Genomic DNA, 144,179 nt, shown 5'->3' with positions numbered 1-144,179 from the left:
TTGTTACAAATGTGGCGTAAAATCTTTGAAATGATCTTATTAAAAAATCTATCCCCAACAAAACACATTATTTTACAAAATAACTTTTCAATATGTGACTACTTTACTCACACCCAAAAAGACTTCTATCCTCAGGGTTTGTGCATCTTCAACAGTCCATTAAGGGAGAGTAGAGGCCCTTTAGGAGAGGTCTTCTTCTCTGCTTCATTGACTGCTACCAAACCAAGCCTCCCTCACAGATGTTTTTGGGTAAACAAAGAGGGTTCCATCAATATCTTTAACTATTCCTGATTATTTAGAGCAACCACAAGCAGCACAAATTGCAGGCCGCGCTCTTGCATACCAGTGGGTGCGGCGTGGGGTGGCCCCTGCTTGGGCGGTACCCAAAGAATCGCCTCTGGTTTGCGCGCGCCGCATGCCGGTGTGGTGGTCTGGCTGGGCCCTTGGGGGTGGATGGGGTGGCGGGGGGACTTTAGCAATAACTGAGGCACATCGCGCTGGTGGTGTCAAAAAAGGGTGACCTGGGGCGCTCTGGGGGGCTGGGTCGGTGCACCTGGGGGCTGGCGGTGCGGCGTGCAGCGTCCCCTCATTATCCAGGGCGGCCGGGGGTGTGGTCGTTGTTCTCGGGCGTGCTGCTCCTCTTCCGGGTCCTTCTGGCCTGGGGTCCGGTCCCTGCTGGCTCTGGGCCCACTGACGGGTGCCCGCCGGCTGCCCGAGGGCTGCCCGTTCGTCGCAGCTCTGGCTGTCTGCTGGGCGTGGGCCTTGGCCCCTCTGCTGTGGTCTCGGGCGGGGGGTTCTCTGGGCCCTCCCCTCGGGGGATTGGGGTGGTGGCGGAGTGCGCCGGCTCCTCGGCTTCTAGGTGCTTTCTCGGGTGTGTATGTGGGGGGCGGAGGCTGCCTCTCGGCTTGGTGTCTTGGGTGCGTCTGGGGGGCTGCTCGGCCGGGGGGGGGTTGCCTGGGCTCCCTGGCCCCTGCTCTTTCTGTGATTCTGGCCGCGTCCTCGAGTCCGGGCAGCTCTTGGGTTTACAGTGGCAGTTTCTTGCACATACGTCGGTCTACGATGCACTAGCTTGCCTTGGACTGTGGGATAAAACTTGTAGTGGGCTAAACTTTAGACACGTTGATCCCAAATACCTGTTTCAGGTTTTACCACTCACTCCTTCCCTCTGCCCACAGCCACCACCATTATAGTTAAGCCTCACATCTACAACTTCACATCTCACTTTACAGTAATCAACTCTTCCCCACCCGTCCATTTCTCTACCTTGAATCGCTCCTCCCTGCTCTCTTCCCCCTCCACCTCCCCCCCCACCCCCTCACCTAGGTGAAACACTGCCCTCTCTTTTTATATTCTCCCTTTAAAAAAGTGTTTCTTACCCTTCCTTAGGGAGGGCTGGAGATGGTCACAATCATGCAATAAAATAATGCAATTTATTTAATTGCAATAACAAAACAAAAAAAAATGCATTGCTATCTAATAAAAGATTGCTCTTCTTGAAGTGTTGACCTTTGACAGCATGTGCAGACAAAAAAAAAAAAAAGGCATAGATCTAATAAGTACATTTCAAAGATTTTAGGCCACATTTGTAAAAACAATGGATGACTTTGATGAGCTGGTCAAATCAAGTTGTTACAGTTGTTACAGTATAAGAACCCTCATGACGTCACTCACCAGGCGGTTTTGTAGAGCATTCTGTGATTGGCTGAATGATTTCTGTAAATCTTGAAGGAGGCTCTCTGATGCTTGCACCTGAGACTGGAGCATAGATACCTGATACGTAGAAACACACAGAGCTGTGCGTCAACATCTTTAAACTCAAACTGGTTCATTTACCATCAGAGATGATGAATCCACCTGTTTGTGTGTGTGGTTGGTCTGTGTGTCCAGCTCTTTCTCCAGATCCTCCTTCTCTGCCTGCACGCGGCTCACTTCTCCCCGCAGCTCCGACAACTGCCAATCACACCACCGACTCATGAAATACACTGACCCTAAAGAACGTGGACTGGAGCACTGAGATATACACCCAAACCTGAGTATTAAGTGCATCCCAGTCACTGTGCGTGACCAGTCGGTGTCCAGCTGGTGGCAGGTAAATGGCTTCAGGCACCAACGTTCCTGTGGAAACCAGGGAGTCCGTGTCTTCCTGTGCGTGAAGTCTTCTGGGCAAAGACGGAGTGTCCAGGGAGAAGGAGGACAAGGATGCTGAGTCGCAGTTACGCAGAGAGAAAAAGCCCTCTGTCAGAAGAGAAGGCCCCTCGCCCTCGGATGCAGCCTCCTGCTCCCCCGGGGGGTTCTGCGTCCTATCCATGGACGCCAAAGCCCCGCCTTCAGTCAGTGTGGCAGTGGGCAATGTTGAGGAGTCATTAGAGGTGACTTCTGCATCCATCCTGCCTTTCTTTCCATTGATCTAAGAGGTGCAGAAAACAATCAGAGAGAATAAAAACACAAGTACACAATAGAGCAGGTCACACGACATTAACCTAAAAATGGAGTGAAAAATGTCACTGGAAACCAGTGGTTCTCAACCTTTTTAGTCCACGACCCCCAAAATAAAGATTTCAGAGACCGAGGACCCCCGCTGTAGCTGAAGGTGGTTGAACACAGACATAAACATTGAAGAACAGTCATGTGGAGACAGGGCCATCTATAAGGGGGGAATAAAGGGGAGAGATGTTTGGGGTCCATCCATAAAGTCAGTAAAATGATGGTCCATTGTTCTATGAATCTGTGATAAACACATTTATTTATTTATCTGAATAATATCCACTGTAATCCAGGAAGTTTATTATTATTTGCACCCTAGTGTATAGTCATCTTAAATCATTGTTTCAATTAGAAATAAAGTTGGTAAAAAGTGACTAAAAATGGTGGAAAAGGTGGTGAAATGGAGTTTTAAAAACCACAGAAAGTGGTAAAAAGATGCATATCAGAGTGGCCAAAATGAACAGTAAAAGTGGGGGGGAAAGCGTTCAAAGACAATACTGGAACAATTAATTTAAACTGGCTAATAATGGGCATGACAAATTGAGAGTGTGAAATATGGTAAAAAGAGGTTAAAAGTGACCAAAATTGGTAAACATCTGCAACATTATTGTAGGAAAAGTGGTGGAAAGGGTTTATAAGTGCCGAAAACATCTTGAAAGTTGAAAAAATGTGCAGAAAAGGCATTGAAATTGGATGGAGAAGTGGCAGGAAGGGGAGTAATGTAGAAAAATGATGAAAATAGGTTAAAATATGGCATGTTTTGTGTAGTTGCAGAAAAGGGTAAAAATAAGCAAAAATGAACTCAAATTGATCAAAAAATAGTCTTAGTTTCTATAAGGCATCTGGCGACCCCAAATACGACCCTGACCCCAAGGTTGAGAACCAATGCTGCAAAGAACTTCAAACTGTGTGAAAGAATCAAGAAAAAATTTTAGACATTGCCACTGCTTTTGAAATGTTATTGATGCTGTAATAGTGATTTCTCCTTGTTTACTCCCCAATGACTTTAGGTTCAATGAGACTTCCCCTAAGCATTTATTATTATTATTATTAATAATAATAATAATAATAATAATAATAATAATAATAATAATAATCAACACTGACCAAGCTGTGACCAGTAGCTCTCCTCCACTCCACAGGTTGAGACTGAAGGATGGATATTCTGGCCTCGTACTGAGCTGCTGTCTCTAAAACCAAAAAAACGCGTAAACATTACAAAAAAACATCCTAATAAATAAAACTCTATTCATCATTAGTGAGAAATATGTTCCAGTCTGTTATGTGCTACTAACATGGGAACATGGATGAAAAAGTGAGTAGTTAATAATAAATAAATGTGAATAAAGAGGCACCGGTGAAGCCAATTATACCACAGTGCTGTAAAATTATGGTAGCAGAAAGAGTGAAAAAACTAAAAAAAAAAAAAAAAAAAAAAAAATTCAACAAATAACAAAAGGTAATGTTTTTATCAAGATGAAATGGAAGAAACACAAGCCAAGATTACCGGTAAAAGGTCCTCGCTGGGTTTAGTTTCTCTTTCTGTCTCAAACACTAAATACACACCACTGTCCAGGTAATAGCTGTTTATTACCAATAACTAATCACTATTAGCCAATAACAATAACTAATCACTATTAGCCAATAACAATAACTAATCACGATACCCAGCTAAACACACACACACACACTCACCTCTGAGAGCCTCCTGGAGCGACTGAATCTCTTGATCACATTGCGTTTGCAGCTCTGCCAGTTCCTCCTGTTTGCTTAGCTCACAGATCGTGGCCACACCCTGCCAGTGTTCAACCTCAGCTCGGCACTCAGCTAGCTGGGCCTGCAGGCTGATCTCTGTCAATGGATCACAGGTATCAGTGTTTCCTCAATGGTGTGGCATTTAAAAGGGCTTTTCCTCAGTAACTTACTGAAACAATAATAATACATTTTAATACATTTATGTATTGAAATGTAATGTAACAGATAATCCAGCGTCTCAAAGTTGACAAACAAACAGAGTTTATAGCTACGTACTAAAGTCTCCAATTTAAAAGACTCCAAGATGTATTGAATTATTTATTTGTTGCTTTCATGAAAATGCAAAATGACAGATTCCTTATGTACATCAAACTATATCACAGTCCAAATTACACATTTTATGATTGGAAAGGAGCAGTAAGAAGAACTAGTTTGCGAAAATGCGTTTCCAGAGCGAAACGCATTTTTGACCTTTGACCCAAAATGGCTGACTTCCTGTTTGATTTTGGGCATCGTCATAATGTAACTTTTTGCTCATCCCATCAATAATAAATGTGGCGAATTTCATATGTATTGGTCAAACCTGTTATTCGTGCGGTTCTATCGCATTTTTTGTGTATATGCCATTGCACGTGCATATTTTTAAAGATTTTTCGTGAGTTTTTTGGCATGTTCAGGGGCTCAAATTTAGGATTTGTCGCGGAAAGGAATAATAATATTAAATAAAAGTCAAAACAATAGGGTCCTTCTGTCCAATTCTGGGGCTTCGGACCCTAATTAAATTCTTATATTTCTGCCCCTTATAACCTCACCAACCTTCCCCCTCCAAACTATTTTTATTTTTCTCTGATAACCCACAAATCTGCAACACATTTACAAATCACCCCACGAGTCAACTTTCTAAAGCTTATTGGCGGATTTTTTAACTTGAATTTGATAACACATGATCATGTGGTCAACACATGCTAATTGCTCATTTCTTGCCACACATAAAGCATGCATATTTAACCTGCACATTGGTGGTTAAATTAATCTGTCCCCACACAATTGAAATCTCTATATTTTTCCAGAATAGTGTTTTTGTTGGTTTAGTTATTTTATTTATTTATTTATTTTTTCTTTATTCAGTTTATTTCCGACATGGTTACATTCACTTTTTTTTTTTTTTTGTACATGCCGAAAAAGGAGACGAGAGAAGCAGTTTGCTTATCTGGGTCCCGTCCCCTGTTTTACCATCGCAAATTTACATGGGTTGACATGTCTCTCTGGTCAAACATTCTTGAGTTGTTCTGAACAGTCCTTTGTTTTTTCAAAACACTTCAAAGTAAAACATACTTAGCTTTGTTCAAAATAAACATGTTTTTAGACACCTTACTTTTTACATATATGATATATGAGCTTTCCATGACAGCTCATCATCCAAAAAACTCCAAGGAATCTAAACGTAGTTACTCTCTCAATCTCAGTACCATCTATAGACAATGATATTGAATTATTTGACATTAAACCTTCAACATTTTGCTGTTACACTCAACCACAAGCCCAACCTGTGTCTGTAAAACAGGTGAGGTGAGGTGAGTGCTTTGTAATGATGATGATTTCTACAGCTCAGTTGGCCAGGATAAATCTAGGTTATTTTATACTTCCATTATTATTATTAAACTTATTTATTATTATCATTGATTGGCAGATATTTATGGGCTATAGATAAATAAGTGTATAAAAGATGCAATATATTCTGCACATTATTATCTTACAATTAGGATGTGAGACGTATTTTATCACTTCAACAACAATCATCATATTCAGTGTATGAACCACAGCAACGTCATGTGTATTGTATTAAACGGCGGCAACTTTACTGTTCATTTGTGCGCATTCATTTGTATTTTAAAATACAACTCAGTATTACTTACTTACATACAAGTACATTTATTTGAGTATTCTCTGGAATTTAATGGGCTCCAAAGAGTCCCATTATTACACTAATGTTTGCAGAAGCAGTCTAAATGCAAACAGACTTGGCTTTATACACTTATAGCTATAAAACAAATATGTTTTTATTTCAATATGTTAACTAAAAATATATTTTAAAAAATTAAAAAATAAGGACTTTTTTTTTTTTTTTAACCAAATGTAATCTGACCAAACCAGAATCCTGACCAGAAATGCAATCCTGTAATGAAAGCTTAAAATTATGCGTGTTATCACATGTAAGAATAATATCAAATAACTTCTCCAGTTAACGGTAACTGGTGTAATAGGTAGATTGGTTTCACTGCTGTTTACTGTTAACATCCGGGTACGATAGGTGCTGCTCGTGTTTACAGTGTAGATTTAATAAACAACGGATACGTGGAGAATCATCAGTTAGCGAGGTAACGACTTTATCCAATCACCCAAGTCATGTCGCGTCTTCAGCAACAGGTTCCATTAAAGGAAAAATCAAATCAAGTAAGCCTTACGACAACATTGTGTCATTGAAGCAGACTTTATGGCTTCACGGAAGTCACTAAAAAGTGATGCAAATAAAGTTTTAATAAGCCCACCTTTATCCTCACTGCAGGAGTCCGTCTTCTCCCCTGACAGCTCCATTTAGACCTCCGACGCTGCGACAAGCACAGCTAATAAATATACGTGAACCCTATTCCAGTCATATTTAGTATATATGTATATATTAATATAAGCATATGGTGCAGATCTGCTCCAGTGTCCACTTCAGGATTCAGGATCAGGAAACAACTTTCCCCGGTGAGAGCGAGCCAACAGGAAACACGTCAGTCTGCTTCCTGTCCACAGAAGCCTGCGCACACAGAGGCCAGTCCACGCGCTTTGAGGTTATTGTCCAGGAAAATGCTGAAGTTTTTCAGGGCGGATGTATACACACACCCACATCCTGCAGAAGGATCCTCGTCATGCGTAATGCATTAGAGCCCTCTGGAGGCTACACAGGGACTACTTTCTGACTAGCAAACAATACAGTTATTATACCTGGTGAGTCGACCCCACATGGGGCCATAACCCTAAGGTTGGAAAACACTGCCTTGATGCAAGTTTTTTCAACTAACACCTGAAATGTCTAGTAATTGGTATATTATATATATATATATATATATATATATATATTTTTTTTTTTTAATTCAACTTAACACACCACACACAATTATCAAATAACTGTCTTCTATACAAACTTTTTCAAACATAAATTTAGTTCAAATAAAACAGGCAGTGGCTATCCGTACGGTTGCCGTATCAATATACCAACATTCTATTTGGCCAGTTTAGGTCACGTGATAGGTCAGTCATTGGCCAGTTTAGGTCACGTGATAGGTCAGTCATTGGCCAGTTTAGGTCACGTGACTAAGACTAAACCTAACCCTGACCCTAAAAATGTTGCAATAGAGGGTTATAACCTAACCCTAACACGCTACGTACATGTACTTCGGTAACTGTACCAATAGCACAGGGGGTTGTCAGTACGGCAACCGTACAAATAGACACTTTCAATAAAATGCAGTATAAAAATAGGCTGTGGCTATCCGTACAGTTGCCGTGTCAATATACCAACATTCCACCATCAGCACCCCTTATTGGCCAGTTTAGGTCACATGACTAAGACTCAACCTAAAAATTGTTGAGATATAGGGATTTAACCTAACCCTAAGACGCTACATACGTGTACTTCGGTAACTTTTGCCTTATGTGTATGTTAAGTGGAGTTATAAACTGAACTGAAAAGTGAATGTGTTGGAATTTCTTCCCTCCGAGTGTCTCCACTAACACTTTCACTCTGCCTGAGGGGAGATGGAATCCAAACGACAGTAATCCACAACAACTTGAGCAGATAGAAAGTTGAAGTAGGAGCAGGGATCTTTTTTTTTCCCCTCTGTAGTGACACATCTGATATTCACTGTCCTTACATCAAACTGGCACAGCAAGGGATAAAATAATTTTAAAAGAAAATAAAAATATCAGCACTCAAGGAAAATTACCAATTTATTCTGAATTTATTCATGTCTCTCTGAGGGCATCTGATGGCTCTTAGGTGATACATAACAGGTCTTTCGAAATACTTTTTCTCTGAATTACTGCAGATATTAGTAATTTTGTAAACTGCATTTGTTAAATTTTTTTTTGTCATTTTTAGTTTTATTTTATTTTTTTTAAAGGTGCTTTTATTCTGAAGGGTGCGACAAAGACAAGGCCATTTCAAAGAAGGTACATGCATGTTTGTGAGAAATCAGATTTTACGCCTCAATTTATCACAGACATTTTCTTTGAAGGCTTTTTCTTTATTTTTTGGGGTACCTAAAACCAAGCTTCACCGATGGCATTACAATCATCCAATTTACACTAAATTTGGTTTGTGAAAATCCTAAAAGAAATAGCGCTTTGACTCCTTTGCATTGCAGTATAAGAACACTGATGACATTTGATATCTAACCAGAATGATTTTTATTTACTCTACTCATGTTTAAAATGCAGTCCCAGTGTAGAAAAGAAATACAAAAAGTTTGAGGTTATCATCAACCGTGCAGATATAAATAATACCACTGTATCCCAATAGTACCAGGCTGTTAAAAACTTACTGTATGAAAATTGTAGACAAAGAGAAATTAACCAAACCTGTATTCTTTGCTGTCAAATCAGAAAACAAGTCCTTGTATTGGTAATAAAGTCAATAATATGGTAGTGGTTTAGGTCTAAACAGAGAGGACACAAAGATCACTAACTAAAGCTCATTATATCTGCAGGTAGCGTTTGTAAAGTGTAAACAGGTTTCTAAGAATTACACACAATAAACTCTCAGAATTCAATCTGTTCAAGTCGTGCGTGTTCAAAAACTATAAAAAAATACAAAGTGGAGAGTTCAGAGAGCAGCAGCTGAAACCAGGACTGTATCTGTCACGGTAACCATAGCAACGTGGTGCTACGTGGTGCTTCCTCCATCACAGGTCCATGTCGTGGTCGCTGACGCTTTGACGTAAATAGTCTTCATACAGCTTTTTCTGAGAGGAAAACACGCGCGTGATCAGAACATTTGCTACAAACTGATCCACAGAGAAAGCGGTCACGCTACCTTTTTGGTCTTGACTACTTCCTGGACGTACTCGAGCTTCTCCTGGAGTTGCCTTTTTTGTTTTCCTGACAGTGTTTGTTTGGTTCTGTGGAGAAGAAATAGGATGCATTGGAGAATTTGGCGACACATTGCACAGTTTGTGTGCTGCAGTTTTATTCTGTCGACATTTGATTCTTTATCATTCAATAAAAGGCAGGGTTTTAAACTGTCACTGTGAATGTACATATATACTATTTAATTTAAATGTTCACCTGCACTATTATCCTATTATTATCTTGTTATATTATCCTATTTAGTTTTGCACTTTAACTACTGTTTATATTTTCTAACTGATTATTATTTCATCTTTGCATTGTTAGAGAGAGCACAGTTCACCAAGTCAAATTCCTCGTGTGTATAACATACATGGCCATTAAAGTTGATTCTGATTACAGTTTTCAATTACAATTATGTCTTCAATTGTCTACGTTCAATTACAACTTAATTTTTATTACGGTGGCTGACATTTTTGCCAATTACATCTAAAATCACAATATATTTTTTATCCGCTGAAAGTAAATTACAATGACGTTCTCAATTACTAAAGTCAAATTACAATTAATCACAAATACTGAGCCTAACATAAATAAGCCCATGAACGTTAACCTTCCTCTTCACTTCTGACCCACGTCTTCAATCAGCTGTAAAATACACTAAAAAAATAATATCCATCATACAATTTGTGTCTCATCTCTTGGGTACCTTCAAGGCTTCCTTATCCAAGAAAATATTGGCATTAATAATTCAGTTTTCCTGTCAGTATATACCCAAGATTTCAACTTTATTTATTTTTTCATGGTAAAACTATCCTCCAAAGAACTAACAGGTAAAGTTAATATTAAACACATTCTAATAATTATGAACTACGTATGTGTTAGACACAACTGTTACATGGTTCCCCAGGTTTGCCTTTAATTCAATTGTAAATTTTATATCATTTCCAGGTCAATTACAATTACAAAGTAAATTATCTGAACTCAATTACAATTCAAATACTATTACAACGGCAACAGAATTTAAAAAATTACAAAAACAATTAGAATTAGATCATAATTGGTAATTAACTACAATTATTACATAATTAAAATCATAATCAGAAAAGCATGTTGCTGTTGTAATAGTAATTGAATTGTAATTCCATTCATCCATCCATCCATTTTCTGACCCGCTTGTTCCTGGTTTTCAGGGTCGCGGGGTGAATTGGAATTGGGTTCAGATAACATGTGAAACAATGTTACAGTTGTGTCTTACACGTATGTAGTTAAAAATTATTAAAATATGTTTCAAATCACATTTAACTTCTTTTTTTTTTTTTTTAAATCAAGGGGTATAGTGACACATAAGAGGCTCAGACGCCCACCACAACATTATTAATGCCAAGGTCACTAAGAGATGAGACACAAATTAGGTGATGGATAATATTTTTTAGTGTATTTTACAGTTGATTTAAGACATGGCTTAGAGATGCTAACAGAAAGTTAACACAAGAGGAAGGTTACGTTTCATAGCTTTATTCATTAAAGGCTCAGTAATTGTGATTCAGTGTAATTGAAGTTTATCAACTGTAATGCAATTGACCTTCAGGGGGTACATAATTGTCATTTTAAATGGAATTGAAAAAAATGCTGGTCATCTTAATCGTAATTGAGCTGTAATTGAACATGGATAATTGAAAAACGCAATTGACCCCAACCCTGAAAGGCACATAGCACTAATAGAATCCAAAGACCTAATGGCCTTAGGAGGAAATGAAAGCAATGCTACAGTTAACAACGACAACAGTGGTTTAAAATGTAACATGTGTTTGAGTTGCACTAGGAACTGAAACCGACTGTGCATCCTTTAGCTGAATGTGTTGAAATGGAAGGAAGACGGACCTCATTCAGAATAAAGGGAAGTGAAGTTTGGATGACACCCACCTGAAGGAGAAGCGTGCGATGAGGAGCATGAGGAAAGAAAAAAGAATGAGTCCTCCACAGCTGTACAGCTGCTGCTCCACAGACAGCGAGTCAAATACCTTCACTATGGGCGTCTGTGGAGGATGAAGAGCAGCCATGATGAGCCGTGCACACTGAAACTAATAAAAAAAAGACAGAAAAAGAAAACGAGGTGGCTCACCAGGTAGAGGGACAGGGTCTCTTTGCCCTGTTTGCCTAAAGCCACCTCCAGCAGCTCCTTGGACAGGGCGCCCAGCACCAGTAAGGCCATCAAGGCCATTGGGATGCTGAAACCCAGCAGAGTCAGGAAGCAGCTCTTACAACGCGCTCGCCGGTTCTGAGAAGTCATCTGCCTGGAAAAGCAAAGCACCTGGGTCAGTATTTCACTGATATCACGACTCTTTATTTACCTACGCAGGGCCCTAGAGTTTCAACGTTAACAGAATTGTGAACGTAATCAACCAAAGAAAAGGGAATCCACTGTTTGACATAATGTGAATGAAACGGCGTCATCGTGAGGCAAAGGACTTTTTTTTTTTTTTTTTTTTAATGGGGAAATGTTTCCAGGGACCGCCCATTTAGTGCATTTTGCTGTTGATTTGTATGTTTTGGGAGTTATTTTGTGTATTATGTTAGGCTTTATATTCCTTGTTCCAACTTCTTGAAATACACATTTTGGGGATTTGTATTTGTGTTTTTCGGGGACGCACAAATGACGGTAGTCCGAGGGCCACGGCCACCAGTTGTCTATGTCTGCTCTACAATATTCTGGCCACTAGTGGTGAAATAACTGATACATCCTTGTGTCCATTTATTTGTGTCTAATCATTATGGTCTGGAATGATGTCATCAGGATCATTTATATTAGGTTAATTAAAATTAAGTTAATCAAAATTTAATTAATAAACCTGCTCAGATTCAGTAAACCATTGATCCCTGAGGGGATGCAGCTCTGAGGGATTACATATGATTATTAATCATTAAAAAGGAGCAGTCAGAATAATCAGTCAGTTCAACTTATATCTACCTTATATCTAAAAAAGTACTTTTTTTTTTTTTTTTTTTTTTTACACACATTTAATTTATAATTTCTTTTTTAATGTATAATTATTTTGTTTTCTCACAGGAGTTAAAAACTAACACTTTCTGAAAAAATTGATTCATATTTTTTTCTTAAATTTTTTTTAAAATGTTTATGTGGAAAACACGGAACTTTTGAAAAAATAAAATGGATTTAATAGGGCCCCTTCCTATGCAGTGTGACAGTTTGTCTAAATAAATACCGGTCACTGCTTAAGGTTTCTGTGATGGCTTCACTGATGACCTCACAGTCCTTCTCCAGAGCATTCAGTGTGTTTTGGACCGTCTGGTTGATGGTTTTCTCAATGGTGCGACAAACCTCCTCAATCTGGTTGACACAGCGACTGGGCTGTACAAAGAAACACCCATCAGTGAGGGAGGGAGGGGTCAGACAAAAGGATTTACTGAGGTGCTTTGCAACCAATTTGAATTCAGCGAGAAAAAAAACAGGTTCTACCTTGTTGGGATTGGGAATGTAGATGGTGGGCATGTCAAAACCACATTTATTGAGTCCTGGTCGCTTGCAGAGCTCCTGGACAATCTGCATCATGACTCTCTGAGATGAGACAACCAATCACACGCCAGTAGTTAGACTTAGAGGATGGAAGTGTGTGGTTTGAAAATAGATAATAAAGGATTGTCGCTTCTGGTAAACTTAAAGAAAACCAAGACTAAACATCAAGTGTCTGAGACTAAAAAGAAATACCATAATTTCTAAACAAAGTGCTGTGTGTAAACACAAATGTCTGTAAAAAGCAGAAGGAGCTGTTTTACAGCAAAAGGTAATTACTTAACACAGTAATTAAAATCTTAATGAAGGCCTTGGTCTTTGTGAGTGGAGTTGCCATGTTCTCTCTGAGTGATTAGTCAAGTGTTTCTCAGCTCCTCCACATTTTAAAGTCTTGTTTAGAATGAGCTGAGCCAAATATTGACTGTGAGAATGAGGGAGTGTTTGGTTGTGTTCAAAATGTCACCCTCCGTACTATACACTACAAACCCAATGAGTATATACTGTCTACTATACACTACAAGTATGATTAGGATGATGACCAATGGTGACCGTTCCCACTGAAGTATACTTCCAAGTTTCCAAAGAAGCATTTAAAACCTACAAAGAGAAAACCCTGAAGTACACTGAGCCTAAAAATATCTGTTGATTCTCCACCTTTGAAAGTTCAGAAAACATTTTAAGTAAAAAAGTGACCAAGTAGAATATCAGCATGTGGTCATTTGATCCATAAAACTCACGGAAACACATTTCATGCTGATATTTTGGAAACCCTCCATTGTGCTACGGCCAAAACTTCCAGTTAACTTCAAAGCAAGAGTTCTATTTACAAATCCGTTGAAAAACTAAAGGAGGACAAGAAGAGATGCTTTTGTTTTGAAAAGGGGATGTTTGACTTTTAGCTTGAAGCCGGTCCCAGGACAATTTTACATTCCACTCGCAATGCATCATGGGGCGGTTGAGTATGACAAGAGTGCCAACTTAGGAAATTTCCCGATATTGTATAAATCCAGGTATTTCTCACCTACTCAATTTTTTCATACTACCTAATGTGAACGCACTACTTACTAATTATGACGTAAGACATAGTATGAGTAGTACGTTAGCATGACATTTCAAACACAGCCCCGTGTGTGCGTGTGACTAACCTGTCTGTCTGACTCTCCCCCAGCCTCGTCCGCCTTGCTCAGGTAAAAATGCAACCGATCCCCGTGTGCTTCATTCAGGCTCTCCACAATGTTGAGGGTGCGCTTGCACAGAGCCTGACCCATTGGATCAAAGAAGACCAGGATCAGGTCACAGAGTTCACCTTAGAGAGTGGGCAGAGATATGTTCATCGGCCCAGGAAATCACTCTGGACTCAGTCTCAATGTCACCTTATCTTGTATATCCAATTCCTGGTTTCCACACACACACACACAATAACAGCCACTCTTCAAATGTTACCATGGTTGCCTACCTAGCCAAAGAATCACTTGGTCCACATCAAAGGGATACTTCATGTCCCCATCCACAAGGCCGGGGGAATCCACAAACGTCACCAGGCTGAAGCGCTTCTGTCGTGACGTACAGATTTCTGTGCTCAAGTACTCAGAAACACCTGAGGAGGGAGTTTGAGAGGAGACGTGTTTATCATACCTGTTTATTTAGTAGGAGGCTCACTGTTAACGTGTTACCAAAGGCAGTGGCTGAGTACAAACGACATTAGTTTGCCTCATTGTCGATCAAATCAAATACAACGAGGAGCTGCCACATGGATCTGTTCCGTTTTATTTCCTTACATGGGATCCTTCACTGATTTTACAAATGTGGCCAAAAAAATTTTAACTATCATGATTAGAGTGTGCAGTAAATCATGGACTGTTGAAGACGTACAAATCCTGAGGATAGAAGATCTGTTGGGTGGGAGGCCTTCAACAGTCCATGATTTACTCGCCAACTTTAGCCAGCAGAGCATCAAATGCGCATTGTTTTAAAGGAGAGTAAAGGTCACTTAGGAGAGCTCTTCTTCTCTGCTTCATTGTCTACTACAAAACCGCAGAGTTGAAACTGTCGGCCCCTGCGGTCACAACACTTTTTAATCCTTTTTCAGTGAACCTAAGAGGGTTACATCGACATATTTAACTGTTCATAATTATTTAGAGCAACTGAAAGCAGCACAAGACTGAATGCTTCACTCCAATAGAAAACAATGGGATGTTAACAGGCAAATGGGGCAGTGTGACATCATCAATCACATGATTTCAAGATGGCGGAAGACAGGCTCCAAAACTGTAAAGTTGTCTCATTTTTAAAAGTTAATAAAACGAATATGATGCAAAATAATGTGTTTTGTTAGGCATAGATCTAATGACATTGCAACGGTTTTTGGCCACATTTGTAGAAAAAGGAGGACGAGATGAGATATGATGAGATGAGATATCCTTTATCCCTTCCACAAAGGGGAAATTGTCCAAGAAACATGAAAAGACAATCTGACAAAAGACAGCATAAAAACAAGCACATATAACATGCGAGGACACCTTTAATACTGATGTTAAACCATAAAAAACGAAAAGGTTTAAGTCATTGACAGCCAATGAAATTAGGACTCACCTTTAAACTCTTGCAGCGGTTTGAAATGAGGATATAAATGAAGGGTGGCGTTGCCCTACAAAGAAAACAGAACGTGTTCAGATGTTTTTAAAGAATCTCACAGATTCATCACTGAAGAAAAATAAAGGGATTTATCAATATTATGACGTGAATGAAGCTTATCTATCTACATTAGCTGCTTTACTTACTGTGAGAGACTCTCTCTTTCGTCCACTTGTAACGAAGCTGAAGCCTTGAGTCTCTATAGCTACACCAGTGCGCTGTATGTGCTCCTCCACATACCTGTGAAAAAAAACAAAAAACAACAACAAGGCTTCAAGAAGAGCTCTACAGAAGAGGATTAGGGCCAACTTTGATGGAGAATTTAACTTTGGGCAAATGAAGAATAAAGTCAAAATGAGATACAAGTTGAAATATAATGTCAAGATTAAAGTCAAAATTTCAAAAATGAACTCAAAATTACAACGTCTTAATAAAAGTTTAAGGTTTGCTAATGAAGTCAAATCTACCGAAGCTGATGAGGGCCAATTCACCATGACAACAAAAAGCAGAACGTGGCAGTGTAAAAATTGTTGTATATCGATGAATGCGTTAAACTATACTTCAAAGCTGAGTTCAATAACAAAGAGATTTTTTCTCTTTTAGCTCATAAACACAGCATTGTAATGTCTTTAAGGACTTAGAAGTCTGTCCTTTTGGCTCCGGTATCAACAGCTTCTACTAGTGTCAGTCCGTCTGTAGCTATTGTGGAGCTACGGAAACACATTAGGGCCAGTTTTAATGGAGACTGTCATCGTATATGGTGAATTGGCATGCGTCAGCTTCCATAGATTTGACTTTATTGATTCTATTGATGCTATTGAGTTGATTTTCGACTTTAATCTCGACATTTTTTTATCTATTCTTGATTTGCCCAAATGTATTTTCTCCATGAAAATTGGCCCTAATCCTCTGCCGTAGAGCTGCTTGTCTCCAGGTAAAAACCCAGGACAAGTGTGTTGGGTTAGTAATTACCAGTTGATGAATGAGCTTTTCCCAGCAGAGTGGTTTCCCATCAGCATCACTGTGATTTTCTTCCTGGGGGGCAACAACTTAACACCAACTGATTCAGCCACTGTGATCAAACCTGCACAAAAAGGCATTTGGCAGCGATCACTTATAGAGGTCGACCGATACATTGAAACACTTTATTAAAGGGAGGATATAAAACGAGAGGGTAGTGTTACACCTACGTGAGGGGGAAGGGAACAGGGAGGAGAGACTCAAGGTAGGAAATGGAAATGGTGGGGAAGAGTTTATTGTTTTAAAGTGAGATGTGCTGTTGTAGTTGTTTATATGGTGACAAGTGTGAAGCTTAGGTGTAATGGTGGTGGGTGTGAACAGAGGGAAAGAGTGAGTGGTTATACATAAAACAGGTATTTAGTTTAAATCGACTATTTGCACATTGTATATTGTTACTGCTCCTTACCCGTCCTGTACTTTTTGTTTTACTTGTTTGTGTATGGCTATATTTAAAATTCAATAAATGTTAAGAGTTCTATTGGTGTATTTAATTTCTAATATATACATTCATATCCTGTGAGTGTTTCAATTGTCTTTCATAATCAATATGCTTTAAAAAAAAAAACTATCTGCATCAGCTTTTTAAAATCCCATATCGGTTGACCTCTAATCACTTACAAAGATCCATACGTGGTTAATTATATGTAATATTTTAGTCTTTAAAGTAGAGGTGTAAGAAAAAATTGATTTGGCAATATTTCACCATGTGATTATCGTATCGACCCAAAAAAATTTTAATATCATTTTTTTTTACAAAAAACTATTTAATTACGCTAACATATGCATAGCACGTAAACACCGGTCACTAAGTGTCAGTGAATCACATCAGACCTTGTTAAACTACCTTAATACTCAGTGCATTTTAGCTTGGAAGTTGATTGCACTTTATTTCCATGAAACATACTGTGCATTTTTATAGATGTATGTTGTTACTTTTTTTTATTTTTTTTATTTTTAAAGAATTTAAGAACTTAATAGAATCATAATCTGTTGTAGAAGCAAAACTTAAACTATTTTGTTTTTGATATTTATACTTGAATTATAGTTAGTTACCATCTACTTGTTCTAGCTAGTTTTAAAAATAAAATGAATTGTGTTTCACACCAATTTGTAGTTATTGATATCACAATGTATATTGTATTGTGACATGCAAATCGTGAATCGTATCGTCAGATTCATGGCAATTCACATCCCTATCCTACGTAGTTTATTATATATAATATTTTAGTTTTTAAAGCAGAGTTGTAAAGTGTATTAGTGATGTTTAGCAGAGCTAGAAAACAAAGGGATGTTGGAGGTAGATTTCATTGATCATCTGTCACTAATAACAACACTGAAAGAAAAGGTTTGGGTAAAGTTGTTTAGCATTAAAGCTAACTCCCAGGTTAGCAACACCGTTTTCTGCAAACAGTTCACAGCCCAGCCTTATCGGTAAACGGGTATATGTTAAAGGTTAATAGTGAGGGTGTATGGGTGATAAGGATCGGTTCATACCGCTGCTGGGATCCGCGTACAGCTGATGACAATCCCGGAGGATCCGCTCATCGCTGGAAGCTCCACCAGATAACGCTTCAGCGTTAGCAGCACTTCTGCTCTTGATTTTCCCCGACATAATAGTGTTTTTCACAGGTGGGACTAACGGTTCACAAAGACCAGTTCCCGGAGAGTCCAGAACTTCGCTGCTGGAGAAAGAAAGAGCCGGTCTGCTGGATTTGAATCACCCACGGGCTGCGACGTGATTTGGCCACGTCTTCAGTTTGGGCGGCTTTTGTAGCAGGGGCTTCTGGGTAGTGTAGTTTTTCCCCAATAACTTGTCCAACACACGTCAACGATGCACTGTTAGCATTAAATAGCTTTAAAAATAGAAGGAATAATCCTCTGATACTTACAGAAGCGTAGAGCTGCCACAGAGACAAAATGTATTTTTGATCACTATATTGTACAAACAGTATAATTATATTGTACAACAATATTGTTGTACAATATAATTATACTGTTTGTACAATTATAATAATATGTTTGACCAATTTTGTTGTTTGTACAATGTATGTATATATATATCAGTCTCCAAGTATAGCTAAATATATGAAGTCTAAAACAGTGCCATGTGGGTAGCAACATAGGTAGAAACATATGGATTATGAAACGGAAATAAAAAGATAATCACATGAAATAATAATTTACTCAGTAACGGTTGGGTGTAGAAATTTAACAATTTACTTGTGCAAGTGCAAGTAGCCATAAAAGCAACTCAATTACAGTAACTTGAGTACTTGTAATCCATTACTTTCACCTCTGGTAACTCGGGCTGCACAATTAATCAAATTTTAATCATGATCGTGATCTTCGGCAATATTTACATTTAAAATAAGAACATTGCTCTCTGTAAAAATGTATTTATTTTGTTAGCCTTTGGAATCGTGAATATAATATTCATCAAAATAATCTGGATTATCATTCTGGCCACAATCATGCAGCCCTAACCTGAACCCAAGAAAGTGGCTGAGAGATGATCAGAAATTAAATGATTAAGAACATATTTGTTTATGAAACAAAAAATAATAATTTACTCAGTAACTGTTGGGTGTAGAAATTTAACGAATGACTTTACTTCTTTTAAAACGTACTTAAGTACAAGTAAAATGACTGACTTAGAAATATACCACAAAAAGTACAAGTTCTAATAAAAGCAAGTCAATTACAGTAACGTGAGTACTTGTAATCCATCACTTTCACCTGTGGGAACGCATTTATTGATTTTCTGCCAAATTATTCTAAATGAGTGAATTTAACTTGCTCAGAGTATGAGACATCGTACATGGTTGAAAAGCCATCAGTTAATCACATCACCAGATGGAAACTAGGGCTGGGCAAAAAATCGATTTAATGGATTTATCGAATTTGTAGATAAAAAACGATTTTTATTGTGCAAATTCCCAGTTTAAAAAAAAAATTATATATATATATATATATATATATATATATTTTTATAAATGTTTTTTTTTTCTCACCACAGTTTTTTCTGACTTTTGGGCGTTCCGTTTTTGTGTGTTACCATTGCACGATGTGAGCCAGCCTCCTCTTTATTTACATGTGTTTACCCTTACACACACACACATTTCTCATCTCTTGGTTACCTTGTTTGGCTTCCTTATCATGAAGATATTGGTATTAATATTTTTGGTGTAGGCATGTGAGACTTTTTTCTGTCAAAAATGCTAAAATGATCCTGAGTAGAACTGACTTGTAGTCGTAAAACTTGATCTGAAACATATTTTATTAATTAAATGTTAACTACACGTGTGTAAGCCATAGAACTGTAACATAGTTCCCAAGTTTTAATTATACTGAATAAATATATAAACGCATCATTTTTGTTTTTGTTCCCATTTTTCATGAGCTGAACTCAAAGATCTAAAACATTTTCTATAAACACAAAATATCTATTTCTCTCAAATATTGTTCACAAATGTGTCTAAATCTGTGTTAGTCAGCACTTCTCCTTTGCAGAGATAATCCATCCCACCTCACCGGTGTGGCATATCAAGATGCTGATTAGACAGCATGATTATTGCACAGGTGTGTTTCAGGGTGGCCACAGTAAAAGGCCACTCTAAAAATGTTCAGTTTAATCACACAACACAATGCCACAGATGTCACAAGTTCTGAGGGAGCGTGTAATTGTCATGCTGACTGAGGAATGTCCACCAGAGCTGTTGTCCATGAATTGAATGTTCATTTTTCTACCATAAAATGTCTCCAAAGGCGTTTCAGATAATTTGACAGTACATCCAACCGGCCTCACAACCGCAGACCATGTGTAACCACACCAGCCCAGGACCTCCACATCCAGCAAGTTCACCTCCATGATCATCTGAGACCAGCCACCTGGACAGCTGCTGCAACAAACGGTTTGCATTCCCAAAGAATTTCTGCACAAACGTCCTCATCGAGGTCTCGACCTGACTGCAGTTTGTCGTCGTAACCGTATTAAGTGGGCAAATGCTCACATTCGATGGCGTCTGGCACGTTGGAGAGATGTTCTCTTCACGGATTTTGGTTTTCACTGTTCAGGGCAGATAGCAGACAGTGTGTGTGCCGTAGTGTGGTTGAGCAGTTTGCTGATGTCAACGTTGTGGATGGAGTGGTCCATGGTGGCGGTGGGGTTATGGTATGGGCAGATGTATGTTATGGACAACAAACACAGGTGCATTTTATTGATGGCATTTTGAACGCACAGAGATACCGTGATGAGATCCTGAGGCCCATTGTTGTGCCATTCATCCACGACCATCACCTCATGTTGCAGCATGATAATGCACAGCCCCATGTTGCAATCATTTGTACACAATTCCTGGAAGCTGAAAACATCCCAGTTCGGGAATGGTCAGCATACTCATCGGACATGTCACCCATTGAGCATGTGTGGGATGTTCTGGATCGGCGTATACGACGGTGTGTTCCAGTTCCTGTCAGTAACACAGCCATTGAAGAGGAGTGGACCAACATTCCACAATCAACAACCTGATCAACTCTATGCCAAGGAGATGTGAGTAGTGGTGCAACGGATCATCAATGATCTGTGATCCACACCGATCTCTCTCCGCTTCATAATGATTAACACACCAACACAACATGATGCTAATAGCTAATGGATTTTGTTGCTGAAGTTTTCCATTAGTGCTTAACTCTGCCTTCCCATTACAGCAAATGCACTTAGGACTGTACACACACTGGGAATGTTTTGCTGCTGTTTGATATTGTGATGCCTGCAATGATGAAAGCTTTTGGATACAGTGTATTCATTTCAGATTTTGAAATAAATTCAAGTGTTGGATACATCAATTGACGAAAAGAATATAACTTTATACAGTAGTTTGAATTTAAAATCCTAGCTTTGGCTATTTTATTTCATGAAAACAATCGACACAATACGATAATGAATGAATCATACATTTAAACTAATAATACATCAAATGTTATTGAAAAAGGATTTTTTAAAAAAACTAAAAAGATTAATTATATAATGATCGGGAAAAACATAATTAATAATTCACTGTGTATGACATTTAGATTTTCAATGGATTTTAAAGAAAACTGTGATTTTCATCAAATTTTCAAAGGTTTCATTGGGTTGGAGATGTTTACAAGCATCAGCATTGATGAGTAAGATGAAGTAGGTGATTAACGTGTTATTTAATCTATCCATTACCTCAATATATACAAAAATGTTGTGAATTTCCGTTTCGTTTAACTTCACACAAACAAAATAATGAGTTTGAAGCAGGAGCAGCATTGATTAATACTTTTCTAGAGTAATACTTTCTGATTTTCCCGTCTGCTGATCATTGACATCTTCAACTTTTAAACCAATCTTTTTACTGCCATAAAATCAGCTTAAAGATGAACATGTTGTATATGTAGACACAAACACTGATGACTAAATAATTATTGTTTAAGAACACATTTGTCTTGTAGTGTTCAGAGCACATCTTCACTATATTGTCCTTGTTCCATCTTTACAACCTTTTCTCAGATAAAGATCAAAGTCAGGCTTCACGGTTTTTTTTTTAATCTGATTTCTCCATTTACTGCACTTATATTAATATAGCATGTGTGCAGCTGAGCAGCTCATTGTTGTTGCTATGCACAATCACAACAACTCATTGGTCTCCTTGAATACATTAGCATACATGCTAGTAGAGATACTGTGATTAGCCTCGTCCGTTCTGGCTTTTGCGCAGCTCCTTGTAAGCAGTGAGTAAATATCTTTTCAAGTGTGTATTTCTTAAATCAGACACTGCAAGACTGCTGGAGTACAAACTGTGCTATGTTAGTCTGAATCTGCCGTGCTTTTCATTGCATGCATATAAATTAGTAGCGATAATTAGGATGTGTTGGGAGGAGAAGGAGGGAAAACACAGAATTTTTCCTTCATTGTTGTATATAGTAGCAGTCTTTGTCTGGCTACCAGTGGGCTTTCCTTTCTTTGGCAACAAGCTCCAGAAAGTGGGAGTGGCTCGCATAGAGAGCAACAGACGAGTCAACGTCAACCCATTTGACTTGTCCAGCATCGTCACCAGCTTGCAAAGGCAGCTCACTCACACTGTTTCCTGCAACAGATAAACAGAGATGAAAGAAGAAAAAGAAAAAAACATTAAACATCAAGTTTTGAACACAAATGCAGATTATTTGTGATCATTGATACCTGAATCATCATGAAAGTTAACAGCAACTGTCTCCATCCAGGCGTTGTCGGTGTTTCTAGGATCGTCAACGTAACCTTTATAGATCTGAGAGAGAGAACTATCATGAGCACAAATAAAAGCTACACTTTAATGATGACAACCAGATTTTAATAACAAGAAGACATAGTCATCAACATCCCCCGCCAGATTGGTTGTCATTATAACTCACAACCTTTTCCTAAATGTCCTAAATCTAAGAATTTAGATGTATACATAAGAAAATATTATCACATCAGAATATAAAATTACTAACTATCTTAAATGGTTTCTTAGAAAAGCTGTACTTTTTGAAGATACCTTGAACAGAGTAAAAAAAAATGGCACAAGAACAATAACTTCGTAAAAAATATTTGCGCACTTCTCATTTTCGAACTCCATCACGATTTTGATACCCTGAAGCCACACATTGAATTTGGTTATCGTGTCTTAAACGGTTTCATAGAAAGGCTGTCCCCTTTGAAGATACCTTGAACAGAGTAAAAAAAAAACGGAACAAGGGCAATAACTCTGGGAAAATAATTGTGCGCTTCTAATTTTCGAACTCCATCAAGGTATTGATACCCTGAAGCCACACACCAAATTTGGTTATCGTATCTTAAATGGTTTCTGAGAAAAGCTGTCCCCTTTAACTCGGATGGACGGACGCACGGAGCTCAAACCTATATCCCCCTTCCACTTTATGGCGGTGATAATTAACATGCAGCAGAAAAGCCAGCTCAGATGTACCGTAGTTTGTTTTTTTAACTAGTTATTTTCTTTTTATTATTTTATTAATTTGTGAATGTACACTTTTTCCTCCTCTTTCTATTTATTTTTAATATTTTTTGACTGTTATTTAATTCCTCTCCTTTTCCTTTCTATTAACAGCAAACTACTACAATTGTTACTTATTTTTCTCTTCCTGTATCCTATTGTTTTTCAACCTTGGGGCAGGGACCCCATATGGAGTCTGAAATGTATAGAATTAAAAATTACTGATTGAAAATGTATTTTTTAACTTTATAAATTATTGTTCTTTTACAAATTATAACACACAAACAACTGTTTTCTATACTTTTGTCAAATATAAATGTAGTCAATAATGATAATAAAATGCAGTATAAAAATAACTGAGCTGGCACAACTGTTGTAATAAAGTATAGCTAACTTGATCAAAAACTAATTTAAAAAAAAAAAAATCTGTTACTATAATAATTATTTTGTCAAAATGTAGTCACGATCCAAAACATTTTGGGAACAACTGTTCAATACCTTCCCTCCTACCACACACACAAAAACAAGCATACTGTGTATTGTAAATGTGTAGATGTTGTCTCAACCAACCTATCGGTGTATTGTACTGTTATTGTCTCTCTACGTAATGCATGTTACAAAAGAAATTCTATACATTAAAAAAAAATTAAAATCTGACTTGAAATCCTGATGATTTGAAGAGTTTGTTGATACGCTCCTGGATTTTTCCCCTCTCTGCCGGCGGCACACACAGCGAGTTCAGCGCTTCTTCTGAGAATTCTCGCTGCAGAGTGAGAGAGACGAGCTCCCCGGGATCAACCATGCCCTGAAAAACAGGCCAGGGAACATGTTTTTTCAGCATAAGCTTTAGAACAAATATTTTTATTCAAAGAAACATGAATTCATCTTGCATGTCTGAAAAGCTGAGGTTGCTTTAAGAGCATTAAGTCTTTTTGCTCAGTGAGGTTTTTCAGGTTTTCCAACAGTTGTGTCTGTTCCCAGTCTAACCAGTGCATCGTGAATTTGTCTAAATTCATGATTATCTTCCATGATGATTGCCTTGCTGCTTTGAATCGGTGAGATATGTGTGTTGGGATGCTAATAAGCCTCGGATTAGCTTGATGCCACAAATGGTCTGTGTTGTAAATGTCATACTAATGTACTACTCATACTAAGTCTGACGTCAAAATTAGTATGTAGTGAGTTGATATTAGATAATATGAAAAGATTGAGTACGCAAAAAATACCCAGATTTACATTATATTATATTGGGACATTTTGGAAGTATGCAGGGTGGGCACACTAGTCATACTCAACCGTCCCATGATGCATTGCAAGCAGAACGTAAAATCGTCCTGGGACAGCTTCAAGCTAAAAGTCAAACATCCCCTTTTCAAAACAAAAGCATCTTTTCATGTCTTCCATTAGTTTTGTTAAGGCATTTGTAAATAGGGCTCTTGTTTTGAAGTTAACTGGAAGATTTTTTTCCATAGCACAATGGAGGGTCTCCGAAAATCTTTGAAATATCAGCATGAAACGTGTTTCCGTGAGTTTTATGAGTCAAATGACCACATGTTGGTCACTTTCTCACTTAAAATGTTTTCAGAACTTTCAAACGTCGAGAATCAACAGAGATATTTAGCCTCAGTGTATATAGTAGACAGTATTTACTCGTTGAGTTTGTAGTGTATAGTATGGAGTTTGACATTTCCAACACAGCCCAAGTCTGACATTCCACAGGTGGGGTCAAATACTTTAGTGTGTTCTAAGTCCTCTAAGCTGCACCCACATGTGCACAGACCCATTTGTGCAACCATATCCTGTGGAGGCACAAAATGGCTTTCGTCTGTAGAACTGTCACTGACATCTTACACTGGGTAACAATAGACTCCATTTTACTGTTTGGGATCAGTATTTGGTTTGAAAACTTGACTTTTAACTCAGGAATAAATTCATGTCACCACTGAAAGGAATACCCTGCCCCCCACTCTCATCTCAAGAAACATTTTAACTGTTCATCTTTATGCACAAAAACAATGTATATTAGTTATAATGTACTTTTACTGCTAAAATAATACAGCACATAAAAAAGAACAACAGATCACACTGAAATGGAAAAGAACTTAACCCCAGGAATGGCCCACTCTCCACAGTCTTTCCTCTTTATGGACACAAACTGCAGAATGGGGCGTTTGGACACAGAGTGAAGTATCTTTGCTCCTTTGGCATCCACTTTCCACCTGCCAGATAAAAATCATTACAAAGCTTCAATTTCAAAGCACGGCCATCTTCTAAACATAGCTGAGAAACAAACTTGAGCTTTTATTGTAACCCCAGAACACTATCGGCAGGTGATTTTCACCTGAGCAAATATATTTACATTATTTTCATGGAGTTGTGTTTATAAGTGTGTGGAGTTCTGAAGCTACCTCAGAACTTCTCTGAGGTTTTATAAAGTGTGGAAGGATGTTCCACTACTGCAAAGCCCACTTTTTCCTACAGTCACAGTGATAGTCACCCTGCAATAGTGGCAGTGACCCATTATTACTACCCTGTATGTACTGACTGCATCTAAGGAATACAAAAAGTAAAAGTGGTCCTGAAATGTCCATGTTACAGTGTCTTTATTTAGTCCAGAATTTGTAAATAAATATCACAAAGTGGTGATTTCCAGGGAAATTCATACGGTGATAAAAATATTTTAGTCAGGTGATCATTTTTACCCAATCGAAAAATGCCATTTTTTGTTCCATTCTCCTGTAGCTGTTTTTTATTTTTGTTTTTATTCCTAATTTTTCAGCAATCTTGGTTAATAATTTTGGAGTATTTGTTTCACTTTGTTTTGTCGTTGCATAGTTGAAAATAAAAGAACACATTGATGATAATGACCTTCTATTGGAGTAAAAACAAAAACACCCAGAGATAGTGATGGTGTTACTATTTTTAGCCATTGTATTCTATTGTTAAAATAACTTTAAAACAAACCTGGTGACTATGGGGTCTGCAGCATGATTGGGCCCCCATCGCCCGAGTAAACCTCTGCCCATCACTCCTGTCCGTCCACGAGGATTTCTGAGAAGGAAACGATACTGATTAAAACAGTTGTGTTTTCAACATTGTATTTAATGCTCAAGAAAAACATGCAAACTCTGCACAGGGAAACAGTAGTATTGGTTGTTTTAAAGTAATGAGCACACAAAACCCTACTCAGCCCAATGTAAATGTATTCTACCAGATCCTATTTATCCAAAGTTTGCAACATTATGTTATGTTCTGTTGGGTGTTTTGTTATTCTGTGTCTTTGTTTATTCTGAGTCTTGTCGGTGTTTCAGGGATTCCTGTTTGTGGCTCCACCCCTCAGTGATGTCTGTGTGCTTGGTTGGTGATTGATTAGCTCCCTCGTGTTTTCACCCAGGTGTGGCCCATTCCCAATCAGGCCTCCTCCACTATTTAGCTGAGTGTTTGGACACAGTATGACTGTGGGATCATTGTATGTTGTCTCTCCTCCTCGTGTCCTGCTGCGTTTTGTTCCCTGTACCTCCTGCCTCGTTGGATTTAAGTTACTTTTGTTTGGTAAATAAACATGGACTTGTTCCAAGAACGCTATTCCTGCATCCTGCCTCCATCTTTCCCTGCATTTGGGTCCATACCCACAACTAACCGTGACAGAATGATCCCACCACAAGTGGACCCAGCGGAGATAGATTTGGCTGAGATGGACATGGCAGAAAGGACTGCCTACTGGCAGAGCTACCTGCTGGAGGCCAGGGAGGCGCTGTTGTATGAATGGGAGGACGAGCCTGCTAGGGATCCCTACTTGGGAACTCGACTGGCTTTTGGAGGACCCCGGAGCCTAAAACAAGGTAGAGGTCGGTTGAAAAGGAAGGGTCAGCCCCGCCAGTCTCCAAGCTCCCAGGTTAGCGTCCCTGTTTGTCCTAGCTCCCAGGCTAGCGTCCCTGTTTGTCCTAGCTCCCAGGCTAGCGTCCCTGTTTGTCCTAGCTCCCAGGCTAGCGTCCCTGTTTGTCCTCGCTCCCAGGCTAGCGTCCCTGTTTGTCCTCGCTCCCAGGCTAGCGTCCCTGTTTGTCCTCGCTCCCAGGCTAGCGTCCCTGTTTGTCCTCGCTCCCAGGCTAGCGTCCCTGTTTGTCCTCGCTCCCAGGCTAGCGTCCCTGTTTGTCCTCGCTCCCAGGCTAGCGTCCCTGTTTGTCCTCGCTCCCAGGCTAGCGTCCCTGTTTGTCCTCGCTCCCAGGCTAGCGTCCCTGTTTGTCCTCGCTCCCAGGCTAGCGTCCCTGTTTGTCCTCGCTCCCAGGCTAGCGTCCCTGTTTGTCCTCGCTCCCAGGCTAGCGTCCCTGTTTGTCCTCGCTCCCAGGCTAGCGTCCCTGTTTGTCCTCGCTCCCAGGCTAGCGTCCCTGTTTGTCCTCGCTCCCAGGCTAGCGTCCCTGTTTGTCCTCGCTCCCAGGCTAGCGTCCCTGTTTGTCCTCGCTCCCAGGCTAGCGTCCCTGTTTGTCCTCGCTCCCAGGCTAGCGTCCCTGTTTGTCCTCGCTCCCAGGCTAGCGTCCCTGTTTGTCCTCGCTCCCAGGCTAGCGTCCCTGTGTCCCCTCGCTCCCAGGCTAGCGTCCCTGTGTCCCCTCGCTCCCAGGCTAGCGTCCCTGTGTCCCCTCGCTCCCAGGCTAGCGTCCCTGTGTCCCCTAGCTCCCAGGCTAGCGTCCCTGTGTCCCCTAGCTCCCAGGCTAGCGTCCCTGTGTCCCCTAGCTCCCAGGCTAGCGTCCCTGTGTCCCCTAGCTCCCAGGCTAGCGTCCCTGTGTCCCCTAGCTCCCAGGCTAGCGTCCCTGTGTCCCCTAGCTCCCAGGCTAGCGTCCCTGTGTCCCCTAGCTCCCAGGCTAGCGTCCCTGTGTCCCCTAGCTCCCAGGCTAGCGTTCCAGTCCCGGCTCCACGCACCCGGCCGCCGCCTGCCCTGCCGCCAGTCCCTCTTCGCCGGAGGTCTTCCCGCCTGCCTCGTCTGAGCCCTCTTTGCCGGAGGTCTTCCCGCCTGCCTCGTCTGAGCCCTCTTTGCCGGAGGTCTTCCCGCCTGCTTCGCCGGCTCCGCCTCATGGGAGGCCGCCGGCTCCGCCTCATGGGAGGCCGCCGGACTCCTGGTCCCCTGCTTCGCCGGCTCCGCCCCATGGGAGGCCGCCGGACTCCTGGTCCCCTGCTTCGCCGGCTCCGCCCCATGGGAGGCCGCCGGACTCCTGGTCCCCTGCTTCGCCGGCTCCGCCCCATGGGAGGCCGCCGGACTCCTGGTCCCCTGCTTCGCCGGCTCCGCCCCATGGGAGGCCGCCGGACTCCTGGTCCCCTGCTTCGCCGGCTCCGCCCCATGGGAGGCCGCCGGACTCCTGGTCCCCTGCTTCGCCGGCTCCGCCCCATGGGAGGCCGCCGGACTCCTGGTCCCCTGCTTCGCCGGCGCCGCCCCATGGGAGGCCGCCGGACTCCTGGTCCCCTGCCTCGCCGGCTCCGCCTCATGAGAGGCCGCCGGACTCCTGGTCCAGTTTCGCTTGCCCGGCCTCATGGGAGGCTGCCTTTCCCTGCATTTGGGTCCATACCCACAACTAACCATGACACATTATGCACTTTGAATTCTATCTAACCTGACTTATATTTGTTGAGGGCAGGGGGAATCAAAATCTCCAAATGTATCACTTATTAGTTTGAGACACAGGTACAAGTTCAGGCCTTTTTAGCTGAGTTTGCATGTTCTCCCCTGAGCATATGTGAGTTTCTTTATGGCAGTATCTTAAACAATCAGATATATTAAGGCAAGCTTTGCTTTCAATCAATAAAAATGCTTAAGAAATATAAAATAGTCAAATGAGTTCCCTTGGTATTAATTATCTTACAATGGCTTTCCAGATTCCACTTTGTATTTGCCCTCAAAGCTTGTCCGGTCAACACCGCTGTCAACAGTGTTGAACGCAGGAGAAAAAGAGCTGAAAAACAAAAAAGGAGAGGTCAGAAAACCAGTCAGTATTTGGTGTGATCACCATTTGGCTCACACAGTGCCTCACATCTAGTGGTGCCGGATCTAAAAACTCTGATTGTATCATGGTTTTGAGTCACGGATCGGATCATTTTTCGGATCAGCAGAAAAAAAAAAGAAAAAGACCAAACAAATAACTTTGCTCTCCATTTACTCTGTAGAACAAGTGCAACATTTTTCCGCTCATTAAATACAAACATTTAACTTGGTGTCAATCTAATGCTTAAATTAAATTTTGAATCACATGAAAACTAATTAAAGTGCACCTTCATACTTTAAACAGGTAAGTGTATGGAAAAAAAAAAATTAAGGCATGACACCTTCTTTTTTTTTTTAAACATGGACAGTGAATTAAAAACTAGCATATGCCCACATCATCAAAAAAGAAGGAAAAAAGGAAAAGAAAGCAGATCTGAGTTTACAATTTCAAATTCTTACAATAGTCAAGGATGGCCATCCAGACTAGAGATGATATTTATTTAATAAGAGCCTTAAAAGACATGAATGGACGGAGGCATAAACACGACATTCACATGGACTTATTACGCACACGCGCACGTACAGAGAGCTGTTCCTTTCTCTCTCTCCCTCCGTGTGTGTGTCTCTCTTCAACTCTCACGCAATCACACAGATACACGATCAGGAGCGCAAACCACGCTATCGTGGGTATGCTTGCTCTCAGTCACACACACACATCACAAATAGAAAAGGCTTCATCGAGGCATTACAAATGATGCGTGAATCAATATAAAAAGTTTTTGGTTTTTTTTCGTGTACCAATCCGCGGACCACGTGCGTGCCGAACCGTGGAGAGAGATCCGTGCGGATCACAGATCATTGATGATCCGTTGCACCACTACTCACATCTCCTTGGCATAGAGTTGATCAGGTTGTTGATTGTGGAATGTTGGTCCACTCCTCTTCAATGGCTGTGTTACTGACAGGAACTGGAACACACCGTCGTATACGCCGATCCAGAACATCCCACACATGCTCAGTGGGTGACATGTCCGGTGAGTATGCTGGTCATTCCAGAACTGGGATGTTTTCAGCTTCCAGGAATTGTGTACAGATGATTGCAACATGGGGCTGTGCATTATCATGCTGCAACATGAGGTGATGGTCGTGGATGAATGGCACAACAATGGGCCTCAGGATCTCATCACGGTATCTCTGTGCGTTCAAAATGCCATCAATAAAATGCACCTGTGTTTGTTGTCCATAACATACATCTGCCCATACCATAACCCCACCGCCACCATGGACCACTCCATCCACAACGATGACATCAGCGAACTGCTCAACCACACTACGCCACACACGCTGTCTGCTATCTGCCCTGAACAGTGAAAACCAAACTCCGAGAAGAGAAAATCTCTCCAACGTGACAGACGCCATCGAATGTGAGCATTTGCCCACTCAATACGGTTACGATGACAAACTGCAGTCAGGTCGAGACCCCGATGAGGACGTTTGTGCAGAAATTCTTTGGGAATGCAAACCGTTTGTTGCAGCAGCTGTCCAGGTGGCTGGTCTCAGATGATCATGGAGGTGAACGTGCTGGATGTGGAGGTCCTGGGCTGGTGTGGTTACACATGGTCTGCGGTTGTGAGGCCGGTTGGATGTACTGTCAAATTATCTGAAACGCCTTTGGAGACATTTTATGGTAGAAAAATGAACATTCAGTTCATGGACAACAGCTCTGGTGGACATTCCTGCAGTCAGCATGACAATTACACGCTCCCTCAGAACTTGTGACATCTGTGGCATTGTGTTGTGTGATTAAACTGAACATTTTTAGAGTGGCCTTTTATTGTGGCCACCCTGAAACACACCTGTGCAATAATCATGCTGTCTAATCAGCATCTTGATATGCTACACTGGTGAGGTGGGATGGATTATCTCTGCAAAGTGCTGACTAACACAGATTTAGACACATTTGTGAACAATATTTGAGAGAAATAGATATTTTGTGTTTATAGAAAATGTTTTAGATCTTTGAGTTCAGCTCATGAAAAATGGGAGCAAAAACAAAAATGATGCGTTTATATATTTATTCAGTATAATTAAAACTTGGGAACTATGTTACAGTTCTATGGCTTACACACGTGTAGTTAACATTTAATTAATAAAATATGTTTCAGATCAAGTTTTCCGACTACAAGTCAGTTTTACTCAGGATCATTTTAGCATTTTTGAAAGAAAAAAGTCTCAGACGCCTACACCAAAAATATTAATACCAATATCTTCATGATAAGGAAGCCAAACAAGGTAACCAAGAGATGAGAAATGTATGTGTGTGTGTGTGTGTGTGTGTGTGTGTGTGTGTGTGTGTGTGTGTGTGTGTGTGTGTGTGTGTGTGTGTGTGTGTGTGTGTGTGTGTGTGTGTGTGTGTGTGTGTGCGCGTGCGCGTGTGTTTTACAGCTGATTTAAGACATGGGTGAAAATGTACCCATTATCATAAGAGATGCTAACAGAACGCTAACACAAGAGGAAGCTCATGTTTTATGGCTTTGGTAATTGTGAGTAATTGATTTTGAACTTTAGTAATTGAGAACGTAAATGTAAATGACTTTCAGTGGAAAAATAATAATTGTAATTGTAAAACATGCCAAGCACCGTAATCATAATTGAGTTGTAATTGAACATGGCTAACTAAAGACGCAATTGTAATTGCAAAATGTAATTGACCCCAACCCTGAAATGAAAACTCTGAACACATGAGCGTAAGGCAATATGAAGTGTTTCTTACCCAATATCAGGATCTGCCCATACTGGCTTCTTTAGAACTGAAGGGTCGGTGTAGTTGACTGGATTGTACTGGGGCCAGCTCTTATTCCAGTCCACTTTATCATCAGGCACAGGCAGACGCTGGGTTTTGGACCCTGGATACAGTGGACACCTGGCCTTTACGTGAGGAAGAGCCACTGATGGCATGGTGTTGACACTAGCTGTGTGAAAGCTACACCAACTGGAACCAATAGGAGACGTAGTGGTTTTTATGAAGGGTGCAGATGAGCAGGAGAGAGCAGGTCTACAATAGGAACACACAGAGAATGTGAAAAATTCATTATCACAGTGTTTCCATTAGGGCTTAGCCATTTTGCCAGAAAAAATCTCCAATTTTTAAAAGACAAATTTGTTTTTCGATTCCATTTTTTTTTTTTCCAATGCACTTAAAAATGACTGTAGACATCAGATATATTGTCAAAAGTGCAACTTTATTGCTGTGATTATCCTCAAGAGTTAAAATGCATAAAACATTCCCAAAAATAAAAAGTAAATGAGGCTCTGTCATTCAACAATTTCAAGCTTCAACCCAGGTTTAAGCAAAAGTGCAACAGCGCCTTCACAGTAGCTTAAATTTTCTGATTAAGATATCAGATAAATACATATTTTACATCATATAAAATTACAATAAAAATAATAATAAACTCTTCCCATAGCATCTCAGCATAGGGTGAATGAAACATTAAACATGTCTGTGGCACACATATAACCTACTCAAAGGGTAAACACATGTAAACAAAGAGGAGGCTGGCTCACATCGTGCAATGGTAACACACAAAAATGGAACGCGAAAAAGTCAGAAAAAACTGTGGTGAGGAAAAAAAACATTTAAAAGAAAAAAATAATAATAATATATTTTTTTTTTTGCAAAATGAAAATCATTTTCATCTACAAATTCGATAAATCGATTTAACCGATTTTTTGCCCCGCCCTAGTTTCCATCTGGTGATGTGATTAACGGATGACTTTTCAACCATGTACGATGTCTCATACTCTGAGCAAGTTCAATTCACTCATTTAGAATAATTTGGCAGAAAATCAATAAATGAAAATGAGCTTTTATTAGAACTTGTACTTTTTGGGGTATATTTCTAAATCAGTCATTTTACTTGTACTTAGGTACGTTTTAAAAGAAGTGAAGTATTTCGTTAAATTTCTACACCCAACAGTTACTGAGTAAATTATTATTTTTTGTTTTATAAACAATATGTTCTCTTGTTCAGGTTAGGGCTGCACGATTGTGGCCAGAATAATAATCAAGATTATTTTGATGAATATTATATTCACGATACCAAAGGCTAACAAAATAAATACATTTTTACAGAGAGTAAAGTTCATATTTTAAATGTAAATATTGCCGAAGATCACGATCAAAATTTGATTAATTGTGCAGCCCTAGTTACGAGAGGTGAACGTAATGGATTACAAGCACTCAAATTACTGTAATTGAGTTGCTTTTATGGGTACTTGCACTTGCACAAGTAAACTGTTAAATTTCTACACCCAACCGTTACTGAGTAAAATATTATTTTATGTGATTATTTTTTTTATTTCCGTTTCATAATCCATATGTTTCTACCTATTATGTTGCTACCCACATGGCACTGATTTAGACTTCATATATTTAGCTATACTTGGAGACTTTTTTTATTTAATTCATTAGTGTTATTTTATTTAAAAAAGAATTGCACATTTTGACAAACCTTTTATTTTATACAGATGCCTTTGTAGGAAAATTAATTATGTTCCAATTGTGCAAAATGTCATCTCTTCCTTTTTAAGTTTATACATGAGATGTTTACTGTATCTAAGGGAACCGTGGCAAGATTTATTACCAAAAATAAACGTGGGGGGTGAAAGTAACTAGTATTTTTACTTTGAGTACTATTTAATTCAGCTACTTTTTACTTGTACTCGAGTACAACTTCATTCAAGTACTTCTACCTGAGTACTAGGGTATATCAGTACTCTATACACATCTGTGTGCTCCCTCCAAGCAGCAGAACTATTGATCTCATGCATACAGTATATTTATAGCAAAATGAAAATAATCCCAGAGAACAATTGATAAGCGATACCTATTGATTAAAATCAAGCTGTGTGTTCTTTTTCAAACTACATATTTTCAGTGTCAATCCTTATTCATCTAAGCATCTGTGATTGAAGTCTTTTTTTTGTTTTTGGTAAATTTCATTGAACATTTGTAAAAATACAAACTCTCGATGAAGATAATGAACTCAACTTCCAACGTTTTCAAAAGCAATTACAAGAAACCAACAAAAGGGGTGCATTTAGGCCGGCTGCCCATTCAGCGCGGCTCTGGCCGTCTGCTGGGCGGGGGCCTTGGCTCCTCTGCTGGGGTCTCGGGCGGGGGGGCTCTCTGGGCCCTCCCCTCGGGGGGTTGGGGCCTTGTTGTTGGGGGTTGGGGTCGGTGGCGTGATGCGCTGGGTGCTCGACTGCTTGGGGCTTCCTCGGATGTGTGTGTGGGGGGCGGTGGGTGCCTCTCGGCCTGGGTTCTTGGGGGCGTCTGGGGGGCTGCTCGGCCATGGGGGGGTGGCCTGGGGCTCCCCGGCCCCCGCTCTATCTGCTGGCCTGGCTACATCTGTGGGCCCGGGGCAGTTCCTGAGTTTGCGGTCGCGGTTTTTGCACATATACTGGTCTACGATGCACTGGCACGCCTTGGGATGTGGGATACAACTCATACTGGGCTTAACTTTAGACACGTTAATCCCAAATACCTGCTTTAGGTACTACCACTCACTCATATCCCCTGTCCACAGCCACCAACTTTATAGCTAAGCTTCACACTTGTCACTATACTGGCTTGATTACACAACATAATAAGCACAATATGTTCTACAACTTCACATCTCACTCTCACTGTAAAACAATCTATTCTCCCCACCCTTTCTATCTCATACCTTGAGTCTCTCCTCCCTGCTCCCCTCCCTCCACCTAGGTGTAACACTGCTCTCCCTTTTTATATCCTCCATATAATAAAAGATTTCTTACCCTTCCTTAGGGAGGGCTGGTGATGGTCACAATTAAGCAATAAAATAAATCAATGTATTTTAATGCAATAACAAAAGATGCATTGCTGTCTCATAATGATTGCACTTCTTGTAGTATTGACCTTTGACACCATGTGCAGACAAGAAAAAAAATAAAATAAAAAATTAAGTGTCTTTGTGAGTTATGGCCAAGAAAACGATAACATATATATGCACATAAACATATCTACATACAAATATATACATAGAAGATATTTTTACAACAGCATTCTGCTAAATTATATTTTACTTATTTAATTTGCGGTTGGTTTTATCTGTTGAATTTTTTCTGCACCTGTTTCTGTTATTATTGTTATTATATACACAGATGAACATATACAAGGCGAGGGCCGTTTATCGCTTGCGGCTACATTTTCAGTGTCATTCCTTATCAATCTAAGCATCTGTTATTGAAGTCTTTTTTGTTTTTGTGCTAACTTTCATTGAACATTTGCAAAAAATACAAACTCTCGATGAAGATAATGAACTCAACTTCCAACTTTTTCAAAAGCAAATAACTAAAAACCAACCAAAAAGGTGCATTTAGGAAAGAATTATATATATATATATATATATATATATATAAAAACTCTTCCTCACCCTCCGCGTCTCTTTTTTCCTCCAAGCTAGGGTCCTCTACCAGAGGCCTGGGAGCTTGAGGGTTCTGCGCAGTATCTTTGCTGTTCCTAGAACTGCACTTTTCTGGACCGAGATGTCTGATGTATTTCCTGGGATCTGCTGGAGCCACTCCTCCAGTTAGGGGGTCACTGCCCCGAGTATATATATATATATATATATATATATATCAAATCAACATATAACATGCTCCCATATGAATATAAAAACATAAATCGGAGCAGAGGCACACCAGGAAGATATCAGGGTGAACATGGTGACAAAAGGTCAATTTGTAAACAATAAACAATGAATATGGGGTGATGGGGCATTTCAGTTTTAATTAAATGTTTTTGTGAGTTTTGGCAAAGGAAAAGATAATATATATATGCACATAAACATAGCTACATACAAATATATACGTAAAAGTGTTTTTTCAACAGCATTCTGCTAAATTATGTTTTATTTACTTAATTCGCTGTTGGTTTTATCTGTTGATTTTTTTCTGCCTTTGTTTCTGTAAAACTTTAAGATTGCTAAATGTAGAGTGCTTTTCAAATTCAAGTTTTTATTACTAATAATAATAATAATAATACACAAATGAACAGATAGACACATTTCAAAATAAAACATGTGTAATACAAGTCGTGGCACTGCATTGGAATTATATCATCTTTGTTACTCAAATTACTGCAATGTCAACTTGCAATAATACAGTTGCTAAGTGGTTTTGCAGAACAAAATGTTCCTGATATCGATCATCGTTACTTTATAACCGAAACAACAGCACTGTAATGTAAAGCTAATGATGTAAAGCCAGACACTCATAATTGTTCCATACCTGCTGACAGCCGCGGTACAGACGTACGGAAGTCCGAGGAAAGTGAGAGTGAGACGTAGAGAGCCAGTCCAGTTCCTCCGCCGCACTAAAGCGACCATTACTTGAGAACCAAACCACGCCAGTCCAAGCAACACCAACCAACAACAGCACGCACTCGTAACCAGGAAGTACACGCCTTATCATGGTGACGTAGGCACACGAGGTGTGGTGCCGCAGTCGCATTTGTTTCCATGGAGATTGGCATTTTGTCGCACCAAAAACGTGTATATATATATATATATACTTACATTTAGATCTATTGTAGTGCAATGTTACGAAGTGAAATAATAGGAATAAGAAATAAAAAAGCAGCTCTTTCTGTTCTGCCCGAAGCTTTTAGCTTTTTTTTCCTTCTTCCAACATTTACATCATTACAGGGAAGTAAAAACATCCCCAGAACAATAGTCTCTGAACATGTCACAATGTGTTAACAGACAATACTACATTCGCTACTACCATATGTGTTCATTTTTTATGTATACATCCTTCCTATTTATTATTATTATTATTGTTATTATTGTTATTATTATTATTATTATTATTATTATTAGTAGTAGTAGTAGTAGTAGTAGTAGTAGTAGTATACTGTTTCTGGCTTGTTTTTGTTTTGTTGCACCATCCACCAAGTAAAATTCCTTGTATTGCTTAAAAATTCTACCTGGCAATAAAACTCATTCTATCTGATTTTATCCACTATTTCTGTCAAAACCATGTAAACCTGTACTAGCTGCAAACTCTGATGTACTCGTCTCTGGTCCTGTTTATCCTTTTCACTTCCAAAGAAAACCAAGCATGTCTATTTCTATCTCTGTTCTATCTCTTTTACTAACTATTTAGGAGTGCTGACAACAAGGCAAATAAGGAGCAGTAGGTTGAACCTGGCATGCAATAAAACAAAATAAAACAAGAGCAAGAGCCTATATAAGGACTCATATTTGATATTTCATTGTATATTTTGTGCCATCTTTTCCCACTGTGATATTGCAAACACAATGTACAAACCTGTCTGTCAAATATTACATAGCAATGTTTAGCATGAACAGACTCCTTCAGGCTACTTTGTTTAATGTTTATTCTTTTCATTCGTAATATTTCACAAGTACTTTCCCCCAGGGATAAATAAAGTATAATAATAATAATAATAATAATAATAATAATAATAATAATAATAATAATAATAATAATAATAATAATAAATAAATAAATAAATAAATAAATAAATGTAGGCGGTGATTAGGATTTAAGGTGCAGTTTTACGACATGACTCCGCCCAAATGAGCCGTCCTTTGTCAACATATCTAACGCCCCATCACTACCGCGGTTTGGCAGGCGCGTTCACGCTCTGAGCAGATCCGCGCTCCCGCTTCAAATCCATTTACTCTTTCTAGTCTTTACACTGAGTCTCCGTCCACCGCAACCCGTCAACACGACCATCCGCTCGGTTTGACGCTCGGACGGCCCTGGCTGAGCGCTGAGAGCGGCGGTTCTTCGCAGAGACGCTGGTTAAAGAAGGAGAGGAAGAATGGCGGAGCATAGCTGCGCCGCAGCGGCCGGAGGCAGCAGCGCTGCTGCGCCTATGGCGGCGGGGACTGCTGCGCAGGATGCAGCGGCCGACGAGGCTCCTGGAGGACCGCCGGGAAGAGCCGGACCCAAGACCCCGTCCGAGTCGGTGAAGGGCCAGGTTTTCGACGTGGGTCCGCGCTACACGAACCTGTCGTACATCGGGGAGGGGGCGTACGGAATGGTGTGGTGAGTACCGTAGTGTGTTGTTAGCACCATAAGCTGCTTGTTAGCACTCAGCCAGGGCTAGAATATTACCAACAACCTGAGCAGTAAAGCTCTAGTCCACTCACTTAAAGGGGCTTCTATTCAGGGGCTGAGCTCTGGTTCTCAGTCCGCAGCTACAGGCGTGGCTTCCACATTTACAGGAAACCACTGCAAACACGCAACTTTCAACCAGCCGCTGATCTCTACTGCTCAAGCTGCAGCGGATGATCTTTAGTGGGATTTGTGATCTGAAGTGAGGCCTCTCCCCCTCCTGTGAGTGTCCCTACGCACGCCTGCTGCTCCTGCTATCAGTGCACAAGCACAGGGTCAAGTGTGATCAGCATCAGATGGGCCCTCAGTGTTAAAAAACATGGTGAGATGATGATGATGATGATAGCAGCCTGGCCACGCACCCTTTAAAAGTGCTTCAAACAGGAGTAGAGAACAAGGTGGCCCCACACTGTTTGTAAACAGTGTCACCACCCACTGGTTGGTAAAGATAGGTATAGTGTATTATGTAACCACAAAGCTCCTCAGAACACTGCTGTCAAACATAAGGGCTGTGGGTGAAATCCGGGCCTGCAGGGGGGTTGAGTTCAGCCTCACAATGGTAGAAATATTCAAGATAATAAAGATTTGTCTTTGTTTTTCAGTCGTTTAAATCAGTGGTTCTCAAACTTTTCAGCCCGCGACCCCCAAAATAAAGGTTCCAGAGACCGGGGACCATGTGGAGACAGGGCCATCTATAAGGGGGAATAAAGGGGAGAGTTTTTTGGGGTCCATCCATAAAGTCAGCAAAATGATGGTCCATTGTTCTATGAATCTGTGATAACCACATTTATTTATTAATCTGAATAATATTCACTGTTATTATTTGCACCATAGTATATAGTCATCTTATAAATGTCAATCATTGTTTTAATCAGAAATAAAATGGGTTAAAAGTGACGAAGAATGTTGAAAATTTGGATTTTATAAACCACACAAATTGGTTAAAAGTTACAAATCAGTGGCCAAAAATGGTAAAAAGGGTTCAAAGTGTCAATATTGGAACAATTAGTTTAAACCGGCAAATAATGGGCATGGCAAATTGTGAATATGGTTATTTTGCGAAAAACAATGTGCATGAAATATGGTGAAAATAGGTTAAAAGTGACAATAATGGGTCAACACATGCGACATTAGGTGGAAAAGTTGTGGAAAGGGTTTATAAGTGCTGAAAATATCTCGAAAGTGGAAAAAATATGCAAAAAAGGCATTGACATTTGATGGAGATGGGGCAGAAATTAGAGTGAAGTAGCAAAAATGCATTTAAAGGAGCAAAAATATGACAAAGTGATTCAAAAAAATTAAAAATGTGGCAAGTTTGGTGTAGTTGCAGAAGAACTTTAAAAATAAGCAAAAATGGGGTCAAATTGTAAATAAAAAATGTTCCTAGTTTCATGAAGGCATCTGATGACCCCCTCCCAGTGTATCGTGGCCCCAAATGGGGTCCAAACCCCAAGGTTGAGAACGAATGCTTTGTTGCATGTAGACTGTCAACATTATAATGCAATTTCTGTTGACTTGCTGTAGTGACATTTAAACATAGTGACTAAATAGTGGTGTTGAACATCAGCTTACTTCTAGAATTCCTGTTAAAAGCATCTAAAGCCTCTGAGATACAAGTGTAATATAAAAATAAAATGTTTGCTTCTTTGTTTTCTCTTCTTTTCTCAGTAAATAACACAATTTAATACAGCTGGTTTGTTGGTTTTATTCATTATTCATACATGTAGCTTTTAAAGAAGTTGTTAACTGATAGTTTGTGCATTATTTGTTGCTCATTATATAAAAACAATAGAATTTCATGTACCTTTTAAAGTAAATTTAGCAAGCGATAGACATAATGAAATTGATATAGTGAAAAAGCAAAAAAAAAAAAAATAAAGCAGGGGAAAATGACTAAACTATACAAAATCAACCCAGCATTCATGTTAGCATTCATGGCTATAAAGTCGATGAGTGTGTGATTGTCAATAATTTAAATGTTAAACAGAAATCATCAAGCCTGGATCCATAATTCTCACAGAAAAAAAAGCTTTGCTTAGGAGTTATCCATCTATATTTTAAAAATATTTTAATATTCACCAGTTTTGTACTTGATTTGAAATTGACTGACAAACATAAATCAGTTTAAAAGTCTGTCCAAAACTAAACTGTCTCTACTGAAGTTACAGAACTTTCAACATTTACAACTTTCAGACCCACATTTGGAAGTGTGGATCTGTCTGCATTGGAAAGTGACCAAAACAAACACATTTTTCTTTGGATGAATGATCCTGTGAACAAACTAAATGTTAAACTGAAGCACAATGAACAGGCGGGATCAGGTTGCGTCTTTACAAAACAAAATCCTTGACCTTTCAAGCATAGAGTCCCAACAACAGCTTTAATAAACCTACCATATAATACTTTGTGGAAAAACATACCATGACATGTTTATACGTGCACTGTGGATTTATTAAGGCAAACAAATGTTTTAAAGCTCCTTAAGTCCCATAGACGCAAACGTGTCTTATAACATCAATGCATTAGAGGAATGTTTGAGTTCATGATTTTAAAGGAGGCTTAAACAAACAACTGGTAATGCAGAGTATTGGAAAAAACAAGACTAAAAATGTCTTGAATTTAATATGTTGAAAAGTTTTTCTTTAACATGCTGTTACATGAAAACGCCTCTTTGGGTGTTTTGAATAAGTCGATACAAACTAGAGACGTCCCAATACAACTTTTCACTTCTGATACGATGGCGATATTACAGCCTTGTGAATCGGCTGATATCAATCCGATACAATATCCGCTAGGGCTGAACAATTTTGGAAAATAATCTAATTACGATTTATTTATTTTTTCCTCAATATTGCGATTGCGGTTTAATATGCTACTATTTTTTCAAGGGCTTTTTGTCATGTATTTTTCAATGAACACAAGCAATCAATCAATCTGTTTTATAATAAACCGTTTTAGATATATTTAAACTTTAAATTAATATAAAATATACATTTTAAAGCACAGATTACAACAATGAAGCAAACAAATCTGTGGCTTTACCTCTTCAACATATCTAACTAACTTCACGTTTCATGAAACATGTAAACATGTGGACTGCACTTCTTAAACACTATCTGAACTTAACAGGACAGTACAAGACAGGACAAGAAATAAAAAAAGAAAAATTCCAGCCTTTGCGATTAGAAAATCGTGTTTTATGATATTGCGGTAATATAGCAAATGCAATTAATCGTTCAGCCCTAATATCCACCCAAATCAAACATACTTTTATGACTTATTTTGTTGTGTGGAGTGTTAGAAAAGGTCTAATCAAGGGATAATACTCAGAGAACAATCGTAGGTATGGAAAAAATCAGACCAGGGACCCCCCCCCCTCCACTGTACCTGAAGGTGGTTGAACACAGACATGAACATTGAAGAACAGTCATGTGGAGACAGGACCATCTATAAGGTGGAATAAAAGGGAGAGATTTTTTGGGCCCATCCATAAAGTCAGCAAAAATGATGGTCCATTGTTCTATGAATCTGTGATAAGCACATTTATTTATCTGAATAATATCACTTGTTATCCAGAAACAGTTTGTTATTATGTGCACCATCATAGTATATTCCGGTAGTCATCTTAAGTTACATTTTTGTGCTAAAAGTTTCATAGTGATTGACTCAGTTCATTCGATTTAGTTGATCTTCAGACAAGAAGATTTTGGTCTTATTTTGGTGACAAGTTATTTTTTGACTCTGTCATGTTGGTGTTAAAATCATCACTTTTATCGATAATTTATTTTGTACAACAGACACCATTTTGTTTTCATTTGAATTGTATTTGTTTAATTTCAGATACATTTTGAACATACATGAATATATCTGCTAATTATAGCCATATCATACCACCATTAAAAGAGTTTAACACTACAATTTAAGAAATAAAAAATATAAGAAATAGAAAGACATTTTTTTTTATTGGGGACTCATTGAATTTCCCAGAGACCCACTCAAATCACCACCTGTGGGTCCCGGGGACTCACTACATTGAAAACCTATCAACATCACTGTGTATATATATAAATATATATATATATATATGTATATATATACTTTACTGCATTAATTGACAAACAAAATCACATTTTCACAGACAACTGTCATCAAAAGTATACTGCATTTTTGTTTGTTTTTTATAAAACAGACCAGAACAAAGAAAACAATGAAGAACATTATAATAAATAAATAAAAGGATCTACATAAATGGAAATTGTGGATTAATGTGCTTATTTTTGCTACTACTTTAAAAAAATATTTCACTACAATGAGGAGAGCTGTATAGTACAGGTTGGGCTGCATTGAGTAAAAACTACTTAAAACTACTTTCAGTGTTGCTAGTTAGAAACGGAAATAATTGTGTGGTTTGCTGCACACAGGCTCTCACTGCGTTTTCCATGAGTTGCCCTTTACACTGTTCTCCCACATATTCACATATTAGTACTAGGGCTGAACATATTACGATTCAAGATATTTCGAGTTTTCTATTTTGGCGATATAGAATTTCAATATCGCCTATATGGATATATATCTTTAAAAAGAACACAATCACACAGTACAAATCACACCATAAAAGTATTTAATATTATTCATAGAGTACAGTACAATGTTGTCCTCCTTTGCAATGTTTTCATATTTCTAAGATATATATTTTATAGCTTATTTTGTATTAAAATACTTGTTTTAGGAGTCGCTGCTTTTCTCAGAACAGCATGAAAAAGCTCAGTTAGATGATTAGTGAGTGCATCTTAACCCAGACCTTCATCTAAACAAGCCACACTACAGAACTCACTCACACATGCTGTCCCTTAGAGGAGAAAAAGCCTAAAGTAGCTTATATTGATCAGCTGTTTGCTAAAAAATGTGCCAGTGTGGCATTTTACATCAGTAAATTGAACCCAGAATTGTCTTTCTGGTAAGACTATATTCAGCTAAAAAAAATATCGAGCTCGATATCATATATCGCCATTTTGAGAAAAAATATAGAAATTTGACTTTTGTTCCATATAGACACTAGTTCCTCACATGGCAGCTCTGTAGATGTAAATGTAAAAATAACAAACACAATATGAGATCTTGTCATTTTCCATTTTGAGGTCACACACTTGCAGCCTTGTAACCAATGCACCAATTAGCATAGGTGCTACTGCGGTGCATACTTTAGGCAAGTGTTTCTTGCTTGAGAGGAGGTGTGTGAACTTGCCCTTTCATACAACATGTTGCACAATAGCAGAACTCTGCTGTATCAGTAGGAAATATGTGATGCAATCGTTGCCTCTGTGAGGGCATGTGTGGGTTTAGCTCGCTGGATTTCCTTATTTACACAGCAATATGTCAACTTTTAACGTTTTGGGGCTCGCATTATAACTCAAGGCTCCTAACAATGCACACCCCACCCCATGTACGACCAAAACTCATATCTCGATATTTTTTCCGCAAATGGCAAAACAATATAAATCTCGATAATTTTAATTAAAATAAAGTCTGACCTGAAAGACAATTCAGGGTAAAATTTACTGATGTAAAATGCCGCACAGGTGCATGTATTGACAGCACGTGTGAGTGAGTTCTGTAGTGAGGCTTGTTTAGGGGAAGGTCTGGGTTAAGACACACTCAGAAATGTATCTTAACTGTGCTTTTCATGCTGTTCTGAGAAGTAGCAAAAGCAGCGACTCCTAAAACAAGTATTTTAATACAAAATAAGCTATAAAATAAAAAAATATATTGTTACAGTAGGACTGCACAATTATTTCAAATTTTAATCATGATCACGATTTTGGTCGCCACAATTAGATTATCCTGATCGTCGGCAATATTTACATTTATGATGTGTGCTCTGCTGCATATCACATCAGGCACTTTCTCAACCATTAGTCTGCTGCGATTTTTTTATTTGAAGCCTCATTTTGCGCAGTTCATATATTGAGATTAGCCACTGATGCTACCATTAGCCAAGGAGGAAGAAGCAGGAATGAGTGAGATTATGGCGCTATGAAGGGATACAAAGTACAGTAAGCAAAACACTCAACTGTGAGCCAGATAGAAAAATAATATAAATTTTGCCTTGTCTTGTTTAAGTGTTGTTGTTTTGTTTTTTTTTTAGAAGGAAACCAATGTTCAGATGTTAGTTTTCAATAAAGCAAAAAATTGCTTCAAAGTCACTGACAGAAAAGCCTTTTTTCTCTGCTTTTTGCTCTGAAACTGGCGATTTGTTTAAAACTTTATATGAAATATCTAATATGAAAAATTTCAATATCGCCAATATTAATGTATATACTTTTTACAGCCTATTTTATATTAAAATACTGGAGGAGAAGTGGCAGAAATGGGAATAATGTAGCAATAATATATTAAAAGGAGCAAAAATATGGCAAGAAAAACTAATAAAATAGGTTAAAATATGGCAAGTTTGATGTAGTTGCAGAAAAACGGTAAAAATAATCAAAAATGGGCTCAAATTGTAAAAAAAAAGTCTTAGTTTCTTGAAGGCATCTGGCGACCCCCTCCCAGTGTCAGGTGACCACAAATACGGTCCTGACCCCAAGGTTGAGAATCCCTGCTCTACAGCATACACTTTTCTATTTCACAATTTTCTGTTTATTAAACTTCTCAAAATCATCCCAAACATGCTTAATATGATTCAGTTAATTATTGTTATTGTTATTGCATATTACTCCGCTAGCCCTGAGCAATATATCAACATTTCTATTTTGCCGCTCTAGAAAATGACATTTTCGCCTATAACAAATATTTTATTTAATTTTTCATCTTTTTTTTGTTTTAAAATACTTGTTTTAGGAGTTGTTTCATTCACTACATCTACAGAACTCACTCGCACGTGCTGTCCATTACAGGAGAAAAAGCCAAAAGTGGCACAAATTGCGTTTATTAAGAAATGAGCCTGTGTGGCATTTTGCATTAGCAAATTTAACCCTGAATTGTTTTTTTTTTTGGTCAGACTTTATTGAGTTAAAAATATGGAGATTTAAATTGTATATTGCCATTTTGAGAAAAAAATATTGATATGAGTATCGCCCAGCCCTACTACTACTACTCGCATCCAAGAACCAACCTTACCCAACTATTGTGATATTGTCTGCGATGCAGTGTGTAACATGATGCCTTCTCTCTGCTCTGCTCTGCTCGCTGCAGCTCTGCTATGGACAACGTGACAAGACAGCGCGTTGCTATCAAGAAAATTAGCCCGTTCGAGCACCAGACGTACTGTCAGCGCACTCTGAGGGAGATTAAAATCCTGCTGCGTTTCCACCATGAGAACATCATCGGCATCAACGACATCCTCAGGGCACGGCACATCGACAACATGAGGGATGTGTATCCTTTTACGCTTACTGACTGTTAAACACTATCATGAATGCACTTTTTTTTATATTTACACAACATTTAGAAGTTTTTTTTTTTTCTGTTAGTGGATCTACTGCCAGGGTTGGGGTCAATTATAATTGTAATTGTAATTAATTAATTACAGTTATCGAGTAATTATAATTGTAATTTCTAAGAACCACTCGTAATTGAGTTCAGAGATTTTTTTATTTATTTATTTGACAGTGTCGATGCAATTCAACATAGATACAAAATAAGTTTGCAGCTGATGTGATGCGCATAGTGTGTAGCTAATGCTAATTTACAACTCCTGTCCCTGTTACAGTGAAATACAGTCAAAACAATAAAATGTACCCCCCCACAATACAAAGATTCACATACACACACACAGATATTTACAAACGTGAACAATTTAGATTTTATTTCAGCCAAGACTTAAGCCTACAGGTGAGCGTTTTAAAATCTGATATGGTTTTGAGTTCTGTTGATAGTATATTGACATTGTAATTGTCATGAAAATTCTATAAAAATAGTCAATTATAATTTAACGCAAAATTGGGGAACCATGTGATGTAGTTAACAATTAATACAATATGTTTCATATCAAGCTTTCCCACTTTTTGCCATTTTAAAAAACTATTAAACTTATATTTTTCATTGATTAGGAAGCCTAACAAGGTAACCAATAGATAGGAAAGAAATTAGATGAATATTTGTTTTTAGTGTATTTTACAGCTGATTTAGGACCCGTTATCATAAGAGATGCTAACACAAGAGGAAGTTAACTTTTATTATGTTATATATTTCAGGCTCAGTAATTGTGATTAATTACTGATAATTGAGAACGTAATTTACTTTCTTAGGATAAAAAAAATGATTGTAATTGTGAAAAAAGCTGGTAACTGTAATCATAATTGAATTGTAATTGAACATGGGTAATTGAAAGTGTCATTGTAACTGAAAAATGTAATTGACCCTCACCCTGACCACAGCTAATCAATCAACTTTATTTGTCCCCAATAGGGGCGATTCAGAGTATAAAGATATGGGGAGCATAAAAAACATACAAGCCACAATAAAAACATATAACATTAAAGCATGTAGCAGTACAATTTCAGCCATTAACCCTTGTGCACTGCTTTAAATTTGCATACACTTATACACCTTGTGTACACAAATGGTCTGTCTCATAAAAGTGAAATAAGACTACTCTGATTTATTTATTTTTTCCCACCAAATCAGATTTTTTTTTAACTACTTTAACTACGACCTATCCATATAGATATAAAATATATTACACATTTCAAACCCTTTTTATGTTCAATTGACTTTTTATTATGAGAATCTCTAATTTTTCAGCAGGAAAAACACTAAATATGCGGTATTTCCAAAAATGAGGACCAAAGTCAAATATTTGTGATGAAAATATAACAGCTTTGACCATGTCAATAATTGATGGCAGAATGTAATTTAATGCATTATTATTTTTGGCACAAGGACAGTTTTAAAGAAGAAAAAAAATGTGCTTGTACACCTTGTATATTTTGCAAGATAAGAAATCCCAGCCTTCACTGAAATTTCCCTAAAATGTACGCGGTTGTTAGGGGGTCACATAAAACATATTTTCCTTTTATTTTGAAGGTAGAGGCTTAGATCTATTAGGTGTTATTGGAAATAGCATTATGATATGTCATGTTTACAGTATATGAAAAATACGTTGTTACAATGGTAGTCAATGGGGCAAATTTGGTCACAAGGTTACTAATGGCGTGTTTCCACTGGCGGTATCGGCTCTACTCGGCTTGGCTCTAATCTTTTTGGTAAAATGGTAAATGGACTTGATTTATATAGCGCTTTATAACCACACTGAAGCAGTCTCAAAGCGCTTTACTTATCAGCTCATTCACCCAATCACTCTCACATTCACACACCAGTGGGACAGGACTGCCATGCAAGGCGCTAGTCGACCACTGGGAACAACTTAGGGTTCAGTGTCTTGCCCAAGGACACTTCGACACATAGTCAGGTACTGGGATCGAACCCCCAACCTCTCGATCAGAAGACGACCCTCTACCACCTGAGCCACGGTCGCCCTTTTTGTGCGTTTCCACTGGGAAAAAGTACCTTCTGCAGCTTTTTTTTTTAGTACCTCCTTCTTTGTGGTTTCAAATAAAGCAGCCCGGGTCTGAAAATGTGACGTAGGCTCAAAGCAGACACTGATTGGTTCAGAGAATCATCACGGCGTAGAGTCATCAACTCACGCACAGAGAGGAAGCATTTGATCACCATTGATTTTTGTTGGCGATCTTCTGAGGATGGCAGCAAAAAAGTGCAATCCATGGAGTCTGCCAGTTTTGCTCAATGGAAACGTTCCGGAAAAACAGTATCGGGTCCTGAAAGCGAGGATTGCAGAGCCGTGTAAAGCCGATATGGAAATGGAAACGCGCCATAAGTGTCAGTATGATGGATATCTCCTTTTCTATACACTTCCAATACACAGGACTTTAGAATCAAGCAAATACAAATGTAAAAACAATAGTGGCAAAATTTCATACAGCTAGACCGGAATATTGAGAGCCAAACAATTAAAAACACCCTAAATGTCACTTTTGGTCACAAAGATGCTCTGAGGGTTAAAAACACAAGGTAACGTAAAATCAATGAGACAAATATAAATCTAAATCCAGCGAGGATCTATTAACTCATCACACTCGTGGAGTTAATAGATGTGTGATGACTATCTTTTTTTACAGGAGTGAAGAAGGGAGATGGCATCAGGGATAAAGTAGTATGTATGTGATGGTTTTGATAGCTACCTGTAGACTGTTGAGTAATCTGAGTTTGTTCGTGCCAAAGGTTGTGCTCTGCGAAGGATTTTAACTGAGCTTTAAATGCACTAACCATTTAGATTTTGGACTGAATATTGTGCAATGTTTGCTGGCCCAGACAACAATGATATTATAATAGGTGCTATATGTGTATGTCTTTAAAAAGCTGAAATGAAAAGCGTGATGTAATGACTGGGTTGAACGTCTCCATGATCAAGTCCAGGCATGAAAAATTTGAGTAAGCTGCTTTCTTTGTTGTAGTTTAAAGCTTCTTGCTTTACCTACGCCTCAAGAAGAAAGAAATTAGTTGGTTACTAGTGATATTTGAGCCCACGTAGTAGAGCTGGGTTTTCTATTTTAACGTTATATATATACTTTTTGTTTTTCTTATCTTATTTTGTATTAAAATACTGCTGTCACATTCTGTCCTTTACAAGACAAAAATCTAAAAGTACCACATGTGCAGCTGTTTATTAATGAATGTCCCAATCTCGTTGTGTATTTTTTTTACTCTTTTTGTGTATTTTTTTGTCTGTATTTTTGTTCTTTTGTGTATTTTTTTTGGTAATTTTGGGTGTTTTTTTTGAGTCGTTTTGTGTGTTTTTTGGTATGTACCGATACGTTCTTGGATTTTTGTGTATTTTTCTCCTTTTATGTTTGTTTTTGTTCTTTTGTCTATTTGTTGTCCCATTGTGCATTTTTTTCATCTTTTTTTGTTCTTTTGTGTATTTCTCCATTTGTTTGTATTTTTTCTCTTATGTATTTTGTTGTCCTATTAAGTATTTGTGTTGTTCTTTTGTGTATTTCTCTGTTAATTAGCTGCCACGCACAAATTATTTGTTTTTTTTTTTTACCAATTTTAAAGCACTTTGATGTTATTTTAGCATTGGGGCATTTTGCATCAGCAAATAAAACCCAGAATTGTCTGGCTTTTGAAATGAAGTATTGAGATTTATATTGTATATTGCCATTTTGAGAAAAGATATTAAGATATGAATTTTATCACCCAGCCCTACTACCTAGTGATTTTCTTGCTGTTCACTGTGAAGTTGTGTGAGCAGGTCCATAAGTTGAAATGTGGAAGCAGCATTTAAATCAGATTATTGTATCTTCAAACTCTGATAATCTGAGAATTTCCTTGTTGTTTTTATCTGCTGAATCATTGGAACCATCGCTGTCGTCGTGGTTCTGCCACATTAGAAGCAGTAGTGAGTGTGTGCAGAGCAGCTATGTGTAGGCGCAGTCCGTCACTAAGCTTCTGTGACTGTTCAGCTTGTCTGTGAATAGCTGCATTGTTCTCTGAACCACCGACAAGAAAAAAAAACATGTGTCCTTGTGTTATTTTTGTGTCCGTGCTTTTTTTTTTTTATTGATCTGCTGAAATCTTTGTAGCACAAGCTACAGAAATGGCTTTCTTTTACTACCTATTTATTCTAATAACTGCAGCGTACTGTTGATCTGTTGCGCTCCTTGACCCGTGCATCCTCCAGCTACATCGTGCAGACCCTGATGGAGACCGACCTGTACAAGCTGCTGAAGAGCCAGAGGCTAAGCAACGACCACGTCTGCTACTTCCTCTACCAGATCCTGAGAGGCCTCAAGTACATTCACTCTGCCAACGTGTTGCATCGCGACCTCAAGCCCTCCAACCTGCTCATCAACACCACCTGTGACCTCAAGGTCAGCTCGCATCCCATTGATTGGATGATAACAGTAACATGGTTACAGTATGGGGTCAACTTTAAAGTACATGTAGTGGAAATGTAAATTAAAAAAAATGTATTTATTGTATTACTAATATACAAAATGTGCACCTTTAAATATATATATATATATTTATAAAAAGGGGCATAAACTAAAGGGAGTCGCCATTTTTATCAGGATATGATGCACGTTCATGGATTCATGTTGGCTGTTGCTAGTAGGCCCGGCCAATATGTCAAGATATATCGAGTTTTGTAATTTGAAGATATAGAACATTAAAACAAACATTATTGCTTATTTTTTTTATTAAAATGCTGCTTTTGCTTTTTCTCAGAAAAGCATAGTTGGATAGATTTTTAAACCAAGTGCATTTCTTTCAGTTAAAAAAAGGTTTAAATGTATGAAAAGATAGATATATGTCCTATATATGCTCTCACTTTGAATTTGAAAAAGAAAAGGAAGAACACATCTGCAATTCTGTTATTTAAAACGGTGATTCCCAACCTTTTTTCATCGCATGTTTCCCTCATCTGTTCAGCATTAAAGCGAGTACGAGAGCAGGGCAATACATCACGATTCAAGAGAGATCAATATTCCAATATTGCCTATGTTAGTATATATATTTTATAGCTTATTTCTTATTGAAATACAGCAAGAGAAGCACAGTTAGATGATCACTGAGTGCGTCTTAACCCAGATCTTCCCCTAAACAAGCCACACTACAGAACTCACTCACACGTGCTGTCCTTAGAGGAGAAAAAGCCAAAAGTGGCACATATATGTGCAGCTGTTTGTTAATAAATATGTGTGTGTGGGGCATTTTGCACCAGCAAATTTAACCCAGAATTGTCTTTCTGGTAAGACTTTAAAAGTATTGAGATTCATGTCGTGTTTTGCCATTTTGAGAAAAAATATTGAAATCCGAATTTTGATCTATAATAATAATGGCTTGGATTTGTATAGTTCTTTTTTTCGAGGCGACTCAAAGTGCGTTACAGAAACTATTATTCATTCACACCAGTCACTCGCACAGTCAAACCGGTGGTGGTAAGCTACAATGTAGCCACAGCTGCCCTGGGGCAGACTGACAGAAGCATGGCTGCCATTTTGCGCCTCTGACCATCACCAACGTTCATGTACAATTCATACCCATTCATACAAAGCAATGTGAGTAAAATGTTTTGCCCAAGGACACAATGACAGGGACAATGGACGACCCACTCTACCACTGATGGTCGCCCTATATCGCCCACCCCTAGTTGCTAGGCAACAGTGTTCTGTTGATCTACAGTTTCTGACCAATAACGGAGTGTAAAGCCAATGGTTGCTTTAACAGCCCGGCGTTGGCTTCATAATATAGGTACAGTAGACACACTTTAAACATTTCCATTTCGACGAAATTCGGTGATGTGCGAGGACGGCTTTAAGCAGAGCTGCTCTGAGAGAGATCTGTGGGCTAAGCTAATGGGCTAAGCTCATGTGCACCAAACCAAAGTTGAGTCTGAAATCAGATGTAGTCCCGACAGAATTCCAGAAAGTCTCAATGCAACTTGTAAACGTACAAGTTGCATTGAGCACTACTATGTTTCTGCTTACACAGTATACTATGGGAGGCTGTCATGGCACTAACTGCACCCCCACCCTACCTGTTGGTTAGGGTGCCGTCAGGTGCTGATCCTCAGAGATAGTGGAGCATCATCCTGTCAATGAACAGATATTCTTTCACACAGCTTTCATCACAGTTGCTAGCCATATTTTTGCACTTCCAACACCTGGCTACTCAGCCATGGCTCGTTAACAGGCGCATGCTGAGTGGGTGCAGGAACTCATACAATAAGCAGGTAGTTGATGAGAGAGGTGATTTTTAATCCTCTTGCAACATACAAGCTGGATGCTGCACTATTATCACTGAAGGAGAGGTTTAAAACTACACTTCCCACAATGTAAACAGACCTGTTTCACCTCTACCTCCCACAATGCAGCATTTCTTTAAAGCAATAGGTTATGCTGATCAACAAACATGCGTGATATCCTGACCAAAATGGCGGCTCTCCATAGTTTATGCCCTAAGGTATAAAATTGTTCTAAAAAGTCCTTTTAATTTACAAAAAGGTGCACATAGTGTGTTTATTGGTAATACATTAATAAAATGTTTTTGTTATTTACATTTCCACTACAGGTACCCTTTAAAATGCTATATGGGACATTGTCAGGCTTTCTGTATTGGTAAAATTGGAAAAGTGAGATTGAGTGGGAGTCACGATTGCTACGAGTTTATTCAGTTATATGTTCCTTAATTAAACCTAGCCCATTTGGTCTTTTCTTTCTTTCTTTTTTAAACACGTTTCATTATTTGCTACATTTGGTCCGCCCTTGAACTCTGGTTAAGACTTGTGGAGAGGGGTGTGTCAGCTCAAAGGTACGGCTCGATTACAGTGTGGATTCAAACTGAACCAGAGAAACCTGGTCTTTAGTGTCTCCCTCTGCCCTGTGTTTCTCATTCATTGAGCAACTTAGCACAGTATTTATTGTGACATCTGCTGATAAAAAGGAACTACTGGACAACATATTATCCTCACCCTACAAAGCGTTATGGTCAGTAAAGTCAGTCTGTAAACAGTGTGTATGCATATGTTGGTAGGAATCCAGAAGCTAAAGTGAAAAGGCCACACATTTGGGAAAACTAGTCCTTGTATTAGAAACATCAACATTTACTGGTTTTAAACAGTGATTTCAAAGAAGAAGACAAATGAACTCTTTTCAAACTAACTTATTTCTGAGTTTCCCCCATGATGTTTTCCCATGCATGCTTATTTTCTCTGCCTTGGCTGGAATGAGACTCTAGGATCTGTGTTGTTTAGCCTCCTTTGAACTTCCCGCAGTCAGTCATCAATCCCGGATTACCTGATCATGTGAGTGCAGCAAAGAACAAAAGCATTGGGGCCCTTGAAAGCATTTGGGAAATGGGTGAAAGAGCTGAACAAATGCTACTTTGGCTTTTCATACGTGACTGTGTACTCGTAATGTCAAGCCAAACTCTAGTTTACTAGAGCTAGGTCAACTACATTAATTTTTGTGGTAAACGGTTAAAAAAACAAATAGAAAATGTTTAAACAGATTTGGGAAAATCTGAGGCTGTGTTATAATGACAAACGAAGGTCTGTCCATTTTCCTTCCATCACATGAACGAGTATTTAATCATCATAATCTGAGAAAAATACATCCAAATTACAGAAAAAAACAACAGACAAAATGACCATTAAAAAGACAAATTCACTCAAAACACATCCAAGATGACAACATATATACGAAAAAATGACAGGATAGATTGAAAAATACACAAAAGAACAGCAAAATATGCAAAAGCACAACAAAAACACTAAAGGACCATTAAAATGACAAATTCACCTAAAAAACACACAAGATGACAACATAAAGTAATTCACATCTCCTTTGAAATTGCGCATTGAATGTATATCCTCGAGGAGGAAGGAAAAGATCCAACCTCTGTACTACAATCCACAGCGAGATATTGATCCTGATCTCGGCGTGTCACTGTCCGCTATCCAGTGCAAAGACAAACTCCTGCTCGCAAATCACGCAGCAAATCTCAATCTGCATTGCAGTCTTTTGGTGAAAACTCCACATCAAGTTTGTACCTCTGGTTTGTGGGTTGACCTGATGTTCTTGTTAACATCTGGAACTTGGTCTTGTCATCAGATCTGTGACTTTGGCCTGGCACGGATAGCCGACCCCGAGCACGACCACACAGGGTTCCTGACCGAGTACGTGGCCACACGCTGGTACAGGGCTCCTGAAATCATGCTCAACTCAAAGGTAAGAGCACGACCAGCCAACATCAACACTGATTAGTGCTGACCAATGATATGGACTGCATGTTGTTGTGTCTCAGGGCTACTCTAAGTCCATTGACATCTGGTCAGTGGGCTGCATCCTGGCTGAGATGTTGTCCAACAAACCACTTTTCCCTGGGAAACACTACTTGGACCAGCTGAACCACATACTGGGTACGAGGGGCACTTTTTTGGTTCCTGTCAATTCAAACTGGAATTTGGGGAAGTTGGTCATTGTTCAGAGGTAGTCTCTTACTGTCGATGTGTGCAGGTGTTCTTGGCTCTCCATGTCCTGAGGATCTAAACTGCATCATTAACATGAAGGCGAGGAACTACCTGCAGTCTTTGCCACACAAACCCACTATTCCTTGGGAGAAGATCTACAGCAAGGCTGACTCCAAAGGTACAGAGATTTTTTTTTTATTCTTATTTTTAAATAATATGCTAAGAAACGGGAGATCTCATGAGTTTAATTATCAAAGCCATTGTTTTTTTTTAATTATTATGTTTTTAATAGTGAAATGAGAGCTCAGCAAAAGCCACCATCAATATTGAGAGCACTGCCTTTCCTTGCCCTGTATGTAAAAGGTGGTCTTCACGTTCCTAATCCTGAAATGACTATAACAGATGTGAACATTAGGGATGTAGCAATATCTAAATCTCACGGTTCGGTATAATCACGGTACGATGATTATTGCAATGTTGTGGGAAAGCTCACGGTTTTACAGGAAGGCACACAGTTAGCAGCAATGCTAACAACAAGAAGAAAGATGACCAATGAGAAATTGTCTGTTCACTATTTTGACAGTATTTATTGTCATACTTTTAGATTCATGACATTATAAACTGAATACTGCCTACTAACAGATACAGATTATTTTGCTAAAGTGCAATATTTCTAGTCCAGTCAGGAACACAAGTATAGGAACAGTCTAGTAACAATAAATTAAATGATTAAAAAAAAAAACTTCCAAAGAAATCAAAGTAGTGAAAAGCGCTTTATTCTGTGTTCAGATTAATTTTCGTTTTTTCTAGAGAAAGATGAACAAGTCAACATTTAAGGTTAAACCCAGGTAAAGTAACGACTAACTTTTTAAAGCCCTCGTTGTCAACAACAGAAAACTGCTGTAACTGTGTGACGTCTCTTGTTATTTCTTGAGCGTTTGAGCTGTTCTGAGGGACCATGGTTGTTAATGCTTCCTTTAGAGTTTTTTTGACCAGACTGGATTGTTTGTTTGACACAATGCTTGAACTTTTCTGGATGCGGTGAAACCAAAATGTTTCGCCACCTGACTTGTAGCCGCTGTGTCATGCACAAGTTCTACTAACTCCTTCGTTTCTACCTCGCTCTGCTGGCTCCACCATCCGCAAAGTTTCCTTTCCCCTCTGACTGCCTGTAACCTATGACGCCCCAAAGCATTATGGTACTACGTCTGACGTGACACTGCTTTTTTTTTTTACTCGGTTTTGAGTGAGGCTGCTGCTGCTGCTCACCGGTAAAGTTTTAAAGTTATTTTACATTTTAGTTATTGGTAGACTCATACTTTTTCCCGTAAATGTCTATCCTCGTTTTGAATTGTTCTGATCCATTTTGTGTGAGGACTGTGATGCTCTCCTGCTTACCTGGTGACTTTTCCTGTTGTCTGGCTCAATCTCCATCTGGTTGACTCTCATCTGGTATTTCCTGAAGCTTTACTATCAACCTGGGGCTGGAATCATCCAGCTTCTTCGATTTCGCTTTTGCCTGTCTGAGTCTGCGTGGATGGGACACCTCCACCTGGGCCGCTCTGCCAGAGAAGCATCCATTATGGACCTCGCCGGTTCTTCCACTCGGCCAGCACGAAACAAATAAAAAGCTTCAAGTCGACATCTCGTCGCCCTCCACGCTCTGCTCCCCGCGCTGCCGACCACAGTGTGTTAGCCTGCCTGCCTCGTTGATTCAGCACTCAGGTCCAACCTGACAACATCTGCGTCAACTTCGGCTTATTGAACACTCGATCACTCACAAGCAAGGGTCACCTCATCCAGGATCTACTTGTGGATCGTAAATTTGACCTTCTCTGTCTCACTGAGACTTGGCAGCAGCCAAACGACGTTGTTCCACTGAATACTCCTCCGGGGTTGGTTTACACGCGCGAACCACGTGACTCTGTCCGAGGAGATGGTCTCGTGATATTTTACCTCGAGAAATGGAAAATTTTGCCTGCGTCAACCCCTGCGTTCACTTCATTTGAGGTAACTGTCTCACAACTCAGCGGACCTACACCATCAGTTGTTGCTATGGATTTCAACCATATATCGCACTACAAGGACTGTATCCAGCAGGCTAAATCCACCCACTACTCCAGTTTAATTCATTCCCATACAGGCAATTCAAAAGCCCTGATACTCTTCCCTTGCACATGTACTCCACCACGTTCTGCAACACCATCATATATTTTTTTTACCACTATCCATCAACAGCTCCTTCCAAATCCAGCTCACGAAACCTTGTCCTTAGTTCTCTTTTTCCCCTCCTCTCAGCCACTCTCTGTTTTCACTTTACACTCTGTCTGTGACATAGCTGACCTCATTGCTAAATCAAAAAATCTCAACCTGCCAGTTAGACCCCCTTCCAACTATTCTCGTTAAAGCCTCTGTGTCCACTCTGGCTCCCCTCATTGCATGCATTATGCATTCCTCTCATCACTGGAACAGTCCCCTCCTCACTAAAAACAGGTGCTGTCACACCGATATTCAAAAAACCCGGTTCATATCGCAACAATCTCAATAACCTGCATCCTATATCCAACCTGCCATTCCTCTGTAAATTACTTGAAAAAAACGTTGCCTCACAGTTTCATACCCACCTCTTCTGCAATAATCTTTATGAACAGTTCCAATCCGGTTTCCGTCCACTCCATCCTCATCCTGCTTGATCTGTGTGGGGTTTTTGATACCATTTCACACACCATCCTCCTCAACAGACTTCTCTCTATTGGTATCACACACACCGCCCTCAACTGGTTTAAATCTTACCTTTCAGCCCACACTCAGTACATTCAACAAAAATCATTTACATCCAACCCACTTCCAGTTTCAACAGGTGTTCCCCGGGGCTCTGTCCTGGGGTCCCTGCTTTTTATCATCTACTTACTCCCTCTCGGCCATATTTTTCATCAGCACCACATCAGTTTCCATTGCTATGCGGATCACACCCAGCTCTCCATCTCCACCAAGCCTAACTCCTCCCTTCCTCCCTCCTCCCTCACTCACTGCCTCACTGAAATAAAATTATGGTTCACATCCAACTTCCTGAAATTAAATAGTGATAAAACGATACAAAATCCAGTTCAACCAAAGCTGACAGTTTGTGTATAACCATTTACAACTCCTCCATCTCTCAACTGGTTGAGTCTCGTTGTCATCCTCGACAGTACTCTCTCATTCACTTCTCGTATCAATAACATCACACGGTCTGCATAATTTCACCTCCGCAATATAAACCGCCTCTGCTCATCTCACACCTCACACTACTGCCGTACTCGTTCACACTCTCGTCACTTCCCGTCTGGATTATTGTAATTCCCTCCTCTTCGGTCTCCCCAACAAAACCTTTCATAACTTCAACTCATCCAGAACTCAGCAGCCAGGATCATCACCAGGACCCCCGTTACTCACTATATTACACCTATCCTCCAGCAGCTCCACTGGTTACCCACAACACATCGCATATATTACAAAATACTACTACTCACTTTTTAGGCCATCTGCAATCTGGCTCCCCCATACCTCTCCAACCTCATCTACATTGGCACACCCGTCGCTCTGCTCCCCAGCTCTGGAACTCCCTTCTTCCTGACCTCCGAAATGCAGATTCACTCACCACTTTCAAATCCCAACTCATAACATTTGTTTAAACTTGCCTTCTCGTTCTGATCGACATTATTCCACTGAACTTCCATTATTGTCCACCTTATTTTGTCTTTGTATTTTTTGTTCTTTATTGATTTTTAACCTCTTTTTCTGTATGGTGACCTTGGGTACCTTGAAAGGTGCCTTTAAATAAAATGTATTATATATTACTTGAAACGGTCGTCAACAGTCAACCCAAGACTTGTTTTTTTTAGCTCAAGTTTTTATACTGTGACATAATGACGATGACATCCAGGCACTTTTAATACCGCAGTATCGTGACATGGTCAATACCATGATATTCCTAGTTAGATGACAAAATTATATTGAGATTGTTGCACATCTTGTGGACTGACTTTGTCAACCCTCTTTGTTCCAATGCAGCGCTGCATCTGCTGGACCGCATGCTGACCTTTAACCCCAGCAAGCGCATCAGCGTTGAGGAGGCTCTGGCTCATCCGTACCTGGAGCAGTATTACGACCCCACGGATGAGGTAAGATGTGACCGAGGTTTCAATCAAACTGCTCATATATGACAGCAAAATGAGTCCACTGAGAATTTGAATTTCACTGATGTCAGCACAAAGGACTTTGTATTTCAAACATCCCATAATGGTCATCATCATTGGTTTCCACTCTGATATGAGCTTTAATGGGGAGCTTTTCTGCTCTGCCGGGAAGCCTCTTAGCCAGGTTTGGAATGCAATTAGTGTTTCGATTGCTCCGTGGTGCAGCTGGAGAAAGGTCAAAGAATGAGATGAGATTATTAATCACATCTCAATTTATGTAACCAGAGGTAGAATCAGAGTCCATGCTTCAGAAACCAGTGGGTTTCCTCACTGGTGTCCACAGATGTAATTATATGATGAAAATTAAGAGGCTTGAGTGTGACCCTTTGGTACAGAGAGGTACCTAACACTGTTTTTTTTTTTTTAATATGCTTTGTACCTTGCACTGTGCTGTTCAGTGATCCAACATGTATTCATTGCTGTGGCTCAAAAGATGTGACGTTTTTTCTAATCCAAATGACAGACTTGAAGGAACAAATGTAGGATCTTGGAATTATTGCATTGAAACATTGATTTTATCAGTTTTTGTTCGTTGCAATCTTTTAATAAGTCTCCAAAATGAATCCATGAGAGGTGTTTGTCGTGAGGTGACAGATTTTTTCAAATGGCTCAAAATGAATTGAATAAACTTAAAAACTGGTTTGACAGAAACAAATTATCTCTGAATGTAAGTAAAAAAAAAAAACTTATTTGGAAATAAAAAGTGTGTCGGGAAGGTAGAGCTAACAATCGGGTAACTATTAAAAGGGTTCATGAAAACCAGTTTTGAGGTATTTTGATTGACGACAAGCTTTGCTGGAAACCATACATAAGATAATTGTGTTCATAGGAATAGAATATCAAAGAGTATAGGAATATGAATAAAACAAAGTATTTATTACCGAAAAAAGCTTTACATACACTTTTATGCTCAACAATCCTGCCATACCTATCTTATTGCGTTGAAGTCTGGGGTAATGCATATATATCAAATCTACAAAAGATCCACTCTATACAAAAAAATGATAAGGATCATTAACCACACTATTCTCTTGTTTTTAAAATCATAACTTCAAAGTTTTTGATTTAGTTTCTTTTAAAACGCTGTTTGTAGTTTGTAAAGCTGCCCTCTACGGATTATCAAATAATCTATAAAAACAGTTGAAAATAAGAGACAATGATTACAATTTAAGGGGAGAACTTCATTTTATTCATTCAAAAGAATCCACACAACTTCAAAAACCTTGTGTACTTCGGTTAGTGGTTTAAAATGATTTAAGTCTTGTAAAAACTCAGTGATATTTAAAAAATACAAATACTTTCTTTATCCCAGGGGGAAATAACTTGTCACAGAGGCTCAAGAAATATTACAAATAAAAAGGATGAAGAAAGAAAGAAAAACGTACATAATTTAATAAGGATTAAATACAGGTGCACACATTACAGTAGAAAAATAAGATATGATAATAATACAAATATACAAAATGTACAAATATAATACAGATATATACAAGAATCAAAGCAGTCAGGTTAGAGTGATGAATTGTACAGTTTGATCGCCACAGGCAATAAAGATCTCCTTGATTATTACATGCATACCAAGTAAAGAGGTGACTATCCTATAATTCTGTCTAAAAAATATGTACAATTTGTGTTAAATCTATTTCTTGTTTGTTTTTTGCTATAGAGTGATGAGAACATATGTGTTCTGTGTTTTGTTTTTATTGTTTTGATGTTGATGCCGCTCACTGTTGAAACGTGTGCGTCTGCAGCCTGTTGCCGAGGAGCCCTTCACGTTCTCCATGGAACTGGACGACCTCCCCAAGGAGAGGCTGAAGGAGCTGATCTTTGAGGAAACCGCTCGTTTCCAGGAAACCTACCAGGGCTCCTGAGGCACAGGTAGACATCAAGCACAAATACCACAGGGTAACACCTCTCTTCCAACACGCAGCACTTTGTAAACATTCCCCATGTTGAACCTTCAGAAGCAGGAGAACAAGCTCAGCCTGTTTAAGATTAAAATAGTTTATTCTGGTGATTAGAAGTTGCTGATAATGGCTTAGCCTATTTTTACATCAGTCATGACTACAATACATTTTCTGATGCAATGGTAGGGTAGTTCCCTAACTAAGTTCAGTGTGACAGTATCATAAGGCATTAAATCAGCTGCATGAGCTAAAGGAGATTATTGCAGAGCAAGAACAACGAATAAGTGCCAAAGTTCACCATGAATGCAACGTGTGACTTCAGACCACTAGGTGTCAGTGTAGCACAAATTTGCTCATTCATTCCTTTGAAACACATCTTTGTGTGAATAGCAGAGGTGTATAAAGTACCTGGGAAAAAAATAACCAAGGAAAAGTACAAATACAGTAACTCAAAATGACTTTGGTAAAAGTGAAAGTCCCCCATTAGAAAATCACACGAGTAAAAGTCTTAAAACGGCTCACATTACATGTACTCTAAAGAATCTTGTGAAAAACAATACTTGAGTATCAAAAGTAAAGTATTTTAAAAGTATGCATAAAAAGAATCAAAACAACCATAAATCTTCTCCCATTCTTCTCTTTCTTTCACTGTTGGGTGAATAAAAAAGGCGTGTTATGATTAAACAAACAAAATAAACACCTGAGCAAACATGAACAGTTAGTGTGTTTGACAGATTTATTGATTAATATTAGTGTTACGAGCAACTACTCAGCTTTCAGAAACTGGAGGGATTTCTGAGATAGAGAAACTATTAGCGAAGTTACCGTCTTTTAAATTCACGTGTTTCCGAGATGTGTTCGGGGCAGGGGTGAAAGAGTACATATCGCGATACCGGATCCATACCTCTACAACCGATAATCTAGGTATTTATGGCTATTTCCTATGGATTGAGGAGGCTGCTACCGATGCAGCCGTATCTCTCACTTGTTGAACTTGTTTATTGTTTACAACCATAAGCTCAAATATGATCAAAAACGAATTCTGGGGGGGAAAAAATGGGTCTCCAGAAATACTTGATGTCAAAATGGGGTCACGGTCCAAAAAAGGTTGGGAACCACTGCACTATATAGTAGGGATGAGCGATATTGACAAAAAAAAAAAAATAAATTAGCCCGATAATTTCTGGTATTTATCACGATAACGATAAATAAAAACTATGAATATAAAATAAAAATAAAAAAAATCACAACTTGGTGTAAGCAGGTTCCTTACAAACACAAATAAATGTGACTACATCAACACTAGACACATTTAAAAAGGCTACAATAACTCAGAGCTGACTCAGAGTTCATGAGCTGATATTTTATGGAATATATTAGTGCATGTGGGTCACTCTATTATTGTTATTGTATGTAATTAAATTATTTTCTAAAAAAAAAGCACATGAAAAGCACAAATAACTCCATTAGTGTATTTACTGCTGATGAATCTTGTTTAATTTATCTGATAATGAGATACATAAAGTTATGGTGAATAAATAACTCTCTGATTTCCTATAATTAAACCAGATCAAGCTGGTGATTTAATCATTCAGTATATTTAGGTGGAATAATTTCAATAGTTACATTAGTCTAATGGGACCAGCTTTGTCTGTGAACACGTGAAATATAATAAAAAAAATATTGCGTTTCAGAAATTGGGACGGATTAATAGTAACATTATTATTTATGCTAACATTTATTTCACACAACGTGTGACATGTTAGTTTTTATCCTTCAATAGTAAAGTGTTAAATCTGACCATAAACAAATCGATGGCTCTCTGTGGTTTTATGACAGTAAGACGTGTTCTTTTTACTTGGTCCGTTCCTTAAATGGAGTGGTTAGCGTTAGCTCTGTGTGTCGGTGTGTTAGCTTAGCATAGTTAGCTTTAGTGGAGTTTCCAGTTCATAATCGTTGCTACAGGTTCATCTCTGTCCCCGTGTTTGTGGAACTTTGGGTTGATCTGACGCAGGAACTTGAATCGGTTCCCTTTGTTGGATGTTTGTCTGGTTTTAACCAAGTAGTGGTCCATGATGTATCGCAGCACAGCAGCTTCAGGCAGCTGAGACGAGCACCTCACACACACACAGACGGCGGTGTGTGAAGGGGGGCGGTGGCGGTGCACGTCAGAGTTTTCGTAAACAACGTTCCGTTCCAGAGAATAATAAGTTGATAACAAACGGGCAGTTTTGGCCCATGGAACACGTTTTTTTGGGGCCATTCTTAGTGGCCCTCGCTATTTTTCCGACATGGGAATTTATCGTTTATATCGTGGGATGACAAATTCTTACCGGTGAGAATGTTTTTGACGATAAATCATAAATGATAAAATATTGCACATTGCTAATAATAGTGTTTATTTTCACTTATTTACAAAATGAGGTTTTTAAAAATTTGTTATCACTCTTTCATTCCATCATTACAGTCATTTTTAAATAGTTTTCTAAGCAAAATATTATAGTCGGACAAAGAGGGTACCCACTCGGTGGTGCTTGAGCCAAAGAAGTTTGAGGACCACTTGTTTATATAAGATAAACCTTATATTTCTGAATGTGACAGAGTCAAATTGTGATTTTATCTGTAACTTTATTCTGAATTGGTTTTTTTTACCACGTTTTCTTTTTCTTTTATTATAGTCCCAAAAAAAAGCCTGGCAGAGGCCCAGGAACAGACGACCTCACCCTGAACCCACACGCTAGATCACAAGAAAACTGCATCAACTGCAAGAAACCAACAAAAATGAAAAAAAAAAAAACCCAACAAAAAAAACATGAGCGATTGAACGTTTGTCTGCTTATCTTTCCATTCTGACTACAAGAGAGAGCTGAGTTTGAACCTGTGCTGGGTGCTTGGGTGGGGGTGCGAGGGTCTGACGTACACTTTCACTTTCTTCAGCTTTTTCACTCGTCCCTCCTCGTCTCACCGTTCTTTAGTTTTCTTCTGTTCCATCTTCTTTGTTCCTCCTCTTCATCTTCATCACAAACCCTTTTCCTCGTGTTGCAGGTCTACCCAAACGCTTCCTCTGTCTGCACCCCCCCCCCATGTAAACAGCTGTATTAACCAACTCCATAACGCTCTAGTGTTGATCCATGTAAATTGCACCTTGGGAAATCGAGGGCTTAAAGAAGGGTGACGCTGTTGCAGTGCTGTGTGCGCGCGTGTGTGTGTGAACATACGAAAGAGAAAACGCTTTATTTTCCTCATCCTTATCACAGCTTTAGTTTGTACACCTTTGTTTGAGTCAGTACAAATGTGCATTTGTATGTTTTGGGGGAATTATTTTGGGGTTATTTTTAATTTTAGTTCTAGTTTTCACCTTACAAATGAAACATAAACGCGGTTTAAATGAACGCATTCATTCCTGAAATGCAGCTCAAGAGCAACAAAAGGAAATCTGACCTCTAACACTAAGAGCATAAAGAACTAAACGCTCGCTTCAAAGTTGTTGTTTTGCTCACTTATGATTAAAGTTTAGTGTTAAGGAGCTCAACACTGAGACCCACTTCTGAAAAATCTACGCTACGCATCAGGGTTAGCGTTACCTGGGTAATGTAAACTTCTTGGCATCCACCTGTGTGTCTATTAAGCTTCTAGTTTATTTTTCAGTTTATTGACTCCATTTTTAATCTTAATGCCACCCTAGCAAAGCAGACACAACATAATTATAAAAACAAGTAGAGTGCTAGTTTCTATTTGTAGAGCATTTGTGCAACAAATCCACTAATACATCAAAATATCAGCAGAGCGTCAAACGAAAAAGCATCTCGAAAGAAGTCGCCGCTCTTGAAATAAATGTAAAAGCTGAACAAATTATTCCCGGGAAGTGTCTGAAAGTGGAATGTCGGACGCCTGCATGGTTGTTGTGAGGTTCTGCAGTGCTTATTTCTACTCCATCAAACCGTTATTAACGTTTGGCTTCTTGTTTCTGCGTTGAGGCCTGTAGGTGATGCTATTGCTAAGTTGTGCGTTCCTCAGAGGTGGACTACTCATGCATGGTGTGTTGATATAAAAGTCCTGTGTGTGGTGGAGCTCCACTTGGTCCTGTTCATTCTGCATCTTTATTTAACTTGTCGTACTGGGACCAGTAGGGACATTTGAGCCGAGAGCACTGCCTGCATGATGGGAACAGACTCACATCTTTGATTGATGATTGGTTTTGTCATATTCAGGGGGTCAAACTATGGCTCTATTGGAAGCCATCGGTGTGAAGCTTGTGTAGTGCATGTGGTGGTGTTACATCCTTCTGTTAAATCTCACAACCTCTCGCCACGCTTTACTAAAAGGGCTGCCCTCCTCCTCCTCCTCCTCTTCTTCTTCTGTTTTAAGGCCTTTTTGCCTCCCTCTCTCATTGCTTTGGTTTCGTAGGAATGGGACGCCGCTCCTCCTGGTCCCACGGCTCAATCAGCACGCTGCACTTTGTCTTTAGCCACGCCTCCTCCAGCCCCCCACCTCTTTCAGACTGTTACTGTACTCCGTTTTTTTCCTCCTCCTCCCTCCTCCTATGTATCCTAAATCTTGCTTTTGAGCTTTAAGTTTTTTTTTTTCATGCTGAGTGTTAAGCCTGCTATTAAAAGTCTTTGCTCATCATCAGTATCATGAAGCCAAAACTGTAACGTTCAGTTTTTCCTGCTGCATCTTTTTTTTTTCCTTTATGGATCACTGCAAACCAGCCCAACGCATTATCTGCTTTATTTCCTGTGTAAAGCCAATCGAGGGTTAACCAGCCCCTGCTAGCCCACCCCTTACTCATCCAAACATCTTCCTTTGTAACCATGGAAACAAACCAAGAACACCACATTCTGCAATTCCTCCCAACACACTTGCACACTTCCTCTCTCACTTTTCCTGAGGGGGGTGTGTGTGTGTGCGTGTGTGTGTTTGTGTGTGTTGGTGCGTGTGTGAAAAGTTGCACTTGAACACACCATCTGCATTCATTCAGTACCGACAAGTCTCAAAGGCCTCCGTCACGAGGCCTGTTTTCAGATATTGTTGTTTTTAAATGGCTGTTCTTATTATTGCTATTGTTATTGGTGAGATGTATTTCCTTTTTTTTCTACATAAAAGGGAGTTAATGTTGTCTTTTTTTATTATTAGTATGATTTTATTTGTATCTTTATTTCTCTTATTGGTGTGATTACTATTGGCAGTGTTTTCAATTTTCTGATATAATTTTCAATTATTTTGCCGCAAAGATCTTATGAGGATTTATTTTAAAGATATCAGTAGATTGTCAGAGATATGAGTTATTGAGGGTTATAGTATGTATATTCTATGGGTATTATGAATTAAACTATTAACAAACAGAATTATATACATATGATTAAATAAAAAATTCCTGATACTGTTCAAGTTGTGTTCTGACTTTTTTTTTCAACCTACACCAGTTTCTCGATTTAATAACTTTTTAAAATATTATTCTTTTTCTAATTAAAACAGAACACGCAATTGTAAACAACTGTATTCTATACTTTGACTTTCTCAAATATAAATCTTATAAAGAAGAAAAAATAAAATAAATGTATAAATAATATACAGTATGAAAATATCAGAGCTGGCACATCTGGTCACTTTGGCTACTATGTATTTGTAATGCAGTATAACAAACATGATTGAAAACTAATTCTAGAAGAAGAAAAAAAAAGTCTATGGGGTCAAATTTGTGATATAAAAATATGGTCACGATCCAAAAAAGGTTGGGAACCAAACCTTACACAATGTATAACTCATGCAGGGTTATCTATTGCTGCAACACATCTACTCGTGCACTGCATGTTTGGTTATTGAGAGTTTTAAAATTAACTGAGTAAATACAAATTGGTGGTTGTCTCCTTGTGTCCAATCAAGTGAAATATGCTGGAATGAAATAATAGCAGTAATAATATAACAGTAAACTGCACATGAACATCATTTAAAGTGCAAAGTTGCTCTTTGGTGCCGCTCTTTGTCTGCAGTCATACTTAATATACTAAGTTACTACATATTTGGTATATTTTTATGAATTTAAACCTTTTTTAACCCAAAGAAATGCAGTTGGACAGAATATTTAGATGTGAAGTCATTGACCCGGGTACATGAGACTAAAAAAAAACCTTATGCCAAACAACTGAAGTGCACTTATTTACAAATGTCTGGTAATTTACTGTTCTGGAAAGGAAAATGGAACAGTTTTTGATTAAAAATTTGAAAGTCACAGTAAATCTGACTGCAGAAGATATGCTTTTGTTATTTGAAAAAAAAAAACTACAACAAACAAATCTGATGATTTTACTTTGGTAAAATCAACATCCATCAGTCTAAATTCAAGAAAACTAACCCACACTTTATAGCATTCAGCATTGTGTGTAAATTCTACATATAATCCATCAATTTAATAAGAAATCTATCCACACATTCAATTTGATAAATGAGTTATTTAAAGATTAGAATTCTGACTGCTTTGTTATGGAGGTAGATTTGTGTCTTTGTTATTCAATAATAAAAAATAAAGAAAAACATTCAATCAAATAAAGTATTCAAATGCAAATATTTGGGTCTCAAATATTATTATTATTTTGCATTTGAACTCTTTTTTTGATTAAAGCAAACTTTTTTCATTGATTTTTTTTTTTTTTTTTGTAGTTGAAGTGATTCATTTTATTTATTTGATTGAATAATAGACAAATTTACCTCCATACCTTGTAACCTCTTTAATTTAGACTGATCTACTTTATTTTTATTTCCGTTTATTTCTTTCTATATTGTTGTTTGTGATGTCATGTTCTATGCACTTATTTTTCAGTGAGAAGCATGAATGTACTGTGCAGAACCTTACATTTTAATACATAAAACCCCGTTGTGAACTGCTGAATTAGAGCAGTAGAAGAAGAACGAAAGAAGCGGGAAAACAAATTTTCTCCGTGAGTCTCAAAGTGAATGTTGTTGTTATAATATTCAGCGTACATACGGAGTCAGGCCACACTTTAATACCGCCTTAAAGCTCCAGTGGAAGGTGACAGAGCACAACGCGGTGTCAGAAGACGGAGGTGCAGAGATACGGAGAGGCTGGAGCAGAATGCTAACCGAGCTAGCATAGGAGCTAGCGCCGCTGAGAAACTACTGGAAAGAAAAGTAGGAAATGGAGCCGTTTAAAGCACCGTCACCACTGTCTCTCACCGGTAACCCTGCTGACAACTGGCACAGATGGGAACAAAGCTTTCGGCGGTTTATAGCGGCCTCGGGGGAGAAAGATGAAAAAGTAAAGGTTGACATTTTACTCCACACCATCGGCGACGATGCACTGGAAGTGTTCAACACACTGACGGTTAGAGGTGATGGAGATGAACTGACTATGGAGGATGTTCTTCAAGCCTTTAAATACTACTGCAGTCCACAGAGAAATGTTGTCTTTGACCGATATCAATATTGGTCCCATCAGAGAACAGCAGGAACATCAGTGAACAGGTTCATAACAGAGCTGCGGCTGAAAAGCAAAAACTGTGAGTTTGGAAGAAGTGAGAATGACATGCTGAGAGATAAGCTTGTGTTAAGCATTCCAGACTGTCACCTAAAAAAGAGACTGTTACAGGAAAGAGATCTAACGTTACACAGAGCAATAGAAATATGCAGAGCAACAGAGCAAGAAAAGAGTCCTTTACAAGAGGTTCCAGTGGATGGTGAACTGAGAATGATCCTTCCTGACAAGAGTCTCCACCATAACACCAGTAGAACACAATTATGTTCCCAATCTGTTCCAAATACAGATCAAACAGAAAAACTTGTGCTGGCTGCCTTTATGCCCAAAGTTCAGGTGCACAGATTACAGCTGCTCCCAGAGCGTCTCCACATTAAGGAGGAACCAGAGATGCTCAGTGAAGGTCAGGAGGAAAAGCAGCTTTGTGTGCAGCAGGAGACAAACAGTGCTGCTTGTCCTGTTAAACGTGAAGATGAAGAGGAGAAGCCTCAGGCCTCCCAGCTACACTGGAGACAACAAACAGAAATCATCATGAAGGAGGAACCTTCAACCTGCAGTTTAAATGAATTAATGACAAGACAAAGTGTGGGAATTAACAGCAAAGGACCAGAAGCAGCCCAGAACCCTGATCCAAGCAGTTTAGTTCTACGAGGTCCTGATGGAACGGAAACAGACTCGTATAAAACTGAAGATAGTAGTGAGGAGGAAGATGATGAAGACAGTTGGCAGAAACCTCTGTCAGAGTCTGAAATTGAAACTGATGCTGAAGCTGACTTTGACTCCACCAGGAAAAAGAGAAAGATGTCTGACTCAAGTACAAATGCTGAAATGGGACGTAAAGTTTCCAAAACACAGATTAGTTCATTTCAACAGATTAGTTCAAAGAAAAAAGTTCAGGTAAAAATGACATCTGAATGTGTGGGTGGTGAGAAAGCATCACTCAGTGCAGCTTCAAAACTGAGAATCCACACAGAAGATAAATCATTCAAATGTGATGTTTGTGGAAAATGTTTTAATCAGAAGTCTGTCCTTCAGAGACATGTGAGAATCCACTCAGGAGAGAAACCATTCAAATGTGATGTTTGTGGAAAATGTTTTAATCAGAAGTCTATCCTTCAGAGACATGTGAGAATCCACTCAGGAGAGAAACCATTCAAATGTGATGTTTGTAGGAAATGTTATAATCTAAAGTTTAACCTTCAAAGACATGTGAGAATCCACTCAGGAGAGAAACCATTCAAATGTGATGTTTGTAGGAAATGTTTTAATCAAAATTCTCACCTTCAGCTACACATGAGAATCCACTCAGGAGATAAACCATTCAAATGTGATGTTTGTAGGAAATGTTTTAATCAAAATTCTCACCTTCAGCTACACATGAGAATCCACTCAGGAGATAAACCATTCAAATGTGATGTTTGTAGGAAATGTTTTAATCTGAAGTCTGTCCTTCAGAGACATGTGAGAATCCACTCAGGAGAGAAACCATTCAAATGTGATGTTTGTAGGAAATGTTTTAATCAAAATTCTCACCTTCAGCTACACATGAGAATCCACTCAGGAGATAAACCATTCAAATGTGATGTTTGTGGAAAATGTTTTAATCAGAAGTCTGTCCTTCAGAGACATGTGAGAATCCACTCAGGAGAGAAACCATTCAAATGTGATGTTTGTAGGAAATGTTTTAATCAAAAGTCTCACCTTCAGCTACACATGAGAATCCACTCAGGAGATAAACCATTCAAATGTGATGTTTGTAGGAAATGTTTTAATCAACATTCTCACCTTCAGCTACACATGAGAATCCACTCAGGAGATAAACCATTCAAATGTGATGTTTGTGGAAAATGTTATAATCTGAAGTCTGTCCTTCAGAGACATGTGAGAATCCACTCAGGAGAGAAACCATTCAAATGTGATGTTTGTAGGAAATGTTTTAATCAAAATTCTCACCTTCAGCTACACATGAGAATCCACTCAAGAGAGAAACCATTCTAATGTGATGTTTGTAACAAATGTTTTACCAGTAAGGCATCCCTGCTGTTACATGTGATAAACCACAGAGGGGAAAAACTTTCAAATGTTTTATTTGACAAAGGACATGTTTTAAACAATAGTCTGAACTGAAGGTCCACACATGACAAATACTTTGTGGTTAATATTTTCTTGATATTTGTTCATTGTTTTTTTAGCTACATAGGTTTAGGTATAGTTCACATTTAAAGTGTAGTTAGAGTTTTGTAAGTTAGTATTTTCAGTATGTTAACAAATTTAAAGTTAGAGTTTTATAAGTTAAAATTTTTCCTAAATTAACATAACAGTGTTTGACAGAAGTTTTCGAGTTGGACAGTTTGTATTTACAGTTGATTTTTTTTTGTTTGTTTTTTCTGTAAGCATAACTAAACTTTTTCTGTAAATAGTTTTACTTTTGAAAATTAAAGCCTCATCTGTGTTATATGAAGAGTTTGCTTTTTATTATTAATAATAATCATTTACACTTCTGAAGATATTTTTTTCTGTAATCTGCCTTTAATTTTTCACAGTAAAAATGAGTGAACTATTCATTAACAAGTAAAGATCTTAGGATCCAATTAAAAGTAGAGAGCAAACTCAACATGGGTCCAGTGGTCTACGTGGGTACTAAGGATGTCCTGATCGGAAATCGAGCCTGATCACGTGGTTTCAGACTGATCGGAATCTTCCGATCAGGACTCGGATATTTATTATCATTATGGGGCGGGTGGTTTAATAATAATGCATCAATTTTATATAGCACTTTATTATAGACACTCAAAGTTGCTTTACAGAATTAAGACATTCTTTCAATCCACACTTAATGGTGGTAAACTACTATTATAGCCACAGCTGCCCTGGGGCAGACTGACAGCATCGAGGCTGCCACAACCGACCAACACTCACACACTACATTCATACGAGGCAATGTGAGTGAAGTGCCTTGCCCAAGGACACAATAACAGATACCACTGCTGTGACTGTCCCCCACTGTGGCACCTGGAATTCTCAGTGGTCTCCATCCAACTACTAACCAGGCCCAGACCTGCTGAGCTTCTGAGATCTAACAGGATCGGGCAATGACAGGCTGGTATGGTTGGTTTGTGTGTGAGAATAGAATCTACTGCAGTAGTTCCTATATCAAGTGTCTACAACAGGACGTGCAGGTGTGTGTCAAATCAGTTATTCTCAACTGGTGGGTCGCAGCAGACAGCTGGTCAAAAATAAATAAATACTTAATGACTCATGTTGTACTTGTCTTTTATTTTGAAAGAAACTTTTTTTTTTTTGACGGGCACGCTGTGAAATGCATGTTGCACAGGAAAATGTATAGATTTATGTTTTAAAAAAATATTATGTGTGTTTTCAACAGCTCTTTTTGAAAAACTAAATTTGGTTGGTTGAATTCTAAAAAAAAAAAAAAAAGTGGGACCCAATGACAAAATGTGGGTCCTAGGATGAGACCAGTTGAGAACCCCTGTTCTAAATCAACCTCTATCAGCAGACCTCACCTCACACACTTTATTTAGTAAGCAGCAAACACTTTACATGCTCTGCACCTGCGATGCTAACAAAATGAAGTTGTCATACTTTTCATCAAGAAAAACATACATTTTAATCTGTGAAACTAAATGAGGACAGTAAACATTAAGAGTACAATTCCTAAAAGCACATTACTGGCTTTACTTTACAGCACTGTGGCACTTTTATTTTCTTATTGGTTAACATGCCTGTTGGGTATTTTAAGATGAGGCACTATTCATTTTTACATTAGACTTTTTTATTTAATATTTAATCTTGTACTAAAGTCTAATATGAATTTTCTTTTAATTTATTGCTTGATTGATCAAGCTACGTCACAGAAGTATTCTGTTTAGGGTTGAATGTTAAAATAAGGTGAATAAAATAAATAAGGGACATCCTGGATCTGTTTTTTTTTTTTTTTTGCTCTGCTTTATCATTTTAATGTATTAAACAAGTATCGAATCGGGACTCGGTTTCGGGCCAATTCTCAAAATCTAAGGATTCGGACTCAAACTCTGGAGCAAAAATAACCTGATCGGGACATCGCTAGTGGGTACCCAGGTACATTAGTTTAAAATATCTTATTTCCTCCACAATGATGAAAATAAAGTTACACCTCCTGATTATTAGTCATTTATTTTGCATCCTCACCTCACAGCAACAAGTAAACTCAGCCTGGGTGGCCTGAGATACTTAACAATACCTTATATTTTTATGATATTGTATGAATGAGTCCTCTATAAAAAACAAGACTATAATTGTCTAGACAATATGTTATTGTGGAATATACTGTATCACACCAGTAGCATTATATTCCACAAAACTAGTTGATAAAACTTTATGTTTTATAACATAAAAATGTAAATGTCTTAATCTTTTATGAAGAAAAAACCCAGGTGGTGAAAAAGTACACAAATTGACTTCAAAATACCCCCAAAATATACAGAATGAAAGAAAAACATACAAAACAACAGAAGATTCCAAAAGCACATGAAACAACAACAAAAAATGCATACAATTACGTAAAACACACACGCACACAAAATTGCATATTAATATGTGCAATTACTTCAAAAATATACAAAACAACAAAAACACACAATAGACTTCCAAAACACATAAAATGACAGCAAAAACAATTACATCAAAATATACAAAATGAATCCAAAAATACAGGAAACCTTCATTCTGTCCTGTATTAACTGATTGGTCATTATTCTAAACGCAGACCTGAATGTTCATAATGTGGCCCTTGGATCACATTATCACATTTCTGTGTTACTACTACCACCAAGTGGTTAGTTTTTACCATTGCAATGGTCTAAATCAGAGACCATGAGTTTCTTAGGCCTGCATCAGGTGGTCTTGTGTCTAGAAGAGTCCAGCTGCAGACCTCCATCATCAGAAGGATGTGACGTCAGGATAATAAAGTAACAAACAAAACAGAAGAAAAAAAAAGTTTCCGTTTTTCTGAATTGATGAGATAAAAAATAAGTAAATAAACCAAAAATTGCCCTGTTTTTCTATTTATTTATAACTGTATTCTATACTTTGACTTTCTCAAATATAAATCTTATAAAGAAGAAAAAATAAAATAAATGTATAAATAATATACAGTATGAAAATATCAGAGCTGGCACATCTGGTCACTTTGGCTACTATGTATTTGTAATGCAGTATAACAAACATGATTGAAAACTAATTCTAGAAGAAGAAAAAAAAAGTCTATGGGGTCAAATTTGTGATATAAAAATATGGTCACGATCCAAAAAAGGTTGGGAACCAAACCTTACACAATGTATAACTCATGCAGGGTTATCTATTGCTGCAACACATCTACTCGTGCACTGCATGTTTGGTTATTGAGAGTTTTAAAATTAACTGAGTAAATACAAATTGGTGGTTGTCTCCTTGTGTCCAATCAAGTGAAATATGCTGGAATGAAATAATAGCAGTAATAATATAACAGTAAACTGCACATGAACATCATTTAAAGTGCAAAGTTGCTCTTTGGTGCCGCTCTTTGTCTGCAGTCATACTTAATATACTAAGTTACTACATATTTGGTATATTTTTATGAATTTAAACCTTTTTTAACCCAAAGAAATGCAGTTGGACAGAATATTTAGATGTGAAGTCATTGACCCGGGTACATGAGACTAAAAAAAAACCTTATGCCAAACAACTGAAGTGCACTTATTTTACAAATGTCTGGTAATTTACTGTTCTGGAAAGGAAATGGAACAGTTTTTGATTAAAAATTTGAAAGTCACAGTAAATCTGACTGCAGAAGATATGCTTTTGTTATTTGAAAACAAAAAACTACAACAAACAATAAATCTGATGATTTTACTTGGTAAAATCAACATCCATCAGTCTAAATTCAAGAAAACTAACCCACACTTTACAGCATTCAGCATTGTGTGTAAATACTACATATAATCCATCAATTTAATAAGAAATCTATCCACACATTCAATTTGATAAATGAGTTATTTAAAGATTAGAATTCTGACTGCTTTGTTATGGAGGTAGATTTGTGTCTTTGTTATTCAATAATAAAAAATAAAAAAAAACATTCAATGAAATAAAGTATTCAAATGCAAATATTTGGGTCTCAAATATTATTATTATTTTGCATTTGAACTCTTTTTGATTAAAGCAAACTTTTTTCATTGATTTTTTTTTTTTTTTTGTAGTTGAAGTGATTCATTTTATTTATTTGATTGAATAATAGACAAATTTACCTCCATACCTTGTAACCTCTTTAATTTAGACTGATCTACTTTATTTTTATTTCCGTTTATTTCTTTCTATATTGTTGTTTATGATGTCATGTTCTATGCACTTATTTTTCAGTGAGAAGCATGAATGTACTGTGCAGAACCTTACATTTTAATACATAAAACCCCCGTTGTGAACTGCTGAATTAGAGCAGTAGAAGAAGAAGGAAAGAAGCGGGAAAACAAATTTTCTCCGTGAGTCTCAAAGTGAATGTTGTTATTATAATATTCAGCGTACATACGGAGTCAGGCCACACTTTAATACCGCCTTAAAGCTCCAGTGGAAGGTGACAGAGCACAACGCGGTGTCAGAAGACGGAGGTGCAGAGATACGGAGAGGCTGGAGCAGAATGCTAACGGAGCTAGCATAGGAGCTAGCGCCGCTGAGAAACTACTGGAAAGAAAAGTAGGAAATGGAGCCGTTTAAAGCACCGTCACCACTGTCTCTCACCGGTAACCCTGCTGACAACTGGCACAGATGGGAACAAAGCTTTCGGCGGTTTATAGCGGCCTCGGGGGAGAAAGATGAAAAAGTAAAGGTTGACATTTTACTCCACACCATCGGCGACGATGCACTGGAAGTGTTCAACACACTGACGGTTAGAGGTGATGGAGATGAACTGACTATGGAGGATGTTCTTCAAGCCTTTAAATACTACTGCAGTCCACAGAGAAATGTTGTCTTTGACCGATATCAATATTGGTCCCATCAGAGAACAGCAGGAACATCAGTGAACAGGTTCATAACAGAGCTGCGGCTGAAAAGCAAAAACTGTGAGTTTGGAATAAGTGAGAATGACATGCTCAGAGATAAGCTTGTGTTAAGCATTCCAGACTGTCACCTAAAAAAGAGACTGTTACAGGAAAGAGATCTAACGTTACACAGAGCAATAGAAATATGGAGAGCAACAGAGCAAGAAAAGAGTCCTTTACAAGAGGTTCCAGTGGATGGTGAACTGAGAATGATCCTTCCTGACATGAGTCTCCACCATAACACCAGTAGAACACAATTATGTTCCCAATCTGTTCCAAATACAGATCAAACAGAAAAACTTGTGCTGGCTGCCTTTATGCCCAAAGTTCAGCTGCACAGATTACAGCTGCTCCCAGAGCATCTCCACATTAAGGAGGAACCAGAGATGCTCAGTGAAGGTCAGGAGGAAAAGCAGCTTTGTGTGCAGCAGGAGACAAACAGTGCTGCTTGTCCTGTTAAACGTGAAGATGAAGAGGAGAAGCCTCAGGCCTCCCAGCTACACTGGAGACAACAAACAGAAATCATCATGAAGGAGGAACCTTCAACCTGCAGTTTAAATGAATTAATGACAAGACAAAGTGTGGGAATTAACAGCAAAGGACCAGAAGCAGCCCAGAACCCTGATCCAAGCAGTTTAGTTCTACAAGGTCCTGATGGAACGGAAACAGACTCGTATAAAACTAAAGATAGTAGTGAGGAGGAAGATGATGAAGACAGTTGGCAGAAACCTCTGTCAGAGTCTGAAATTGAAACTGATGCTGAAGCTGACTTTGACTCCACCAGGAAAAAGAGAAAGATGTCTGACTCAAGTACAAATGTTGAAATGGGACGTGAAGTTTCCAAAACACAGATTAGTTCATTTCAACAGATTAGTTCAAAGAAAAAAGTTCAGGTAAAAATGACATCTGAATGTGTGGGTGGTGAGAAAGCATCACTCAGTGCAGCTTCAAAACTGAGAATCCACACAGAAGATAAATCATTCAAATGTGATGTTTGTGGAAAATGTTTTAATCAGAAGTCTGTCCTTCAGAGACATGTGAGAATCCACTCAGGAGAGAAACCATTCAAATGTGATGTTTGTGGAAAATGTTTTAATCAGAAGTCTATCCTTCAGAGACATGTGAGAATCCACTCAGGAGAGAAACCATTCAAATGTGATGTTTGTAGGAAATGTTATAATCTAAAGTTTAACCTTCAAAGACATGTGAGAATCCACTCAGGAGAGAAACCATTCAAATGTGATGTTTGTAGGAAATGTTTTAATCAAAATTCTCACCTTCAGCTACACATGAGAATCCACTCAGGAGATAAACCATTCAAATGTGATGTTTGTAGGAAATGTTTTAATCAAAATTCTCACCTTCAGCTACACATGAGAATCCACTCTGGAGATAAACCATTCAAATGTGATGTTTGTAGGAAATGTTTTAATCTGAAGTCTGTCCTTCAGAGACATGTGAGAATCCACTCAGGAGAGAAACCATTCAAATGTGATGTTTGTAGGAAATGTTTTAATCAAAATTCTCACCTTCAGCTACACATGAGAATCCACTCAGGAGATAAACCATTCAAATGTGATGTTTGTGGAAAATGTTTTAATCAGAAGTCTGTCCTTCAGAGACATGTGAGAATCCACTCAGGAGAGAAACCATTCAAATGTGATGTTTGTAGGAAATGTTTTAATCAAAAGTCTCACCTTCAGCTACACATGAGAATCCACTCAGGAGATAAACCATTCAAATGTGATGTTTGTAGGAAATGTTTTAATCAACATTCTCACCTTCAGCTACACATGAGAATCCACTCAGGAGATAAACCATTCAAATGTGATGTTTGTGGAAAATGTTATAATCTGAAGTCTGTCCTTCAGAGACATGTGAGAATCCACTCAGGAGAGAAACCATTCAAATGTGATGTTTGTAGGAAATGTTTTAATCAAAATTCTCACCTTCAGCTACACATGAGAATCCACTCAAGAGAGAAACCATTCTAATGTGATGTTTGTAACAAATGTTTTACCAGTAAGGCATTCCTGCTGTTACATGTGATAAACCACAGAGGGGGAAAAACTTTCAAATGTTTTATTTGACAAAGGACATGTTTTAAACAATAGTCTGAACTGAAGGTCCACACATGACAAAATACTTTGTGGTTAATATTTTCTTGATATTTGTTCATTGTTTTTTTTAGCTACATAGGTTTAGGTATAGTTCACATTTAAAGTGTAGTTAGAGTTTTGTAAGTTAGTATTTTCAGTATGTTAACAAATTTAAAGTTAGAGTTTATAAGTTAGTATTTTTCCTAAATTAACATAACAGTGTTTGACAGAAGTTTTCGAGTTGGACAGTTTGTATTTACAGTTGATTTTTTTTGTTTGTTTTTTCTGTAAGCATAACTAAACTTTTTCTGTAAATAGTTTTACTTTTGAAAATTAAAGCCTCATCTGTGTTATATTAAGAGTTTGCTTTTTATTATTATTAATAATAATCATTTACACTTCTGAAGATATTTTTTTCTGTAATCTGCCTTTAATTTTTCACAGTAAAAATGAGTGAACTATTCATTAACAAGTAAAGATCTTACGATCCAATTAAAAGTAGAGAGCAAACTCAACATGGGTCCAGTGGTCTACGTGGGTACTAAGGATGTCCTGATCGGAAATCGAGCCTGATCACGTGGTTTCAGACTGATCGGAATCTTCCGATCAGGACTCGGATATTTATTATCATTATGGGGCGGGTGGTTTAATAATAATGCATCAATTTTATATAGCACTTTATTATAGACACTCAAAGTTGCTTTACAGAATTAAGACATTATTCTTTCAATCCACACTTAGTGGTGGTAAACTACTATTACAGCCACAGCTGCCCTGGGGCAGACTGACAGCATCGAGGCTGCCACAACCGACCAACACTCACACACTACATTCATACGAGGCAATGTGAGTGAAGTGCCTTGCCCAAGGACACAATAACAGATACCACTGCTGTGACTGTCCCCCACTGTGGCATCTGGAATTCTCAGTGGTCTCCATCCAACTACTAACCAGGCCCAGACCTGCTGAGCTTCTGAGATCTAACAGGATCGGGCAATGACAGGCTGGTATGGTTGGTTTGTGTGTGAGAATAGAATCTACTGCAGTAGTTCCTATATCAAGTGTCTACAACAGGACGTGCAGGTGTGTGCTAAATCAGTTATTCTCAACTGGTGGGTCGCAGCAGACAGCTGGTCAAAAATAAATAAATACTTAATGACTCATGTTGTACTTGTCTTTTATTTTGAAAGAAACTTTTTTTTTTTTGACGGGCACGCTGTGAAATGCATGTTGCACAAGAAAATATATAGATTTATGTTTTAAAAAAATATTATATGTGTGTTTTCAACAGCTCTTTTTGTAAAACTAAATTTGGTTGGTTGAATTCTAAAAAAAAAAAAAAAAAGTGGGACCCAATGACAAAATGTGGGTCCTAGGATGAGACCAGTTGAGAACCCCTGTTCTAAATCAACCTCTATCAGCAGACCTCACCTCACACACTTTATTTAGTAAGCAGCAAACACTTTACATGCTCTGCACCTGCAATGCTAACAAAATGAAGTTGTCATACTTTTCATCAAGAAAAACATACATTTTAATCTGTGAAACTAAATGAGGACAGTAAACATTAAGAGTACAGTTCCTAAAAGCACATTACTGGCTTTACTTTACAGCACTGTGGCACTTTTATTTTCTTATTGGTTAACATGCCTGTGGGGTATTTTAAGATGAGGCACTATTCATTTTTACATTAGACTTTTTTATTTAATATTCAATCTTGTACTAAAGTCTAATATGAATTTTCTTTTAATTTATTTCTTGATTGATCAAGCTACGTCACAGAAGTATTCTGTTTAGGGTTGAATGTTAAAATAAATAAGGGACATCCTGGATTTTTTTTTTGCTCTGCTTTATCTTTTTAATGTATTAAACAAGTATCGAATCGGGACTCGGTTTCGGGCCAATTCTCAAAATCTAAGGATTCGGACTCGAACTCTGGAGCAAAAATAACCTGATCGGGACATCGCTAGTGGGTACCCAGGTACATTAGTTTAAAATATCTTATTTCCTCCACAATAATGAAAATAAAGTTACACCTCCTGATTATTAGTCATTTATTTTGCATCCTAACCTCACAGCAACAAGTAAACTCAGCCTGGGTGGCCTGAGATACTTAACAATACCTTATATTTTTATGATATTGTATGAATGAGTCCTCTATAAAAAACAAGACTATAATTCTCTAGACAACATGTTATTGTGGAATATACTGTATCACACCAGTAGCATTATAATCCACAAAACTAGTTGATAAAACTATATGTGCAATATTGTTTTACAACATAAAAATTTAAATGTCTTAATCTTTTATGAAGAAAAAACCCAGGTGGTGAAAAAGTACACAAATTGACTTCAAAATACCCCCAAAATATACAGAATGAAAGAAAAACATACAAAACAACAGAAGATTCCAAAAGCACATGAAACAACAACAAAAAATGCATACAATTACGTAAAACACACACGCACACAAAATTGCATATTAATATGTACAATTACTTCAAAAATATACAAAACAACAAAAACACACAATAGACTTCCAAAACACATTAAATGACAACAAAAACAATTACATCAAAATATACAAAATGACTCCAAAAATACAGGAAACCTTCATTCTGTCCTGTATTAACTGATTGGTCATTATTCTAAATGCAGACCTGAATGTTCATAATGTGGCCCTTGGATCACATTATCACATTTCTGTGTTACTACTACCACCAAGTGGTTAGTTTTTACCATTGCAATGGTCTAAATCAGAGACCATGAGTTTCTTAGGCCTGCATCAGGTGGTCTTGTGTCTAGAAGGGTCCAGCTGCAGACCTCCACCATCAGAAGGATGTGACGTCAGGATAATAAAGTAACAAACAAAACAGAAGAAAAAAAAAGTTTCTGTTTTTCTGAATTGATGAGATAAAAAATAAGTAAATAAACCAAAAATTGCCCTGTTTTTCTATTTATTTATAACTGTATTCTATACTTTGACTTTCTCAAATATAAATCTTATAAAGAAGATAAAATAAAATAAATGTATAAATAATATACAGTATGAAAATATCAGAGCTGGCACATCTGGTCACTTTGGCTACTATGTATTTGTAATGCAGTATAACAAACATGATTGAAAACTAATTCTAGAAGAAGAAAAAAAAGTCTATGGGGTCAAATTTGTGATATAAAAATATGGTCACGATCCAAAAAAGGTTGGGAACCACTGCCTTACACAATGTATAACTCATGCAGGGTTATCTATTGCTGCAACACATCTACTCGTGCACTGCATGTTTGGTTATTGAGAGTTTTAAAATTAACTGAGTAAATACAAATTGGTGGTTGTCTCCTTGTGTCCAATCAAGTGAAATATGCTGGAATGAAATAATAGCAGTAATAATATAACAGTAAACTGCACATGAACATCATTTAAAGTGCAAAGTTGCTCTTTGGTGCCGCTCTTTGTCTGCAGTCATACTTAATATACTAAGTTACTACATATTTGGTATATTTTTATGAATTTAAACCTTTTTTAACCCAAAGAAATGCAGTTGGACAGAATATTTAGATGTGAAGTCATTGACCCGGGTACATGAGACTAAAAAAAAACCTTATGCCAAACAACTGAAGTGCACTTATTTTACAAATGTCTGGTAATTTACTGTTCTGGAAAGGAAATGGAACAGTTTTTGATTAAAAATTTGAAAGTCACAGTAAATCTGACTGCAGAAGATATGCTTTTGTTATTTGAAAACAAAAAACTACAACAAACAATAAATCTGATGATTTTACTTGGTAATATCAACATCCATCAGTCTAAATTCAAGAAAACTAACCCACACTTTACAGCATTCAGCATTGTGTGTAAATACTACATATAATCCATCAATTTAATAAGAAATCTATCCACACATTCAATTTGATAAATTAGTTATTTATTCAGTTCATTTCCGACATGGTTGCAATCACAGAAATTCATTTTGACATTCAGAGCAAAATCACATCATTGTTTTTTTTTTTTTTTTTTTTTGTCCTTTTGCATGCCGGAAAGGGCGAAGGAAAAAAGCATTATGCTTATCCAGATCCGTCCCCTGATTTAAACACAGATAATTTTACATCAAACCTCGTTTCTTCCCTAGTCAAACATTCTCATCTTCTTCATAATTTCATCTTTTCATTAACGTTTTTTTTTTTTTAAAGATTAGAATTCTGACTGCTTTGTTATGGAGGTAGATTTGTGTCTTTGTTATTCAATAATAAAAAAAAACATTCAATCAAATAAAGTATTCAAATGCAAATATTTGGGTCTCAAATATTATTATTATTTTGCATTTGAACTCTTTTTTTGATTAAAGCAAACTTTTTTCATTGATTTTTTTTTTTTTTTTTTTTTTTTGTAGTTGAAGTGATTCATTTTATTTATTTGATTGAATAATAGACAAATTTACCTCCATACCTTGTAACCTCTTTAATTTAGACTGATCTACTTTATTTTTATTTCCGTTTATTTATTTCTATATTGTTGTTTATGATGTCATGTTCTATGCACTTATTTTTCAGTGAGAAGCATGAATGTACTGTGCAGAACCTTACATTTTAATACATAAAACCCCGTTGTGAACTGCTGAATTAGAGCAGTAGAAGAAGAAGGAAAGAAGCGGGAAAACAAATTTTCTCCGTGAGTCTCAAAGTGAATGTTGTTGTTATAATATTCAGCGCACATACGGAGTCAGGCCACACTTTAATACCGCTTTAAAGCTCCAGTGGAAGGTGACAGAGCACAACGCGGTGTCAGAAGACGGAGGTGCAGAGATACGGAGAGGCTGGAGCAGAATGCTAACCGAGCTAGCATAGGAGCTAGCGCCGCTGAGAAACTACTGGAAAGAAAAGTAGGAAATGGAGCCGTTTAAAGCACCGTCACCACTGTCTCTCACCGGTAACCCTGCTGACAACTGGCACAGATGGGAACAAAGCTTTCGGCGGTTTATAGCGGCCTCGGGGGAGAAAGATGAAAAAGTAAAGGTTGACATTTTACTCCACACCATCGGCGACGATGCACTGGAAGTGTTCAACACACTGACGGTTAGAGGTGATGGAGATGAACTGACTATGGAGGATGTTCTTCAAGCCTTTAAATACTACTGCAGTCCACAGAGAAATGTTGTCTTTGACCGATATCAATATTGGTCCCATCAGAGAACAGCAGGAACATCAGTGAACAGGTTCATAACAGAGCTGCGGCTGAAAAGCAAAAACTGTGAGTTTGGAATAAGTGAGAATGACATGCTGAGAGATAAGCTTGTGTTAAGCATTCCAGACTGTCACCTAAAAAAGACACTGTTACAGGAAAGAGATCTAACGTTACACAGAGCAATAGAAATATGCAGAGCAACAGAGCAAGAAAAGAGTCCTTTACAAGAGGTTCCAGTGGATGGTGAACTGAGAATGATCCTTCCTGACAAGAGTCTCCACCATAACACCAGTAGAACACAATTATGTTCCCAATCTGTTCCAAATACAGATCAAACAGAAAAACTTGTGCTGGCTGCCTTTATGCCCAAAGTTCAGCTGCACAGATTACAGCTGCTCCCAGAGCGTCTCCACATTAAGGAGGAACCAGAGATGCTCAGTGAAGGTCAGGAGGAAAAGCAGCTTTGTGTGCAGCAGGAGACAAACAGTGCTGCTTGTCCTGTTAAACGTGAAGATGAAGAGGAGAAGCCTCAGGCCTCCCAGCTACACTGGAGACAACAAACAGAAATCATCATGAAGGAGGAACCTTCAACCTGCAGTTTAAATGAATTAATGACAAGACAAAGTGTGGGAATTAACAGCAAAGGACCAGAAGCAGCCCAGAACCCTGATCCAAGCAGTTTAGTTCTACGAGGTCCCGATGGAACGGAAACAGACTCGTATAAAACTGAAGATAGTAGTGAGGAGGAAGATGATGAAGACAGTTGGCAGAAACCTCTGTCAGAGTCTGAAATTGAAACTGATGCTGAAGCTGACTTTGACTCCACCAGGAAAAAGAGAAAGATGTCTGACTCAAGTACAAATGCTGAAATGGGACGTAAAGTTTCCAAAACACAGATTAGTTCATTTCAACAGATTAGTTCAAAGAAAAAAGTTCAGATTAAAATGACATCTGAATGTGTGGGTGGTGAGAAAGCATCACTCAGTGCAGCTTCAAAACTGAGAATCCACACAGAAGATAAATCATTCAAATGTGATGTTTGTGGAAAATGTTTTAATCAGAAGTCTAACCTTCAGAGACATGTGAGAATCCACTCAGGAGAGAAACCATTCAAATGTGATGTTTGTAGGAAATGTTATAATCTAAAGTTTAACCTTCAAAGACATGTGAGAATCCACTCAGGAGAGAAACCATTCAAATGTGATGTTTGTGGAAAATGTTTTAATCAGAAGTCTGTCCTTCAGAGACATGTGAGAATCCACTCAGGAGAGAAACCATTCAAATGTGATGTTTGTAGGAAATGTTATAATCTGAAGTCTGTCCTTCAGAGACATGTGAGAATCCACTCAGGAGAGAAACCATTCAAATGTGATGTTTGTGGAAAATGATTTAATCAGAAGTCTGTCCTTCAGAGACATGTGAGAATCCACTCAGGAGAGAAACCATTCAAATGTGATGTTTGTAGGAAATGTTATAATCTGAAGTCTGTCCTTCAGAGACATGTGAGAATCCACTCAGGAGATAAACCATTCAAATGTGATGTTTGTAGGAAATGTTTTAATCAAAATTCTCACCTTCAGCTACACATGAGAATCCACTCAGGAGATAAACCATTCAAATGTGATGTTTGTAGGAAATGTTTTAATCAAAATTCTCACCTTCAGCTACACATGAGAATCCACTCAGGAGAGAAACCATTCAAATGTGATGTTTGTAGGAAATGTTATAATCTGAAGTCTGTCCTTCAGAGACATGTGAGAATCCACTCAGGAGAGAAACCATTCAAATGTGATGTTTGTAGGAAATGTTTTAATCACAATTCTCACCTTCAGCTACACATGAGAATCCACTCAGGAGATAAAGCATTCAAATGTGATGTTTGTGGAAAATGTTTTAATCAGAAGTCTGTCCTTCAGAGACATGTGAGAATCCACTCAAGAGAGAAACCATTCTAATGTGATGTTTGTAACAAATGTTTTACCAGTAAGGCATTCCTGCTGTTACATGTGATAAACCACAGAGGTGGAAAAACTTTCAAATGTTTTATTTGACAAAGGACATGTTTTAAACAATAGTCTGAACTGAAGGTCCACACATGACAAAATACTTTGTGGTTAATATTTTCTTGATATTTGTTCATTGTTTTTTTAGCTACATAGGTTTAGGTATAGTTCACATTTAAAGTGTAGTTAGAGTTTTGTAAGTTAGTATTTTCAGTATGTTAACAAATTTAAAGTTAGAGTTTATAAGTTAGTATTTTTCCTAAATTAACATAACAGTGTTTGACAGAAGTTTTCGAGTTGGACAGTTTGTATTTACAGTTGATTTTTTTTTGTGTTTGTTTTTTCTGTAAGCATAACTAAACTTTTTCTGTAAATAGTTTTACTTTTGAAAATTAAAGCCTCATCTGTGTTATATTAAGAGTTTGCTTTTTATTATTAATAATAATCATTTACACTTCTGAAGATATTTTTTTCTGTAATCTGCCTTTAATTTTTCATAGTAAAAATGAGTGAACTATTCATTAACAAGTAAAGATCTTAGGATCCAATTAAAAGTAGAGAGCAAACTCAACATGGGTCCAGTGGTCTACGTGGGTACTAAGGATGTCCTGATCGGAAATCGAGCCTGATCACGTGGTTTCAGACTGATCGGAATCTTCCGATCAGGACTCGGATATTTATTATCATTATGGGGCGGGTGGTTTAATAATAATGCATCAATTTTATATAGCACTTTATTATAGACACTCAAAGTTGCTTTACAGAATTAAGACATTATTCTTTCAATCCACACTTAGTGGTGGTAAACTACTATTATAGCCACAGCTGCCCTGGGGCAGACTGACAGAATCGAGGCTGCCACAACCGACCAACACTCACACACTACATTCATACGAGGCAATGTGAGTGAAGTGCCTTGCCCAAGGACACAATAACAGATACCACTGCTGTGACTGTCCCCCCACTGTGGCATCTGGAATTCTCAGTGGTCTCCATCCAACTACTAACCAGGCCCAGACCTGCTGAGCTTCTGAGATCTAACAGGATCGGGCAATGACAGGCTGGTATGGTTGGTTTGTGTGTGAGAATAGAATCTACTGCAGTAGTTCCTATATCAAGTGTCGACAACAGGACGTGCAGGTGTGTGCCAAATCAGTTATTCTCAACTGGTGGGTCGCAGCAGACAGCTGGTCAAAAATAAATAAATACTTAATGACTCATGTTGTACTTGGCTTTTATTTAGAAAGAAACTTTTTTTTTTTTTTGACGGGCACGCTGTGAAATGCATGTTGCACAGGAAAATATATAGATTTATGTTTTCAAAAAATATTATATGTGTGTTTTCAACAGCTCTTTCTGTAAAACTAAATTTGGTTGGTTGAATTCTAAAAAAAAAAAAAAATGGGACCCAATGACAAAATGTGGGTCCTAGGATGAGACCAGTTGAGAACCCCTGTTCTAAATCAACCTCTATCAGCAGACCTCACCTCACACACTTTATTTAGTAAGCAGCAAACACTTTACATGCTCTGCACCTGCGATGCTAACAAAATGAAGTTGTCATACTTTTCATCAAGAAAAACATACATTTTAATCTGTGAAACTAAATGAGGACAGTAAACATTAAGAGTACAGTTCCTAAAAGTACATTACTGGCTTTACTTTACAGCACTGTGGCACTTTTATTTTCTTATTGGTTAACATGCCTGTTGGGTATTTTAAGATGAGGCACTATTCATTTTTACATTAGACTTTTTTATTTAATATTTAATCTTGTACTAAAGTCTAATGTGAATTTTCTTTTAATTTATTGCTTGATTGATCAAGCTACGTCACAGAAGTATTCTGTTTAGGGTTGAATGTTAAAATAAGGTGAATAAAATAAATAAGGGACATCCTGGATCTGTTTTTTTTTTTTTTTTTTTTTTTTTTTTTTTTGCTCTGCTTTATCTTTTTAATGTATTAAACAAGTATCGAATCGGGACTCGGTTTCGGCCAATTCTCAAAATCTAAGGATTCGGACTCGAACTCTGGAGCAAAAATAACCTGATCGAGACATCGCTAGTGGGTACCCAGGTACATTAGTTTAAAATATCTTATTTCCTCCACAATAATGAAAATAAAGTTACACCTCCTGATTATTAGTCATTTTGCATCCTAACCTCACAGCAGCAAGTAAACTCAGCCTGGGTGGCCTGAGATACTTAACAATACCTTATATTTTTATGATATTGTATGAATGAGTCCTCTATAAAAAACAAGACTATAATTGTCTAGACAATATGTTATTGTGGAATATATTGTATCACACCAGTACCATTATATTCCACAAAACTAGTTGATAAAACTATATGTGCAATATTGTTTTATAACATAAAAATGTAAATGTCTTAATCTTTTATGAAGAAAAAACCCAGGTGGTGAAAAAGTACACAAATTGACTTCAAAATACCCCCAAAATATACAGAATGAAAGAAAAATATACAAAACAACAGAAGATTCCAAAAGCACATGAAACGACAACAAAAAATACATAAAATTACGTAAAACACACACGCACACAAAATTGCATATTAATATGTGCAATTACTTCAAAAATATACAAAACAACAAAAACACACAATAGACTTCCAAAACACATAAAATGACAACAAAAACAATTACATCAAAATATACAAAATGACTCCAAAAATACAGGAAACCTTCATTCTGTCCTGTATTAACTGATTGGTCATTATTCTAAACGCAGACCTGAATGTTCATAATGTGGCCCATGGATCACATTATCACATTTCTGTGTTACTACTACCACCAAGTGGTTAGTTTTTACCATTGCAATGGTCTAAATCAGAGACCATGAGTTTCTTAGGCCTGCATCAGGTGGTCTTGTGTCTAGAAGAGTCCAGCTGCAGACCTCCACCATCAGAAGGATGTGACGTCAGGATAATAAAGTAACAAACAAAACAGAAGAAAAAAAAAGTTTCCGTTTTTCTGAATTGATGAGATAAAAAATAAGTAAATAAACCAAAAATTGCCCTGTTTTTCTATTTATAGGAAATGTCTTTTGGTTTTTCTGAGTTGATGAGATTAAAAAAAGAGTAAATTAAAAAAAATTGCCCTATTTACCTGTTTTTATCGCAAATTTTTCGGTTTTTCTGAAATGATGAGATTATTTTTTATAGCAAATATTTTTTGATTTTTCTGAAATGATGAGATAAGTTTACAACATAGACTGTAAACAAGGGGAAAAGCGACACCACTTCCTAACTGCACGTGTCCGGACTGAGAATCTGTCATGTTCGTTGTCTGCGGCCTTCCGTTGCACACGTCTGCACTGAGGAATGAATTAGAGTGACAGTAGTACACAGGTAAGTTGTTTGTTTAATTTGTTAAGTTTAATCTCTGCTTTACTGCACGCACCAATGAAAGCAGGCTGGATGTTGAGCTGCAACGAGCCGTAGGGACGTCAGCTAAGCTAACTGTTAGCCTATAACCACTTAGGTCATGTGAGCAAACTGATCTTATTGTACAGCGGTCACACCTGTCAGATACTGTTATTAAACATTTGCACTGAACTGTGGCCATATTTAGTCGGCAGGGTTCCACTATTGAGCTGTGTGCAGTTATGGTGTAGTATACGTTGAACATGATGCCAATGATTCAATTTTAATAATAGCATATTGAGAGTGAGGAGTCACGTGGTGAGTTGGGTTGTTTTGGGGGGTCTGAGCCCATCAGCCATGATGGTGGTAGACGCCCCCAGAATTTCACGCATTCACCAGAGCTTTACTTTTTGCGCATTTACGTAGAGGAATCCGACAAGGAAAAAGAAGAAAAGCAATGCAAAAAGAGAAGGCGAAAGAAAAGGGACCTTACAGGGACAAACTGATACCAAACGCAAAAAAGAGGTATTTGGAGAAGCTAGTGGACATTCGCAACATCGACCCGTACGAGCTATCTGCAGCGGAATGGCACAGAGACCTGGACTTTTTACCTCCGTGCACATACATGGACATCGTAAATTACCTAATTTTTGGTGTAAGTTACTACACAATGCAGGAGTTCAAAAGCCACAAGTCTCTGGAAAGTTACGAGACTTTCTGCTGCGGCTGGGTCCAGGACTTGGTCATCTACAAGCCTCCAGCTGGTGAAAACGGCGTTGTACTGGCAGAAGTAAGTTTCTTCACACATGTGTTTTAGTGTGTCAGAGACAAAGGCACTACAACGTCCACAATCACATAAGGTAACCTACACTTCCTAGCTTTAAGAGACAACTACATAAAGACATTTTAAGAGAACGTTCCAGAGTGAAAATGCAGAGAACACGCTCTCATCCACGGGGGTGTGCGATCGAAAGGAAGGTCCTTTCTTCTAATTGCAGCCAACCAAGCAATCCGACGTCTCCTCGTCAGGTCAGACACTTGCTCTCCTTGATGCTGTGTCCATTTCGGTAACCTAAAAAACTGTATCCCGTTGTTCCTCCGTCTTCCATGGCTATCGTGGGAGGTATTGGAGCAGTTCTTAACGCAGCAGTGACTTCCAGGCATGGTCAAACAGTGCGGAATAGCAAGTACCTCCACTACTACCGTGTTAAAAACACATGTAAACAATCTGTTTTGCTGCGGGACTTATGCCAACATGGCGGTGGAGAGGATCGGGGGGAGGGGCTGCTGGTCGTGACGACAACTCCTCATTCTCAATAGAGCTACATTACACTAATTTATTCCCACACCATTCAGCTCCAGTGCAAATGTTTTGTGATCACATCTGAGCAACACCCACTTTAAGAGGTAATGTTAACCAGCTCAGTTTTATTTTGATATGTAAAAGTGCTTTAGCTAAATGCAAAGTGTATATCTTTAGATGACTTGATTAAAATACCTGTCACAGGTAGGCTCTTTATGAGCTGTATATATATATATTTTTATTTTTTTTTTACCTTATTCTGTGTTATTTAATGCTGAAGTGGGGTCAAATTATTGTATTCATTTTTCCTTTCTGATAGAACAACATCCCAGATTTAAAATGGTAACCTATGGGTGCCTGGCTTAAAATGTATTAAAAGTTATACATTTGCGGATCCTAAACAAGATTATTGCCAAAAATGACAATGTATAGATGGCAATGTAGACGTTTCTTCACAGACCAATTTGTTCATTCATTTTATTTTATTTTATTCTCCTTTGTGGCAGTTTTAAGAGACTACAGACTTTGCTATGGCTGTATCTTCAGTGCCCTTTCCTTAACACAAATCAAAAAGATGAGCAGATAAAGTTTACTGAATAATATTGAATTGGTGTATTTTAGACCTGCAAACTAATGTATTGTTTAGCTTTGTCTTTTTTCTATATTGACAGCTCAATAATCAGCAAACTAGATGATGAGCCAATGGCCTCTTATATTCCTGCATACGGTGGTAGAGTTGCCGTAAGACTGCAAAGGCAGGGGGAACACAAGATCCCAAAAGACGGTCGCTACTTGAAAAACATAAAAAGAAAGATGAGAACAGCAAGCGGCAAAGGTAATAATTCAGAGGAAAATCCTACCAGCAGGGATCAAAAAATGCATTTAAAATATAACACAAGAGCACTAAAGACAACAAGGAAAATTGAAATAGCCTGGATACACGACAAAAGCACTCGAGTACTAAACATTTCAAAAACTGCCACTAAAACAGAGATCATGTCTCATGCAAAGAAGCTCTTTTTTCCTAATGAGAGTTCCAGAAAAAGGGAAGTGGGAAGAATTCTCTGATGAAATTGTTGACTTTCAGGAGGCATACTTTGAGGAATGCTGTACCATAGGACAACTGTACCAGATATATAAATTGGGTGTGTTAAGGTTTTACTTGATGACAGAGAGCTTAAATAGTAAAGATGACACATTGAATGAGGTGGTTGAGATAACTGATCAACAGAAAGACACAGAATGGTCAGATAAGCTTCCTGGAGTCATGGCTGAGGATGATGGTCAGTTGGCACAATCCAATGAAAAGCAGGTATCTACACCTGAAAATGAAGATCCAAGTACTGCTACAGTGGTTAGTTTTGTTTCTGTCACAGGTGAAGTTGTTGACCTTACATTGTTGTCGGACACATCAGAGGTCATTTCCGGTCCTCTGCAAGGTGGTCCATTCTTAGACAATCTTGATGACACAATCGCACACAATCTTTTCAGTTCAAAATGCTGACACAAGATCTGATTATTACACCTCAACTCCAGTCCGTACTGGGATCGATGCTACTGCTACCCATTGTTCATCCAATGAACTTTTGCATCTTACTGTAAAACTTCACAGAGTAAATTTGTTGGATGAGCTGACGACCCAGTTTAAGGACGATGCAATGATGGGATACTCTGTAAAATACAGTTTTATTGATGAAAAAGGAGCAGATGCTGATGGTGTGTCTAGAGATGTATGCGCTGGCTTTTGGACGGATTTTTTAGACTGTGCTGAGGTGAGGGTGCCATCACTGTCTCCAAGATGGCAAGAGGAAGAATGGAAATCTGTTGGCAGGATTTTAGTGAAGGGTTTAAGTGATCATGGATATTTTCCCTTTCGTCTGGCTCAAGCCTTTATGGCAGCAGTCACATTTGGGGAGCAACCAATACAGCCCGCAAGAAAGAAGAAAATAAAAACAACAGGAAAAAAAAAGAATCATTGTGTCAATGAAACTCAATAGCTTTCCCGGTGCTTTTATTGTATGATTTCAGTCATTATTAATGTTAAACTGTTGAAAAAACTCCAAATTCTGACAAAATACTTCAAATTTTTCTCAAATTATAACATAATTCAAATATAAATTGGTCAGAAAATCAAGAAAATGTAAAGTGAAGATCCTGTTGGGACTGATATCTGTCCCTTATTGCTTGGAAATTGTCGGGGTTTTATTTATTTTTTATTTTTTTAACATATTTTGTATTTTATGTATACGTTCAAGTGCAAAGTAGGACAAAATAACTGCAAGCTCATTACTTACAGACTTTAAAGCAAATCTCAGATATTTCTTTTTCACTTGAGTGTATGAAATTCTGAGCACAGTCTAAAACATGTGTCAAACTCATGGCCCGGGAGCCAAATTCGGCCCTTTGAATCCTCAAATTCGGCCCACAGGAGTAAATAAAAATGACAGAGAAAACAAGAATCATTGTGTAAATGAAACTCAACAATATTTGCAATCATTTTTAATGTTGAACAGTTGAATTTTGCTCACATTTTCGAAGAATATTTCTCCAAATCAAATAGAAATTGGTCACAAATCTAAAGATTTTAAATTGAAGATCCTGTTGTGATTGATATCTGTCACCTATTGCTTGGATATGGTCGGTTTCTTACACACTTTATAATTTATGTACATGTAGAAGTGTAAACTATGGCACAATAATGTTGAAATTACTTGTCCAACTGCTCCGTATTTGGCCCCTGAACTAAAATGAGTTTGACACCGCTGAAATAAGGAAAGCACTTTTATTTTGCTTTTATCAACTTTTACTAGTAAAATATCATGTTTTGGAGCCTGTTTGGCTTAAGGCTGGATGTCTGTCACTAAGTTGCCGTTCCTGCCGCACAAGCTATCCATTTTCCTTCCCAACAAGTCTCAGCAAAGCCGTCGTTCGCCCTCCTGACATTTGCTCTTCTTCCCATACGTCTAAAAAAAAGAAAGCTGAAAACAAGCAACAACAGAATGGATTTAGACACACAAAAAGACATACCTGATGGGTCTTTGACTGAGGTGTTCAAAAGTAATAGTACTTCAGTAGTCAAGTAAAAGTATTGAATAAAAAAGACTTTGGTGAAAGTATTGAAGTTGGTCCCTTACTTGAGTAAAAGTAAAAAAGTACATGCTACTGAATGTACTCGAGAAAAAATGTAATAAAGTTAAACAAATGTCCCTTCAATAATAAGAAAGAGTTTATGAACCAGCATTTTTTTTTTTAAAGAACTGCCAGTCTTCGTCAGAAGAAGTTTCACACAGAAGTCAAGTGGAACTTCAAAGGAACTTCAAAGGAACCATCAAATGCAATCAGCAGAACTCCTCTGAGGAAAACTGGTGGTTGACAATCAAAAACAGGAGATAAAAGTTTCCTGTGAATAAACGAAAACTCAACTTAACATACTGTTCAAAAAAAAAAAAAACTAAGTGAATGTCGCTGAAACCTGCAAATGTCAGAAACTGCTGGACGATCTAAAAGGCCCTGCAGTGAAAAGGACTTTGTTCTGGTAAAAACAACGTCCGTTGTAACATTTCCAGGGCGTTCATTGTTTTTCACATTCCAGCTCTGCTATTGAAGCCAAACAATACTGCGCTCTCTGATGGCTGTGTGTGTGCGTGTGTGTGTGTGCGTGTGTGTGTTTGCTTGAGGACATGCTTGTTTTTATATTCCCTACATTATGTGTCAAAGTCAACTTTACTTTTACAGTATCTCCATAATGTGCCACTGCCCCTTTGACAAACACGGGATACGAAAGTGTCTGCATTCCCTCTGACAAACAGAATAACTAGAACTGAAAGAGCTCATTTAAAGTTTGAGACGTGTCATTTTTTGAGACTGTCTCTTTTCTCAACATCGACTGCATACCTGCCAAAAAATTATTGTTTAACTTTAAACACAAAAGTTCATTCACTCCAGCTGAACAAAAGTGAAATAACAATGCCATTGGCAGGGGAGAGGCCAAAGATCACACTTTTACACACACACACACACACTTTTACACACACACACACACACACACACACACACACACACAGAGGTGAGGGCCCATACCTGCTGGTGTTTCATTAACTGGTTTTAACAGCACTCTCCGCTCAGGTTGAGTGATTTAGACCTGAGGAAAGGTAGGACACAGTTCTTCTGTCTTACCTGTCTGTCTAGTTTTTTTCTAAAGTTGCAGAAACAGAAAGCAGAGCAACTTCTCACAGCTTTTTTTTTCCCAGCTCTGGTCAGCACAGAGGGGTCTGTGGGGCTTTATTTTCAGTCTTTCTTTGATCTGACTCTCCTTGTTTGGAGAACTCACTGCAGCAGAGAACGAGCTGGAGCTCTGCACCGAGGCAGGATGAGCAGCTTTCTCTATTTCATCCTCCCAGCGTTGGGCGGATACACCCTAACCTCCATCTACCTGCTGAAGAATCCACACATTCTCCACAGGAGGAAACGAACGGCTTTCTACAGCACACGGATCTCACACAGAGGAGGTAGGAAGAAGGCGTGGGCCACAGGTTTGTCCACAGGTGACAAGCTGCAGTTCTTCAATCGTCAGAATGACCTTAAAACAGTTGGTTTGCATTGGTTGTTGTTTTCATTTTCTAACACATTTATAAGCTAGTTTATTTTCTCAGATATTCATACAGATAGAGTTACAGAGAGCAGGAGACACTGGTTTGCTTTGGGCGAGAGGCGGGGCTCTCCAAGTATAAAATACACACACACACACACACACACACTAAGATTTACATCTAGAGCCTGGTTCCCAAAGTGGGGTACGGGTACCCCCAGGGGCCCTTTAAACCAGTAGTTCTCAAACTTTTTTGGCTCAAGTACCCCCTTATGTCCGACTAGTACATTTTGCTCAGAATACTATAAATAAAACAATTATAGAACATAATAATGGAATGAATCAGTGATAACACGCATTTTTAAAGGGATCCTCCACTGTTTTTACAATTGTGGTCTAAAACCATTGAAATGTCCTTATTAGATCTATGACGCATTACTTTGCACCATAGTCAATTTTTTTAACTTTTAAAACTGAGACTACTTTAGCCCGTGCGCCACCATGTTGATATGACGTCATTGGTGACATGATTAGCCGCTTTTAGTCCATTGAGTTCTAAAGGACAGTGGTTCTCAACCGGTGGGTCGGGACCCAAAAGTGGGTCGTAGACCTGTATTAGGTGGGTCGAGGACAGCTGGTCAAAAATAAACCAATAGCTAACTTAATGTCTCTCATGTTGGACTTGACTTTTTTTTTGAAAGAATCTTTCTTTTGACAGGAAAATACATAGATTTAAGTTTTATAAAAGATTATGTGTGTGTGTTTTCAACAGCTATTTTTGAAAAACTAAATTTGGTTAGTTGAATTCTCCAAAAAAAAAAAAAAGTGGGTCGCAATTTATTGACCGTGGCAAAATGTAGGTCCCTAGGGAGACCAGTTGAGAACTCCTGCTATAGGAGGTGAAGCATTCAGGATTATTTAGCAGCTTTTTCAGTCAAAATGACAACGTCTTTTGTTTACTGAGAGGCGTTAAATTAAAACATGGCCAGAAAAAATGTGTGGCCACAGGGGGCGACAGTTCCCACTCTGCTGTTTCGTAGACGCCATTCAAGAGAAAAGAAGAGCTCCGTCACCAATGACGTCATTTCAACATGGCGGCGCACTGGGTAAAGTAGTCCCAGTTTTAAAAGTTAAAGGAGACATATCATGGTTTTAAATCCTTCCTTTTTACATATAAATCATACAGTTGTGGTCTATATAAAGCAGAACTGCAATGCTTGGGTCTGAATTCCTCATTATTATAGCTCCACAGACCCCTTTTCTACCCCTTTTCTGATGTGCTTCTGAGAGCAACTCGTTTTGGTGCTGTCTCTTTAAATGCAAATGAGACACTTCATACCCCGCCCCCTCTTCAGGTGACACTCGGTTCAACTCCACCCTGCTCGGCAATTTTTGTAGTTTGATAGAAGAGATATGGCTATGTAGCAGCGCAGAAAATGTTTATTCACACGTTATTTACAAAATGTCAACAACAGAAGACTTGTCCATCCAGCCTTACATGTTTGAGCCAGAGTCTGACCCGGCGGAGCGAGATGAAAATGAAGATGATGAACCTGCAGAACCCTAACAAACTAGCGCCAAGCTAACGTCACGAAATGCATTTTAATACAGTCTTTTCGGAGACAAAAACGTCAAAATGAAATGACTAATGAAAACTTTAGACTTAAATTAAATCACGTAGGCCATATCATCAAGGATCTAAAACGAGCACACAGCGCTAACATATGAAGACGGTGCAACTGCTAATGCTAACAAAACAATGACAGGGACGTCTTATCATCACACTTTTTAGCGTTATTTACAGCTTACCGAAGGGCTCTGTTCATCGTCTCCAAAGATAGAATCAGACAAAGTCTTTCTGTAAATCCTTCTTTATACTGGCGGAGGTTGCAGAAGCAGTCATCCTTGAAGTGCTGCGCGCACACAAAAATGACCGTACCCACAGATGTGGGTACATTTTCGTGAAAAATAAAACTCAACCAGACACTTTGAAAAGGTTCTGATGCTGGGAGACGGTGTAATGAAGCGTGTGGGTTACTACATCCAACAACCAAGCATTCTGACTTATCCTCTCGTCACTTCGGCATCTTGAGCTTGGACTACAAAATAAAAGCGAGAAATAAAAATGGCCGATTGCTCGAAGTGTTGGACCTGGAGTTGATGTACTAATTTGGCAGTTCCGCTGCAAATACTGTGATGTAATAGTTCAAAAAACCTAATAGAGAATAGAAAAATCGAAACAGATTGAAAAATATGACCAAAACAGAATATAAAGATATCTACGGAGCACCTGAAGAGACTAATTTGATTTTTTCTGTACTTCTAAACTTCTAAATATACAACAAAATGCATTTAAGGGCTAAAAAAGTGGATTTAGCATGATATGTCTCCTTTAATAAAACGAGGATGATGCAAAATAGTGCGTTTTGTTAGGCATAGATCTTCTAATAAGGACATTTCAAAGGTTTTAGGCCACATTTGTGAAAGCAGTGTAGGATTCCTTTAAGAATCTATTTTTGTAAATAAGAGGAATGAAACAGTATTTAGTGTTTCCTAAATAGATTTTTTTTTTTTAATAGATTTTATTATTTCTGGTCATCTCCGCCCTGATGTGGGACCAAGACTGACCTTTGTATTTTCACTTCATGTTCTAATCAAGGACATTTCTGTTGTCATTTTGTGTGTTTTTGCCATTGGTGTGTTAACTTGTTGTTGTTTGTCTATTCTTTTCATTTTCAGTATCTCTTTCTGTTGTTTTGTGTGTCTTCGTTGTCGTTTTTGTGTGTTTGGTGTCGTTTGGTTGTTTCTTATGATGTTTTGTGTCTTTCTTTGTTTTTTTTTTGTAGTGATCTTGTGTATTTTTCTGTCATTTAGTTTGTCTTTGTTGTTGCTGGTAATAGTAAATACTTGGTGTGTGTGTTTTTGGTGTCATTTTGTTGTTGTTTTTTTTTTTTTTTGTTGCTTATTTTGTGTGTTTTGTCATTGTTTTGTGAGTTGCTGGTAATATTTAATATGATTATCATTTTGAACTTAAAATAAACATTATCTAACCCCATAATTTTATTGCTTCAATTGGTTTATTTTCTTCTCTCTCTCTCTTTCTCTAAGTAACAATGATGAGAAAACATGAATTATTGTGTAAATTATTAACTAATTCTGTTGTAGATATCTCTGCCCTTCCAAACACAGGGATTCAAGCAAACTTCACAACATTCTCTGTCTCGTGTCTTTGTCTCCAGGATGTGGGGAGAGGATAGAAAGCACGATGGAGGCATTTACAAAGTGAGTACCCAAATGATGAGCAGCTTATATTGCAGATGCAAAGACTATTCAGAGGGTTTTGGTAAAATAAAACACAAATGAGTGAATCCACAACTCGATCTAGTTCTGGAGGGTCGTTGTCCTACTCTTTTATGATGTCTCCCTCCTGCCAAAAAGCTCCTGATCCGGCTTATTAACATCATGTGTGTTGAAAGACATGCAGGACTGAGGCCCTTCAGGACCAGAGCTGCTCACTTCGGAGCGACTGAAATTGTCTTTCTTATTTTTTGTCCACGTTCTTTTTTACACTTTGATCCAATTCTTGTCCTTTCTTTAATGTTTTGGGCCACTTTTCATCCCAATGATCACTTTGCACTTTCCTTGCCATGTTTTTGCCACTTTTGGACCATTTTTGGCCACCTGTTACCATGGCTGCCTCCACTTGCTTGTAAAAAGATAAAATAAAATGTAGCGGACCGGCCCACTTCGTGTCAACAACCCACCAGTACAATACCTAATATACCAGATGGCCAGTCCACCCCTGTCCTAACCCTACCTAGCCCCTACTAGATCCCTCCACCTAACCCAAGAAATGCCAACATAACTCCAAAAAGGTGTCATAAGTTAGCAAATGACACTCAATGACAGCCTTCATGACACCTTATTCATATTAATGACAGATAATGACAGCGTAATGTCAGCCTTATGTATAAAACATCAAGTAAATTGTTACTAAAGTTATTCATGGTTTAAATGTTCTAATTGATTTCATACTGTACTTTGTTATATCTCTCTTTGCTCATGTTGTGCTGCCAGTGCTGTTGAGCAAGGCACACAGATGCTGGAGTTCGACTGTCATTTAACCCGCGACGGACACGTGGTGATATCACACGATGAGAATCTGCTGAGGCAGACCGGACATGACGTCAACATCTCTTCACTCAATCTGCAGGTAGGAGCTCAGGTCCTGCAGGGCTGCGTTAAGATCATCAAGGTACTATAGGTCAGTGTGTTTTGGTTTAGGACAGAGCTTTTCAACCTTGGGGTCGTGACCCCATGTAGGGTAGCCTGAAATTTAAATGTGGTCGCCTGGAATGTGGAATACTAACTAAAAATACATTTTCAGTTAAAATATACAGATTCTTTCCAAAAAATTAGAATATCATGGAAAAGTTGTTTAATTTCCATAATTTCATTCAAAAAGTTCAACTTTCATAGATAATAGAAAAGAACATTGCACCCCAAATCATGACTGACTGTGGATATTTCACACTGAACCTCAAGCAGCTTGGGTTCTGTTCCTCACCCGTCTTCCTCCAAACCCTTGGACATTGATTCCTGAATGAAAGACACTTTACTTTCATTAGAAAAGAGGACCTTGGACAACTGGCCAACCGTCCAGTCCTTCTTCTCCTCTTTTTTTCTGCAAAACTGAAAAGTAAATGGTGATTTCTTCACAGCTGGAAGCCCAAATTATGTAAAAATAAACAAAAAAATACTTGAAATCATTTAAATTGTCAGCCCTGAATCTATAATCTATGAAAGTTTAACTTTTTGAATGCAGTTATGGAAATTAAACAACTTTTCCATGATATTCAAATATTTTGGAAAGGGTCTGTGTGTGTGTATATATATATATATACATATATATATTAATCCTTTTCAAATTAAAACACAACACACAATCTTAAACAACTATATTTTATACTTTCACTTCCTCAAATATAAATCTAATAAAACTCGTAAATAAGAAAAAGAAAACGAAAGAAAAAAAATGCATGAAAATATCTGACCTGGCACATCTTATAATCCTGACATACAGTATCTGTTACACAGTATAACAAACATGATCAAAAACTAAATCTTGAAAAAATTCATTCGAATCACCAAATTTTATTTTCCACAAAGGCATCTGTATAAAATAAAAGGTTTGTCAAAATGTACATGTTTTGTTAAAAATAACAATAAAAACTATTATAAGGCTCTAAGTGTAACTACATTCATGAACTCTAAAACTGAGGAAATAACCAGCATTCAATGCTGCTTTGACGCTGCGCATTACGTTTAATCGGATTGGTCGGCTATGATGTGATGCATTTGATTGTTGTCTGGTCATTTCATTTTTTGTAGTTTCACAATGTCCGTTTATCATTTGAAAACCAAAAATTATAATTTACTCAGTAATGGTTGGGTGTTGAAATGTAACTAATTGCTTTACTTCTTTTAATTTGTACTAAATTAGTGATCTAGAAATATACTTTAAAAAGTATAAGCATCCATAAAAGCATCTCAATTACAGTATTACGAGTACTAGTAATCGGGTACTTTCACCTCTGAAGTTAAGCAACCAGAAGTCTTTTACATACATTATCAAACACATGTCTAAGGTGTGCGTTCACAATAATAACTTATCCTAGCATCAAATTAATTCACTGGCTGGACAAAAATATGTCTATAAACCTTGTAAACCTTTTATTTTCCCTCAGGATTTGCCATTGTACAAGCAGAGACTGGAGGTGACATTTTGTGCAGGTAAGTTTTTAACATATGCTATAATTTTCAAACACAAACACATAATAATTTTTTTTTTTGAAGAAGAAGAAGAAGTCTTTATACATTAGGCTGACATTACACTATTATTATCTGTCATTAGCATGAATAAGGTGTCAGGAAGGCTATCTCATTTGCAAAATGATGACACATTTCACTAAATTACGACACCTTTGGAGCTATGTTGGCATTTTTTGGGTTAGTTGGACGGATCTAGTGGGGTTAGGGTAACAAACAATACCTAATGACAGTCTTCATAACACCTTATTCATGCTAATGACAGATAAGGACAGCTTAATCTCAGCCTCATGTATAAAACTTCAAATAAAGTGTTACCTTGCACTGTATAAGGTTGTTTGTGCATGTCTGTGTGCAAAGTCATGTTCTTCTCCACGCTCTCGTCCCGCAGGATGCTATAGCAGTGGAGCAGACAGGAAATTTGCTCTGCTGGAGGATGTGTTCAGAAAGTTTCCTGAGATGCCCGTCAGCATTGAGGTCAAAGAGAACAACCTCCAGCTGATAGAAAAGGTGCAAGATCAACACAGCAAGAATCCAAAACAAATGAAAAACATCAAAAATATGTGGGATAACGTCTTCTATAACAATGATCAAATCCCTTCCCTGATCTATCCACCTTGTCCTGGTGGGGCGACTGTAGATATAATAATAACAAACACATTCTGTGGGTGAAAAGAGGTTGAAGTAAGCAAGTGGCGACTTTAAACACTCGTAATTGTATGATGTAGTTCTTATGTAAGCTGTTTCAGGAAGGTAAACTGCAGGATTTCAAGCTATCTGTTAAAGGAGACATATCATGCATTTAAATCCTTTCTTTTTTACGTATAAATCATACAGTTGTGGTTTATATAAAGCGGAACTGCACTGCTTGGGTCTGAATTCCTCATTATTATAGCTCCACAGGCCCCTTTTCTACCCCTTTTCTGATGTGCTTCTGAGAGCAACTCGTTTGCGGCCTCTTTAAATGCAAATGAGACCCTTCATACCCCGCCCCCTCTCCAGGTTGCAGAGGTGACACTCGGTTCAACTCCACCCTGTTCGGCCATTTTTGTAGTTTGATAGAAGAGATACGGTTATGTAGCGGCGCAGAAAATGTTTATTCACACGTTATTTACAAAATGTCAACAACAGAAGACTTGTCCATCCAGCCTTACATGTTCGAGCCAGAGTCTGACCTGGCGGAGCAAGATGAAAATGATGAAGAACCTGCAGAACCCTAACAAGTGAGCTAACACAAGCACCGAGGTAACGCTAGCGCCAAGCTAACGTCACAAAATGCATTTTAATACAGTCTTTTCAAAGACAAAAACGGCAAAATGAAATGACTAATGAAAACTTTAGACTTAAATTAAATCACGTAGGCCATATCATCAAGGATCTAAAACGAGCACACAGCGCTAATATATGAAGTCTGAAGACAGTACAACCGCTAATGCTAACAAAACAATGACAGGGACGTCTTATCATCACACTTTTTAGCGTTATTTACAGCTTACCGAAGTGCTCCGTTCGTCGTCTCCAAAGATAGAAGGAATTGAACCCTCAATCAGACAAAGTCTTTCGGCAAATCCTTCTTTATACTGGCGGAGGTTGCTGAAGCAGTCATCATTGAAGTGCTTCGCGCACACAAAAATGACCTTACCCACAGTTGTGGGTACATTTCCATAAAAAATAAAACTCAACCAGGCACTTTGAAAAGGTTCTGATGCTGGGAGACGGTGTAATGAAGCGTGTGGGTTACTACATCCAACAACCAAACATTTTGACTTAACCACTCATAACTTCGGCATCCTTGAGCTTGGACTACAAAATAAAAGCAAGAAATAAAAATGGCGGATTGCTCGAAGTGTTGGGCCTGGAGTCGATGTCCTAATTTGGCAGTTCCGCTGCAAATACTGTGATGTAATAGTTCAAAAAACGTAATAGAGAATAGAAAAATCGAAACAGATTGAAAAATATGAGCAAAACAGAATATAAAGATATCAACGGAGCACCTGAATAGATTAATTTGAACTCTTCTGTACTTCTAAACACTCTAAATATACAACGAAATGCATTTAAGGGCTAAAAAAGTGGATTTAGCATGATATGTCCCCTTTAAATAAAAGTGCTGCCCAATTACTGATTTATTTGTGGCCCCAAAGTAAATGCAGAAATACACAAAATTACTTTATTAGAACATACAAAATTACAGAAAATAAACAGAATGACAACAAAAATACACAGGGCAACTAAAATGATCCAAACTACTCCAAAAACACACAAGATGAAAACAAAAATACACTAAAATAACCAAAAAATCTACAAGACAACATCTAAAATGCACAAAATAAGAACAAAAATATACTAAAACGAAATAAAATAATAAAAGTTACTACAAAAATACACACAAATTAAAGAAAACTCTACAGAACAACATCCAAAATACATGAAATGAAAGCAAAATATACTAAAGACAACTAAAGTAGTAAAAAAATATACTCCAAAAACATACAATACACAAAAAGAACAGAAAATTTTTTCAAAACAATATAAAAAATGTACAAAATGAGAACAGAAATACACAAAATAACAATAAGTTGTGCAAAACAGTAACAAACATACACAAAATGTCTCCAAAAACAAACACTTAAAATGAGAAATAATACACAAAACAATAACAAAAATACACACAATGTCTCCAAAAACACACAAAACCCTTTGTTCTTTCCTGTATTAATGCTTAGATTTATGGTCATTTTGATGATGTGGGCCTCAGATCAGACAATCATATTTTTGTGGTATTCGCTGTGATAAAAGTTGTCATCCCTAGTGATATATATATCCTCTTATTGTGAAAGGGTACAGTTATATGCAAATGTTTTGGTGCATGGCACTTGAGAGTCAACTGAGTTAAGCTCCTATTTGTGTTTTATCTATTTGCCACAACACAGGAATTTGAACCCATAGTCCGGAAGTAGCAATCCCAGGAATAAGATTGAGAGGATCTCTACCTGCCTGATGCATTTTTAGTTTTTAGACATTTCATGTGTTTTTAAATTTATTTTTTCTATTTTCTTGTCAGTATGGTACATTTTTGTTGGTTTTTTGTGTGTTTTTCAAGTCAACATGAGTGTTTTTGTTATAGTCATTTGTGTTGTTGTCATGTTGTGTATTTCTCTGTCATTTTGTGCAAATTAATTGACATTTTGTGTGTCTTTGAAGTCCTAGTGTATGTTGTTGCTTTTGTAGTCATTCTGGGGGTATGTAACAAAGTGAGATTACCTCTTATCATGCTAACTTCCAGGATTTAATCAGTGTGTGCGGGACTACAAAGCTCGCTAACGTCTTACGGAGCTAAAGCACCATGGTATCTTATGCTGAACGGCTAGCCTGGTCGGGAGCAGGTTTTGCTCTGGCTGGGACAGGGGTCTGCAACCTTTACTCTCAATGGAGCCGCTTTGCCTGAATTAAAGTCCTTCCGGAGCCAAAAAAATAAAAAACCTTCTCAATGAAGACAATACAGTGCATAAAATTCTACACAGTTAAGATAATGGGAATAATTTACAAGTTAATGGTTTTGAAGGGCTACAAATAAATTACTTGAATTTGATAACACATGATCATGTTGGTTCACACATGCTAATTGCTAATTTCTTGCAACATATCAAGCATGCATGGTGAGGCGACATGTTGGCAATTAAATATATCTTTCCCCACACAAATACAATCTCTATTTTCTTCCAAAATAATCTTTTGATAGTTTAGTTGTTTTACAAGGGATTTAAAACTTAAGGTTAGCCACAAGTGCAGGAAAGTTGATGGTCTGCAGGAGGTGTAGTAGAAAGGTGGCTGAGTTATTGCACAATATGATTTATTTTTAGGTTAACAAATTGTTTATCATAATTTTATTTGACATTAATGTAATTAATCATCAACACCCTCTGTAAGAAATAACAATTAATTAATCTTCACTTGTCCGCGCATACGGATGAAGACACAGGCTTCATCAGCTGACTCTGAATGCGTAAAAATGTCACATTATTTATGATATGAATCCATTGAATGGGATATCTCATCCGATGGATTCATATCATAAATAATATCACGCTTTTATGCATTAACAGTGTCAGCAGCTTCCTGTCTTTGTGTTAAGGTTGTTGTTTAGTGTGTCTTTGTTATCATTTTGTGTACTATTGTTGACATTTTGCACATTTTGCTGTCATTTTTCTGGAGTTTCGTGGGTTATGTTGGGCTTCGTATGACTTCCAACCTCATGAATTACAACTTTGTTTTGGGGGCAGCACAAAATTAGACCGAGGGCCACCAGTTGCCTGTCTGATGTAGGAGAGACCACATGACCAAGCATGCGATCTCTGTGATATCAATAATGCTTGACCTGAACATTCAGCCTTTATTTCCCACCCTGTCACCGCTGTGTAATGGTAATTGTGTGATTTCCTGTGTGTTTGTAGATCTCTGAATTAGTTCAACAGTTCAACAGAGAGGAGATCACTGTGTGGGCCTCTGTCAACTCCACCATCATGGACACATGCCGCAGAACGGTACAGGAGCCAGCAGGAGGAAACAGAGATTCCCTTAGTCATCCTTTCACGGGTCTGATCATAGGAGTCTGATTCCCATCAACGTGTGCGCGTAGACGACGTCACTTCCTTCACTCGCAATCTTTACGACAGAACTCCTGGGACGTGATATTTGAATGTAAACCAACCATACAACGTGTACTTTAACAGTACACATGTAAATATGTGATTGTTCTGTTTTTGTGGTGTTTTTAATTGTTAATTACAAAAAAAAAAGACAAAAATGAAAAACCGCCGCAAGATGGTACATAGAAAAACATATAAAAACACAACATCGACAATCAAAAACCACAGAAAATAAAATAAAAACCAAAATAAAATCGGAATTCACTCAAAACATAAAATGATAATTATTTTTTAAATAGTACACAAACTACTGTAAAATAGGCTGACGGGATGTAGACACGTTTCGCGCATGCGTTGAAAGGATCAGGCCCGTGAAAGGATTGGGTAGTGACACTGTCTGCAGAATGTGTCAAATCTAAAGGCACTGCACTTGTTGCACATGTACGGAAGCACATTGGGGCCAATTTTGGTGGAGAAAAAAACATTTTTGGCAAACCGAGAATAAAGTTGAAAATGTCGAGATTGAAGTCGAAAAACGAGATTAAAGTTGAAATTTCTAAAATGAGCTCAAAATACAATATCAATATATAAAAGTCGAAGGTCTGCTGATGAAGTGCAATCTATGGAAGCTGACCAGGGTCAATTCATCATATGACAACAAACAACAGAATTGACTTGAGTCACCACTGATTTCAGATTTTTAAAGCCTTTCTTATAAAGACAGAACTTATTTATCTACTATATTGTATTTTGCCGTTACAAGATAAATTCAACAAAACGTTGTGTACTTTTTGAGAACGCCGAGGTCAGCCCAAGTGTTCTCTTTTTTTGGAAATCAAAATAAGGTCACCCTAAACAACATACCATATTGTAAAAGATAAATGAAAGATGAAAAACACTCACTTGTCTCAAATGTATGCATTTTACTCTGAAATAACTTGAATGGAATTTTAGATGTCAGTAAAGCATTCAGGTAGTTATTTAAAGCTATATTAAACTTAATATTTTGTTTATTTAGGTAAATCACTATTAAAAAAAAAATGTTAATGCACAATAAATCATATAAAAAAATTTTTCCTCTGGGCTAAGCCCCGAATCACTCCTGAGTGACGCCACTGACAGCAAACAGCAGATCGTGGCCGTCTACAAAACGCAGTGTATCGATGGATTTGCTAAACAATAGTTCAAAGTTGGATTTAATAACAAAGAGATTCTTTCTTTTTTAGCTCATAAACATGGCGTTGTAATCTCTTTAAGGACTTTGAAGAGATATTGCCCAAAAAAACGGAGTCTGTTCAGAAGGAAAAACCAGTCAAGTTTAGAAAAAGTGATGCATTCAGTCCGTCTGCGGCTATTGAGAAGCTACGGAAACATATTAGGGACAGTTTTAATGCAGACTGTTGTTGTATTTCACACGAGTCAAACTCTAATTCAGGTGTAAATATCTCAGCCCTTCAAAATACACTAATTCAATAAAACTCTACAATATTTGGAGGATCACAATTTTCCCATGCTTTTATCGCATGACTGCAGTCATTTTCAATCTCAAATTGTTCAAAGTACTCATCCATCCATCCATCCATCCATCCATCCATCCATTCATTATCTGACCCGCTTTGTCCTATTTCAGGGTTGCGGGGGTCTGCTGGTGCCTATCTCCGGCTCACAATGGGCGTTAGGCGGGGGGTACACCCTGGACAGGGTGCCAACACACAGACAAACAACCAATAACTCTCACATTCACTCCTACAGGCAATTTAGAGACTCCAATCAACCTAACAGTCATGTTTTTGGATTGTGGGAAGAAGTCAGTCAAAGTACTCAATTTTCCTAAAATAATTTCTCATAATTCCCTAAAATTAAATCACAATTTGTCACCAAATTAATTGAATTTAAAAGACAACTGTCACTTATTGCTTGGACATTGTCTGCGTCTTACATAGTTTATGTATCATTTATACGTCGAAGTGCAAACTTGGGGAAATTATTGTTGAAATTGCTTGTTTTCCCTCCTAAAAGCAGACCCCCCACTTGAGATCCAACTACTTTATATTTGGCCCCTGAACTAAAATGAGTTTGACACCCCTATGATGGCCCTTGTCAGCTTCCATAGATTTCACTTTATTAGCAAACCTTTGACTTTCAACTCGATATTTGTATTTTGAGTTCATTTTAAAAATTTTGACTTTAATCCCGTCTTTTCAACTTTAACTCAACATTATATTTCAACTTTATTATTGGAATTTCAACTTTTAATCTGAACATTTCATCTTTATTCTTAATTTGCCCAATTATCAAAATTGGCCCTAATCAGCTTCTGTACACACGTGTCCCATAATGAGCTTTTTGTCCTCTCAGAATGGCTCCATGCCTTACAGCTTCACTATGAACCGAGGCCTGATGCTTCTGCTGCTCTTCTACACTGGTCTTCTGCCCTTTGTGCCACTGGGAGAGAGTTTACTGCAGTTTTACCTGCTGCACATCTTCAACAGGTGGGACTGCTGCAGTGTGACCCACTTTCTTTTCCATGATTAAAAAGATTCTAACCTTTTAGTGAGCGAGAATCCGTGCCTAGAATCAGATATATGTTGTGTTTCTGTGCAGGGAGCATTATTCATCTCCTCTACTCTTGTGTTGTTCAGTGTGAGATAAGTTTGTTGCTGTTTCTCTGTCTTTATCTCTGTGTGCTAAAGGACGTTCATTCCTGAACAACGCATCTTGAGAAACAGGCTGGTCGTGTTTCTGTTAAGGAAGTAAGTGAACACAAGAGATTTCTGACAGCTCACTGGTGCAATCTGAGTAAAAATAGTAGGAAGGTTTCCCAAAAACTGGACAAAAATCCAGTGGGAGTTTTCTTCATACACATTTTAAATTAAAACCAAAGTGTGAAAAATGACACAGTTCATTTGCAGACAAACATTTAAAAAGGCACCGAAACATTCTATTCAGTATAATTTATACATTTTTTGAACATTACGAAGCCTTTCTTTCAATCATTAACTTTATGTTGACAGTATTGACAGATATTAACTTTATATTGTGTCACTTTACTTTCAATGTCATTTTTTTAATTATTATTTATTTACAAATTCAAAATAAAGAAGTTGTATTTTTGTTATTTTTGCAGAGTGATGTTGAGGAAAAGTCTCTTTGAGCACCTTGCAGCTCGTGGGATTCAGGTATGAAATTGTAACTGCACGTTATTATGGCATTAATTAATTTTGATTTAATTTATTTTTGTTATGTTTCTGTTTAGAAAGGAAAAAAGTTTCATATATAAGTTTTGTTTTACTTTGTGTGCATATGCTGTCGAAGGTCAACACTATACTGTATATGTAGTGCAATCTTTTTGCAACAGCAATGCATGTTTTATTATTGCAATTAAATACATGAATTTATTTTTATTGCATAATTGTGACCATCACCAGCCCTCCCTTTGGAAGGAAAAGAAACACTTTATTAAAAGGAGAATATTGAAAGAGAGGGACGTGTTACACCCAGGTGGGGGGGAGGAAACAGGGAAGAGGGAGTCAGGGTGGGACGATGGAAGGGGTGTGGAGGAGTCGACTATTTTAAGGTGGGAGTGCAGTGTGATGTTATATTAAAAAAGAAAAAAAAAACATAAAAACAGTACGAAACATTGTTGAATTATTTTAATTATTTTAGATTTGTGGATAATAATAATAAACTACTAAATAACTATTAAACCTCCTGAGATTGTCTGTCTAACAGTAGTCAGTCAGTTTTTTGTTGCTTCTACTTTTACCAGTTATATCTATAACACAAGTAACACTAAACATCTCAACCTAATCACATGCTGCATCAACAACTCTTAGAAAGTATTCAAATACGTTAATGTAACACAGGAAACACTACAGTGTGATGACATCACCACCCTGCCGTTGCCATTGTTACACCACAGCTTGTTTTGTAAAAAGGAAGAAAAAAAAACCCAGCCTGACATGACACAGTTGAAGCTGTATCAGCTGCTGACCTCCTCAGTGCACTGCATTTCAATACTTATAAATAACTCTGAGGTGGAGCCCCATAATAACGCCAGAGGCTGCAAGAAAAACAGGCAGGTGTCACATTTTCATATTGGGAACGGCCTGAGAACGTAGACATATCAGTGTTGAATCAACAACATGTCACGTATGAAGAGAAATGTGTCTGCTGTGCAATAAAGTCAAAGGCTGAGTGGACAATAAACAGCTGAAATATATATATATATATAAAACTGGACTCCTGTCAGGCTGTACACCAGTGTTTTTCAACCTTGGGGTCGTGACCCCATGTGGGGTCACCTGGAATTTAAATGGGGTCGCCTGAAATGTCTATTAATTGATTTTTTTAGGTAGCTAAAAATGAATATGAGCTAATATAAAACTGACGGAACTTTAAGTCACGTGGTGCACCTATCACGTCACCTAAACTGGCCAATGAGGGGCGCTGTGTATGAATAAACTGGTAGTCTATTGATACGTTTCCGTATCAATAGCCACGGCCTAAAAGTTAACCTTCCTCTTGTGTTAGCTTTCTGTTAACATATCTTATGAACGTGTCCTAAATCACCAGTAAAATACACTAAAAACAAATATCTATCATCTAATTTATTTCCTAACTATTGGTTACATTGTTAAGTTTCCTAATCAGTGAAAAAATAGATTTTAATATTTTTGGTGCGGGGGCGTCTGAGCCTTTTTTTGTGTCAGTATACTCTCAACTTCAGTTTTTTTTAAATGGTAAAATGTGGGAAAGCTTGATCTGAAACATATTTTAATAATTGTTAACTAAATATGTCTAAAACTGTAACAAGGTTCCCCAGTTTTGCGTTCAAAGTAGAATTTTCAAAGCAATTGCAATTACAAAGTCAATAATCTAAACTCAATTACAATTTAATTATGATTACAACAGCAACAGAATTTAAAAATTACAATTACAATTGTAATTAGCTATCAATTACGCAATTACAATTATAATTGACCCCAACCCCTTTCTCTCTGTTTGGTAATGCAGGTACATTTGTTTGTGTGCAATAAAGAGGACGACATAAAAGCAGCTTTAGACCTCGGAGCGACGGGCGTGATGAGCGACTATCCATCACTTCTCTTCAACTACTTCTACAGACATGACGACTGAAGCCCACACAGCAGCAGCAGCAGCAGCAGCTACGCTAACACACAAATAATGACTGAGGGTTGTTTTAAAGGCAAAACCACATTTGGAAAGTCCTGTGCTTACAAAAAGGCGAGGGATTGATCCAGGAGTATCTGGTGTGCAGTATTGGAAGCAGCGCGTCGCTCGCTATCAATTTTTAACTAGTTGTTTGTGATAATGGGATGAAGTTGGATTGTTTCTTTGGCCTCAACCCAAAATCCTCTTATAGTGAATAATTAACCAGCCGGACTGCGTCACCTGATGACCCATTACCCATGATGACAACAGAGGAATCGTGACACGTTCATCATGGAGAGTCAGTCTACCACAATTGATTCTTTGAAAATAAAAAAAAGTCTTTGAAAAAGAGAACTTTGATCATATTTGTTATTCTCTAACAATAAGAAATGAGAAGAATCAAGGAGAAATAATAAATGAAAAAAGAGTAAGGTGCACAGCAGAACTGGTTGCATTCACAATAGCTTGAGGACAGGGGTGGACTCGCCATCTGGCATATACTGGACATCACCCCGGTGGGCCATCAACTCAAAATGGGCCGATTGACAAGCAAATGGAAACAGATATGATAACAGGTGGCTAGACATGGTTTAAAAGTGGCAAGAAAAGAGTAAAAAGTGACTACAATGGGTCAAAAGCAGTAAAGAGTGGCCAGAAAATGGGCAAATAAAGAGGAACCAGGTAATTTTTAATGGAAAAGGGTAGCTTTAATGGGAAAAATGTGGCAAACAATATTGTAAAAGGGCAAAAATGTGAAACAAATACAGGCTAAATGTAGGGTAAAAAGGAAACAAGTGGTTATTGGGCAAAAGCTTATTTGGATGAAAAGTGGCCAAAAGATTTAGGAAAGGACAAAAATTTGATAAAACTGATATTGTAGTGGATGGTCTGGACACAAAATGCCAGGGCTGAATTTTTGTTGTTTATGAGCCACAATGTCTGAGGTCTAACATGTGCGGCGAAGCTCACCTGCGCCCTCATTATTTCAAGCAGTTACGCTCAAAGTTCAGCCTCACCACTGTGATAATAACCCACTGGTCTGTGGGTGAAACAAAGGCTGTATTTTTCTAGTCCAGTTGGCCATGCCTTGCAGTGTGACTGAAGTGAGTTAATGGGATATAAGAAAACTGTGCAAATTAAGGTCCTGAACTCACTCAGTGCATATGTTTGAATCAAGGACACAAAGGGAGATATTAGATATTAGTCTGCCAAGAATCCTGTCATCAGAGGTGTAAAGAATACTGATATACGTATCTTACTCAAGTAGAAGTACTGTTACTTGATTGAATGTACTCAAGTGCAAGTAAAATGTCGCTCAATTAAATAGTAATCAAAGTAAAAGTTGTTTTTGGTAATACGTGTTGCTATGGTTCCCTTGCATACAGTAAACATCTCATATATAAACTTAAAAAGGAAGAGACCAAATCTTGCACAACTGGAACTTAATTTATTAAGCATCTGTTTAAAATAAAACATTTGTCAAAATTAATAAATAAAAAAACACTAATTAATTCAATGTAAAAAAAATTTTAAAAATTCTCAAGCTGAAATAACCAGCATTCAATGCTGTTTTGATGTGGTGCATTACATTTAATCTGATTAATCGGCTATGATGTGATGCATTTGATTGTTGTCAGGTCATTTAATTTTTTTCGATTTCACAAAGTCCGTTGATCATTTTACAGCAAAAAAAAAAAAAGAATTTACTCAGTAACGCCTGGGTGTAGAAATGTAACAAATGACTTTACTTTTTTAAAAACGTACTTAACTAGGCTATAAGTAAAATGACTGATTTATAAATATACATAATATATTATATATAATTCATATTCATCTTATTATATTGTATTGCATATTGTAATCCAAAGTGTTCTGAGTGCACAGTGAATCTCTGCTCCTTCCCCTGGCTCTGTAAATGAGCTTTGAATACAGGAGCGTGACCTGGATTCAGCCAATCAGAGATCTTTCTACCAACAAGGCAATCCCATGAGCTGTTTTAAGCAATACTGTTGGCTGCTCGAGCTGCTCGTCAAAAGTTGATATGCGTTCTTGATCTGAGAATAGGGACAGTCCCATGGCTTTATATTCCAGCAGCGGCTTTTGACACAGTGGTTACACGGCAAAGCACGACGAAAAAGAAAGACCGAGGTAGAGAAGCAACAGAATAAAGGCACAAACGTGTTCAGGAGTAACGCTGTCCACAGAGTCGGTGTGTGCAGTGAACTGCGAGCAATCAGCTTTCAGTCAGCGCAGTCTGCCCCGAGTCAGAGAGTTAGAACGGACCAAATAAATAGCTTATTAAAAATCATCTAAAGTGGAAAGAACAAACCCAATTCGTCTGCAGTGTGAATGGAGTGTGTCTGCTCGGATCAGCTGAGATCGGCTGTTTGTGTTTGAGGAGCAGCTGTGGACTCTGAGCCTCTTAAGTTGCTTTTACACCGAACGCGACTGAAGTGACTGAAGCAACTCGATTACATTAAAATCAATGTAAAAGACGCGACCTCAAGTTATCTCCCCTAAAGCGACGTGGCGTGTAATTTGGGCAACGAGGTCACGCTCGACTTCGTCGCTCAAAGTTGAAAAATCTGAACTTTTTAAGCGATAAAGCACCACTATGTGCAAACAACATATCAGGGGCGATGGAAGCTACCGCAGCGTTGGCGTGGCGTTTGGTGTGAACGCACCTTTACCCCTAATTTCCACCGGATACGTCTACGCTGCGTTACGGCTCCAATCCGTTTTTTCTTTGCTGCTCGCTGTCCGGCAATCCCCGCCGCCACGGCGCAGTCTGGTCGGACGAGTGACGTCACGAGATCGAGGAGTTCTCGCAATATTTACTGTACATAATCGTGCTAGAACGCAGTTAAAGGTATGTGTTGTAAACGCAACAACAAACAAATAAACAAGTCAGTGTTCCTGAGTACAAGAAGGTTGGACTGACTGGATTTGTCTCTTCACAATGGGTAAATACAGTTGGCTGTTTATAGCCAAATGATCTTAATTAATTTATTGTTCCTGTTAGATTTTCTATCTGTTCTAGCTGTGACTCTTAGAGACTCTTTTGTTGTTGTCCTAGCCACATTTTTTGACGTTTTGGTGATGTAGGTACTTGAAATATGATCTGAAGTGTTTTATTTTGAAAAGTAACCTGATGTTTTAATGTTGAGTATGTGCTTAACTTCCTGTTTTGCTATATTTGCTCTGTGCTGGGTTGATGCGTCGTGCTACGGCAGAAATAGAAGTCATGCGTATCTTTGCCGGAGGGCTCCGGACTGTCTGAGCTGGGAAGGAGCAGATACACAGCGCATCGGACCCGGTGGAAATGAACACATAGACTAAAGTGAAACCTATCAGCTCCGCTGGCGTGGCGGAGACGTAACGCAGCGGACCCGTGTCCAGTGGAAATTAGGGGTTACTGTCCTCACAGCAGTGATAAAGCAGAGATAAAGTTCCTACATTTGTTACTAGTCTCTATGGAGAAAACAGTTACAAAGAGTTCCACAGTGTGCTCGTGCACACAAGAGTTTTGTTTAGAAAAGGAGGGGGAGCGTGGAGCGCCTCCCCCTCCTTACATACTGCAGCTTTAAATCTCTTCTATACAATTAGCTGAACTGGGATCTCTGTTGAGAAACCGTGTATCTGTGCTATCACTACCATGAATCACACAGGACACAAACCAAAGATCAGCCAGTACCAGCATCCCATGCAAACTAATCAAGAACCCACAACAAGACAGACATGTCCAAATGACAATGATAATTTCGTTTCATCACAGCAGCTTGGTTTTCACGTTCTCCTCGTGTCGCTTTGTGTTCCCCAAAGGCAGGAAAAGATAACACAAGAGCATGGATGGGGGCGGGACCTGCGCTGATAGCCATACAAGGCCCACACTAGCTCTCCTCTCATTGGTTGACCCACATTCCCATCGCTACTCGGAGGCTGTGATTGGCTGAAGATGGTTTGTTTTGCACTTCCTCCTCTGCGTGTTTTTCATAAACAAACCGCATTTTTCTCCGCAACATCAACAAGTCTGCGTGGGACTGCTGCTCGTTTTAATGTGCTTAGTGGAGAATTATTATTATTAATCAATCTATCACATTTGATTAAGACAGAAGAGAGCAAATAGCATCGTCACGACTCGTTTTTCTTTTCTTCCGAGTCGACAACGTGTGGGTCGGCTGGTGTCGTTTCAATCCGCTCAAACTGCGTGATTTCCGGCTATCAGTCGCTGTAGTCCCGCTGTGTGGGCTGTGGAGAGCTCTTGTGTCTGCAGGTGAGTAAAAACAGCCGTTTGCTACAGCTAAAGCTAACTGGTAATGTGTGTGCTATGCTAGACTCATATTGTCAGGCTTTGTGGGGACCTCTAAGGACCAGCACCACATACGTCTCCCAGTCCTGAAACTGGGTTTACTGGGTGTACTGTGTCTGGTGTGTGAGCCATTAAGAAGCACAGGACCAGCCTGGTTAAACGGGGTTAGACCTGTTTGCCAGCTTTGGTTCCTGCTAGTAATACGTGCCATGACAAACATTTATTTGGCCTTCAGTTTGTGCACAGCTACAAAAAGCAAGAGGCAAACTAAACAACCTGCTGGACTTTGATCAGTCATTTTTTATTAAGATTATAATTTTAACACAACTTCTGCATCGCTGTATATCCATGCTTTCGGAATTATGTTCCTGGTAGGTCATTCCATGTCATTTCAATAAATACCCCCCCCCCCCCCCAATAAAAAAAAACAAACTAGTAAAATAATAATAATAATAATAATTAAAAAAAAAAAAAAAACTTGTCATAATTATTAGATAATAAGTCATCTCACAATTATGGCTTAGGTGTGCACGCTCACTTACACAAGCTGTTTTTGAAACACTGACTCACTGGAAACGTGTAGTTTTGTTTTTGTTATTTTTATTTATTTTTTAACAGGGACAGTGTACATTAATATCCATATATAAAATATGCCACAATTAACCAGAATGCCATTGTTCATCTGTAGTCCCTAGACAGAATATTCAAATGTCACCCTTAAAAGAATACAAATTACAGGAAATATACAATAATATTTACAGTCAAAAATGAAACTACATAATAACATACCACACTTCCATTTATATATTAGAGGGAAAAAAGTATTCGATAAGAGACAATCATCAGATATTAAAACATTAAAAAGTCACCAAGAGGCACACGGCATGACTGATTTGAGGCCCCATCCACTCCACACGGAGATGGGTTGTAGTTTAAACCAGGGATTCTCAACTGGTGGGTCGGGACCCAAAAGTGGGTCGCAGACCTGTACTGGGTGGGTCGCGAACAGCTGGTGAAAAATAAACAAATACTTAATGTCTCTCATGATGGACTTGTCTTTTATTTTGAAAAAACCTTTTCTTTTGACAAGCATGCTGTAAGATGCAGGAAAAATATAGAGATTTATATTTTAAATGTATAATATGTATGTGTATGTTTTCAACAGATATTTTTGAAAAACTACCGGTAAATTTAGTTGGTTGAATTCTAAAAAAAAAAAAAAAAAAAAATGGGTTGTGATTTAAAGACCGTGGAAAAATGTGGGTCCTAGGGTGAGAACAGTTGAGGTCAAGTTTTTTTTATAGTTTATGCCTTGCGTCCATACGGCAAAGAGGATTTGGAAGCTGAATACGATAACTTCTGAAAACGGGTCCCAGAGTGGGAAAGTCTGAGAACGCCACTCACTGGGGTAACAACAACAATGACAATAATAACAAATAGGGATGTAAAGATGAATCGTAAGGCAGTTATTAATCGATACTCTGAAAATTGAATCGCAGTACTGTTTTTAAACAGCAGAGGCAGAGCATATATTTATCCTTCTCTTGTTTGAACTACGTCACTCACACGTGACGTGAACATCGGCACCAGCCTATATGCAGACTTAGCAGCTGCTTAGGGCCCCCAACCTGGCAACCCCACTCGCATGTTGCTGGTACTGTTGTGCATTGTGCACATCAAAACTGCAGGGTGCATTTCCAGTAATCTATCCAGCCATGCATTTGTTTGTAATTACAAACTGGCATCCTAGAGAGTGACGTTGGACCTGACCTTGCCACGATTGGTCAGATCATTGTAAGCAAGTAGCGTGGAAGAAAATGCCTGATACAAACAACATGTCGGAGATAATTTATTCGTCCAGAAGTGTAGGCGGCGGGCGGAATTGCCTTCTACTCTTAAACATGTTCATAAATGATTCCTTACCCCTTTAGCACCGAAAGAATATCTGTAATATTACTTGAATATTTATAAAAGTCATGTTTTTCTATTAGCTCTGTCTGATAGAGTAGCATCTCTTCTTCACTGCTAGAATAGCTACATGCCAACCGACCACTGGGTTACCAGCGCCCTCTGCTGGTCCAAACAAATATCTGATGTAAATACAGTACGACTGTTTTTTTTTTTTTTTTAAAGTCCAATTGTTAAGACACAAAATACATTTTCAGTTGCACTTTTAAAAAGAAAAATAACTATTATTCAGTTTTGCATTGTTTACCGTCCACCCAGAATTTAAATTAATAGGCTTCTTCTTCAGTTGTATTATTTTTTTATTTATTTCATTCAGGATTTATTTTTAGTTAAATTGCATTGTTTTGCATAGTTTATCAAGGGATTCTTTTGACAATAAAAGATAATGGAAAATAGTACAGTATTTTATAGTTTTTTTCCGATTAAAATTAAAGGAATATTTTTCAGTCATCATTTGTTTACAGTCTCATTTTGTAAAATAAATCGTGAGAGAAATGTATCGTGAACCCAGTATCGTGAATCGTATCGGGAGTTGAGTGAATCGTTACATCCCTAGCAACAAAGCAGAAGCTCTACCTTGTCACCGGTCCACAAGCAAATCTCCTGTCATGTCCCTGTCTCCATCGCTTTCCTCTTTTTTTCGTATGTCCAGTTTTTTCGTAACACAAGTTTTATGAGCATCCTTCAGGAATTGCAGCACAGCCCTAAACATCATCTGGTGGTTCTCTTCATGACCAAATAAAGAAAAACAATTAAAAACCTGCACTCCTAATCCAGACATGCGTGCAAATAGATGCTGCCTTTCTTTCTGTCTTCTTCCCTGTTTCAATGTATTTTAGTTTAGTCTCCCGTGTAGATGGGGCCTGAGATGAGCCAGTGTTTGAGGTGTGATTTAAACACACCTTCCCCACGAGAATCTAAAAGTGAGCTTTATGAGGGTGATGTGTACTTGTGCATGACAATGCAGTGAAAAAATGTAAATTGTGTTTGTATACATGCTATAGTCAGTTGGGATGTCCCGATACAACTTTTTCACTTCCGGTATGATACCGATATTGCAGCCTTGCGTATCGGTCGATACCGATATTGAGCCGATACGATATCATCACAAATCATTAGGGATGTAACGATTAATCATAAGGCAGTTAAAAATCGATTCATAGGTATCACGGTTGATATCGATTTTCTGAAAATTGGATCGCAGTACTTTTTTTAACCAGCAGAGGGCGCTATCCACAATTGTAGGCGGCGGGTGGAGTCTGCTAATACTTTCTTTCTGGCTGCCTTCTACTCTTAAATATGTTAATAAATGATTCATTGCCCCTTTAACACCGAAAGAATATCTGTAATATTACTTGAATATCTGTAAAAGTCACGTTTTTTTATTAGCTCTGTCTGCTAGCATAGCTTCTCTTCTTCACTGCAAGATATCTGCATGCCAACCGACCACTGGGTTACCAGCGCCCTCTGCTGGTCCAAACAAATATGACGTAAATCGGGTTTTTTTTTTTTAAAGTCCAATTGTTAAGGCACAAAATACATTTTCAGTTGCACTTTTAAAAAGAAAAAGAACTATTATGCAGTTTTGCATTGTTTATTATAGAACCAGAATTTAAATTAATAGGATTCATTTTCATTTGTATTATTCCTTTATTTGTTTCATTCAAGATTTATTTTTAGTTAAATTGCATTGTTTTGAATAGTTTATCAAGGGATTCTTTTGACAATGAAATATAAAAGGAAAATAATACAGTATTTTCTAGTTTTTTTCCCAAAAAGAAAATTTGTCTACTGTCCCATTTTGTAAAATAAATCGTGAGAGAATCGTATTGTGAACCCAGTATCGTGAATCGAATCATATCGGGAGTTGAGTGAATCGTTACATCCCTACAAATCATACACACTTTTATTACTTATTTTGTCGTGTGGAATGTTAGAAAAGGCTTGATCAAGTGATGTTACTCAAACAGAACAATAGTCAGCAACAGTAGGTTACTTTGTTGGAGTGTGAACCACACCTATGGATAGAAGTGTTGGAGCGGAAAATTTTATCTGAGAGCTTATATCGGTGATCTTAGATGCAGTCCGATAAAATTTGATATTCGTTTTCTGGCTGATATCGGACCGATATCACTATCGGATCGGGGCACCTCTAATAGTCAGTCACATCAGTTGACGCACAGTTTCTCTGTCGGTAATTATCCTGGCCGTCCAACATTTTTGGTGAATCCATCTGTAGCCGTGCTGCCTTCCAGACATTTGACGGTCTGTAAAGGTCTATAAACGCTGCCACTTGAGCTTCATCTGTCTTATTTTGTCTCCAGGGGTCGGAGGCTGATTTTAATGTTGTAAGACCGTGGCTCGGGTAATAGAGGGTCGTCTTCTGATTGAGAGGTTGGGGGTTCGATCCCAGTACCTGACCATGTGTCGAAGTGTCCTTGGGCAAGACACTGAACCCTAAGTTGCTCCCAGTGGTCGACTAGCGCCTTGCATGGCAGTCCTGTCCCACTGGTATGTGAATGTGAGAGTGATTGGGTGAATGAGCTGATATGTAAAGCGCGTTGGGATTGCTTCAGTGTGGTTATAAAGCGCTTTATAAATCAAGTCCATTTACCATTTTAAAACAACTACAGTTTCACGATTTGTGAATCTACGTCAAAAGTACTGTTCAGTGATGATACCCAATGTGCCAAGATTTGTCTCAGCCCCTTTCAACTGTAGCTTTGGCACATCACATGGAAGACCATTTATACTTCTTAGACTTAATATCTCATAATTATTACTTAGAGGTTTTGATTTATTATTTAACTTTTCCTTGTTATGTTTATAAAAAAATTTGACTGGCGGGAATGGGCTTTCATACCTCAGTCTCAAACAATTCTGAAATGTTTACCAATGGTTCCTTAATTATTCAATAGGCACATTGTACATTTTTAGTTGGATCAGATGAATACTTTAGATATGGCCGACTTAGTGAGGTGGGTGTGTGTTGATTTTTGTCCATCCTTATTTTTCATCCATTTTCAGCCTCCAAAATCTCAAGAACTCCATAGGAAACTGAAATTTGGCATAATAATACAGCTCCACCTACTCTCTCAGAATATACACAAAGATCTGCTATACATCCCATCTGGTGAACATAACAGCCACTCAAATTTGGAAAAAAGTTTGTCTGGGTTTGGGGCTTGAACATGTTTGGGACTTCAGTAAACAACTTTACATATGCCTCTGGTGTAATTTTATCAGCTTTGAGTTATGTACATAGACTGCTTTCTAAACGAGTTTAGTCAGTCATGATTTTAAAAATGGAGGGTTTTAGTCAAGCCAACACCTCATTATTGGCTTTGACCTTGTCCTTTTCTTTTCTTTTTTTTTTTTTTTCTGTAATAGATTTTAAAGTTTTGTAAAAAAACTGAAAATCATACATTGGAAGATTCTTGATGACAGCCCTAATTTAACGTTCTCCATTCTGATTTATGATGATAGTTTGCAAAACATGCTCTTCTTTTTACTTTTGTTTACATTCTTTGTTTATTCATTACATGTGTTTGGTAAAATTAATGTGAGAACATTTTTTGTTTATGTGTTTTGCCAGTCCAGCTCTTTTAACTTCTTTTTAAGGTTTTTCATTCGGTAACCCAATCGTCTTTTCTATTTTCCATCTAGTTTTTATTTTTATTTCATTTTTGTCATGCTTTAATCACTTGTTTTTACTTTTGGTATGGTGAGGTTGATTGAACGTTAACCAATAGAAGCCTCCTGACTGACCTCAGACTAGCTCGTGTTTTCAGTGATAAGCCTAGATTGCGAAATGTGCAAGTTTGTTGTGACTACTTTTCAAATTTGACTCGTGTGGAATAACAGGATCCACGTGGTCACCAAATTGTTACATTTGAGAAGTCAAAGATACATGTGGAAAATCAATGTGCATTATTTAAAGGTTGAGGAAAACCCAGGGTAAACGAGGAAGAGCTGAAAGCAGATATATTACCAAAGGATGATCTCCATTAAAGAACCTTGTTCTCACTCTCCTCAGCCATGGTGAAGCTGACAAAGGCCAAGACGTTCCAGGCCTACCTGGACTCCTGCCACCGCCGTTACAGCTGCGTGCACTGCCGTGCTCACCTGGCCAACCACGACGATCTAATCTCTAAGGTCAGTGACATGTCACTAGGCTTTTGTTTGGTGTGGATCGTCTCATGCAGCTCACTCATCATGTTGCTGTTGTCTCAAAGATCAGACAACAGGACAAACTGTACAGAGACGCCTTCTGACGGCCTCATGTGATCTATTCAAATATCTCTGTTGTTTTTGTCAGTTTCATGTTATTCATCCACTCATTTTCAACATTTTCTTCTTTTCTTGCAGTCTTTTCAAGGCAGCCAGGGTCGAGCATATCTCTTCAACTCTGTGTAAGTACTTCACTTTTAAGTGACTTCATGGGGAGTGCATGAAAATACCTGATTCTATTGCTGCTTTCCAATTTCATTTGTTCTCTTATTTCTTGAAATACATCAAATTAATTAGTGAGGATGCTGTTTTTTCTAGGTCAATGCTATTGCTAGGTTGCTAGGATGCTAGGATAATGCTATAGCTAGGCGAATGTTAATGCAAGGTTAATGCTAACACTAGATTAATGCTAATGGTAGACTAATGCTAGGTTAATGCTATTGCTAGGTTACTGCTAGTATTAGTTTAATGCTAATGTTGGGTTAATGTTATTGTTAGGTTAATGCTATTGCATTAGTGGTAATGCTAGGCTAATGCTATTGCTAGGCTAATGCTATTGCTAGGCTAATGTTATTGCTAGGCTAATGTTAATGCTAGGTTAGTGCTAATGCTATTGCTAGGCTAATACTAGGTTAGTGCTAATGCTATTGCTAGGCTAATACTAGGTTAGTGCTAATGTTAGGTTACTGTTAACCTTAGGCTAAAGTTAGCTAATGCTAATGCTAGGTTTATGCTAATATTAGGTAATGCTATAGTAATGCTAAGGCTATAGTAATGCTAAGGTTATGATAATGCTAGGTTAATGCTAATGCTAAGCTAATGCAGTGTGACGCGTGCCAGCACCTGCATCCTCACTTGTATTTACTTCAGGAAATGCAAATATTCTAGTTAGTTTTACTTTGGGGTCATTCCGCGTCATTTTAACAAATGGCCCACACACTTTGGTCCCAAAAAATTAAATTTTTTTACCAATTGTCTGTGATTATTCAATTAAACACTGTACATTTTTAGTTTGGTCAGATGGAAACTTTTTGAGATATGGACAATTTAGTGAGGGTTTTCAGCTTCCTATATCTCAGGATATGTTACTAGTAAAGGACAAATAAACAATACATGATTATAAGACAGAGTCAAACTACAATCACCTCATGTAAAGGTTTTTCAATAATCGCGAGTGGTGAAATAACCCAAAGTTGGGGACCAAAATAAAAATGAAGAAGTCATATAAAGAAAAATTGTTTTATATCCCAAGAAAGAGTAACCTTTATACTATAAATTAAAACAGATCTGATTTTTTCTTACATTCCCACATGCAGTTATAGGCCAATGAAAATAGTACAAAAAAAAAGACTGTCACCCAAGAACCAATGCATATATGTGACTAATCATTTGATTTGATCAATTAACATTGATTTGAACAGTCTATGTACATAGCTCAAAGCTCATCTAGTTACAGGGAGCTGAGACATATGCAAAGTTGTTTACTAAAGGCCCAAACATGTTCCAGCCTGAAACTTTTTTCAAATTTTGAAGGGCTGGCATGTCCACCAGATAGGATGTATAGCAGATATTTTTCTATATTCTGAGAGAATTGGTAGAGCTGTATTACTAATTACTATACGAACTTTCAGTTTCCTATGTGCTGTCATTTTTGAGATATTAGAAGCCGAAAATGGAAGAACGCATGAAAATCGACATACCCCCCTCAAGTATTCATCCGTTTAAAACACACATTTTTCAGCGTGCTATTGAATAATCAAGAGAGCAATTGGTTAAAAAAAGTCTTTGACACTGAAGTGCGTGGGATGTCCTGAAAATTTGTTGAGATTGGATTTCAGTTTTTTACATCATAAAAAACACCTTTCACCCTACTTGCCTATCCTTCTCTTTGATGTTGCAGAGTTAGTTATCCCTGCTTTTTTTGCTTACTGTGTTAGGAACAGTCCCTATAAAAACAGGTTCCTAGTAAGGATATTTTTACACAGGCTTCTTTGTCAACACATAATTACATTTGATTGGACCTTAAAATTCCTTTGAGTCACAGCCTCCTCTTGGGTTTGTGGTTCGACTTCTCAGCGAGTCCATTGAGTGTCTCCAGCTGCTAATCAGCAGCTTGTATTAAATACAAACCTCGAGCAGCTCAGTTTAATTATTTGATGAGTATTCTCTATCGTTTATTCTGTTTACAAATGAAGCTCCTTCACTGTTTTAAGCTTCAAAGTTGTATCTCCGTGTGAGGCGAGGAGGGCAGTTCAATTATTAAGAAGCTGTTGGTGCTTCAAAGAGCAACTGTTATCTTACACCACTGAATTCTGCTTTCAGGGTCAACGTGGGCTGCGGTCCTGCAGAGGAGAGGCTTCTGCTCACTGGGCTTCACGCCGTCGCCGACATCTACTGTGAAAACTGTCACACCACACTGGGATGGAAATATGTAAGCCTGTTCACCAGAGGGATGAAATCTCAGCTCATGTTTCATCAGTAATCACTCCCTCAAGGTCTTTGGGTTGTATTTTATGAAGCAAGGGAAACTTTGTTGCTTTAAAATGCTGAAAAAACACACAAAGATTCAAACTTATGTACTGTTAGAAAATTAAATAATTGCCTGCTTTCAAACTGGCTGTTTACCATTCTTTTAAATTATGCATTACAGCCGTAGATGGTGAGAAAATGTAGAACAGAAGTCTTTTTGACTCTTGACATCTAAAGCTTTCAGTACTAACCCTATTTACTCGCTACACTCTTCTGCATAGATGTCAGGTTTGACTAGTTTAAACTGCCAGAAGTCCATCAAAAATCCTTGTATTTTAAATATAAAGGGTACTTATTGTGGAAATTTGTTTAATGCATTGCCAATAAACAAAATATGTGCACCTTTTTATTAAAAAAAAAAAAAAAAAAAAAACAAATTAAAAGGACTTTTAAGAACAATTTTATACCTTGGGGCATAAACTATGGTAGGCTGCCATTTTGATCATGACACACTTTCGTTGATTCCTGTTAGCTGTTGCCAGGCAACAGTGTTCTGTTGGTCTACAGTTTCTGAATAAAGGCGGAGTGTAAAGTTAATGGTTGCTAGAATGGAAAAACCCTGCAGAAACATTTCTTTTGCGTCTCGAAGCCAAATAACGACACTAGGTCGAAGTTATCCAGACGTTGGCTTTATAATATCGGTACGGCACACACGTAAAACAATTCTGTTATGACAAAATTTGGTGCTATGTGAGGCCGCTTTAAGCTGAGCTGCTATGAGAGGGATCTGGGGGCTAAGCTAATGGGCACAAAGCCAAAGTTATATCCGACAGAATTCCCTCACAGAAAGTCCTTCACGATGCAGCTTGTAAACATACTTATGCATATCTTGTCCCATATCTCCGTAGTTTATGCTCCAAGCTATAAAATCGTCCTTAAAAGTCCCTTTAATGTTTTTTTTTTTATAAAAAGGTTCACATATTTTGTTTATTGGTAATACTTTAAACACATTTTTTGTTGTGTACATTTCCACGACAGGTACCCTTTAAAGCTGATATCTGGAGTTTCTGAGAAATCTATGTTTATGTATGATTCTTTTGAAACGCGAAAAAGTACCTAACTAGTCTTTTACTATGGTCTACTGCTGGTGGTCATTCATATACATTAATGTATGTAAGTCCCGCCTTCGTCCTACAGACCCAAATACAAGTAGAAACAATTCCAGAGTGCGTCCAGCCAATAGGCTTCGACTTCCTGTTTTTGAGACTTTCAATCAAAGTGAATGTGGAACTGTGCACGGAAACAAGGCCGTGCATCACAAACGGGTAAATATGATTTTGACTCTTACCTGACCCATAGACATATATCAATGCGACTTAATGCGACCTTGTTATATTCTGCAATGCGCGTGCAGAAAAGTAGAGGCGTGGCTTCTGGTAGCTTGGGAGAGGCAGTAGGAGGAAGTTTAGGGCGGGACAACGAGACGTTTCTCAGAAACTCCGGATATCAGCTTTAATGACCTTTTTCACACAAATGCGCTCACGGTTGCAATACCTCAAAATACCACGTGAGGGCGCACACTCGCGCTCGTCTTTATTGGAACTGACTCGGTTTTAATTTAAACATGTAAGAGAACTCACAGACATGGGTCAAAAATCAACATCAATTCCCTTTTATCAAAAACAGTTTTTCTTACTGGGTAGATGACCAAGTTTTGATTATGTCAGGGTAAAGTTTAGCAGATTAAAATGCACAGATGGCACTTCTTTAAAACCGACTGTGTTTCTTCCTCTGACAGGAGCAAGCCTTTGAGCTGAGTCAGAAGTACAAGGAGGGGAAGTACATCATCGAGCTATCGCACATGATAAAGGACAACGGCTGGGACTGTGAGGGAGAGGGAAAACTGCGGCTTCATTCGTGACTCCCCCCCCCCTCTTCAAAAGTTGCATCATCCCCTCAACCTCAAAGGGTTCCAGTGTAGCTTCTCCTCCATCGCTGTGCCACACATTCACGTTATACAGATTTGCCAAGAATAGCATCCGATGCCGTATCTTTATCTGTTCCTCGTGTTTCTCCAGCGAACCTGACAACACGTTTGTTAATGCTTCTACCCCTGTCACTAGTTATGCTGGGACATGGACTGAGTGAGTGAGTGTGGTTTATGGCTCATTTGTCAGCGGTCAAGAAACAGTAACTGTGTGAGTTGAGGTTAAGTCATCGCTTAAATATCACACACACAAATAGTCAAGTTTTCCTTTTCTGTTTAAATGTTTTAGACCTGAAAAGAGGTTTTTATCAAAAAGTAATGCATGGTTTGAGGGTTCTCAAAACAGTAAGAGGGTGTGTTTTTCCTCTGGCTCCTGGAAGTGGGATTTGTTTTTATATTAAAATCAAAAGCACTTGTTAATTTGTAAATGTTTTCTGCTCATAGATCCCTTCCTGCGTGTGTTGGCATGTATGCTGTGTTTTCTGAGACATTGCTGAGCACCACATTGCACCTTTCCACCGTTGGGATATTTTCTCACTTTTAACGCAGACATGATCAGTCCTTTATGTTTGTGTATACGCTAACACATGGCTTATGTACATTCGCAGGATCCCGTTAGAGCAAAGTGTGATTAAGATCATCTAGCATATTTATGGTGATTTTAATATATGTTTCTTTCAATAAAGGGTTTTTATTTTATGTGCCTCTGCAGTGTTTGTGCCTGGGTGTTGAGTGTTTTAAGTGAAAGCACACAGTGCAATGGACATCTTTCTAATTTAATAATGCTACCGGGGCGGTGTTTAGCTCAGTGGGTAGAGCGCCCGCCCCATGTACAGAGGCCATAGCTCCTCACCTGCAGCGGGTCCAGGTTCGATTCCCGGCCTGGGACCCTTTCCTGCGTGTCATTCCCTACTCTCTCTCACCCCCTTCCTGTCAAGCAACTGTCATATAAAGGCCACTAGAGCCAAAAAAAAATCCTTTAAAAATAAAAAAAAAAAAAATAATGCTACTGTAGATCTAATTATGGGTGCAACTTCCTGTTTACAATAATTGTGGATAATTAATAATAGTAGTACCTTTTGGAAAACATGTTTTCTATTAATTAAAGCACATTTTACTGTAAAACAGGAGCCAAAGTTGATTACAAGTTTATATCTGAATCAAACTGACTTCTTCTCCCATCATATAAGAACTGTAAAATGCTGCTTAATGTTACACAGTAGGGCTGACCAAGGCTGAAAAATCAATGATGGAAACAAGAATGTTTTCAGGTCTGACCAAAATATCAGCCTCTGTAATCGAGAGGCTGGGGGTTCTATACCGGTCTGTGTTGAAGTGTCCTTGGGTAAGACACTGAACCCAAGTTGCTCCCAGTGGTTGACTAGTGCCTTGCTTGGTAGCTCTGTGCCATTGTTGTGTGAATGAGCTGGTATGTTAAGCACTTTGTGACCTCTGTCTGTGAAAGGTGCTATATAAATAAACATTACTTATAACTGTCCGATATGTTTGTGTTAATATTAATACAGACCAAAATCTCTGACAGAGGTCTATAGCACCCTTTTGAAATACACAAAATAAAATATGGCAGTTGAAAAACCCAAATAAACCACTATGTAAAGATGGTTAGTTCATGTTTATGTTGTATTCTATATCATTGCAAAAACATTATCGCTTAATTAATGATGAAACTTTGTTTTTAGGATTAAATTCAACTCACAGATAAAAGTGTCTGGTTTCCAATTAGGCTGTGATGATCAATAGAATTTATTAAAAAAAAAAAAAGTAGGATTTTGTCTTATTTCTATTGTCCAGTCATGGAATTCAAGAGTGTTCATTAAATTAGACAGCAGGGGGCGCTGTAAAATCTATTAACAGGGATGTTTGGTGCAATACAACACAGCACAAGAACATTTCTTTAGTGTGTTTTTTTTAATTCTCACCCACTTCATACTCACTGCCATCTGTTCAGACACCTATTCAGGCTGATAAACTTAGCCTTAGCACACACACACACACACACACACACACACACACACACACACACACACACACACACACACACACACACCTTTAGCTCCAAGAAAGACAAGTAGCCACAGCAGATGGTCTGCCCCCAGTAGAGCCTGATCTCTGGGATTACACCAGGAGACACTACAGCAGCCTAAATCCACACAGCAACACATAGATTGATCAGGATGTTTTAAGTCCACTACCTACACCAGTGGCTCACCAAAGGACAAGTACAAATCTGAAGACACGCCTATTGAGCAAAATAGCCTTTATAACACGTGTTATCACTCATATCATGTAAAATATCTGTAAATGTGCATAATTATTTGCAAATGCCAAATAAAATGTGACAGACAACTATATTACTCATGAAATATTAACAAATATTAAAAAAAGAGGTATAAAGTTTGTCTCTGTATTATCAAATCAGTGCATACAAAATAGTAAATTAAAAATATATATATATTTTTGTGTGGTTGTATATTGCAATAATGTATGGTTGTCACAAAATCTGGCGGCACACCGTTTGGGAACCATTGATCTACACCAACAGTGGTTCCCATTGGGAACACAACTAATGTTGTCTGTTCAATAAACTGCTCTCTGTATGAAATTATTACCAAGAATAAATGCTCAATTTTAAGATAAAAGACAAAAGTGACTTTTGTTGTTCACTATCAGTTTATACATCATTTGTTTGAGAATATACTGTAAGTAAAATGAAATATGATTCAAACAATATGCAATCAAATGCACCTACAGTATTTTCCATAGTGAGACATTCCAACTGAGGATTAGGATTAATTCTGTATATGTCACTTAATATGTTTGGGTTTCATTTATTCAGATTGTTTTTTTCAGGAAATTTACTTTGATCTCCTGACATGTTTTGTCTGCCAACTGTCAGTCTTCCTCAGAGGTATCTACTAATCGCTTACATGTGTCCTTATAGTTCTTTTCGAGAAAGCAATCGGTAGATCCCTCTGAGGGAGACTGACAGTTGGCAGGAGGTCAAAATAAAAAAGTTGTCTGAATAAATGAAACCATAACATATTAATGAAAAAAAGAGAAGAAAATGAACTTGCTGCATATAGAATCCATTACCCGATGCAGGTTAAATGCTGTTGATGGTTTGTTCTTTCCCTTTAAGCCTCCAGAACATGTTTCCCTTTATTTTACATTCAGTGCAGAACCATTAATCCTAAAAAACGAGGTAAAGGTGTGTTTCCTTTTTCATTATCATTCATGCTATTATTACATTATTACATTATGTATTCTGGGGGGAAAAATTAACTAAAGGATGTGATATCCAAGCCTTTCCACAATAAATCACAATTCTCATGTGCCCTGCTTGTATATTAAAAAAAAAAAAAAAAGTATTATCCTTAGGTCACATGTGTGGATTCAGACTTGAAGCAATGGGGCCTTTTTTCTTGTGCAGCTGCTGAGCTGCTGACAGTGTGTGTGTGTGTGTGTGTGTGTGTGTGTGTGTGTGTGTGTGTGTGTGTGTGTGTGTGTGTGTGTGACACAGTTTCAGCTGCTTGCTCGACCTTTGCTTGTCACTGCTGAACAATATAGTACATTCACGCGTAGCCCCCAAATCAGTAAATATCATCAGTTTCACAAGTTTTCGGCTTTACATTAACCCACGTACTGTATATAAGCACAGGGAGAACATGCAAACTCCACACAGGAAGGACCCAAGTGTCCAACCCCGGGGCTTGAACCCCGGACCTTCTTGCTGTGAGGCGGATGTGCTAATAACCACTAATATTCTTGTTCACTATTGTAACACAAACACTACATTTGTCGTTGCATTGTTTACAGCTTGATCATCTTGTTTAATATTTCTATGTCTGGAAGTGTGGAGCTTGCATGTTCTCCAAGGATGTACAAGTGTTTTTCCTTTGGGAGTTCAAATACTTGAATATCAGGGCCGTTCTTCAGTCTTCCAAGTGACTGTTGGAGTGAATGTGTCTGTTTTTTATTAAATAAATATACATTAATTTTTGCATGTTGGCCTGAAAAAAAATCTCCATTTGTGATCATTCACAACAGTGTGAATGCATTCTTTTATTTCTCTTCCACTTTTTGTCACATTGCACTGTCTGGATTGTCCTGCATGTTTACATTGTTTGTTTACTGTCATTTATTTCTTTTTGATTGTCTTAAATGCTGTATTGTCTGTTTGTCCTGCCGTAGGATTGACAATAAAGCTGACTATGACATGTTATTTTTCCAAACCTTGTGATTCTACTCCATTGTATTTTTAATCAAGCACAAATTCATCTAAAAATCAAAATGAAAAAAAAAACAAAATTTGTGAATATTTGTATGTCTTTATGTCATTTTTACCTGTGCGGATTAAATGGTTTCACATTGTGTTGATTTGCAAATTATATATAGATAAAATAAAATAAAAACCGAGATGAAAATAATGATTAAAAATAAAGAATTAAACATTAAATTAAAAATTAAAACAAAACAAAACAGAGCAAAAAGAGAAAAATTCATTATGTTTTTAGGATATTTTGCTCAGGCCTGAGTTTGTTCAAAATCAGTCAATCATTTGATAAACTGTGAACCTGATGTAGTTTTATTCTATGATTTGAAGGTTATTGTTAGGGCTGGGCGATATGGACCAAAACTCATATCAAAATGGCGATATATATATATGATAATAATCTCAATATTTCTAACTCAATAATGTTTTCCCAGAAAAACTCTGGGTTAAATGTTCCAATGAAAAATACCACACAGGCACATTTATTAACAATATGTGCCACTTTTGGGGTTTTCGTCTATCAGGGACAGCATGTGTGAGTGAGTTCTTTAGTGTGACTTGTTTAGGTGGAGGTCTAGGTTATTGGGACACACTCAGCAATCCACTGAACTGTGTTTTTCATGCTGTTCTGAGAAGTAATGAAAGTAGCGACTCCTAAAATGAGTTTTTTTAAAATACAAAATAAGCTATAAAATATAGCTTTGAAATATGTAAATATTGTCAAGAAGAACACTGTTTAATTGTGCTCTACGAATAATATTAAATACTTGTATGTTGTGATTTGTACTGTGATTGTTTGAGTTTGAGTTTATTTTATTTAGGACCGGGACAATACATATTAATGAACATATACATGTAAATATGCAAGATTATAGCCAGCGACTAAATTCTATCGTTAGTCCCTTCGGCAGGTTGATGTCAACAACATAAGATAATAAAATCCATAAAACAACAATAACAACAAGTAAAACAGTTTGCCTTCATGGTCAGTATGAGCAGGAGAAGTAATTACAGAGAGAAAAAATGTGTCCTTGAAAACATAATAGGACAGAAAATGAAAAATAAAACAAGAGCAATGAAACAATATAGTGGATGATGAAACATACAGGCCAAGGGTCAGGGAACCATACGTATTTCACTAGTGTTAAATGCTGAAATTAGATTTCAAAGAGCTGATTAAAGTGCAGAGCGCTAAAGTGTTAGGTGTGTAATTATATTGCATGCTTGTGTTAATATATAAACACGTTAAAATTATATACATAGATATACCTCGCTATAGGCAATATTGTAATTATATGTGTCGGCAAAGTAGAAAACTCGATATATCTTGAATCGAGATATATTGCTCAGCCCTAATTAGTGTCTTTATCTGACTCCATGAATGCAGGTCGAACCATTTCTCAGTGTCACCTTGACAAATCTAGCCCCAGGACCAGTATCCATGATGTCTCCCACTCTGAACTTTCTCTCTCTCAGTGTGATGAACATCAGTGGGTGGGATTCCAAGCAAGTTAGGGTGCACCTTTGGAACTCACCGGGTTTATGTTTTTTTTTTTTTTTTTTTTACTCCCAACGAAACACACGCACACACACACGTAGATGAAGGGTGGAGGGCTGGTCCACACTGCACTGCTCTCTCTCTCTGTGTGTTAGGGTTAATGTGTAGATTGTCTCTGCTTTCAGATGTTTATTTGTTGTTCTCTTTTAAAAGAAGCAGTTTAATGATAATTGTGTGAGTGATATCTTATAATTAATAGCGTAGCGTGTGGTGACGACTGCGGTCGGTGCACTTGCAGCAGAACATACCACACAGCGCACACACACACACACACACACACACAGGTGAGTCCAGCCTCCTCTGATTACCTCATAAAACAATGTGAACGTGTGAGGTTTGTATTAAAATATTAGGATGTTTTTGAAGCATTGTTTGTAGTGGCTCATGCGGCAAATGTTGGATAAATGAAGGTGTCGCGTGCCGAGCAGCATCCCCCGTATCCTCATAATTGGATCCTCCCGTGATGGGGAGACCACGTGACTTTTTCCGTTTCGCCATTTTCCTCCGCTTCTAACCGGTGATACAGCAGGACGCAGGCCCGTGTACGGAGCGAGACATAACCCGTGCAGAGGTGAGCCAAGGTGGGGGACGAGACCAGAGACAGCCCGCTGCGTTAGGAGCCGCGAACCCGCCCCGAGACAAGAGCCAGGATGTCCTCCGACGAGAGTCCCGAGTACTCGCCCTTCTTCGCCGTGATGGGAGCCTCCGCCGCCATGGTGTTCAGCGGTGAGTGTCTTAGCCTCCCGGCCCTGGGAGGACGTTAATGAATATACCATGTATAACTGGTGACCACAAACACACAGATAGGGAGAAAGACACACATTCACACCTGAGGGGGGGAGGATGAGATGGTGGTGACGGAGGAGGCTGTTTCAGCATCCATCCGTTCCTCCCTCCGCTGGGGTTAATCGAGTCTTGTGGTGACGCATATTGAGGTGGTCAGTGTAGAACCAGGGCCTGTTATCACCTATGGGTGCAGCCACAAAACCCGAGTGTGGACGCACTGAGGACGGGAGCAGCAGCAAGAAAGGCCCGAGCATCAGGATACATCCATCCATTTGCTCATCCATCCATCCATTCATCCACGCTGCCTGTCACACACAGTGCAGTAAACCTTTATCTGTCACTCAGGAAAAGCTCTTTGAAAACACTCCATATGCTAACATCTGGAAGCGTATGTTGTATTGACGTAGGTCTTCATTTTTAATGCAAGTTCAGTAAAAAAAAAAAAAAGTTTAAATTAGAGCTGGGTGATATGGACCAAAACGTATATCTCAATTTAAATAAATAAATAAATAAAAATGGCAATGTACAATATAAATCTCAATATTTTTTAACTCAGTAAATCCTAACCAGAAAGACAATTCAGTCTTAAATGTGCTGATGCAAAATGCCACACACACAGACACATTTATTAACAAACGGCATCTGTTTCTCCTCTAAGGGACAGCACGTGTGAGTGAGTTTTGTAGTGTGGCTTGTTTAGTCAATTCATCTAACTGTGCTTTTCGTGCTGTTCTGAAAAGTAGCAAAAGCAGCGACTCCCAAAATGAGTACATCAATAAATAAAAAAAGCTGTAAAATACAAAAAATTGTAAAAAGCAATACTGTAATTTTCCATTTCACCAAAATCCATCCATCCACACAGCCTGTCATGCACAGTGAAGTCAACCTTTATCTGTCACACTCCATACTAACATCTGGAAACATACGTTGTGTTTATCAGTCAATGACGTGAGGTCTTCATTTTTAATCCAAGTGCATTTCCTTCAGTTAAAAATATTAGAGCTGGGTGATATGGACCAAAATTCCTATTTTTAATTTTTTCTCAAAATGGTGATATACAATATACATTTTGATGTTTTTAACTCAATACATAATATCAGAAAGACAACTCATGGTTACATTTGCTGATACAAAATGCCACACTGGCAGATTTATTAAAAAACAGCTGCACAATATGTGCCATGTCTGGCTTTTTCTCCTCTAGGGGACAGAGCATGTGAGTGGGGGGAGAGAGCAATTTTAACATTATTGTGTCCTAGTTTGTAGTTTAAGGTCTAAATTATATATACAGTATGTAAGGCATCAACACTATCCAAGCAATACATGGCCCTACAAGAGCTTCACCTTAAAAATCCTTGATTTCATGAGTAATTTTTGTGTAATTTTGAGAAATTCTGTGGGGGAATTTACAGGATTTTAAAGAAATGGAGTTCTATTTCACAATTTGTGAAAAATGCAAGGCTCTGCAAGTGTTGTGTAGATTTGTTTAGTTTGAGAGCTTGGAAGCACTGATATATCTACAATTGAATTATTTGGTAACCTCCTGTCATTCTTACCTGCGGGCCTCAAGGGATCCTCTAATCGGCCAAATTTGGCCTCCGGGCCTTGAGTTTGTACAACAGAGAATTGCTGACTAAAACATACAGAGTCAGTTAAAAAAGATTCAATCTGACATGAATAAATGTCCGAAATTCTCCTTTTCTGTATTTCTGACCTTTGAGACCACCGAATAGACGCCCTGAGTCTTTAACGTATGCTACTGTCATTAGAATTACACGTTACCAATTTACAATATAAATCAGAATATATTTTAATGATCCCATGTGGAAATAACTTTGTAATAATTTCAATCAGAGTCTGTGACAAGGTGAAAAGAAGAAACACTAGCAAAGAAACATACATAAAGTAAAAATCTGTTGATTAAATAAGGATTCAATACATGTGCAAATACGCATATAAATGTAATACAAATATATACGTATCATGAACATCTACAAACTACACTAAACAAACATAAAGTGAGGAGGTGTAGAATAGCATTAAAACAACAGTTGATTAGTGTGAATGGGTTTATGCATGTTCATCTGTTTGATCAGTTATTATAGATCAGATGCCACACATGGACCAGTTTGATCTCAAGTATAATGAACAATTCCCTGCACTGTTGCCTCTAAATAAAGTCTGATCTATTCGCAGTCAGAGACTCTGATCTATTTTTAGCTTTTTTTTCTACTTATCCCAATCAATACTTGAAGCCAATTTGATGATTTGACAGGATGGATTTGGGTCGTTCATCTTTAAATGTAGGGTAGGTGATTTTCAAAAGCTTGCATGATTTTGAATGTAGCCTCCCTGATGGCTCCGCCATTACCCTCCTCTCCTCTGTGCTCCGTCTCACTCACATGCATGCACACAGCTGCTGCAGAAGAGGAGCTCAGCTCATCGCTTGTATTGTGTAGAAACGTTGTCTCATTCAGCAGTAAATAAACAATAAACTGTCATTATACATGTTAAAAAACGTGACCAAAAACTCTGTTTTAACTTTGTCAGCTGTGACAAGCTTTCAACGTGAGCTCATGCATGTGAGGGGTCGAGAACGAGCAGGGAGACGTGATTGGTTAAAAAAAAAAAAAAAAAAGGTTAGTTTTTTCCATTGGTTGAAGTTATTACAGGTTTACAGCTGCTACAGATGATGGATTTTCTTTGTTCCTTTTTCAGAGCACATAAGATCTTAATTTCTGTCAGGACATAAAGACCATTTCAACCAAAAACTTAAAAAGTATCTGGAGGAAATCGCCTACCCTCGCTTTAATTTCACGTGTCTGATTCAAAATATGCAAATGGACACCAAAGAAAAAGCCAAATAAAATGAAGGGAACTAAAGTCTAACCTGTAAAAAGCGCGCATCTTTGTTTCCAGATTTACCGTGCCACGCTCCCATCCCCCATCCAATCAGTGGAAAGGCTTCAAACACCTAGACAGGTCAGAATAGATGAAGATAGACTTTGTAGTAATGACAAGTCTCGGCACACACGAGTAGCAGCCGGTTACAAAAACTAGAATTTCAACATAAAACATCAAGAAAATTGAAATTTTGGAGGTTTTTTCTTTAATTGGTTTATGCTTGTTTTCAGATTGATTGCTTTGTTTTGTTTTTTTAAAGCTTTACTGCTTTAAGCTTCTGTTAAATTTTCGCCATTTCGGCACGTTGTAAAGAAAAGAGAAACCCTGACTGGGAGTGTGAACTGCTTTTCTCTAGTCATCACTGTGGTAGATTCTCTTATCATCCAGGCTGATGGAAATCAGTCAGTTATGCATCTTCTGTCTGGATATTGCAATACTTCAGTCAACACCAGATTTTACTTGTTTTTTGATATAAATAAAAAAAAATTTAACTAATTTTGTATACGACAACATTTTCTAAGAATGTTGATAGAAATATAAAATATGTTTTTTATATCATTCATTTTTCCAAAATCTATTTTTAAGACATTTACACTTTATTAAACTGCTTTTTGGCAGAATTTGAACTTCATCTGTTCACGTTTCAGTGATTAGTCAGGGTGAAACCAATCTAAACCTCTTCAAATGTCATGACTTACAATTCATTGAATTTTAAAACCAATTTTTAAAAATAAACGTACATAATTACGGCCATTAGTGCTTTAGAATTAAGCATGCGGTGCGATATTCCTGTTTCCAAGGTATTGTTTACTCCTCTGCCCTGTAGCTACTGGTGTATTTGCTTTAAATGTTGGACTGTGTTTACAATATTTCCTTCTTATCCCAAAGGCAAACAGATCAACATCCCTACAGCCATAAAGTCATTTTATTTTTTGCAAAAGTGAATGTGTCAGTGCTGTCACCACCCCTGAGGGAAACCCCTGATAAGTGGAGTCGTCATTCATCATTCAAGTTAGTTTTGGGATTGTGGAAGATGGTTGTTAATGTGTAGAACAAGCTTTGGTAAAAATGACTAGGGTTGGGTACTGAAACCCACGTAAATGGGCCGAAAAGGAAGGTAAATTTTTGGTGCCGCACATGACGTCAGTGCCCTCACTCAGATTGTTGATCAGAACTGATAACAAAGGAAAGGAAAACTGTCAAAGGTCTGGTTTCATTTTACACTTAAGGATGAAGACTGCGATTTTCAATAAATGCCATAAAACATTTGCATGCAAAGGGGGTATCGCGTTAAATTGGATGAAACATGACGTGTACTTAAAAGCCAAACTGTGCACCGTGTTTAACTATGATCAACAGCTGCCACCAGTGTATGTGTGTTTTATAGTTGTATCTATTTTCCTTTTTAAAGTATTGTATTGTCCTGGGGCCTCATTTATAACCGGTGTGCACACACAAGACGAGGTCTGAAAGACGTGCATGGCACTTTCCACGCAAACTTGGATTAATCTAATAGGAGTGAAAATTAATACATGTACGTAACCTGTAAAATGTGTCCATACAATCAATATAGCACCGGACAAACCTGGTGCTGCACGGTGGCGCCAGCACGTGGGTCATTAATTCTGACACCTGATTTCCACTGGATAGAGAGAATAGACTTTATTGTCATAAATGTAAAGCTACATGTTTTCTGCACTTAACCCATTCCTGAGGAGCAGTGGGCTCCCACAGTGTAACGCCCGGGGATGGATGCGTATCTAGGGCTGGCTATCGCCAGGTACCTCACGATACGATATATCACGTTTTTGTTTTTTTGCCCGATATATCACAGGAGAATTCACGCACGATACATCACGATAACTGTCGCTGAAGCCATTTCACAGGAATTGCAAAACATTGTCAATAAATTTCACATAAATGACAGTAAAAACAGTGTGTACTGCACAGTGGCTCTTGTGTTATGTTTAAGTCTTTAAGGGAAGACTGATACAAAAATAATACTTCACCAAAATATTGTTAATGATGTTTGTGCAAATTCACTTTAAATCATTAAAAACAAAAAGAATGCAGAAAATACTAATTTCAGTACTCGTATTATAAACTTCTCTGTAAACATGGACACATCAGTGCTGCTTAACAAGCTGAATGAACTTGTTTTATTGAAAACTGGACAATTTTACTGCATATGAAAAATAAACATTTCAGTCAGTGCATTACCATGCCATCAATGGTTTCCCACTGATACTTCTGTAGCTCTGATGAGATGTTGTTGCAGGTAAAGCTGCTCAGAGCGCCGCTGCTCTTGACAAAAAATGGATGGACTTTCACAGGCACAGCTCTGTATTTTGGAGTCGGTGATGATTTACGTAGTTTTTTGGCAGTTTATTAAGGGTTTCAGGTGGTTTTTGGCGGCATTTATTGCAGCCAAGACAGAAGAGGGAGAGCAGTGCCACCTAATAAGCGCTCCCTCCAGAAACATTTTCTCATAAAAAAAACTTTCCTTCCTCCTCACAGTGACACATTTCATGCCGATTCTGTCCATTTGATTACGTCCGCGATTCCGTTATGTGGATTTTATAGGGCCCTATTCTTAATTTGTGTGATTAATAAAAAAAAAACCAATATTTGGCTCCAGTGAATCGATTACATACTGCTAGACGAAACATTGCAATATATCGTCGCATTGATATATTGGCACACTTCTATGCGTAACTACTCCGTAATATCTCCGCTGCGTGATCTGTAGTCCTTCAATCCCCACCGCCTCCATCTGTGACGTGTATCTGTTGTGTCGAGGACTCAGGAGATTCCGCTAATTCACGCATAATCGCACAATATAGAGAGTTGACACAAAGCCAAACAAAAAGTTCATTGTGTCCTCGGATAGGAATAGAAGGAAATACGATTAGCCTTGAACACGGAGTATTTTATTTTGAAAATCAACTAGATATTTTATTCTGTCTGTGCACTACTTCCTGTCTAGCACTGGCTTATCTTTGCTGAATGTATGCAAACTGACTGTATGGAAACGTATCGGCTCCTTTGCTGCTAAGCAGCAGATACGTATTTGGTGGGAATTGGGGGTGACGTGCAGCAGTGTTGACAATGCGGACGTTGTGCGCTTTAATGTGCTTGTGCGTGATCTGTTGTGGACCCACACCTCCCCAACATGAGGAGTTTCTACTATGAAGGCAGCACCAGGTGTGGGCACACCTGATTCCCCACCCGTAGCAGACACTTAAGACGGTGCCATGCCTCTCAGGCTGCTTCTTCTTCACCTCTGTCACATTTCATTTCAAGGAGTTCACACTGATTACAGCAGTGATGACGTCATGGCTGTTAATAACTTTCTTTTCATGTAATACTGATGCCTCTACTATGACCACTAAATAACATATTCTACTTTTTCTGGCAACATCGCTCACAAACACCTCTTCCTCGTTGTAAAACTCCTTTTCCTTTGTATTTTCTGCCATGACTAAACAAATGTCATGGTTCAGCAGGCTCGCTCCTATGCAAAAACCATTGATGAGCAATTTTCATGCACATTTTAATTAATTATAGTTTATTTGTATGTTGTATTTAAATTAATTGTGTTCAATTTGGCCCCGGAAGTGTGCATTTTCAGGTTTTTAAAGTACCGTTTAAAAAAAACCTACAACCCTAAAAATTACTCCAGCAGTAAATAGAAGGTAAACAGTTTAAGTAAAGAAAAGTCGCTCTCCACTTCACTGAGTACACTCTGCTCAAACCCTGTTTAAGTCACTTTTGTTTTCCACTCCTCAGACTGAAGATTGTCTACGTCCACACAGAGTATACGTGATGAAAGCTTCACAAAGTGGCAGCGGCTTTGTTGGCTGCAGATCCATAATGTAAATGTGTTTCTCACTCATCCTAAAGTGCTCTGGTGGTTTGAGCTCTGACTGGAGGCCAATAGACTAAAGTCTATTGATACTGTTTAAATAACCAGTTTGAGATTAGCTGAGCTTTGTGATATGAAGTGTTGCCTATTTGTGTAGGCTGGGGTTTATTTTACTTCTTGGTACGTCACAGTTTTATCTTAATCACTTTAACTGTTATAAACGTATTTCTGCACCATGACGTGTGTTTGTTAGGCTTTACACAAACAGGATATTTGGGCCGATCGGTGAGTTTAAAAAAAAAAAAAAAAAAACGATGATCGATCTGATCATATGAATTCAGGTTTTTCTTTTTTAGGTAATGACCAAATTCCTTCACGGGAAATCAAACTGTACCATGTTTCGGGACCTAAACGCATCCTTGTGACTGTGAGGGAGTGGAAGAGTTGGCTATTTCCATGCAGGACCTGAACACAACATTGCACTCACAAGAGCGTGATGGCTCTACTTTTAAATATACGATGCAGACCGTGCAATTGCTGGTGTAAATGAGACGATAAAACAATGCAATGGGAGCATCTACAGAAAGTTTCATCACGACAATGACGTTATTGATCGGATCGGCGAGTTAAGACATTACAGCCGATCACCATAATTTCATAAAATACAAAATATTGGCCCATTCTATATAGCCAATCAGATCGGTGCAAAGCCTAGTGTTTGTAGGAATGAATAATGAATCTCAATTAGTGGTGTAAGGATGCACGTAACCAACAATTCAACTCAAATTTAATTTTTTTTGCCCCTAAATCTTAACACTTGTTTCTGATAGGACTGCATTAACCCTCTGTTGTTTCCTGCATTACTGCTGATTCACTAACGGCTTTCTCCCGTTTCCTCTTCCTCTTCCTCTCTCAGCATTAGGAGCAGCGTATGGGACGGCAAAGAGCGGCACAGGCATCGCTGCCATGTCTGTGATGAGGCCAGAGCTCATCATGAAGTCCATCATCCCCGTGGTCATGGCTGGTATCATCGCCATCTACGGGCTGGTGGTGGCCGTGCTGATAGCAAACAACATATCGGAGAGAGTCAGCCTTTATAAGTAAGCTGAGGTGTTATCAAGGATGTGTGCTTGAGTTCAAAGTTCACACTAATGATGCAGTTATAGCTTATTCAGTGAAGCACAGATGGAAACTAACAGACCTACAGAAGTTCAGCTGTTGTTAAGGTTTCATAGCATCCAACAGCCACTTGGTCAGATTTAATCAAGATTTTAAGGGCATTATCGTTGTTAGCATTTGCACTACAAACACTAACTAAAATTAGGTGTTGTTTATTAGCCACTGGCAGCCCATGTACAAAGTATAAAGGCTATGGATGTGATATCACCATTACTTTGACACCTTAAGCACTGACAGTCATTCTAAAAATCAGGTGCTTTCATAAACATTGTTAGTTTTAGGTAGGCCTGGGCAATATGTCAATATTCAAGATACGGTATATCAAGTTTTTTTATTTTGGCCATATAGAAAATTACAATATGGTCTATATTGATTATTTTTTTATTTTTTAGCTTATTTTGTATTATAATACTTTTTTTAGGAGTTGCTGCTTTCTCTACTTCTCAGAAAAGCACAGTTAGATGGATTTCTTAATGCGTTCTAACCCAGACCTTTCCCTAAACAAGCCACACTACAGAACTCACTCACACGTGCTGTCCCTTAAAGGCCACGGCAAGCTGATTGTTTTTATATTTTTTGAAGAGCAAAAATGTCTGCTGGGGAAATGTATATTAGCTCCTTGGGTAAGAGAGAGAGAGAGAGAGAGAAACGTCATACACTTTAAGTAAGACATAAATGCACCAGGGGAATCCTCCTTGAACCATAGACTGTAGAGTGCATTGAACTATACGGGTATCATGACTGACACAGAGCGGCATTCAAATGAAAAGAGTACGAATGGAAATACCACTACAGAGTTATTCTGCACTTTTAGGAACATATATGCCAAATTAGATGACACATAAAAGTAAAAGTTGAGGAGAAAGTGACTGTTTACGTCTAACGGAAGGCACCGCCATATTGCTAAAATATCATTCCGACCGACTCGGGCTGCTTGGATCCTGCTCGAGTTACCGAGTTGGGGTTTCGAGTTCAAGGGCTGTTTTATTGCTCTTTTCCGATTCGTTCTGTCGGATTTATCCGAGTTCCGAGTGCAATCGAACGCAGCAGAACTCCAAAGGTGTCATAATTTAATTCAGTTTAATCACGCAGCACAATGCCACAGATACTAACTGGTTTTCTGATCCCAGACCCACCCAGTAAAGCAAAACTGCACATTTTAGAGTGGCCTTTTATTGTGGCCACCCTGAGGCACACCTGTGCAACAATCATGCTATCTAATCATTATCTTAATATGCCACACCTGAGGGGTGGGATGGATTATCTCTGGAAAGGAGAAGTGCTCACTAACACAGATTTGTGATCAATATTTGAGAGAAATAGGTCTTTTGTGTTTATAGAAAATGTTTTAGATCTTTGAGTTCAGCTCATGAAAAATGGGAGAAAAACAAAAGTCTTTATATTTTTGTTCAGTATATATAAAACACCGCATTTATTTTTTCCCTTTAACGCATGTGCTTCGAGAAGATAAACTTTATATACCCAAACGATTCCACAATTTGGTACCGCTTACTGACGCACAAAAGCCTTTTTTTTTTTTTTTTTTTGTTGACCGTGCGTGCAGTGACCGAGAGATAATTTTGTCTCGTAAATCGCAGCCTTTTCAAGAAATGGTTTCTGAATATTATTTGGGAGAAGTTCTTGTAGTGCCTTAAATGCCCTCTGCTTTGCATATTCTTATGCAGAATTGCTTTAATTAATTTTAACAGTTTAGATCAACAATTTCTTGATCCCCTTAGAAACTTTTTATTGGGCAATAAAAAGAAGGAAAAAAAACACCATTTTTTTTAATTATACATTTATTATTGATCACATTAAACAGGCCTGCATCAGGGGAACAGACACACAAACTATCTCTGTCAGCACTGGTTTGATTCAGTAAAGTTGCTTCGAGAAGATAAACTGTATGTATGCAACACTTAATAACAGCCTTCATGACACCTCATTCATGCTAATGACAGTGTAATGTCAGCCTTATGTATAAAACTTCAAGTGAAGCATTACCAGTTTTAAAATAACCGACAACTATTAATGCAGGTTTTAAAAAACCCACTGTAAATCCTGTGTTTGATGCCCACTAATGCAGTATAACCAACGCTGTTGATCATGTCCAACAGGAGCTTCCTGCATCTGGGCGCGGGGCTGAGCGTGGGCCTGAGTGGGCTGGCGGCCGGCTTCGCCATCGGCATCGTGGGCGACGCGGGCGTGAGGGGCACCGCCCAGCAGCCTCGACTCTTCGTGGGCATGATCCTGATCCTGATCTTTGCCGAGGTGCTGGGGCTTTACGGCCTCATCGTGGCCCTCATCCTCTCTACAAAATAAATGTCTCATCAAACACCATCTCATCCATTTCACATCAAAGCAGCAAGAACAAATAGGAGATTTTCACCTTTCATTACACCCTGCGGGTCTGACGGGATGGGATGGCGACAGAAGCATGTTGGTGGTCGACTGACAGCCCTGTCCTCAGTAAATGTGACCTATCCGTATTGTTTGAAGCCATCCAGTTGTGTCCGGTCCTGTGCGTACAGAACAGGCATGAACATGTACTGTTTGTTGTGGGATGATGTGTGATGTGTGGACAGTCTGCCTGATTTATTGTCTGATCTTAAACTGTACAGTGATCCAGAGTCCCTTCACCCCACCCCCACCCCCCACCCCACCCTCCCAGTCAATGTAGTAACTAAGTCTGTGCTGTGAGTGTGAATATCAACGTTTCCCCCTATTCTCACCCCCCCTCTTTTAACTTTTTGTTTTTTGTTGGTGATTTTTATTGTCAATTTCTCTCTTTTGAGACTGCTGAAAAAGTTGTGCACACTAGTATTTTTTTTTTTTTTTTCATATTCTTTTCAGGGACCATTTTTAATTCAGATAATTTTTTTCACTATTTATGGAAAGCTAAGAAGATTTTAAAACTGTCTAAATGGAAACTGTTTATTGAATACCCTATATACATAAAATATATAAATTATCTGTGTATAGTTAAAGTAATTGCACTGTGGGTAATTGTCATAAGTGCTTGGAATTCCTCTGGATGTAGTGTGATTAATAATGGAGGATGTCCACGTGTTCACATGGATTTGACAGTGCGTGTGAACGACCCGAGTGCATAATGTGTGTGAGTGGGTTTATGTTGATTAGGATCATTCTTAAACACTAGTATCGTTGATCTGTAGTGCTGCTGTCTTTATTTATTGGGTTTTTTGGTTCAAGGTGAGAGCTCACTGTTCAGCCATGCCTGTCAGATTTCCAAATAAAACTCAACCTCCTCCAGAACGTCGGCGTCGACTCATTTTCTTTTGTGTTGCAATGAAGTTAGGAGAACATCTATTTTTCTGCTATTGATCATGTCTAGGGTCACAACATGAAGAAAAACACATTTCAACCACACCACGGGCCTGTACTATGAAGCTGGATATGTACATTGTCACTACGTTCACACTGTAGGTTTGAATGCACAATTTTGATTCTTTTCAAGAACAAGATGTTTTTGTAATTGTTCATATTACATATTAAACGCATTTTAAATCAAGTTGGAGTATGAACGGAATGTGACGCGCATGCGCAGAAGAGGTCCCAAGGTGACACATGACCTCACGGTGTTTACGGAAGTAAAAATGTGTTTGTAGAACTGTTGTATTAAAGTTCCACTAAACACACATCCATTCCTTATCTGTAATTAAACTTCTCTGCAGTTTTCTTCCCCCTTTATAACAAGAAGCAAATGACTATTAGAGGGTGAGCAAACAGAAGAGATACAAAATAAAGTGGAAATGTTGGTTTCAACTTGATTCTGTTTAAACATTAACAAATAGCTCAGAGGAAAAACATGTAGTTTTCATCATGTTTGGAGGCATAATAATAAACACAGTGAAAATACAAACTTTGTTTCAATGTCAGCATTATTAACCATTTCATAAAGAATGTTTTACTTGAATGTATTACTTTGTTAAAAATGAAATGTAGTTGTATTATTCATGACTGTGGAAATTATAAATGTAATATAGCATTTATTTAAGTATGTTACAGATACTATAATATATCCATTAATTTGGGGTACAGTGGTCTGTCACAGAAACAAAGACAGACATATCTCATACAAACAAGATGAGTCTATGGTTTTTACATCTATTATACAATTAAATAAAGTCAAATAAAGATTTTTTTGTCCGTTTCTCCATTTTGGTAATTATGGAAGCACGTTTCTGCCACTAAAAAATAAAAAAACACCATGGAAAGTCATAATTATGAGATAAAAAAGCCCTGATAATGAGATACAAAGTCATAATTATGAGTTAGTAAAGTCATACTTATGACATAAAAATCATATTATGAGATAGAAAGTTATACTTGTTACAAAAAACATAATTATGAGATAGAAAGTTATACTTATGACAAAAAAAAACAATTATGAGGAATAAACTCATAATTATGAAAAAGTCATAATTATGAGACAGAAAGTCATACTTATGACATAAAAATCCTAATTATGAGATAAAAAAGTTATAATTATGAGATGAAAAGTAATAATGAGTTAGTAAAGTTATAATTATGAGAAATAAACTCATAATTATGAGACAGAAAGTCATAATTATGAGTTAGTAAAGACATAATTATGAGTTAGTAAAGTCATAATTATGAGTTAGTAAAATCATACTTATGATGTCAAAATCCTAATTATGAGATAAAAAGTTATAATTATGAGATGAAAAGTCTTAATTGTGAAAAATAAAATCACAATTATGAGATACAAAAGATAATTTCCATCATTATTATTGTGATTATCATTTTAACTAAAAAACAAACATGTAATAACCCATATTTTTTATGCTTTCATTTGTTAATTTTCCCCTCTCTCTCTCTCTCTCTCTCTCTCTCTCTCTCTCTCTCTCAATTCAATTCAAAACAGCTTTATTGGCATGAGAAAACAGCTTTACATTGCCATTGCCATTACATTCTCCCCCTCACTCAAGTAACCCCTGTAGTGCCATTGTGTACCCCTAACGGTACATGTACCCCCATTTGAGAG

At 38.1% G+C, this 144,179-nt stretch overlaps 9 protein-coding genes and 1 pseudogene across 13 annotated transcripts in view; 7 read left to right on the top strand and 3 right to left on the bottom strand.

Annotated features, from left to right (window-relative positions):
- The window catches only part of rabep2 (rabaptin, RAB GTPase binding effector protein 2), an 11,024-nt gene extending 3,917 nt beyond the window's left edge, over positions 1–7,107 (bottom strand). The window contains exons 1-6 of one of the 2 annotated variants that reach the window (XM_028456197.1): positions 6,789–7,107; positions 4,180–4,335; positions 3,592–3,674; positions 2,030–2,407; positions 1,855–1,950; positions 1,672–1,770 (exon numbers count right to left, since the gene is read on the bottom strand). In XM_028456197.1, the coding sequence (XP_028311998.1) occupies positions 1,672–1,770; positions 1,855–1,950; positions 2,030–2,407; positions 3,592–3,674; positions 4,180–4,335; positions 6,789–6,834 (858 nt within the window). In that variant the 5' untranslated portion in view covers positions 6,835–7,107. Of the gene's footprint in view, positions 1–1,671; positions 1,771–1,854; positions 1,951–2,029; positions 2,408–2,526; positions 2,665–3,591; positions 3,675–4,179; positions 4,336–6,788 lie in introns of those variants that run through there. The other variant, XM_028456198.1, reaches the window with a different exon arrangement.
- A 1,563-nt stretch (positions 7,108–8,670) lies between these two features.
- On the bottom strand, positions 8,671–18,306 carry LOC114468374 (uncharacterized). Its single transcript, XM_028455234.1, has 12 exons — positions 18,035–18,306; positions 16,493–16,604; positions 15,667–15,760; positions 15,479–15,533; positions 14,343–14,483; positions 14,032–14,192; positions 12,833–12,931; positions 12,579–12,724; positions 11,477–11,648; positions 11,278–11,390; positions 9,320–9,404; positions 8,671–9,248 (listed from the first exon to the last, which is right to left on the bottom strand). The coding sequence occupies exons 1-12, from the start codon at positions 18,150–18,152 to the stop codon at positions 9,189–9,191; spliced, it is 1,356 nt and encodes a 451-aa protein (XP_028311035.1). The 5' UTR covers positions 18,153–18,306; the 3' UTR covers positions 8,671–9,188.
- Positions 18,307–21,385: 3,079 nt separating this feature from the next.
- Positions 21,386–36,987, bottom strand: nudt9 (nudix (nucleoside diphosphate linked moiety X)-type motif 9). Of its 3 annotated transcripts, none has more exons than XM_028456187.1 (8): positions 36,827–36,987; positions 32,283–32,564; positions 29,391–29,480; positions 26,506–26,592; positions 25,649–25,760; positions 24,200–24,346; positions 22,749–22,833; positions 21,386–22,653 (listed from the first exon to the last, which is right to left on the bottom strand). In XM_028456187.1, exons 1-8 carry the CDS (start codon positions 36,922–36,924, stop codon positions 22,508–22,510), a joined length of 1,047 nt encoding a protein of 348 aa, XP_028311988.1. In that variant the 5' UTR covers positions 36,925–36,987; the 3' UTR covers positions 21,386–22,507. The 3 variants fall into 3 exon arrangements, with proteins under 3 accessions (XP_028311988.1, XP_028311989.1, XP_028311990.1); XM_028456188.1 differs by having other exon boundaries at positions 32,283–32,501; XM_028456189.1 differs by lacking the exon at positions 29,391–29,480.
- A 1,173-nt stretch (positions 36,988–38,160) lies between these two features.
- Positions 38,161–63,638, top strand: mapk3 (mitogen-activated protein kinase 3). The gene is made up of 9 exons (XM_028454433.1): positions 38,161–38,614; positions 45,878–46,060; positions 50,388–50,577; positions 54,322–54,438; positions 54,515–54,629; positions 54,727–54,858; positions 58,734–58,843; positions 60,670–60,796; positions 63,504–63,638. The coding sequence occupies exons 1-8, from the start codon at positions 38,388–38,390 to the stop codon at positions 60,787–60,789; spliced, it is 1,194 nt and encodes a 397-aa protein (XP_028310234.1). The 5' UTR covers positions 38,161–38,387; the 3' UTR covers positions 60,790–60,796; positions 63,504–63,638.
- Positions 63,639–68,887: 5,249 nt separating this feature from the next.
- On the top strand, positions 68,888–70,315 carry LOC114468233 (zinc finger protein 501-like). Its single transcript, XM_028455012.1, has one exon. The coding sequence runs from the start codon at positions 68,888–68,890 to the stop codon at positions 70,313–70,315; it is 1,428 nt and encodes a 475-aa protein (XP_028310813.1).
- Positions 70,316–75,626: 5,311 nt separating this feature from the next.
- On the top strand, positions 75,627–77,516 carry LOC114467793 (zinc finger protein 32-like). Its single transcript, XM_028454230.1, has 2 exons — positions 75,627–76,375; positions 76,964–77,516. The coding sequence occupies exons 1-2, from the start codon at positions 75,708–75,710 to the stop codon at positions 77,382–77,384; spliced, it is 1,089 nt and encodes a 362-aa protein (XP_028310031.1). The 5' UTR covers positions 75,627–75,707; the 3' UTR covers positions 77,385–77,516.
- A 4,723-nt stretch (positions 77,517–82,239) lies between these two features.
- LOC114467792 (zinc finger protein 2-like) lies at positions 82,240–84,626 on the top strand (annotated as a pseudogene).
- An 8,795-nt stretch (positions 84,627–93,421) lies between these two features.
- On the top strand, positions 93,422–109,904 carry gdpd3a (glycerophosphodiester phosphodiesterase domain containing 3a). Of its 2 annotated transcripts, XM_028456257.1 has the most exons (11): positions 93,422–93,511; positions 93,611–93,868; positions 97,188–97,230; positions 98,026–98,161; positions 99,696–99,741; positions 100,169–100,287; positions 104,232–104,321; positions 106,785–106,918; positions 107,120–107,179; positions 107,554–107,605; positions 109,443–109,904. In XM_028456257.1, exons 2-11 carry the CDS (start codon positions 93,730–93,732, stop codon positions 109,563–109,565), a joined length of 942 nt encoding a protein of 313 aa, XP_028312058.1. In that variant the 5' UTR covers positions 93,422–93,511; positions 93,611–93,729; the 3' UTR covers positions 109,566–109,904. The 2 variants fall into 2 exon arrangements, with proteins under 2 accessions (XP_028312058.1, XP_028312057.1); XM_028456256.1 differs by having other exon boundaries at positions 93,440–93,868.
- Positions 109,905–113,578: 3,674 nt separating this feature from the next.
- ypel3 (yippee-like 3) lies at positions 113,579–125,263 on the top strand. Its single transcript, XM_028456176.1, has 5 exons — positions 113,579–113,874; positions 119,915–120,033; positions 120,247–120,290; positions 122,431–122,539; positions 124,376–125,263. Exons 2-5 carry the CDS (start codon positions 119,917–119,919, stop codon positions 124,496–124,498), a joined length of 393 nt encoding a protein of 130 aa, XP_028311977.1. The 5' UTR covers positions 113,579–113,874; positions 119,915–119,916; the 3' UTR covers positions 124,499–125,263.
- A 5,803-nt stretch (positions 125,264–131,066) lies between these two features.
- Positions 131,067–142,427, top strand: atp6v0ca (ATPase H+ transporting V0 subunit ca). The gene is made up of 3 exons (XM_028456085.1): positions 131,067–131,142; positions 138,888–139,071; positions 141,268–142,427. Exons 1-3 carry the CDS (start codon positions 131,067–131,069, stop codon positions 141,470–141,472), a joined length of 465 nt encoding a protein of 154 aa, XP_028311886.1. The 3' UTR covers positions 141,473–142,427.
- The last annotated feature ends 1,752 nt before the right edge of the window (positions 142,428–144,179 follow it).

The sequence above is a fragment of the Gouania willdenowi genome, chromosome 8 (genome assembly GCF_900634775.1).
Source record: "Gouania willdenowi chromosome 8, fGouWil2.1, whole genome shotgun sequence".
In the NCBI taxonomy this organism is placed as follows: domain Eukaryota; kingdom Metazoa; phylum Chordata; class Actinopteri; order Blenniiformes; family Gobiesocidae; genus Gouania; species Gouania willdenowi.
This window is presented reverse-complemented; position numbering and strand designations above follow the sequence as displayed.

Bases quoted from the DNA above. Each gene is read 5' to 3' on its own strand.
- LOC114468374 (XM_028455234.1), bottom strand. From the start codon at position 18,152: ATGTCGGGGAAAATCAAGAGCAGAAGTGCTGCTAACGCTGAAGCGTTA. The intron at 9,405-11,277 runs GTGGGTGTCATC...TCTTCTCCACAG, and splicing joins ATCGCACGCTTCTCCTTCAG to AACCAAACAAACACTGTCAG. The intron at 9,249-9,319 runs GTAGCGTGACCG...TTTTCCTCTCAG, and splicing joins AAGTAGTCAAGACCAAAAAG to AAAAAGCTGTATGAAGACTA.
- nudt9 (XM_028456187.1), bottom strand. From the start codon at position 36,924: ATGGTCGCTTTAGTGCGGCGGAGGAACTGGACTGGCTCTCTACGTCTC. The intron at 24,347-25,648 runs GTTAAGTTCTTT...CCTGTTTTTCAG, and splicing joins GAGAGTGGGCCATTCCTGGG to GGCATGGTTGATCCCGGGGA. The intron at 22,834-24,199 runs GTCAGATTTTAA...TCTCTCTCTCAG, and splicing joins TCAAATCATCAGGATTTCAA to ATCTATAAAGGTTACGTTGA.
- mapk3 (XM_028454433.1), top strand. From the start codon at position 38,388: ATGGCGGAGCATAGCTGCGCCGCAGCGGCCGGAGGCAGCAGCGCTGCT. The intron at 54,439-54,514 runs GTAAGAGCACGA...GTTGTGTCTCAG, and splicing joins AAATCATGCTCAACTCAAAG to GGCTACTCTAAGTCCATTGA. The intron at 54,859-58,733 runs GTACAGAGATTT...GTTCCAATGCAG, and splicing joins CAGCAAGGCTGACTCCAAAG to CGCTGCATCTGCTGGACCGC.
- LOC114468233 (XM_028455012.1), top strand. From the start codon at position 68,888: ATGACAAGACAAAGTGTGGGAATTAACAGCAAAGGACCAGAAGCAGCC.
- LOC114467793 (XM_028454230.1), top strand. From the start codon at position 75,708: ATGCCCAAAGTTCAGCTGCACAGATTACAGCTGCTCCCAGAGCATCTC. The intron at 76,376-76,963 runs ATGTGATGTTTG...TAAACCATTCAA, and splicing joins ACAGAAGATAAATCATTCAA to ATGTGATGTTTGTGGAAAAT.
- gdpd3a (XM_028456257.1), top strand. From the start codon at position 93,730: ATGAGCAGCTTTCTCTATTTCATCCTCCCAGCGTTGGGCGGATACACC. The intron at 99,742-100,168 runs GTAAGTTTTTAA...CTCGTCCCGCAG, and splicing joins GGAGGTGACATTTTGTGCAG to GATGCTATAGCAGTGGAGCA. The intron at 107,606-109,442 runs GTATGAAATTGT...TTGGTAATGCAG, and splicing joins TTGCAGCTCGTGGGATTCAG to GTACATTTGTTTGTGTGCAA.
- ypel3 (XM_028456176.1), top strand. From the start codon at position 119,917: ATGGTGAAGCTGACAAAGGCCAAGACGTTCCAGGCCTACCTGGACTCC. The intron at 120,034-120,246 runs GTCAGTGACATG...CTTTTCTTGCAG, and splicing joins ACGACGATCTAATCTCTAAG to TCTTTTCAAGGCAGCCAGGG. The intron at 120,291-122,430 runs GTAAGTACTTCA...TTCTGCTTTCAG, and splicing joins GCATATCTCTTCAACTCTGT to GGTCAACGTGGGCTGCGGTC.
- atp6v0ca (XM_028456085.1), top strand. From the start codon at position 131,067: ATGTCCTCCGACGAGAGTCCCGAGTACTCGCCCTTCTTCGCCGTGATG. The intron at 131,143-138,887 runs GTGAGTGTCTTA...TTCCTCTCTCAG, and splicing joins CGCCGCCATGGTGTTCAGCG to CATTAGGAGCAGCGTATGGG. The intron at 139,072-141,267 runs GTAAGCTGAGGT...CATGTCCAACAG, and splicing joins GAGAGAGTCAGCCTTTATAA to GAGCTTCCTGCATCTGGGCG.